This window comes from Jaculus jaculus, chromosome 2, assembly GCF_020740685.1.
Source record: "Jaculus jaculus isolate mJacJac1 chromosome 2, mJacJac1.mat.Y.cur, whole genome shotgun sequence".
Lineage (NCBI taxonomy): Eukaryota > Metazoa > Chordata > Mammalia > Rodentia > Dipodidae > Jaculus > Jaculus jaculus.
In genome coordinates, this window is record NC_059103.1 from 123,226,335 (window position 1) to 123,370,513 (window position 144,179).

The following is a 144,179-nucleotide window of genomic DNA, read 5'->3' on the forward strand; positions in this document are numbered from 1 at the left end:
TACTAGGGACCTATGGGAAAGGGCCATACATCCAACCAGCTCTGGTCATTATAATTTCTGTTTCTCTGCTTCCCTGTGGTCCCCACCAAGTGTCACTTGGCTCCCTTCCCCTTTCTCCTCCTGTCTCGTGGCTTGTTGGTTACAGTTCTTACTTCCTCTTTCATTTTCTTCTCTTCCTTCAATCTCCTGTGTCTTATTGCCTGCTACTTTCAGCTTAGTCTCACAAGAGAGGGCTGTCAGGCCACGGCTACTGTAGCATTTACCTTCTCATTACTAGAACAAAACACCTTACCAGAAGCAGCTTATGAAAGAAAAGAGTTTATTATTTCAGCTTAGTGTCCTGGGGAAGTTTCATTATGGCAGCGAAAGTATAGCAGAGCAGACAATTGAGCATCACAGCTTGTCACAATAGTTTGGGGGAAGCAGCAAGAGTGAGTTCATTCTCTCTTGCAAGCAGGGTTTGGACTATAAAATCCTATCTTCCACCCAGGTTTCACCTTGCAAAGGCCTCACTACATTCCAAAGCACTACCAGCTAGGGACCAAATATTCAAATCTATGGGTGCTGCCAGTAAGTTAAAAAGGAGACATAAAGGGAAGAGAAAGGAAGGAGGAGGGTACTTAATAGGTTGATATTGTATATATGTAAGTACAATGATTGTGATGGGGAGGTAATATGATGGAGAATGGAATTTCAAAGGGGAAAGTGGGGGGGTAGGGAGGGAATTAACATGGGATTTTTTTTATAATCATGGAAAATGCTAATAAAAATTTTTAAAAGATTAAAAAAAGAAAAGAAAAAATAAAAACCTATGGGTGCTATGAGGGACATTTCACATTCAAACTATCCACCTTGAGCACCCTGACATGGTGTGGTCAGCTTCTGTTTGCTGCCTGTGGGTCAAGTTACACCCCAGATCCATCTAGATATGCTAGACCAGGAGGTTACACAGCAGCTGGGACAAAAGCTTGGCACAGACCCCAGACAAGGTCACTCAGAGATGATACACAGCTATCACTCACATCTCTTCTTATGAAGTAATGTTGTGACAGCCTGCCTAAAACATCACTTGAGAAATGGCTATTTAAAAAGAATCTGGGAGAAGAATCATAGCCACATGGTCTGGTTGATATCACATGACACACAGGTTTGTCTCACCTATATATGTCAAAATATGACCTAAACATTTAAGATTTTAAGTAGAAACATTTTAAATTACAAAATAGTTGTTCACAAAGAAAGCATAACCTTAAAAATGAGACTTGTTCAAGGTTATTCTAAAGGAAGAAGTGGGTCCCAAATTGAAAATAATGAAAAACTGATACAGGCTCCAAGCAAGAGGTGGTTGCAATAAAACTAGGTACCTGCCACTGGTAACCATCAGTTAGCTGCAGGACATGCATTGTCACGCTATATTACATAATGGTTACAATCTGCCTTCAGTCTTTTAACACATGCAAACTTTAATCCTCCCAACTCACATACTAAGCAATGTTAGAATAGATGTACTGTAAAATCTTTCCAACTCTGAGTCCACCTGCTCTAGTACATCTGCTCCCCTATTCCCAAATTTAATCTAGGCTTAACCTAACCTGAAGCTCACCTGCCAACATTAATCAAAAGTACCACCTTGGAGACTGCAGCTGCAGCATGATACACTGAACACACATTAATTTCTACTTCCTCCAAAACCTTACTCAGAAGGCTACAAGGAATTTTAAGGGTAAACAAAAAAGAATACACACAGGAGGACAGAGAGAAAAGTGGTGATAGCAAATGCTGTCAGGAAAATTTTAGAAGCAGCAGACTAGAGAATGGTGACTAATTTAAAAAAAAAAAAAAAAGGCTGATGGCAACAGAGTCCAGAACACTTCAGGAGTTCCACTCCTAAAGCCTGGAGGTGTCCCCACTGAAAGGGCCACAATTGGGGATGAGGATGGGAGGTCTCAACCTCACCTCCTGCTGTGGTTAGTACTGCTGGGTTTAGGTCCACATTTTTGCCTTTTATTTCCTTTGTGAGCCTTCATTTCTATTCTCTGGTCTTGATTGAGTACTATCATTATTCCCTTCTCTCTCCACCAGTGGCTCGTTAGCTCGACCTCAGTTTCACTATATTGTTCTAGTGTCTGCTTTAGGAATTAAATATATATCTGAATTCACTGCAATCTATATTACTGCTATGCCACTTCGTGTTGAGAAACTTAATGAGAGAAATATACCATCACCCTCCACCCCTTGCAAACTGCATGTCATGTTCCAAGTAAGTTAACTCTACATGTTCCAAACATCACTATTTGCTTCTCTTTGCAAACTGTCTCTTTCACCCAATTGCCTAATGCTTTCTTTCCTGGAGAGGAAAAAGTCCAAGACTGTACAAGACAGCAATGTGACCAGTATTGCTTCCATCCAAATAAGCACTTTGTTTTGCACTTTGCTCCATTTTTTTGAAGATTCATGAACCCTTGTTTAAGAACTGACAGACGATGTGAACTTGGCACTGTATTTGCATACCATGTGATAGAACATCAAAATGATCCATAGGTCTTTCTTCTTTACACTTGACTTTCCCATTAGAAACTTTGTTGGGAAGTAAAAGAAGCATATCTCCAAACCAGAATAGAAGTCAAGGGAGCAAAACAAGAAAGAAATTTAAAACTACAGAGATTTCATTACATGGCTTGAATTTGGAAAATGACTGCCACCTACTAACTTTGAGTAAATTCAAAATTTTGTCTAAAATATTACCTATTACCAAAGGCAAAAAATGAGAACATAACCTTTTAAGTAATTTTCAATAGATCAAAAGCATTAAAATTTAGCACTGTGCATTCCAAGATTTGACAGCTGGATGTTAAAAATTTATTTAAATTTTAATTATATGACAGCTAACACCAACAGCTTAGATGTGGTTCACTATGATGGGAGATGATTTTACCTGTTGACATTCTGTAATCTGGCATATTTATGGATGGCCAGGTGCCATGTATGGGAATAAACTTTACCTACAAATACAAAGTCCAGCAAGTGCAGCTTCTAATACAGACCAACATGCTCCAGAAGGATTTTCTAAAAGAAGGATGTGATTTTATTTTTCCTTTTATGAAAATATTTCCCTCTAAAGTTCTTAAAGTCAATTTTTTTCTTTATAAAATGCCTATACATACATGCTCAGATTTCATTATAAATAATGGATGCCAATTTAAAAACTGGTTTATTTAGTTGACTTTCCACTTATAGGACCTGTTATGCCCTTATCAAGAAGCCCAATAAAACAATACATGCATTTTCTACTAACTTTTTTTCTAATATATTGCAACTCTTCACGAAATTATTTCTGAGAAATTGAGATCAGACTGGCAGTCAAGAGACACAAATATTTTTAGAAAGGACAGTGGACCCTCTGTGGTGGTATGATGTAAAATGCACCCCCATGGGCTCATGTTTTAGAACATTTTATCCCCAGTTAGTGGAGTAATCTGAGACCTTTAGGAGGGGGAGCCTTGTTAGAAGTATTCATTGGGAGAGGGTCTACAGATATTATAACCTGACTCCACATTGCTCTTCACTCTGCTTCGTGACTGGTTTCACACTCCAGCCTGCCATGCCTTCCCACCATGATAAAACTTCCACTGAAACAGTAAGCCAAAATAAACCCTTTTCCTTCCACAAGCTAATTTTAGTCAGGTATTTTGCTATGTCAATGAGAGAGGAATGGATACAGAAAATTGGTACTACAAGTGGGGTCACTGCTGTGCTAAAGCTGACCACATGGTTAGTAAGCTTTTAGGGCTCATTTGTGGGAAAAAGATGGAAGAATTTGGTACTTGGTACTAAAGAAACCTTACAATTCTGTAAGCAAATGTCAGTGGAATACTCTGGAAGATTTAAAGGCTAGAAGGCCAAGAGGCATGTGGAATGTGGATGCTCAGCTCATGAAGTTTCCAGGGGGAAGACTGTATCCAGAACAGGACTAAAGGCAGTTTGTGTGTTATTCTGGCAAAGAATCTGGCTGCATTCTACTCACGCCTTGAGAACTTGAACAAGTCTCACATTAAAAGTAAACAGAAGAATGTGTTAGGGAATACAAGATGGTAGGGCAGAGCTATCCCTGAGGAGACCAGACAATTTCAACACAAGTCTGAGATACCCGGTAGGGAGCTGCTGGATTGGGTGTTTGCTCTGCTGAGTTTTGGTCTTGTTTCGAACCAATCTTTCCTTGTTCTGCCCCTATTCCTTCCTTTTGGAATGGTAATATTCTGTACCATTGTCTGTTGAAAGCATGCAACTAGTACTTTTATTTTCACAGGTCTCATAGCTGAGAGACTGCTTTGAGTAACAGATAAATCCTTGGACTTTTGAGCAGTGTGGGGACTTTTACACACTGTAGGGTGACTTTTGAAATTAGACTGAATGAATTTTGCATTATGAGATGGCCATGGAGCCACCAGGGGTGGAATGTGGTGGTTTGACTATAAAGTGTCCCCATAGGCTCATGTGTTTTGAGTATTTGAATCCCAGTTGATGGCACTGTTAAACACAGTTGTAGAATCTTTAGGATGTGGAGCCTTGCTGGAGGCAGGCCTTCAGCAGTTTTTAAAAAATATTTTATTCATTTTTATTTTTTGAGAGTGACAGAGAGAGAAAGAGGCAGAGAGAGAAAGAGAGAGAATGGGCATGCCAGGGCCTCCAGCCACTGCAAACAAACTCCAGACAGAGCTCAGACTATTCTCTATACCTTTAGGCTGGAATTAGATCTGCCCCCAGTGACACACCCCATCCAGCAGGCTGCTGGAGACTGCTTTAACCAGGAAACTTAAATACTTGAGGCTATGGGAGGCATACATTCACGTTTAAACCACCACATTCCACCCTCAACCCCCATAGACTTATGACCATTTCACATTGCAAACTGTACTCAGTCCCCATAGTCTTTACCAAGTTTAAGATTGTTCTAAAGTCCTAAGTCTCATCTGAGATTCAAGACTATCTCTTAACTGTGAAACCTATAAAATCTAAACAAGTTACATATTTCTAACACATAATTGCAAAAAGAACCACAGGGCAATACTAGACTAATATAAAATCAGTAACCATTAGGTAAATATGAAACACCTGCAATTCAAGTGTGACATCGCTATCAATGATAACAGTCTCTGGAATTTCTATTCCCATCCCTCCAGCTGGGCTGAAGGGCCAAGGAAAAACAACTATCTCAGGCCAACAGTACTCCATGGTAGCCTTTGTTCAACCCTGGTATATCCAAAACATCTTTGGGTCTGTACTGCAAACCATGGACCATCTTACAGTGGTCTCGTTGTTCTTTCTACCAGGGACATCATTCTACTTCTGATGCCACATCTCAAAAGTGGGTCCTGGAACTTGGTACACTTCGTGACCTGCTTCCATGCATTTTTTATGCTTCCAAACAGGTGTGTAGTGCCACAGCCATTCTGTTAATCCAGGGAGGAAATAAATCCTGACCTTAAAGTGCAAGTTTCTTCCTTCAAAACTCATCTCCTTTCAAAAGTTTGCATTTCTACTCATTCAGCCTTTCCTGGGTGAGCATCACCTCAGGCATCTTTTCCATTATTTTAATGTAATGTATTTGGGCCACCCTTAATGGTGGTAATTTAACAATAGCAGCTTTAGCAACCTAAAATCGGTCTCTATGGATGTAACTTCAAACTTGCTCAAAATTTTCCAAGTATAATCTTATATCTTCCAGTTTTATACCTTCTGCCAAGCACACCTGCCTACTATTTTTAAATTCAATCTTGATCAAACTGTCTGTACATAGGCAGCAGAATGTAATCACCCAGCTTTTATGCCAGTATCCCAATCCCAACAAAGTTCTCTGCTGTCTTTCCTCCTCCCTTTGAAAGTTCGTAATCTGTTAAAAACAATTCTCTCTGCATTTAGTACTTCCAAACTCTAAACAGAATAGCCCATCAAATTTGGCTTAGTGTTCTGTATAGCTTCTGCAGTCCCAAGTACCAAATCTATCAACATTCCTCTAACACAGAAGTTCTAAAAGATCCAAATCCCCAAGGTCAGATTCACTACAGCAAGACCCCCATCTCACTGGTACCAAATTCTGTTTAATCAGCTCCATATTGCTGGAATGAACTTCCAAACAGGCAGAGTTTATGGGAGGAAGAGGTTTATTTCAAGCTTACAGATCCAGAGGAAGTTCCATCAATGGCAAAAGAAACTGGCTCCCTTTCACAAATCCAAGCAGAGAGAAACCCACCAAACAGCCAATAAACACCAAAGCAGTAAACAGGAACCCACCAGACCTAGACTGCTCCCTATACCTTTGAGCTGGAATTAGATTTGTCCACAGTGACACACCCCTCCAGTAGGCTGCTAGACACTTAAACAGGAAGCTTAAATTCCTGAGGCTATAAGAAAATAAACATTCACAAACCACCAAAACCTTTTCTTATGCATATTTTTCATAATTTGCTCTGCTACTTGTATGCCTGACTAGGTTTGTATATATTTACTACTTAGATTGATAAATGTGTTCTGTTAGCTATTCCAAGTTCAAAGGATTTTGTCACTGAATATTAAAAACATTAAGCAAATACAAGGTTTCCTAAAAGAAAGACAGATTTCTGTCAGCATACTTAATGATCCACCAAAGGTTAGTGCTAAGACCCTATTGAAGACACCATAGGCAGTTGACATGTAAAATGCAATGACATGGCTGGACGCTGGAAGAGAGTCAGTCCCCAGACAGTCAGTGTGTCAGTGTAGCCAGAAGGTGCTACATGGGCAACTGGGGGAAAATGACCAATATCGGTGCAAGCAACTTATGGTCTAACCTACTTAGCAGAAAATAACCTGTCGTGATGCTCACACAAGTGCAATAGTGGCGCACAGCCATGGTGGGGAACCAACTGCTCTTGATTTGGCTAACTGATCCACTCAGTGGAACATGACCCATGGCTGGAGCTGGGAAACAAGTCAGAACCATCTCCAAACATGAGCCATTATCAAGCTACAACCAATCATGGTCTACAAGAGGGCCTACACATATTAAATTCTCTCTAAAAACAATAAGGGTTATCCCATTTGTCTGGTGCTAACTTTATTCTCTGTTGGAGAATCTGCTTCTCTTTTTCAGCCAGATATAGATCCTAAGGAGAGAACCACCCCATCATACCTCAAAAGGGCCCCAGCTAAAACTAAGAATAATTGACGAAACAAGCAAGGGTGCTGTTTTCTTGGTGAACCTGGTACAAGTACAAGGGTGAAGGAGATCGACACAGAGAACAATCAACTCCTACCAAATCAGATATCCAGAGACACAGAGGGTCCCAACACCTCATCACTGAAGGAGACCCAAAATGCACCCAACATGGCTCAGGGAAATTTTGCAGAAGAGGGGTGAAAAGAATGTCAGAGGCACACATTAGGTCATGATACGCAGAGACATTTCTCCTACCCATAACTGTGGGCGAACTCTACAATGCTTGGCCCATATACTTCAACAAGGACATGGACGAGCCTAAAAATGGTACCAACTTGACTGAATTCACTGAGTACAAGATTAATGAATAAAAAATAAACATTAAGGGCTGGAGAGATTGCTTAGTGGTTAGCGCGCACCTGTGAAGCCTAAGAACCCTGGTTCGAGGCTTGATTCCCCAGGACCCACGTTAGCCAGATGCACAAGGGGGCGCATTTGTCTGGAGTACATTGCAGTGGCTGGAAGCCCTAGCATGCCCATTCTTTCTCTCTCTCTCTCTCTCTCTCTCTCTCAAATAAAAAATAAACAACAAAAAAAAATGAAAAATATTATCGAATATCAAGTAGCTATAGTTGCTTGACCCAATAATGTCCAAGCAACTCATGGTCTAACCTACTTAGCAGCAAATAACATGCTGTGATACTCACACAAGTGCAATAGTGGCACACAGCCATGGTGGGGAACCAACTGCTCTTGATTTGGCTAACTGATCCGCTCAGTGGAACATGACCCATAGCTGGAGCTGGGAAACAAGTCAGAACCATATCCAAACATAAGCCCACCCTCCATTATCAAGCTACCATCAATCGCTACAAGAGGGCCTACACCTATTAAATTCTCTATAAAAAAAAAAGTAAGGGCTATCTCATTTGTCCTGGTGCTAACTTACTCTCCATTGGAGAATCTGCTTCTCTTTTTCAGATAGATGTAGATCCTAAGGAGAGAGCCACCCCATCATACCTCAAAAGGGCCCTGGCTAAAACTAAGAAAAATTGGCGAAACAAGCAAGGGTGCTGTTTTCCTGATGAACTGGATACCAGCACAAGGGGGGAGACCAACACAGAGAAAAATCAACTCCTACCAAATCAGAGAGCCAGAGCCTCAGAGGCCCCCAACACCTCATCACTGAAGCAGACCAAAAATGAACCCAACATGGCTCAGGGAAATTTTGTGGTAGAGGGGGCAGAAAAAATGTCAGAGCCACATGTTGGGTCATGATATGCAGAGACATTTATCCTACCCATAACTGTGGGCTAACCCCACAATGCATGACCCATATACCTCAACAAGGAGGGGCCAATGGGGAGGGGTTAGGTCATGGATGAGCCTAATAATGGTACCAAACTGACTGTATTTGCTGAATACAAAACTAATTAATAAAAAATAAATTGAAAAAACATTAAGCAAGGAAAATATTAAAGCATAAAGATTTGAGGAAGGAAAAAACAAAAGAAAAGGTGACTAGAGAGAACTAATTTTAATGTTTAGGATAATGATTAGAAATAGTGGTAGAGGACTATTGCTTCCCATGTACAAATGCACTTCTTAGAAATTAAAGAACTAACCATTACTACCAGGAGTGTTAGCAGTGATTTCTAGTTTAGAATGACAAGGTTGTTTGTGCCCAATGAAACCATAATCTGTGACATCAAAGAATGTATCTATGAAACTTAGGAGCCTACCATGTATCTGGTCATCAGGTCTTTCAAACATAGCATTTCAACGACCTATTAATTTTATAGGTCACTGACACATGAATGTGAAAACCTATCTGTTGCTAATACAAACTGAGTGCACTGAGAAAAGCTGTCTAGTTTTTTTTTTTTCATGTTTTCAAAAGTAAAAATATCGAGGTCTAAACAATTTTAACAACTTTAAGCTTTCAGTCAAAAAGTATGTTTTTTTTTTCTAACATTACCAATAGTCCGGTAAATATAAAGCCTTTAAGAAAAATCACTGCCTCACACAAGTCAATGACTAACAAGAACATCTATCATCTTAACTAGCTTTTCCCAGAGGATCACTTGCACTGAAAACCTTTGATTTTTAAACTGAAGGCGCATAGGAGAAAAAAAATAACAAAATGCTATTAGCCTTAACATATTTACTCAACAATACAACATTCAAAAAAGTGCAAGGTATGAAAATGAATGAAAAATAAAACTCAGAGATCAGCTCAGGTTTAAAACTCAAAGGCTCAGGTTTGCAGGGGAAGGATGTATGTCTATCATGCAAGGACTGTAGCTCCTGAAATAAGGCACTTTTTGTCTTCCTCAAACCTTACAGTTTGCTTAATGTTTTTAATATTCAGTGATTAAATTCTCAAAATTTAATATCACTTTAATGGCAATAATTTTAGCAACATGTGCTAAAACAAACTTTTACTAAAAAATAAAGCATAAAAAATCAATGTTTTCATAAAAGTTTTCATTAGGCATGGTAAGCCAATCTTTTAAGTCTGTAGTACCATGGTAAAAATTGAGAGGCTAAGGAGATTCCTGCGTCTGGATTGCCAACACCCACACAAACAAATGCCAGGCAGGCAGTGGCAGCCTATAATCCCAGCACTTGGGAAATGGAGACAGGAGTCTCAGGGCAAGCAGCATGCACAAACACATACTCATGCAAAAAGAAAAAAAATGAGAGTTTAATATTCTCTAAATATAGTAATTCACCACAAAAATGATACTATGTCTGTCAGACTTCATGTGTGATTCTGTTCCTGTAAGATTACAATGGAGCTAAAAATTTCTATCGTATAGCATTATGGGTATTACAAGAAGTATACTCACAATACCTTATACTGGAGTATAAGGCATTCCTCATCTGTGTGGTGGTACTGCTTAAAGAAGCCTATAGTGCTATATACACACAGTGGTATAAAAGTTTAACATATAATTATGTACAGTGTATATAGCACTTGATAGTAATAACAGACAACTATGTATTTACTGTACTTTATCACTATTTTAGAGTACACTCCTACTTATTTTAAATAAAAACAAAGCTATGCACATCTTTTTTATTTATTTGGTTTTGTGAGGTAGGGTCCCATGCTACCCCAGGCTGAGCTGAAATTCACTATGGAGTCTCAGGCTGGCTTCATACAGTGATCCTCCTACCTCAGCCTCCTGAATGCTGGGACTAAAGGCAAATCAGCCTGGGCTAGAGTGAGACCCTACCTCAAAAAAAAAAGCAAAAAAAGTTAGCAGCAGCCCCATTCATTTCATATTCACTGTCTCTTCAATGCATCAAGGGGCATAATCAAACAAGTGATCTGGACCCTGCAGGGGCAAATAAGTAATACTCTGAAATTTTGCACAGTGACAAAATAGCCTATGGATGCACTTCTCAGAACATATCCCTGTTATGAGGCAATATCGTATTGTATCGTTGATATTCTAAGTAATAGCTAGTGGGTGTGTAATATATGATAATCTCACAACACTTACCTGCCACGCACTACTTTGCAGTATTCTCCAATCTAGTTTGAAAGGGCTGTGGTAGTTTGAATGGATGTCCCCCAAGAGATTCAGGAGTTTATTAAAGTTTGTACTTTAGATTTTTTAGCCGCCTCTGGCTGGAAGAGGTGGCACTGTGCACAGATCCTGGGATCCAGCCCTAATATGTTATTGGAGGCAGATCTCAATTCCAACATAGAGGTATTCAAAGTACCTGAGCTCTGCCTGGGGTTCCCAGAGTGTGCTTGCTTTCGGTGGTGCTGCTGGTGGTTGCTTTTCTGTGTGGCTCTGTGTAAAGCAGGCCAGCTTCTTCTGCCAGTAGGGAACTTCCCTTGGATCTGTAAGCTTCAAATAAACCCTTCCTCCTATAAACTGTGTCTGGTTTGGAGGTTCATCCCAGCAGCATTGGAGCTGGCTATGACTGGGGACAACAGGTGACTTTCATTCAAAGTCCAATTAAGGAACACGCAAAGAGAAAGAATATGTATGGAGTGAGAATCCTTTAATAATTATAGTCATTTCTAGAATACAATAAATACAGAAATTGTAAGCAGTATATGCAACAGTAATATTTTCCATAGACACAAATAACACCTACTTTAATACAACTTAACAAGCAAACAATTTTTCTAGAAATTATCACTGGGGAAAAGCAGCAAAAAAGAAGAAAATTATCATTAAATTAAAAATGATTTATTTTTGACCCTAAGGATTGAAGTTCTCACTCAGGTGGTCCATCAGCGGTACAGAAAAGCTGGACAGCAGCTCAGCTGCGGGCAGCAGCAGTCTGAGGCTGCTCCGACTGGAGTTGTTTACCAAGATATTCCCTAGAAAACAAAAACAAGGTAACAAGATAAATTAGAACTTCAATAATACTGCTAAGATCTAAAACACATTGATAAAATATTACTCCAAGCTAACTTTTCTAGGTTTCAAAAGCACTGGTACTGTACGAATGCTACCCATTCCCCACACAAATGAAATTCTGCACACAAATGATGGAACTGGGCAAAATCTCCTTCTTTAATCCCATAAAGGACTCACTGCTGTTGCTACTTCTACCAGCTAAGTTCAGAAAGCAACTTCTTTAAATGATTCCAAGTGGTCTCAAACATAAAAAACAAATTTCCTGATATAAGAAGATATAGATAGCCTAGAATGAACACAAGGGCACATACAAATTAATAATGCAGTAATGTAAAGAATCAATACTACCGGTGCTACTATTATGAACACTTGTTATGTACTGGCACATTCTCAAGCCTACACAAGAAGGCCATACTGATTCCACAATTATAAGAAGAGCTAAGGAACAGATTTTCATTCTGTAGATGGGGCAACTGTGGCTTAGAGCAGTGGTCTCCAAATTTATTAGCTACTACTTTCCTTTAGGAAATAAACTGACAACTAGTCATGGTGGCATGAGCCTGTAAACCAAGCGTTCAGGACACAGGGGCAGGAAAATTGTAAGTTCCAGTTACATACACACACACACAAAATTACTGACCTATATAGAAAAGAAAGTGAAAATGCCCTCATAGAATGTATATACTTATCTTGAAATCACAAAGAAAAAGAATGTCTGTTATTCTATAACTGATCTTTTCCTTATCTTCCTGTCAAGAAGAAAGCATGAGTTTTGGAAGAGTGTGCCATGCCCATTGCCAGGGCTTGTTTCTCTCAGCCTTCGGCCTCTCTCTGCTCCTCTGGACAAGGCTGTGATAGCACAGGGGATGTGGGGCAGGTGGAACAGTATGCTGGCCCTTTCCCTTCCTGTGTTACTTATGGGGAAAAGCAGAATCACATTTATGAGGATACAATGGTAGCACCCAAAGATGGCTTCTTGGTGGTGTATACGTAAGGAGAGGCCAAGTGACCATTTGGTGGGATAGGGAGGAAATGAGACTGACGTGGTCCTGCTGCTCACCTGCCCCACCATGTGTGCTGATATATTACTTGTTTTATACACACACACATATATTTTACACACACAAACATATACATATATAGATACATTCCTACCCATGCCTAAGTATATTAAGCTTGAAATGAAATATGCTTCATCTTAAGTAAGGGGTTTAAATATTCCAATATTAAGCCCTAGACTGTTTAGTGTGGATCCTTAGAAAACATTGTATAAGTGAATTCAAAGACATCATGCTGCCCTTCAACTACAACAGTCCCTGGCATTTCAATAAAGGGCTTGAGTCAATGACCACATTCTAAACACACATTTCTGAGACAAGTGGCAAGGGTACACGGTGAAGCCCCCAAGAGCTCCGGCTATGAAATGCTGGGAGACCACAAAGGGTCTTGATTTGGCCAGTGATTATCACTTGCTAGAGACCTTAAAGGAACTGCACGGCAACCCCAATTGCTCACTGCCAAAGCAGACATCCAGCTGCTGAAGGAACTGTCCAGCCATGACTTCCAAACAGCTTGTCCTGGATCCTTTGCAATCACAAGTCTCAGTGTAATCTACATGACCTGGCAATGACTTCCACAGGTTTCCAAAAGAGGAAACTTTTCCCTAATGGCCCAGCAGAGATTATTGTGACTGGTACAGAAGAGACAACACCATGACTGGTGTAAGCACAACCTTTCATTTAATTGCACAAAGGTCTGCTTTTATTGGTATAAAACATCTTGTTCTGGCTATAGAAGCAGGATGTTTTGCTCACTTTGGGAATCAGCTGAGAGACAGCCTCATAAGCCGCCCCTCCTCATACTGCAACATTGGGCCCAAGAAAGACCCCTCTATATCTTTATCTTGCCTACTTTTATTTTATCATCAGTAGTATGGGCTTAGCTATTAACACAAGTCAAGTAGGAAGCATCAGAAACAGCAAAGGCAAAACGGCGATACGGCTGATGTCCCAGCAAGATTGGCAGCTGCAGCAGCGTTAACAGCAACAAATGTAGTTGCAAAATTCTGGAGTGGTCAGGTCATGGACCAGCAGCAGCAGAAACAACTAGGAACCACACAAGAGAAGGCAGGGCAGGTAGAGAGTTCAGGCACATCAGAAAAGGTCTGTAAAACAGTCGAAGAAGAAACCCTAGAGACCCTGGCTGCTGGCAAAGTTCTGCAGGGCTGTCAGGCCTTAAAGGTCACAGGTCTTAGATGCTAAGGCCCAGCAGCTATAACACTAATCACTGGAAACGGATGAGGAGTCCTAACTTCTGAAGCCTGCACAAGAGTTGCAACACCACCACAGAGCTAAGCTCTCGGTGCCTGACGCATGCCTGACAGCTGTAACACTACAAGGTGCCAAGTGCTCTGACAGGAGTTGTCCGCTATGGCTAGTAGCTGCCACAAGAAGTCGAAAGTGAAAAAAAGCTTCTCCCCAATTCCTACCTAGGAAGAGCAAAAAAACACCAGGCAGCTGACTGGTAAAAAAGCAAGAGAATACTAAACAGTATAGGTGACTGTTATGACAGAGAGTCTGACAACACAGCTTCCTCCTCAACCTCTTCTGTAGCTATTTATCTTCTGGGTCAAAGGTACATACTGTGGATGCTAGTTTCTTCTACATTCTCATTTTTCATATGTACAAAGTGGTCAAGGGGATTCTACTTCAGGACCTATGAGTCTGACACTTAGAAAAATCAATTCTTCCTTTCCTGGCTGTCAAAGGGTTATATATTTTAGGATTTAGGGTAGGGTAAGGATATGTATGAAGTAAACTCACAGTTCCATCTGGGGCGCTTGAAATATAACTATAATGGTTTGTATTGATTGTCAACTTGACAGAACCTAGAATCACCTAGGAAACAAGCCACTGGTCACACATGTGAGGGACTGTCTTGATTAGGTTAACGGAGGTTGGCCAGACCCACCTCAACTTTGGGGTAGCACTACTTCCCAGGCTGCGGTCGGGACTGTATAAAAAGAGAACTGGCTGAGCAGCAGCATTTATCAGTCTCTACTTCCTCACAGTGAACCAAATGGACCAACAGCCTCAAGCTCTTGCTGTCATGCCTTCCCCATGACAGACTGTAACCTTGAATAGTCAACTAAAATAATCCCTTCCCTCCATAAATTGCTTCATGCCAAGTATTTTGTCCCAGCTATGAGGAAGTAACCAATACATCTACCAAAGAAGATCCTCAAAAAGCCATTGGCAAGAACTGAATCCTCTATGTTACAGCATGTGGTTGGGTAAGGTAACAGTGTGCTAAATTGTGTTCAAATGAACAAGTATACTACCAAAACAGTTCTAATCTATACAAAGCTTTTGGAGAAACAGATTATTTTAGATTTAGCCATCAAAACATTATATTATAAACTGCTCCACAGAACCCCAAAGGGAATATGTAGTCATAACCCAAGCTGGCCTCTGAACCCTTTTAGGGCCTCAGTTATAGACAGTTTCATAGCAAGTGCCTGTGTCTGGGAACAGAGAAAGCTACTACCATTATTCCATTTATGACAAGCCACCACAGAAACTACTCAGGCGAAAATTTATAGAGACTAAACAAATACTACATAGCATCAATCATAGCAAGAGCTGTTTGTTAAAGATTCGTAAGACTGCCAGACCCCTGCTCAAGCAAACAAGAACCAAGTTAATACAAGTATAGATGAAAGACAGTTACTGTAAAAGACTTCAATGAAATTTCTAAATTCGTGACCTACCAAGATTAAATCCAAATAATATAAACAACTTAAAAAGACCCACAACAAGTAATGAGGTTGAAGCAGTTATTAAAAACCCATGATGGGACTTCTGGATTCTACCAAACTTTTAAGGAAGATCTATTACCAGTATGCTTTTCAAATTGTTCTTCAAAACAGAAAGGAAAGTAATACTACCAAACTCATTTGTTGAAGCCAGTATTGTCCCAATACCAAATCTGGAGAAAGGCAGGGTACTAACAGCAAGAAAAGCCACAGACCAATTTCCCTGATGCAAAAATTCTCAACAAAAACTTGCAAACCAAATTAAAAACACATTAAGATCATACAGTGACCAAGTTGGTTTCCTCCCAGTGTTACAAGTTTGATTCAACATATGCAAACCAGTAAATGTAATACATCATATAAAGAAATTTAACAGAATCACATGATCATCTTGATAGATGAAAAAAAGGAAAACAAAAAAAACTCCTGAAAAAGTTTACCATCCTCTGATGATAAAAATTCTGAGGAAATTAAGCCAGGAGTGGTAGCACACACCTTTAATCCCAGCACTTGGGAAGCAGAGGTAGAAGGATTGCAATGAGTTCGAGGCCACCCTGAAACTACATAGTGAATTCCAGGTCAGCCTGAGCTACAGACCCTACCTCAAAAACAAAAAATCTGAGGAAATTAGGAATAGATATATCACTGTAGCCAAGGCTATGTCTGACAAATTTACAGCCAACAATATCCTATATGAGGAAAAAAATGAGAACATTCCCTCTAAAACCTGAAACAGGAAAGCATGGAAACCCACTCTCTCCATTCATTTTCAATATAGTGTGCCAAGTCTTCAGTTTATGCTGGGCAATGATCCAAATATCAAGTGATGAACCTGATGCTCTCTTCACCCTTAAGTTTTCTTAGTCTTACATTCTGTGGTGGTTTGATTCAGGTGTCCCCCATAAACCTAGCTGTTCTGAATGCTAGGTTCCCAGCTGATGGATATTTGGGAATTAATGCCTCCTGGAGGGAGTGTATTGTTGGGGGCGGGCTTATGGACTTTATAGCCAGTTTCCCAATGCCAGTGTTTGGCACACCCTCCTGTTGCTGTGGTCCATCTTATGTTGGGCAGGGGGTGATGTCCACCCCCTGCTCATGCCATCGTTTTCCCCTGCCATTGTGAAGCTTCCCCTCGAGCCTGTAAGCCAAAATAAATCTCTTTTTCCCAGAAGCTACTCTTGTTGGGTGATTTCTACCAGCAATGCGACCCAGACTGCAACACATTCTAAATATAATTCAAGAGAAGGGAAACTATGATAAATCTCTTTTTAGGATAAGTTTTCAAGGTGGACTCTGCTTACACCACATCCTTGTAACAAATACAAACAACTTCTTGTCAGAAGTCTAACAATGCAGGGCTGGAGAAATAAATGGCTTAGCAGTTAAGGCATTTGCCTGCGAAGTCTAAGACCCTAGCTCAATTTCCCATGACCCATATAAGCCAGATGCATAAGGCAACACATGTGTTTGGAGCTCAGGTGCAGTGGCTGGAGGCCCAGGCATGCCCATTCTCTTTTTATCTCTGCTGCTCCCCCCCACCGCCCCCGCCTCTGAAATAAATAATTTTTTTTTTAAAAAAAAGTAGCCTAACAATGCAGACACAAGCCCCTCCCCATACTGCACATGTGTAACTGGATTTGCTTGTTGCTGGGGCACATGTTGCAGGACTGTGGCTCCTACTGATAAGGAGCCAGCATCTTCAAAAGGAGAAGAATTTGGGCTGGAGAGATGGCTTAGCAGTTAAGTGCTTGCCTGTGAAGCCTAAGGGCCCCAGTTCGAGGCTCCATTCCCCAGTACCCACATAAGCCAGATGCACAGGTGGCACATATATCTGGAGTTCGTTTGCAGTGGCTGGAGGCCCTGTTGAGCCCGTTCTCTCTTCCTCTCTCCCTCCCTCCCTCTCTCTCTCTTTTTCTCTGGCTCTTTCTCTCTCTGTTGCTTGCAAATAAATAAACTAATTAAACTAAATTTAAAAGGAGAAGTACTTGCTGCCAACTCGTATGCAGGATTCAAAGAGGTGCATGCCACAACCAGAGTAAGAAAGCATGAAGCAGTAGGCAGGGCTGATCTAGTCATAGGGAAGGGCAGATTTGGGTAAAGAGGAACTCTTCTTGAGTGTAGGCCAGAGCTAAACAAAGTCAGGACTTGGTTACAAATGTTTAGATTTTTGAGCTAATTTAAATTCTCAAATACCATAATTTTTATAGGAAAATAAACTGTGAATTTTGCATGTTGCTTTTATTACAATTCACTTGTCTTATTTTATTTTATTTATTTATTTTTTTGGTTTTCTGAGGGAGGGTTTCACCGTAGCTCTGGCTGACCTGGAATTCACTATGTAGTCTCAGGGTGGCCTCGAATTTACAGCAATCCTCCTACTTTTGCCTCCCAAATGCTGGGATTAAAGGCGCATGCCACCACGCCTGGCTATTTTTATTTTTTTAGTCAGCCTACAAAACGATAGGTTTCATTATGGAATTTTCATACATAATTTGTCTTTACTGACCCTCTCTTCCTCTCTTATATCCTTCCAACCCCAGGATGCCTGTTGATACATATTCACCTGAAAGCATCTCCTATTATGTATGGAGCCTTCTTCTAGTCATCATTCACAGTTGAGCAGAAATGCTATTAAGGTGCTATCTACCAGGGCAAAACTACCAGAAAAAAGTTCACTTAATAATAATATAGAAAAATAATAATAATATAAAAATAATATAGAAAAATCTGAGTAGCCCAGAAAATAAACAGCAAGGTTAAAATAAATTGTAACTGGGATGGAGGGATGGCTTAGCAGTTAAGGCATTTGCCTGCAAAGCCAAAGGACACAGGTTTGATTCCCCAGGACCCACGTTAGCCAGATGCACAAGGGGGCACACACATCTGGAGTTTGTTTGCAGTGGCTGGAGGCCCTGGCGTGCCTATTCTCTCTCTCTCTCTCTCTCTCTCTCTCTCTCTCTCTCTCTCTCTCTCATAAATAATTAAAATAAAATATTTTTAAAAATAAATCATGTAACTACACAGTAACATTTCCTAGTTCATTTGGGCTTTTCCAGGTTACAGTCCATCATGGCAGGGAAGGCATGGCAGCATGATCTTGAGGAAACTGGTCACATCAGTTCATAATGAGGAAGCAGAGAGCAAGGAATGCTAGAGCTCAGCCAGCACACTCCTTTTTATATAGCCCAGGACCCCACCCCATGAAATGGTACCCATTCTCCACAATTAAGGTGGGTCTTCCTACCTCAACTAACCTAATCTAGATAATCCCTCACAGATGATTCTAGGTACTGTCAAGTTGGCAACCAATATAAACCATCTCATTATGTCAACACACTGAGCGATAGTGTTGTGTTTGTAGGCAAACATACATTAGTAATCAACCCTCATTATATTCCCATCACTTGTTATATAAGCTTTCATTTGACATGATGTAAAGCAAAATAATCCAAATAATCTTTCTTAGTGGGGGCTTTTTTTATTTCCTTGCTAAAGCTTCAACCATAAATTTTTGCTACAATAAATCAAGGGTCCCTACTTATCACAATATAAAAAGTCAACTTTTATACAGTGATGATTTTCTAAAGTACATTATTTCATAACTCTAAGGTACTTTAAAAGAAATCTTGAACTTTATACCAGTAAGTCAACAAGATTACGTAAGTCATGGCTATGCCAACACCCATATTTTCTTTATTAAAGTACTCATAATCTACATTGTGGTTACTAAAAAAAAAAATAGGTTCAATATCTAATACCATACAAATATGCAAAATTAGGAGAAATAGAACTGGTCCTTTTTGTGTAGTATAGAGAATACTAGATTTAGATTTAATATCCCTTTGCAAGTGAATTGGATGTGTCATGAGATTACATGTTACTCTGAGCTTCATCATGTATTTAAAAACTAGGGGTTGTACTACTATTTTTTGCCCTCTTTACAGCTGTGAAAAAAAATTCACATGAGACAATAGATATAAAATAGTTGTTAGTGCTAAATAAAAGACAAAAAACTGGGAAGGTATATAGCAAAAGGGAGTCTTGCAGAGTTCTGATTTCCCTAGAAGTCCTTTGCTTACCACAGAGAAGGCCTTTCAGTAAAAGAATCGTAACCCTAAACCTAAAGTCACTGTGGGAAATGGGGGTGGAAAAGCATATATTTCCACCAAAAAAAGAGCTACAAGCAGCAGGTGATGATCAAATGAGGCAAAATGAATACAAGACTAGGTAATCAGCCTACTGTGGCTGACCCATTAGTTCTCAGGCCTTGTGAAAGAGCTCTGATTGCTGGGCAAGCCTTCAGTACAAGCAAGGATGTGAAAGGAACAAACAGAAGGGGGAACCAAATAATAATAGAAAAAGTAAGATGAAATCATTCTGCATCCTGCAGGCTTTGTGGATGCAGTTAAGATAACAATGGCAAGGTTTGGGGGACAGGAACAATGATCAACAGACAGGATGATGGAGGCAGGAGGCAGGAAGCAAGAGTGAGCCAGGCCAGCTCCATAGCAGTACCATCTGCATGGAAAGCAAAGCCTGAAAACCACCTCATAGGAGAGAACTTGAGATGGGTGAGGAGGATACAGCAACCATGCACCTGCTGGGCCCCACTATGTCTTGCTGAAGAGCCTGATGAGGTAACAGCAAATCTAGAATTTGGGTTACAGAGACCTAGGTTTAAATCTAATTCCTGTAAGTGGGAGATCAGGGGGAACTGTCTATCCTCATGGCCCAGAATTCTGATCTATAAATCTGAGGATAATAATGCCTATTGTAAAGAGATGTGTAAAGAAAAAGTATGCCCCAAGTTAATTCCTCTTTAGTGCCTCATTTAATGGTACTTTCTTCACACAATTCTAAAATAGGATTGCCCCATTCCATCCCCACAATAACTGAAGATGAGGAATACCCTAAACATTTATGAGGAATCATTTAGTCCTATTCCCAATCCCTAAATTACAGGTTTGAACATAGTATGTTTAAAGCTTGGCTCTGAAGAAAACTCACATTCAGTGTGAACTGGACATTTAGACAACAGATGTTAGAACTATACAAGTACTGGGCAAGGAAATGTCTGGACCCATTTATTAGTAGAAAATCCACACCTGATTTCTCTTTTTGGGTAACAAGCTCACCTACCCCTTGTTGATTTTCTCCCCCATCAATTACCTGGCTGCTTGAATCTTCCATTTCTCACATTTTAACTTCCTTCTGGCAGCATGTATACACCTATTTTCTTTTGTAGCTTGGGTGTGTGTGTATGATGTATGCCAGTGTGTGCCCCTGCAGTACCCCATATGCTTGCATGCAGTGGGGATGGCCAGAGTGGAACTACGGATGTTCCACTTAGTTGCTCTTTTGTCTTATCTTGTTTTTGAACTAGGGTCTCTTTTTTTATTTTATTTTTTTAAATATTTTTTTGTTGTTCATTTATTATTTATTTATTTGAGAGCGACAGACACAGAGAGAAAGACAGATAGAGGGAGAGAGAGAGAATGGGCGCGCCAGGGCTTCCAGCCTCTGCAAACAAACTCCAGACGCGTGCGCCCCCTTGTGCATCTGGCTAACGTGGGACCTGGGGAACCGAGCCTCGAACTGGGGTCCTTCGGCTTCACAGGCAAGCGCTTAACCGCTAAGCCATCTCTCCAGCCCTCTTTTTTTATTTTATTTCTTTTATTTCTTTATTTCTTTTATTTGCAGGATGCAAGGTTCCATCAGTTCTTCAGTCTCTGCATCCCTGTGGAACTGGAGTTATGAGTGCTTATGGCCACACCTACCTATATTACATGGGATCTGGAGATTTAAACTCGGGTAGTGTCAGGCCCCCTTATGCTTACTGGGAAATACACCTACCCTCGGAGCCACCTCTCCTACTCGAAGCATCTATTTAAAAACAGATGCTAACACAAATCCACAATCTACCATAAGCTTCCACCAAGTCTTAGTATCCCTACTCTCGCTCAAGGAAGCTTGTAAGCTAGAAGATTCCTACAAGGCTTTCTTCACTTTATCAACATCCACTAACCTTTGCAATCCCCTCAAGGGCCCTGGCTTAAGTCACCATTACACTTAATACATCCAAGGTATATTTTTTTCAGTCCTCTCATTATATGTCCCTCTCCTTAGCACATTTTAAAATCAATGTTCACTACTCACACATCCTTGAAGGAAATTTTCTTTGCTTCTATAGTATCATATATTCCTGGGTTTCTGCCAAATTTCCATTCAATTCTTCTTTGGGGTTCACCAGTCTTTCTCTTCACCCATGTTCTCTGTGTAGTACCTACTCTTATCATTTCTAACCACATACCCCTTTAAGAAAATGAAAAGTATGAAGACATTTTCTTACTGCATTTCTAACTGCAGACAATTTCAAGTTTATCCAAAAACCTCCCATACTCTACTTCTGCTGAGGTTTATTTAAAATATACACACAGGCCCATGAAATAAAATATGCCCAAAAAAACCAAAGATGCAACTGCCATATTCACTGAAAGAGACCAGGTGGAACTTAAAAGCATTACAGTTAATTTTTTTCCACTTCTTAGTAGCCAAACCTTCTCTTTTGTTTATGTTCTACTGATTCTTCAAAACTCAGATCAAGAATTCATTTGACTATGAAGCTGATCCTAATTAAAGCTACACTATGAATGGGATCCACAAACATTTACTCTTTAGTGATGACAGCTATGTGTGAATTCTGTATTTGACTCCAAGTTTACTTAGAAAATGCTTCATCAGAACTAGAGAGATGGCTTAGGGGTTAAGGCGCTTGCCTGCAAATCCAAAGGATCCAAGTTCAATTCCCCAGGACCCATGTAAGCCAGATGCACAGGGTGGCATCTAGAGTTCATTTGCAGAGGTTAGAGGCCCTGGCACACCCATTCTCTCCCTCTTTCTTCTGTTAAATAAATAAATAGAAAATTCTCTATCATACTTCAAGATGTTTTACTGCCAAAATGTTCACTTACTTTTCCATTATACAAGCTAGTATTTTGCAAAAATCAATTTCTGTTATGCTGTAATTGCCAAATCAATTGTAATCAGCAGTACATAGTGACTAGAAAAATACATAATACAGCTTGGAGAAATATCTCTGAGCTGAAGACTTTGCTTATCCATTAAAGACACTTGCTTGCAAAGCCTGATGGCCTAGGTTTGATTCCCCAGTACCCACATAAAGCTAGATGTACCAAGTGGCACTTGTGTCAAAAGTTCACTTGTTGGGCAGGAGGCCCTGGCACATCCATTGTCTCCCTCCCTTTCTGTCCCTCTAATAAGTAACTATTTTTTAAAAAAGAAATCTCTAACTAGCAAAGCAGAAGTAATTTTATAGCAACTGACTGCAAAGTGCTGGAGACAACAACTATAAAGAATTCCTGGTTACTTGTAATCGGGTAATTATTCACTTAGCAGTGCTATGTGTCAGTCTCAGGTCTATGCATGCTGGACAAGCCTCTCATTGTACAGCTATACTCCAAATCCTGATATTTGTTATCCATACAGGTATATTTGTAATAGAACAAATGAATCTAAAGATATTTTTTCATTTAAAAAAGGTACCTTCATTGAAAAATGTCATAAGAATAATGTGGAAAATAACAGGCACTCACAGATACCATAATTTTCTAAATCTAAAAAATGTTAAATCTAGACATGTTACAATGTTTATTAATATCACATAGAATCTTTTGGTAGCACGGTGATTACTCAAATATCTAAGGGACTTTTATCTTCAAGTTCATAAATAACTTTTAATGACTGTGTTTATGGGTATACACTTATAGAATAACCTAAGCTAACATATCATGAGAGAACAAAGCAGCATATCCAAGCCCTTGGTTTGATGAATTTTTTGTTATATTAGTTTTGCTATGTATACAAAAGACCTAAAAAGGGTAACACTATAATTTATCCTACTCAAAAAAAGGTTTAAAAAGAATCTAGAAATACAAACAAAAAACTTCTCCAGGAGATCCTCTACCTACAAAATTCAGTGTTTCTTTCCTGAAGTCCTGAGCTGTCCATATGCACATACTGCTGCTTCAGAATTAGAGGCTGTTTACATTTTAAATCATTCTGTAGGAAAAAAAAATGATGACAGTTTATGATGTTAAATTGGAAAAGTATGAATGGAAGTATATACTAAAGTTCTCTAAAATAAATGACATTAATTGTAGATTTTGCCAAATTTATGAACAATTCAGCACTGCTAAAGAGAATAAGGGATTGACCAACAATGCCATGATAGGGAAGGAAAAATCTGAGATGTGTGGTATCATTTGGAGGAAGGCCTATAAGGAAGACTGCCTGCTCTGAGCCTCCTGAGTTAAAGGTCCTAGTGTGTATCAACTGTCTCCCTTCCCCCCAAATTCTATGATAACTCTATCCCTCCAGGATCACCACACCTACTCAGAATCTCTGTAATCCATTATTTTATGTCAATACAGATGTCCAATGAAATGGCAGAAGCAAGGGTTATTCTAAAACACATATATTCAACAAAGTAATTTGGAACTCAATCAACAACTGTGAAAAAAATTATTTTCATATGGTATATAGCTCTAAATCTATGTTTTTAAAAAACTTAAATTTTACCTTCTAAAAACTGAATAAAAAGGCCCATAGAGGGCTGGAGAGATGGCTTAGCAGTTAAGTGCTTGCCTGTGAAACCTAAGGACCCCGGTTCGAGGCTCGGTTCCCCAGGTCCCACGTTAGCCAGATGCACAAGGGGACGCACGCTACTGGAGTTCGTTTGCAGAGGCTGGAAGCCCTGGCGCGCCCATTCTCTCTCTCCCTCTATCTGTCTTTCTCTCTGTGTCTGTCACTCTCAAATAAATAAATTTTTTTAAAAAAATTTTTTTTAAAGGCCCATAGCTATTTCATGACTTCAAAGGTATGTAATATACACTTTAAATATAATTTTGGAATTATATTTAAAAATTTAAATTTCTCACAGAAAAAAGTTAACTGGTAGTGTAACACATACAGACTAGAAAAGTCAAAGCAAACTGAGTTGTGCCAGCAATCTCAAAGCATGACCTTTAGAGTTAACAGGGCTATGGAACATGTCCAGAGATGTCAGGCATACACAATTATATGTAATTATTTCACCGACAGTAATATTTAATTATTTGAAAATTATGTATTTCACTTGGAATACTACAATAAATTCTTTTTAAAAACTGATTTTAGAGCTGGAGAGATGGCTTAGTGGTAAAGGCGCTTGCCTGCAAAGCCAAAGGTCCTAGGTTCAATTCTCCAGGACCCACATAAGCCAGATGCACAAGCTGGTGCATACATCTGGAGTTTGTTTGCAGCAGCTGGATGCCCTGGTGCACCCACTGTCATATTCTTTCTCCCTTCCTCCCTTCCTCCCTTCTTCCCTTCCTCCTCCCTCCCTCCCCCCCCTCTCTCTCTCTCTCTCTCTGTGTGTGTGTGTGTGTGTATGTCTTTCTCTATCTCTCTCTCAAACAAATAAAAATATTTTTAAAAACAACTCATTTTAACTTAAATCACTACAAAATACTAACAAGGCAGCTGCATTTTCAAGTTTGTATTTGATGTAATAATAAACAATTTCCAGAGAATTTTATTATATGCAATCAATAAATGTTTAGAAAATCCATAGCATATTTTAGGTTAAAACAACAAAAAATAAAATAAAATAAAATAAAATCACCAGGCATGATAACTCACACCTGCAATGCCAACACTTGGAAGCTAAAGTAGGAAGACTTACGTGAGTTCAAGGCCAGTCAGTGTAGCTACACGCATAGTGAGTTCCAGGTAAACATGGGCTATAGAATGAGACCTTGTCTCCAAAAAGCAACAACAACAAAGAAAAAGAAAAAAAAACAGTACCCTCACCACACACACAAATCCTCATCTTAGATAATTAGAAAGGTAGTTTTTACCAACATTGTTATAACAACTAGTTGGTATAAAGATACTGAATTGGGCTGGAGAAACAGTTTAGTGGTTAAGGCACTTGCCTGCGAGGTCAAAGGACCCAAGTTCAATTCCCCAGTATCCACATAAGCCAGGTGCTAAAGGTGGCGCATGCATCTGTAGTTTGTTTGCAATGGCTATAGGGCCTGGTGTGTCCATTTTCTCTCTATCTGTCCCCCCCTCCACCTCTTCCCTGCTCTTTCTCTCTCAAATAAATAAATAAAATATTTTAAAATTTTTAAAAAGATACTGAATAAAGATACGGGCCCAAACCATTTTTATATCTGAAGATATACTTTGCATTAGACTTACCTTCCCATGTGACATTTTACTCAGTCTAATCTTAATCTAACACAGAAATAAACTATTACTTAACTTTCATTCTCTGGTACAAAGAGCCATGAAAATGTGAAAGTCACAATTCAATTCTAAACTTATGAAGAAATTAAAGGAAAATATACTAAGCTCCTCCGTTCAATGCAAACTTTATTACCCTTAAAACATCCAAGTTACAATAGGTTGAGACACAATAGGGAGAAGGAGAAAGGACATGCTCATCACCCAGTCAATGATAAAGAGTAAACAGACCACATTCTATCAGTAGAGATGCATAACTGGGCATAGAAATGCACTTTGAGACTAAGGTTCCTAAGGTCAAGGGGCAAACATCCAAATTTTAATTCATCTCTTCTTTTACTTCCAGAATAAACATTCAAGAAGACAATTTCCCTCCCCTCAAGATAGCTATTACATCTGACATAAATTCTTTAAGAGAAAGAAAAATTAAAAGAAAGTATTTGGGGCTGGAAAGATGGCTTAATGGTTAAGGCATTTGCCTGCAAAGCCAAAGGATCCCAATCAATTCTCCAGGACCCACATAAGCCAGACACACAAGAGGGTGCATGCATCTAGAGTTAGTTTGCAGTGGCCAGAGGACCTGGCACACCCAGTCTCTCCTTCCCTCCCTCTTTCTTTCTCTCTCAAATAAATAAATGAAGTATATATTTTTAAAAGTATTTTTATTTACTAAAGCAACAATTATATCTCAGCATCTCTAATTTCAACAAAAATGGAAAATTAAACTGTTACTTTCACGGAAAAACATCTGGGAAATGTAAGCTCACTAGTCACAACAGCCTCCAACTCTTATTAAATGTCAACATTCTTCAAATTAATTCCATAAAGATATAAACAACAAGATGCTAAAATGCCAAATTAGTCAGTTATGTTGAAAAATCTAACTTAAAAAGATAAAGCAAGGTGAGAAACTCAGTGGCATACTCTATTTTAATGACACTGAAGTTTTCTCCTCCTGCTAAATTGATTAAAAGCCATCTTTGGAGTTCCATCTGCTTTGATACCATTCTTCTTGTACCAAAGACAGGAAAAAGTACAAACATTTCATCCCATCAAGAGATGCTAGCACAGCGCTAGAAGCTACCACCTAAGCTCTTTTCACTGTCAACCTAAGATCACAAATAAAACCAACAAACAGTCTTGCTTTCAGACTTGTCCCATGATCCATTCTCCACAAATAAGCCAAAGTGATCTTTTCAGAAACAATCAAATCTTGCCATTACTCCATTAAAAGAAAATAAAACTTTCAATGGCTTTCAATGATCTCCTAATTCTCAAGCAATGTCTTATAAGGCCCTTTATAAACATTCCTGCTTTCCTCTCCTAAGTGTATTTTTCCATGCTGGTGCTTTACTATTCCAAGTTAGTTTCTCAATCTCCATATGGACATACAGAGCCAGAGGGTTTTTTTCTGGTAGGGATGCTTGTACACTGTAGATGGTTTGTCAGAACCCCTAGTCTCTACCCATTGCATGTCACTACCATCCCCAAGTATCACAATCAAATGTCTCCATGCTTTAAACAAAACAAGCTCGCTATTGCTCCCTTGACTTCTCTCTCATTTCTTCTACCTAAATGGCTGGTTCCTTATTACTATCATCTGAGCATTACAGTTTGGCCTAGTCAGAAGGCCTTCTCTAAATGTCCTCTGTAAAGTTACATCAACTTCCAGCTTGTTTTCAGTCCAGTATTCATCATCACAGGAACACTGCAAGCACTCAAGAAGCCACTGTTATACAAGTGCCTAAATGTCATGTGCCCCTTCCAGTGCACCACTAAATTTTTCCTTTAGAAATGCTGGTCGCATTTCTGTGAGTGATAGGCAATATATACTTGTTCCCTGTACCTTAACAAAAGTAGTCCACAACTAAAGACTCTTCTGTAGGTGAAGAATAGAGAACATTTTGAGCTGTATAGAGTACTGAATAGCCATCTACAGCTAAAAGCAGCCATACCAAAAAGTATTCTAATTTGTTCTATCTGGAACACAACAGGCTCACCATTATATCCAATCAATCAGCCTTAAAGGAGATACAAAAAGATCAATAATCTGTTTTTAAAATAAAAAGACAAGAAAAAAAGTAGAACTTGGCTACTTCAAAAGCAAAAGGTTATAAATGAGTAAGTGTAAAAGTGGACTCTGAGTTACTCAATCAGTTTTCAGTGTTTTCATGTGAACTGGTAAAAATCCAGTCAGGTTAACCTTATGATGAAAAAGAACCCTTGAAAAGCTTCAGGAATCAGTATTCCACCTATATATCATTCAACTCCAGGAAATTTTCATTCACTTTGGTCTCAAGGGCCCTTGCAGTTACTTCTGCATTAATTTCTGATACTAATTTTTGCACCTGTCTTAACACCATTAGCGCAGTTCATCTCTTAAAATTATCATGCCCTAGAGCTGGGCATAGTGTCGCACACCTTTAACCCCAGCACTTGGGAGGCAGAGGTAGGAGAATTGCTATGAATTCAAGACTACATAGTAAATTCCAGGTCAGCCTGGGTTAAGAGTGAAATCCTACCTCGAGAAACTAAATTAACAAATAAATGAGAAAAAAAAATGATCATGTCCTTGCTGTAAATTAGCAAAATATTCCTCAACTTTTATCTAAAATCAGATTTGAAAATGACCAGGCATAGCCTTTACATAAGAACACTCAAAGGGGCAAGGGAGCAACGTGCAAGGTATGGCGAAGTAGAAGCGTACCAGTTGTGCACCATGAGCTTCTGCACAGCCAGCAGAGCGTTGTAGCGGACCTGCTGGTCTTCATGATGCATGTGGTTCATTACCAGCTGTTTTCCACCAAGCTGCTCAATAACCCTGCCAAACAGAGGAGATGGGATGAAGAGGGCATACTTACTTTCAAACTGATGCTAGAGATAGTGCAGTAAAGTAAAAACACCCAGAGGATTTCCAAAAGAAAAGCTGCTATTAACTACAGTAAACCAACACACATCTTTTACATCATTCTTTGTGAATCATGTATTTTAAGGCATCAAATATTTTGAGTTCTTAAGGTAGATTAAACTGATACTCTCATTTCTGAACCAGAAAAATATACACCTGTATACATCATAGACTTTAGCACTGCACATTAAAGTCTTCCAGGTAGCAGACTATTACTTACAACCAGTACTTCTAAAATGCTTAAAGTTAGTATTGAACATTATTCATAATATTAAATAGGCTTTTCTTTATACAACTTCTCATACTTTAAGATTTTTAAATGTATTGGAGTACAGTGAAGAATACAAGAGAAGAATAATCAAACATTAACTGAGTGCTTATTATGTGCCAGACACTGTGCTTGAAATGCTTTGCTATGTCATCTCAGCTACAAATCAGATATAATACATTTATTAAGTTATTTTACTAGTAAGTGACAAACAAGGACACCTCCATCATAGAGTGCTGTGAAAATCCAAGGCCTGCGTTCTGCACTGTGGTAAGCCCAGCTCTGCTGCTTGGATAATGAGACTGGTGTTGGAACTCCAGAGTGGCTGCACCAGGCAGCAAAGCTGGCACAAAACCTGCACAGTGTGGCTTTGGGATTTCTTTTCCAAACTGGCATTTAAAAGGTATTTCACCAGGCATAGTGGCACATGCCTTTAATCCTAGCACTCAGGAGGCAGAGGTAGAAGGATTGCCATGAGCTCAAGGCTACCCTGAGACTACATATTAAATTCCAGGTCATAAACCCTACCTTGAAAAATCAAAAAAAAAAAAAAAAAGGGAAAGGGAATGGGAAAGGGAAAGGAAGTAAAAAGGTATGTCTAAGGGTTGGAAAGATGGTAGCAGTTAAAGCACTTGCCTACAAAGCCAAAGGACCCAGGTGTGATTACCCAGGACCCATGTAAGCCAGATGCACAAGGTGGCACATCACCTGGAGTTTGTTTGCAACAGCTGGAGGCCCTGGCACACCTATTCTCATTGTCTCCTCTCCCCCCACCCCCATCTATCTATCTCTATTGTCTTCCCTCTCAAATAAATAAAAATATTTTTTTTTCCAAGGCAGGGTTTCACTCTATCTCAGGCTGACCTGGAATTCACTATGTAGTCTCAGGGTAGCCTCGAACTCATGGCGATCCTCCTACCTCTGCCTCTTGAGTGCTGGGATTAAAGGCATGTGCCACCATGCCCAGCCCCAAAAATATTTTTTTTAAAGGTATGTCTAACCTGCTAGTGTAGTTTTCCCAATAGCCCATTGTGGAGCTGGGCTACTGGCAACAGCCCCAAAGATAGTAAAATTATAATACATCATCAAAAAATCATAGCCAGAACTAGGAGAAGAGCCTTTTAAGTCCATTATTGAGCGGACCATGTCCAAGTCTCCTTTGCATAGGTACTGCTGAATCTAAACAGACAGCTGGGTAGCTCAGTTGGAAGCCTCAGGCTTGAGCTCGGCTGAACCAACAATGATCCAAATCCAAACATTTATAGCAACCTCTATGAAAGAGGGTTCCAGTGAGCTACTAGCTTTACTTTGGGTGGCAAAATGGAGATGAAGTTCCCACCAAAGTGGAATCCAAGGTGCTACTGGCTTGTGTTCTTGAATATTCAATCTCTATTTTAAGTGTGGCCAGATAGGTTTTTCTTACTTTATTAGCTATAAAGTCTGAGTTGACCCATCTAAGTCAAATATGTAAGACCCTACCCAAGTCCCCTCAACAAAAACTAGATTAAATAAGATTATGAACCTGGAGGCTATGTCAAAAGCAAGGAATATCTCTGAATAGAAGCCATGTCCCTTCATCATAGACTCCACAGCTCAAAGCAGTCTGTGGACTGCGGAGCTATCTAGACAGCAAGCATGTCAGAGTACAGACAGCACTAGCTGACAGCTCATGTTGGTAAATACAGTCCTCAAAACTCAGAATCTACTGTTTTTTGGTAGTGAGAGTTGAAAAGATACCAGTTTTTTCTTGAGTTGCCTTGTAGAACTAAGTGTTGTGAATCTGCCTATAAGGTCTCAAGAAAGTTTACTTAGCAAGTAGGTCCTGTTGTGTTGTTGGAACTTACATGCCACCACTGTTGGCAAAGGAGATCAGTCTAGTCAGGGCCATTGAGACAAAGGCTTCCAATTTGCCAACTACTAAGACATTTTCTAAACACTGAAACCTTTGGCTGTCAGGAGCAGAAAAACTTATGACCAGTTCCAAGAGTGACAGGAAGGACTTATACATAACATACATGTGTGTCTTCTTTGTAAGTGTGTATGTATGTACAGTATATGTGGTATATGTGTATGTGTGTGTACAGATATGCATGCCTCATTTATGTGTGCCCAGAGGGGAAAGCCAGGTGTCCTATCACTCATCCATGTTTCCTTGAGACTGACTCTCACTGAACAAGGAACTGCCATTTTCTGTCAAACTAGCTGATCAGTAAGCCCTAGTGATTCTTCAGTCCCTGTACCATGTAGAACTAGAGCTACAGGCATCCATGGTCATGCCTAACTGTTTCCACAGGTGCGGAGGAATCAAATCAGAGTGAATTATGCCCTCAGAGGCACTCAAGGATCTGCAACAGCATTCTTCCTGCTAAACCATCTCCCCAAGCCCCTCTGTGCTTCTTAATGGGAACACTCTCCTACCACGTTCACAGGATAGGGATGTGTACACATCAGACATAAATTTATCACATACACACAGATACAAAACAATGGATTGCCCAAAAGGCCCTCCCCATGAGGTTATATTAGCTCACCTTTCCACTTGCAATTAAGAAATACAAGGTGTAATTGAAAAGATGACTCAGTAGTTAAAGGTGCTTGCTTGCAAAGCCTGATGGCTGTGGTTTGATTCTCTAGTACCCATATAAAGCCAGATGCACAAAATAGTGTACATATCTAGTTTGTTTACAGTGGCAGGATGCGTTGGTGTGCTCATTCTCTCACTGTCTGCCTTTTTCTCTCTGTCTCTCCCCCTCAAATAAATAAATACAAGGAAAAAAACCCAAAATCTAGAAATGACAATTACTGCTCTTACTTTATTGCTATATTTCATGTGTGTTCATACATAATAATGGCTAGGACCATACTTCGCTCAGTGTATATCACATACTATAATAAGCACTTCACCATTTTATCAAAAATCCCTGTTGTTGTCTATGCCACTTCTATTGCATGTTCTTGTTATTTTCAAGATCTGTTGCTGCAATAAATAATTAAGTAAGAGATGGTGTAAGATGTTTTAATGTTTTCCTTTAAACTTGGGATGAAACTCAACTCAAACAACTGTTACTGTTCCCTCTAATGTTTCTTCTCATTTCTCTTCAAGACAAACTCCTTTATAGGGCAGAGACAAACTTCAAAACTAGCCAACAGGTGCCATGTTGCAGCTTACAAATTTTATCATATTAAGTCTGAGATGTTTGTGGTCATTGTTCCAACTCAGAAGAAATGCAAGATCAAAAGTTCTCTCATATCTAGGCCCAAAAGTGGGCTTCATATTACCTACTCCAAACCTAGAAGTGAATCTTCATAACTCATTCCACAGCATAAGCAAATTCTGCCCCAGTTGCAACTGTCATAACTTTGAAGTCAGGGTTACCAACATCCATCCATCCAATGCAGACAGACTTACTTTAAATTGGATTTTGTTTGTTTGTTTGTTTGTTTTTTGTTTTTTCAAGGTAGAGTCTCACTCTAAACCAGGCTGACCTGGAATTTATTATGTAGTCTCAGGGTGGCCTCGAACTCACAGAGCTCCTCCTATTTCTGCCTTTCAAGTGCTGGGATTAAAGGCATGGGCCACCACACTCAGCTTAAATTGATTTTGGGGTTTTTTTTTTTCTTTGGTTTTTCAAGGTACGGTCTCACTGTAGCCCAGGCTGACCTGGAATTCACTATGGAGTCTCAGGGTGGCTTCGAACTCATGGCAATCCTGCTACCTCTAAGTCCCGAGTGCTGGGATTAAAGGCGTGCACCACCACACCTGGCAAATTGATTATTTTTTTAAAGAAATTCATCAAAAATAATATATCCTCCCATAAATAATAATAATGCATCCCACAGGTACTGGGGAGGAAAGAGTAATTGCCCTGCTTGAAGGGCTACATACATCAAGTCATCAATATGGTGTATTTTATGATGATTAAGCATTTCCTATACAATAGAGACATGGAAGCCATGACTAATGATAGAATGCTGATGTTTTCAACCATAGCTCTGCCAGTGTCTTTCTTCCTCACATCCTAATAAGCCTCACATTTATTCATTTCAGCACTGCTACTTGAAAAATATGATAACTAACAGTCCTACATATATATCTTGGATAAAAATAAATACTACCATTAATACTAATAAAATCAAGTAATTATTACTGAATATTTACTATGTCCCTAGCACCACTATAAACACTGACTTTGGATTAACTGATTTAATCTTTCCACAGATCTCTTTAGAAAGAATATTGTTGGGCCAGGCATGATGACACATAGCTATAATACCAGTACTCAGAAGGCTAAGGCAAGAGCTTGTGAGATCAGTCATTTTATGTTACATACATAGCAAGATGCTGTCTTACCAAAAGGGGAGGGGGAAGTAATATTGTTATTTTAATTTTCTGGAACATGAACTTTTCCAAATAATGTAGCCCTTATACCAATTGTGTTTTTTCCCTTGATGCAATATAGCGCTTTGATTTTTCACTTTTTCCAAAAAACTATAACCATCACATTGTTGTCAATGTAAGTACATTTAATTCTGCAGACATATTTCAATACAATTTTTTGTATGTGCAAGTTTGTGAATGTAGAGGCCAGAGTTCAATAACATCGTGACTTCTTCAATTACCCTGCATCTTACTTGTTGAGACAAGATCTCTCACTTGAAACCAGAACTCACTAATGTGACTGGTCTAGCTAGTCAGATTGCCTCCAACACTGACTTGTCTCTTCCTCCTGTACACTGGGATTAGTGATGCCCGCTGCTGTACTCAGCATTTAGATCTTCACACCTGTGCAGCAAGTCCCCTAATCACTGATCATCTACCCTGCCTCTACACTTTGATACTTTCAAACACATAAAATTACATCATTATGTATCTACTGTAACTTTTCTTTACAGAATTTGTATTTACTTTACACTTTGAACCCAAGGTCAATAATAATGTCTAATTCATCTCTATAAATAGTAATAGGAAAATAACCAGCGTTTACAAAATAACCGTTAAATTATATAGTCAAAAAATTTGCTGGGCATGGTGATGCATGCCTTTAATCCCAGTACTCGGAAGGCAGAGGTAGGATGATCACATGAGTTCAATGCCACCCTGAGATTACATAATAAATTCCAGGTCAGCCTGGGCTAGAGTGAAACACTACCTCAAAAAACCAAAACAAAAAAATTTAATGTGAAATTTCCACTGGGATCTCTTCTGACTATGACACAAAAATTTTAATGCAGGTGTAATTATAATTTAGCTACTCATTTTTAATTAAGATGTAATAGTATTCATTATATGGTAGCATTATTATATTCCTTTATTTATCTTCTAAACTAATGTCTTTTATAAGAATGTTACTGCAGATTCAATTTTAAGAAATCCAAATTAAATTAACAGTTTGTACTTTACCGTTTACCCCGTGGATAATGCCTCACATATTCTCCAACATCATGAGCAGCAACAGCTAAGACTTGTGGATCATCTGATACCTCCAGAAGTTTTGTCAAGATTCTGAAATAAATTTAATCAGAGAACTCAAGCTCCAAAATTTCCATAGAGCACAATATAGCACAGGCACAATATAGACAAATCCTCCAAGTAAATGCTTATAATCCTTTTTCAAAGGATTAAGCATATGCTAGCAGTTTTCAAACCTTTATATAACAAGTTACTCAAGGTTCAGAATCACTTACATCACAATTTACAAGAAAATAGGGCATCCCTTTTTCAAGTAAAACATCTAGAATATGCTATTTTAATACAAGACTGGCAGTGGATTTTGCTAATTATATTTGGTAAATAAATTACGTGAAAACTATAGGGTACACTACCAACCAGTACTGGGACTAATTCTTTTCAGCACCCTACAATCAAGATGGTAGACAGCATCAAATGCATTCATTTCCCCTTTTTGACCAAGTGTAACAAAATTCTAGAAAATATACTTTAAAATATGATTAAATCCACTATGGAAAGTAAATTACCTTAGAAATAGCAACCCAAATCCACCATCGCAATGCCCTCCTAATACTTTTCCCAGTATGACCACACAGAGCAAAATTTAAGTTTGGGGCCTGATGCACACTTCTTCTAAGAAGAGGTCAGAGAAAGCTCCCCTGTGCCACATTTTCACGTCCACCTTCAATGATCACTAGAGAGATGCTACATTTCAAATAACTAGGGGCATAAATGTTCTTAGGAGTATAGAGAGAGAAAGGCCAGTGCAGTAAATCTAAGCTGAGAAAGGGCTGCATTCTCATATAAGGAATCAATGGCTTTTTCCAAATTATGCTTTGAATGTTTAAATAAATAATGTCATTTAAACTGTCAAGGGCCCTCAAAATTAATGAAAAACTTATTAACTCACTCACAATCAAAGGGTAGCTATGGTGACCAATCAGAATAAGTGTATGTGTGTGTGTGTGTGTGTGTGTGTGTGTGTGTGTGTGTGTGTGTATATATATATATATATATATATATATATATATATATATATATATAAGTTTAATTTATTTATTTGAGAGCAACAGACAGAGAGAGAAAGAGGCAGATAGAGAGAGAGAATGGGCATGCCTAAACGAACTACAGATGCGTGAGCCCCCTTGTGCATTGGGCTAACTTGGGTCCTGGGGAGTTGAGCCTCGAACCAGGGTCCTTAGGCTTCACAGGCAAGCGCTTAACCGCTAAGCCATCTCTCCAGCCCAGAATAAGTATATTTTTTAACACCTAGGTAACAGAGTTACATATAAAGAAAGTTTTTTGTAGTAGGCCAGCAACAGCAACTTACTTAGACATAGATTTAAAAGAGCTGGAGAGATGGCTTAGCGGATAAGGCAATTACCTGCAAAGCCAAAGGACCTTGGTTTGATTCCCCAAGACCCACATAAGCCAGATGTACAAGGTGACACATGCATCTGGAGTTCGTATGCAGTGGCTGGAGGCCCTGGGGCGGCCATTCTCTCCGCCCCCTATTTCTCACTCTCAAATAAACAAATAAAAAATAACAAAATAAAAATTTAAGATGTTATGAATAAGATTTTTAAAAAAGAAATACATTAAAAACCTTAACAAAATAACAAACTGAACCAAGAATACTGTAAAAACATAATTTATTCAGTTCTCAGGTCAAATGTCTCCTTTTGTGTAGGAACCCCAAAGTCTAAGACAGCCCCTCCATCAATATCTTGTCCTATTTCAGTTCCCTTTGTATTCACTAATCATCACCTACCATATAGACTCTATTTCCTTGACTGCTTGACTTGCTTAGTCTTTCTCTTAAAAATACAATGTTACCACTGTATTTGTAACACCTAGAATAGTATAAACTGATGTTCAACAAACAATTTAAGTGTTAAGTCAGTGATAACAATGTAGGAAAAACAATTTTGACAGCTCCAGATGGGATTTTAAATACCCAGACTCTGGCTTGGCAATACAAACTCTGGTTTAGCAATTTTGCATGAATCTTTACTTGTGAGCCATTTACACACACACACACACACACACACACACACACACACACACACTTTAAAAATGACTAAGGTGGGATGGAGAGATGGTTCAGAGGTTAAGGCACTCGTTTACAAAGCCTGATGGCCTGGGTTTGATTTCCCAGTACCCACATAAACCCAGATGATGAACAAAGAGGCACATTTGCAGCAACAGGGAGGCCTGGCCTGCCCACTCTTTCTTTCTTTTTCTGTCCATTGTGTTCAACTTTGCCAAAGACTAACTTTAAAAGTATTTGTTAAGCTATTCTGTTAGACAAGATAATCCACTCTTTCTCACTTCGTATTCTATCAGAGCACCACCAGCATCCACCCACTACTCACCCACTTTGGTTGAACAAAATTGTTCAATGACAACAAGAAATCATTTTAAGTAACAAAGAGAAGAAAAGTCTGAACAGCAGAGATGGTTCTCTCTAAAAATATTCCAATAGCCACACATATTTACCTATGCTCCTTGTAAACATCTCATTCATATGATAGTAAACTGATTTTTAAAGCATAAACTCATAATGACAAAGACAAACAAAATGGAAACTGGAACAAACACAAATCAGAATACAGAGGAACAAATAACCTTAGAAATCACATAACAAGCTGGGTATAAGGAAGCTAAGTACCAAGCTGATTTACAACACAGTTTTTTGAGCTAGGTACCAGATTCAGACTGTTCTATCTAATATGATCATCACAAGATACATGCAGTCATTTAAGGTTTAAGTTTTAGCATTCAATTCTTTGGTCACATTAGCAATATTTCAAGTGCCTGTTACTCATACATTATTGTACATATTATTATCACAAAAAGTTCCACTACAGTAAAAATTTTTTTCAATGGCTCATATAGAAATCAAAAGATTTAATATGCAGAAGTAAATTTCAGGAAATATGAGCAAGGTGGTAACATTACCTAAACGAGGAGCATATTATATAATCATGTATATATATGTGGTTTGGTATATGGAAGGGTATGTGAGACTATAATTTGTGCTTAATTTTTCTTTAAAATTTTTCTAAAAATTATCTAATTAAAAAGTATTTATTATACATTAACAAAAATGTGTGGAAATATATTTGACTTTTGATTGACTGATTCTAGGATAAATGTTCTGAATTTGCCAAAAATACAAGGAAACAAAGAAAAATTACACTGAATTTGACCAAAATATTAAAACACTTAAACTTCAAAGGGCCCAATGGAAAAAGAAATAAACAAAATGGAAAAATATTTCCAATTCCTATATATGATCAGACATCCTATCTAGAATGTACAGATGGTCCCTGTGGTGCTCTGGTAGGTACTATCTGCTTGTCAATTTGACAGGAAACAATCTCTGAGCATGTCTGTGAATGGATTCTAGATTAGGTTAATTGAGGTTGGAGGATTCACCCTGACTATGGGCAATGGAAACATCATTCCACAGGCTAGGATCCTAAATTGAAGGGGGGCAAAGTAGGGAGGGGAAAAGTAGAAAGGAAACAAATATGTTGCTCTCTGCTTCATGAATGTGGACTGATCATGAGCAGCTGCAGGCTCCTGCTATCATGCCTTTCCACCATGGTGGACTGCAACTTCAAACCGTAAACCAAAATAAACCCTTTCTTCCTTAAGCAGCTTCTAGCAGGTATTTGGTCACAACAACAAGAGAAGAAATGAGTACTAAGTAGAAATGTCACTGTGATACATTTGACCCTGAGGTTCTTAGGCCTTTTGAACTGCTTTATGGGTATAATTTGGAAGAGTTTGGAAATTTAGACAAGAAAAGCCCTTGAGGCCAATAAGAAAACCTTAATGGGCCATCTTGGTGGAAACTTAGAAGATAAGAATGCGAAGAGAAACTGAGCGTGGGGGCACTAGGGAGGCAGAGGTAGGAGGATCACCGTACAGAAACAGAGCAGAGTTAGCAGGTGAGTGAACAAAGTCTTCATGGCCTTGGGTAAATAAAATCTCTACCAACACACACAGAAAAACATTAGCCATACAAGGAAATATTAATAAATTGAGTCACATTAAAATTTAGACCTTGATCCACGCATGATAGCACACACCTTTAATCCTGGCACTCAGAAGGCAGAGGTAGGAGGATCACCATGACTTCAAGACCAGTCTGGAAGAACAGAGTGAGTGCTAGGTCAACCTGGACTAAATTGAGACCCTACTGTGAAAAAAATTAGAGCTTATGTTCAGGGTACAATTAAGGGATGAAATGACATGAAATAGAGAGAGATAAAGTAGTCACTATGAATATATGACAAAAAAGAACAACCTCATGTTAAGAATATGGATTTCCTAAAGCCGGGCGTGGGGGCGCACGCCTTTAATCCCAGCACTTGGGAGGCAGAGGTAGGTGGATCACCATGAGTTTGAGGCCACCCTGAGACTACATAGTGAGTTCCAGGTCAGCCTGGACTAGAATAAGACCCTACCTTGAAAAAAAAAAAAAGAAAAAAAAAAGAATATGGATTTCCTATACAATGGGGTTGGAGAGGCAAATCCCATCCCCCTGAACGGGCATTTTCCTAAGAAAAGAAGATATCTAAATGAACATGAGCATACATGCAAAGGCATTCAACCACATTATTCAGAAAAATTAAAACTATAGGATACCTAAAGTCAAATAGTAACAAAACTAAATTTTGGTGAAGATTTAGAATAACAGGTATTAAAGAGTGCAAAGTGGAGTCAAAACTTACTTCAAGAGTTCATAATTCTTCTCATTTAACCTCACAGCATTCTCTCTCCAAAATTTCTCAGACTTGTGTACAGGACTCCACTCCAACCTTCCAGATTTAAGTTCTGAACTGTATTCATCAAATGAACTATAAAATATTTTAAAGAATCCAAAGCTTATAAGACTCTGAGTTACTCTAAAATTAAAATAAATTGTCTTCCCTGATTACAGAGACTGACTCCTTTATATGTTAACTGCCACTACAAGTTTAAATAGCTTAAATAACATTTAACAAGTCACAGAAAAGTTTATTTGATACACTAAGGTCGTATGCTGCCAAAACTGAATAGTTGACATGAAATATTAAAATGATTACCTGCTCTCAAAATCCTTATTCCAATAAATACACAAACATGTACTGGTAGGAAAAAAAAAAACAGAATTTCTACCATCACACTTGAAGCAATGAGTTATTTGCCACATCACTAGATATAAATATGAAAATATGTAAAACCAGAGTATATGAAAAACCAAGTTCTAAAACTGTGCTACCAAAGCCATATATCCTCCCTGATTATTAAAAAAAAAATAGAAATCACAGATAGCAGCATAAGTAATTTATTGATAATCCCTTACAGAATTATGAAAACCAAAAGCATCTATGTATTTAAAAAATGCAATACAGTACAACTCAAAACACATTATGTAGAGTACCTTGGTTATTCAAAGCTCTTTAATATTAGTTTTTTAGTGTGGTTAGCCACTAGACAATGACATGACATGCTTATACTTTCATTCAAGTAAAAATGTAAGGTTAAGAGACACACCCAGGATATATTGGCTGGTAGTTCAGTATAACCTGGATATACTCGATGAATTAACTAGACTGTTCTGTTTGAGTACTTAGTTACCCTGCATGTAAGGCCAGTTAGAACAAGTAAATAACATTTTTAGCATTCAGATCCTAAACCTTTTAAGAACAAAAATAGAGAAAAGAAAGTTCCACCCATTACTCTATTAACTTCATGGAGAGAAAATGATGGACTCTTTCCCCAACCAACTGCTGCCAGGTAAGAATGTTGGTTTAGCAGAAGATATAGCATATTTCAAGAAAATTTCTTGATCTTCATAGTTTTAAAGTGATTTAAGCTATTGTGCATGTCTATAGACCCAGCTATTTAGGAAGCTGAAGCAGAATCCTTCAAACACAGAAATTCGAGGTCAAAGATTAACAGGTTCAGTATACAACAATTTAAAAGATAACAACATACCTAAGGTCTTGCACACTCTCACCAAGTTTTTCCAAAAGAAATTTGATATCTTCACTGATATCTTCATCATCATACTTCTGCTGTTCCAAGTTTTCCAGCTGTTTCAGAACTTTGCACTGAATCATAGCCAAAGCATATTCTTGGCGAGTTTCTCTTTCAGTTGATTTTTCTAAAAAGTTCTGGGTTAGACACAGAAACATTAAGAAAGCATAAAATTTGTCATGTGATGTTGGCAAACTTATGCATTTCCTTTCTACCCTCCTTCCGCTCTCAGATTTAACATTTTATTTACTTTCCATCTTTCCTGAGTGTCTGTCCCTTATCAGAATCCCATTTCTGCTCCCTTACATATTACTATATAGTTTGAATTTGCAATGTATAATACTGAGAGGTGGGGGAAGGAAGTCAGATCAATGGGACATGCCCTAATGAGTAATGAGTTCCCTCTTCTCTGCTTCCTTGCCACCATGTGCTCACCACCATAATGTGCTTCCTTGCCATAGGACCAAATGTAATGAAGCAATCACAAACTGAAGGCTCTGAAACTCTGAGCCAAAGTATCCCTTGGCTTCTTTTAAGTTGATTGCCAGAAATAATTTATCACAGAAATAAAAAGTTAACCAACATGCATACTTTTCAACTTACTAAAATCTTTAATTATTGACCTAGATGAGCTTCACAACACTGAACATATTTAATATTAATACTAAGACCATCACAACCCTTCCTCATGGCCCTGCTCTTGAGCACATACAATTTGCTCAATACTCTACTGTTGCCCACCTAGATAGGGCCTTAGCATATTCAGAAGGTTCTTTCATGTATGATCACAAGCTACCAGTAGTGCACAATTTAAATTTTTTTCTTGTTTGAACAATTATCAAAATGTTTTATGACATTCAGGCACATTCTCTAGCTTTCTTCTAGACTCTCCAACTTATGAAAACAGCAAAGAAATGCAGTGTTCATGGCTGGTATTTTTGTGGAATATATATATTATGTATATATATGTACAGTTTATTCACATGAATGTAGATGGGCCACGTCCCATTTGCATGTAGTGCAAAGGCAAAAAGAATGTCAGATATCTTCTTTTATCGATCTTCCATGTTGTGTCCTTGAGAGAGAGTCTCTATCTAAACCCTAACTTACCATTTTTGGTCAGACTTGCTGACTAGCAAGCCCCAGTGACTGTTCTGTCTCCATCTCCACAGGACTAGGGTTACAGGCTTCTGTGGCCATACCCAAGTTTTTATGTGACTTTTGGAAGTAAAACTCAGGCTATCATGCTTGTGTTGCAAGCACTCTTAACCACTGAGCCACCACACCAGCCCCAATATTTTCCAGTTATTTCCACAGTAGATGATTGCAACACACACCCTGTCACACCATCTGCTCCTACACCACCAGAAAATACTTGGATATTCATTCTTAGACCACAAGCTTCTCTCTTTTTTTCACACTTTACTTACTTACTTATTTATTTATTTGTATATTTGAGAAAAAGAGAGAGGCACAGAGACAGAATGGACATGCTAGGGCCTTCAGCTACTGCAAATGAACTCCAGATGCATAAATCCACCAAAAAGTATTAATACTTCAGAAATGACCTCCAGTTAGACTGATTTACAGGAAATGCCTGAGAAAGATTTCAAAAGAATGATTATAAATATGTTCAAGGAAATCCAAGGAATCAAAGAAGACATGGAAAACCACTTTAACAAAATGAAGAGGTCAATACAAAACATAAATAAAGAAATAGATATAATAAAGAAAAACCAGTCAGGATTACTAGCAATGAAGAACACAGAGAAATTTTAAAAATTGTAGAAAATCTCAGCAGTAGAATGGATGAAGGAGAAGACAGAGTATCTAAACTAGAAGACCAAGTGGCAGATCTAATACAGTCCAACAAAGAGAAAGACAAACTAATAGGAAAGTATGAATGGGAATTTCATGGAAAATGTACATGGGTACTTTAAAAAGAATGCATATTTCACAGGTGTGAATAATGTTCTGAATAGTGTTCTGTAAGTGTCCATTAGATCAGTGTGGTCGATGGTGTTACTCAGGTGCTCCTTGTGGTGCTTTTGTTTGAATTTTTTCTTTTTTTTTCTCTCTTTTGATCATAGATGTAGTTAAGTAAAAAGTAATTTTATTATCTCCTATTTTTTCTGCTTTCCTGTTTTTTATTTTATTTTTATGTGTTTTTTATTAATTTATTTTTTATTAACAACATCCATGATTGTAAATAATATCCCATTATAATGCCCTCCCTCCCCCCATTTCCCCATTTAAACTCTATTCTCCAACCTATCCACTCCTTGCCTTAATTAGTTTCCCTTTTATTTTGATATTGTAGTGCTGAGCACTCCTCTGTCACTTCTTTCCAGCACCATGATGCCTTCTGAGTCATCCCAAGGTCACTGCCATCTGAAAAGAGAAGGTTCTCTACCAAAAGTGAGAGTAGCATTAATATATGGGTATGGACATTAAGAGGAGTCCTTACTGGGCAGTTTGATGAGTATAGTGTATACATTTAGCTAGACAGCAGCAGATGTCATACCCCTAGGGCTCATGGCTACTCCTGTTGTCGGTTTTCAATACCAGGGATATATTCCCTCCCAAGGAGCAAGCCTCCAGTCCAATTAGAGGGCAGTTGGTTTCCACCATGACAGATGTGCCACTGTTACACCCGCTGGCTCATTTAGCCTGGCTGGCCAAATATAAGGCTTGTGGTATCCACTATTGAGTATCTTCACTGGTGATTTCTCTCTCTCTCTCTCCCATTTAAGTGCATGCAATGTTGCTTTTTCCAGCTTTCTTTGAATTTCTTTGGTATCTGTTGTGATGGTGCCTTTTTCATGTCTACTATTATTAATTTGTGTCTCTTCTCTCTTTCTTTTCGTTAGGTTTGCTAAGGGTTTATCAATCTTGTTTATCCTTTCAGAGAACCAACTTTTTGTTTCATTAATTCTTTGGATTGTTCTTTTTGTTTCTATTTCATTAATTTCTGCCCTAATCTTTATTATTTCTTCCCATCTACTGAAATATAAAAATGTGCTTTAACAAAACCAGATAGGAACTGGGCTTGAGGAGATAAACAAGCCAGTTCACTCCAACCCAGCCCCAGCTGAAACCACAGAGGAATTGGGGAAATGAGCAAGAATGCTGCTCTCTTAGTTAAGTTGATATCAGCACAAGGGTGATGGAGAAAGATACTGAGGACACTCAACACCTACCAAACCAGAGATCTAGATGCTCTTAAGTGCCTATCACTGAAGTATACTTAAAATGCTCCCAGCATGGCTCAGGGAATTTTGAAGAAAAGGGGGCCACAAGTTGAGCCACAAGTTCAGACATTTTACACAGACATTGCCTCTCCCCCATAACTGACTGCTGCCCCCATAATGCATGACCCACAATCCCCATGGGGTTGTCCTGCATCCCCAATGAGGAAGGTCTCTTCAGAAAAGGGGCAGGGAAGAGGGAAAGGATGTACCAACATGTGATGTTTACATACAAAATATGTCCATATCTAATAAAAAGACAAAAAGAAATTATGAATAAAAAATATAATCTGAAGTTCACAGAAGAAATCATGACAAAGCTGGTACTTTCATATGGCCAGCTCCTTTACTACACTGAGATCCTAGTCAACAGAATCATGTTAGATACAACAAAATACTTTTAATTCTTCCCTTCCTGTTACTGCTGACTATTCCTACAAACTATTCTCTTGCCAAGACTATGATCTCTTTCTTATTAAGTTCTTAAACTAAAACAGTGTCTTAATTTATCCTTTCAGAGACACTTTCCAAAATTTGTGAGATTTTACCTATGACTAATGAACTTTGTTACCTTTTCCTACTACCTTCTTTCTTACTTTAGAAACATAATAAAGCTCTTTTGTCCAAATAGCCCTGTAATTTCCTTATGTATTTGTTTAAATTCTGTATTTAATTATTATCATAATTATTGGTTTCAACTATAACTGTAACACATTAACTACTGAAAGATAGTCCAACTTTTCTCTCAATTCTCAAAGCTTAGCTATCTCTGATTCACCACTTCTATTCAACTCTGTTAAGTCAATCATTAAGTCTTATCTTTTTTTCTTTACAAACAAATTTTCACTTCATCTTTCCATGTGATAAAGAAAAGGAAGAGTGAGTGGCTGAGCATGTTGGAATAGGTGGGAGGACCCTGAGTACTAAGTCAGCCTGGGTTACACTGTAAAACACAGCGGAAGGTAAAGAAGGTTGAAGTGGTTTGAAAAGTACTTAAGAAAGTGAATCTGCCAGAAATAACCTAATCAGGTATTAATACAGTTTTGTAAGGTACTAAAGCTAAACAGTACCTATACAGAACAAAATTTAAAAGTAACCAAGCCAGTATAAATACCACTTGCTAGACCTCACTCACACCAGGTACCCTAATGAGCAATATGGAGTTTTAAACAAAGAGACCAGGTAGAATTTCTGAAAAGAGAAATGTGGATAGACTTGAGAAACATTTTTAAGATTTTGTGGAATACTTTTCAAGCCTCTCTGGTAAACATCATACAGTTTTAAAATTAAATTTACTTTATTATCTGATATAAAATGCAGGCTCTTGATTAAACAGAACCAAACAGAGAAATAAAACAAATGTAAAAGTTCTACACAACAAACATCTATTTCAGTAACAGCCCTAAAACATACTAATTTATTTTAGGAACTGAAGATTGAAAAATCAATTGAACCAATATTAATAAAATTTTTAGAGAACTGGTATACAGCATAAACTATAAATAAGTCAAATTGACATTTTCAAAATTAAAATTCATACAGTCAAATGGAAGAAAAAATAATGATTAGCAGCTGCTACATTTGTTCTGCTCAAAACAGCTCATAGCAGTTTTCAGTACAAAACCTTCTGAGTTTTAGGATGTGGGAAAAAACACAGAAGTAGATTTTCCTTAAATAACATTATCATTTGAAGCTATTTTAAAAGCATAGGAATAAAAATAATTTAATCAATTTCCTTACCTGCATAATAGTCTAAATCATCTATTTTTATTTATTTATTTATTTATTTGAGAGAGAGAGGCAAAAAGAGAGACGGACAGAAAGAATGGGTGTACCAGGACTTCTACCCACTGCAAACGAACTCCAGACACATGCACCACCTTGTGCATCTGGCTTACATGGTTTCTGGGGAGTTGAACCTGGATCCTTAGGCTTCACAGGCAAATGCCTTAACCTCTAAGCCATCTCACTCACCTTCATCTATGTTTGTATGCACAATTCAATTTTTTATATCAAAACCATGGTAGTCTACTTCCATGCTCATGGATTGGCAGAATCAATATTGGGTAAATGTCTATATGCCAAAAGTAATCTACAGATTCAGTGCAATTCACATCAAAGTTCCAATGACATTGTTCTCAAAACTAGAAAGAACAATCCAACAATCAACATAAAAACACAATGGACCACATGTAGCCATTCCTACAGCAAACCTAAGTAGAAAGAACACTGCTAGAGGTTTCATGCTCCCTGATCTAAAATTGTACTACAGAGCCATAGTGACAAAGACAGCATAGTACTGACACAAAAACAGAAACCTGCCAGTAGAATAGAAAAAAGGTCCACAAGGTTCTCCCTCCATGACACACTTCCACCTCTAAAAGGCTCCACAACCTTCCAAAACTGCCACTAGCTGGGGACTAAGTATTCAAAACACATGAGCCTATGGGGAGTATTTCATTCAAACCATCTACTTTAATCTCTTTTCACCTTTGAACTTCTAAAAAGCTAGTCATCTTTTAAAAAAACTTCAAGCCATCTCTTTCCGTGACATCCACAGTTGTCCACTGGCCTCCAGAAACATGTGCACATACATGAACAATCACACACATAAGCACATACACATGAAAGAAAGAAAGAGAGAGAGAAAAGGAGGGAAGAAGAAAGGAAAAAGAGGAGTGAAGAAGGAGAGGGGGGGACTGGAAGAGGGAGAGAAAGATTAGCCTGAAGACTCTACTTCTGGAATATTTATCTTTTCTAAATAAGTAAGAACATAGATAATGAACCACTTCTCAAGAAAACAGTAATGTTAGCTTTTTAATACTTCAAAGTAAGGCAGTAATAAAACTTACAATGAAGCCAGACATGGTAGCACATGCCTTTAATCCCGGCACCCAGGAGGCGGAGGTAGGAGGATCGCCATGAGTTCAAGGCTACCCTGAGAATACACAGTGAATTCCAAGTCAGCCTGGGCTACAGTAAGACCCTACCTCAAAAAAAAAAAAAAAAAAAAAAACTTACAATGATATAAGAAATATTATTTCATCTGGACTTGACTGAAATTTGCCTTGACATCTCATATAGACATTTTGCTAAAAACACAAATGGCAATCACTGCAGTGAGGGAGAGAGAGGGGGATAAAAGACACAATTTTGCCTAGTTCTTAAGAGGAAACTTCTTAAGGGTCACAGAACAACTTTGATATGAATGAAAATTCACAAGCACAATAATAACTAAAAGCAAACTAATGTCCAGAGCACACTTGGCCAAGACTTGGTTAGCATTGTGTGTATTCATTCCACTTCTCCACAGGATTGCAATAAAGTCCTTCCTTATGCCTTCAGTCCTACCCACAAATCTCCATAGGCAGCTTGGAAAGGCACTAGATTTAACACTTCTAGTGGATATTTTAAGTAAAAGAGTTGACTTCTTTCAGTTACCTTTGGTTTTCCTTTCCATGCCCTTTAAATGCACATACAAAGAAAAAGGAAATAGTTGAGATCCAAGATGGCAAACAATACTGGGGCACAACTGGCCAGAGTCTCAATACACTAAGCTGGGGAAATCCCAATTACAGTAAAAGGAATGGCTACTCTAAACAGCTACCATACCTAGGGTAGTGGCATCAAGAGCAGGAGGAGAAGCCAGGAAATTCCCTCAGCGCTGGTAGCTCTGCACTGACAACTGACACAGCAGAAGTGAGATGTGATTTTAAAAAGACTGCTTCCTCAGAGGCTTGACAACCTGAGACTCTGTAAACAACAGTCTTCAAAACCTTAGACCAAATGTCATGGGATTATACACTGAATCCTGAAAAATAAATACTGAAAGACTATAGAAAAGAAATGCTCAATCAGATCTATACAGCACTCAGCAAGCTGAAAAGCCGATGGAAATCACAGGAGACATGGGAACTTTAATACAGACCCCAAGCAACACTCAGGACATTGTGGCATGTGGACCCAGAATTCAAAAAGGAATAGACTGGGCTAGAAAGATAGCTTAGCAGTTAAGCACTTGCCTGTGAAGCCTAAGGACCCCGGTTCGAGGCTCGATTCCCCAGGACCCGACCCACATTAGCCAGATGCACAAGGGGCGCACGCATCTGGAGTTCGTTTGCAGTGGCTGGAAGCCCTGGCGCACTCATTCTCTCTCTATCTGTCTCTCTCTCTCCCTCTCTCTCTCTGTCACTCTCAAATAAATAAATAAAAATGAACAAAAAATATTTTTTAAAAAAAAGGAATAGACTAATCTAAGACCCTGCCTCAGGCACTGTCTACAAACGTGGACAGCATCAGCAATCCAAAGAAAGACACAGAAAGAAGAAAGAAAACCACCCACCCCAGAGGAAGATCCAGAGGAGGAGACAGCATTTCAGGAGCCAAGGAAGGTACTTGAGACAGCCCAGATGACAGCCAACAATCAAGCCAGCAAGTTTTCTTATCAACATCTCTACTCATCCCTCTCTATACCTATTCCTTCTGTGCCTATTCCAATTAACACCTAATATTATTTCAGTAGGCCAGCTCAGTTCTCCTATGTTCTTGCCATTTCTGCTTGTTTTATGGGGTGTTGCTTGTTGTGATTTTCTTTGCTCCTTATTTCTTTCTTCCATTGCCAAATAACATAAGCTGGTATCATTTGTAGGGCCTTAGCCTCTGCCTCCTGATAGACTGAACTATATTCTATGTTATCTGATAGCATATCTTTACCTCCCAATTTCTTTCATTCTCCCATGACTTATTCCCCCTTCAACTTACATTCCCTTCTTCTACTTTCTCTGTATCATCCTAATACTAATCACTTCTTTTATGGCGTTCTTTTTCTTCTTTTGCTTTTTGTTTCCTCTTATATCCACAATAACTAACATTTTAGTACACAGTGAATGTCTTTTCACTCTCCAAGGAAGTGATTGTTTTACAATAGAGTGTCATTCTACTTTCATAGTGAGTTTATCCCTAGATAGTGACTGTCCAGAAAGTAGTCTACTCAAAGGGGAAGACTGATGGCTGGAGAGATTGCTTAGTGGTTCAGCGCGTGCTTGTGAAGCCTAAGGACCCAGTTGGAGGCTAGATTCCCCAGTACCCACATAAGCCAGATGCACAAGGTGGCACATGCTTCTGGAGATCTTTTGCAGTGGCTAGAGGTCCTGGTGTGCCCATTCTCTCTTTCTCTACCTCTTTCTCTCTCTGCCTGTCACTCTCAAATAAATAAATAAAAACAAACAAACAAAGGGGAAGGAAAAGACTGAGAAAAAAGATTGGTACCCTAGATACAACATAAGAAAATGATTCCACAACCCTACTACAAGCTAGTCCCTTCCAAACATTGCAAACACTTCTACCAAAAAGATGACTTAAATTTAAAAAGCCATAAAATTCAACCTCAACCTAACCTGATGCATAAGAACTAGCACAAAATTTACTTTAATGTGAAAAAAAAAATCAAGAAAAGTGTCTCCTAAATTCTACCAACTCCAGAGTAATAATTGAAGGTGACAGAGATATAGATAAAATTCAAGAAAAAGAATTCAGCCGGTCGTGGTGGCACACGCCTATAATCCCAGCACTCGGGAGGCAGAGGTAGGAGGATTGCCATGAGTTCGAGGCCACCCTGAGACTCCTTAGTGAATTTCAGGTCAGCTTGGGATACAGTGAGACCCTACCTCAAAAAACCAAAAAAAAAATGATGCTGGAAATGAAAACTACAATTAAATCAAACAAAAAGCTTAATGTAAAAGCCTCACCAAAAGAATGGATAACAGGAAGAAAAGACTATCAGGGCTTAAGGACAAGGTAGAAGAATCAGCATATTTGGTTAAGGACAAATGCAATTTTTTTTAATTATGAATGAGACAAGCAAGATTTTTGGGATGCCACGAAAATGCCAGGTCTACAAACTGTGAGCATAAAAATAAATAAAGAATTCAATGGAATATGTAAAAATGCAATTCACTAAAGAGATAGAAATACTGAATAAAAATCACCTGAAATGATGCTGGAAATGAAAAATACAATTGAATCAAACAAAAAGCTTAGGAAAGCAAAGGAATAGAAAATATTTTCAAGTGGTTGAGGAGATTGCTCAGCCTTTAAAGGCACTTGCAGACAAGGCATCATAGCCAATGTTCAATTCCCCAGTACTTACATAAAGCTACATCCACAGAGTGGTACATGCATCTGGAGTTCAGTTGCAATGGCAGGAGGCTCTGGCATGTCCGTCCATACACAGCACACACATACACACACACTCTATGTCTCTCTCTCTCTCTCTCTCTCCCATGCTCATACATATAAACTCATATTCATTTATTCATTCTCTCTCTCTCCTTGAACAGAAATAATAAATAGCATTTTAAAAGAATATAGGGCTGGAAAGATGGCTTAACAGTTAAGGCGCTTGCCTGTGAAGCCTAAGGACCCAGGTTTATTTCCCTAGCACCCATGTGAACCAGGTGCACAAGGTGGCACATGTGTCTGGAGTTCGTTTGAAATGGCTAGAGACCTTAGCACGCCCATTCTCTCTCAATCTGCCTCCTCCTCAAATAAGTAAGAAAAGAATGTATTTTCAATACAGAAATAGCACAAAATTTCCCAAATTTATAGAAAGAGATAACCATCCAGGTGCAAGAGGCACAGAGAACACCAAATAGACAGGACCTGAAAAGAAGCTCTCCACATCACATTATACTTAAAACACTAATTATACAAAACAAAAATTACTGAAAGCTGCAAGAGAGAAACATTAAATACACATGAAGGCAGGCCCATCAGAATAACAGTGATTTTTCAATGGAACATCTAAATGCAGATGTCTTGAAATGATGTATTTATAGCACTGAATTACAACAGCTGTCTTTCCAGAATACTATACCCAGAAAAACTATCAGCTGTATTTGAAAGAGAAAGAAAAATGTTCTGTGATGAAGACAGGCTAAAAGAATTCATGATGACAACAGCTCTATAGAAAATACTGGAAGGAATCCTTTAAGATGAAGAGGATAAACACACCTAAAGGCTACAGAGGGAAAAAATAGTAATGCTAGGATAGTTGTTAAGCAATTAAGGACTATGAAAATATGAAATGCTAGAAAAATTAACAAAGTGACAGGAATTACTACAAATCTTTCAATAATAACTCTGAGTATTTACAATTCCTCAATCAAAGACACAGACTAGCAAACTAGACAAGAAAGTAGAAGAAATACATCTCATAATGAACAATAGAGACTACCTTAAAGTGAAAGGATAGAAAAAGACATCCCAAGCAAATGGAACAAGGAAACAAACAGGTGTGACTATTCTAATATCTGACAAAACAGACTTCAAACAAAACTAATCAGTAGAGGTAAAGATCACTTCATACTGAGAAAAGGAAGAATCCATCAAGAAGTAATCAGAATTCTAAACATGCATGCATCTAAATTCATAAAACAAATTCTACTACATATAAAGTCAGAGATTGGCCCCAATATAGTAATAGGAGGTGATTCTAACTACCCTTTCTCACTGACAGGTCATCTAGGCCAAAAGAATAAAAAATAAAATAAAAAACATCACAGCAGCTAAACTGACATCTCAGATCAAATAACAAACCTAATAAACACAGAACATTCTACCTAACCACTATAGAATATACATTCTTCTCAGTTGCCCATGATACTTTCTGTACAATAAATCACATATTAGGACACCAAGCAAGTCTTAACCAAAAGAAAATTAAAATAATTCCTTGTATTCTATTTGACCAAAATGGAATAAAGATAAATCAGCAGCAAAATAAATTATAGAAAATATACAAATACACAAATGTATGGATATTAAACAACATACTCATGAGTGGTGAACAGATCACTGAAATCAAGAAGGAAACCAAAAAATGCATAGAATATAATGAAAATGAAAACACAATATACCAAAATCTATGATACAATGAAAATAGTCCCAAGAGGCGAGTTTCTAGTTCTAAGTGCCTACATTAAAAATTAGAGATAGTTGAATTGGAGAGATGGCTTAGCAGTTAAGCACTTGACTATAGGCGTTTGCAGGCTCTAAAATCAAAGAACCCAGCTGTTCAGTCTACCACGTTCAGATCAGGAACAAGACAAAGTAAGACAAGAGAAGAAAATAAAAGGTATACAAAGGAAAGGATAAAGTAAAAGTATCCCTATTTGAAGATACAATTCTATAGATAAAGACATCCTCAAGACTATATGAGAAAATTCCTAGAGCCTATAAACTCATTCACCAAAGTGGTCAGATATAAAATTAGCATGTGAAAATCAGTAGCTGTCCCTATATTACCAATGACAAACATACTGAGAAATCTCATTCACAATAGCCTCAAAAATAAACAAATAAAATACCTCAAAATAGGATTCTAGAGGCTGAAGCGATGGCTCAGTGGTTACGGTGCTTGCCCACAAAGCCTAATGGCCTGGGGTTCAAGTCCCTGGTACCTATGTAAAGCCATATGTACAGAGGCATATGCAGTTAGAGTTTGTTTTTGATAGCTGAAGGCCTTGGCATGCCCATTCTTTCTGTCTGTCTATTTCCTCCCCCTCTCTCTCTCTTTCCTTGCAAATAAATAAATAAATACTTTTTAAAAGTATAATTCTAGAGCCAGGCATGGTGGCACATGCCTTTAATCCCAGCACTTGGGAGGCAGAGGTAGGAGGATCGCCGTGAGTTCGAGGCCACCCTGAGACTACATAGTGAATTCCAGGTCAGCCTGAGCCAGAGTGAGACCTTACCTCGAAAAAACAAAATCTATAGATGGCTCATTAGTTAACTGCACTTCCTGCAAAAGCATGAGGATCTGTGGGAGGGGACCTGATACCTCCTGAGTTTGAATCTCCAGCCAGAACCCATGTAAACAGCAGGGCATAGCTACACATATCTTAACCCTAGTCCTGTGGGCTGTACAGACCAGAGGATGACGGAGACTTCTGAAAAGAACTACAAATGGCTTTAAAAAAAATTAATTGTTCAACATCCTGAGCCATCCCGGAAATACAAATCAAAAGTAGTTTGAGATTCAGAATGGCTACCACCAAGACAACAAATGCTGGTCAGAGTAGAGTACAGGGAAAGAGGAACCTTTATCCACTTTTGGTGAGAGTGTAAACTGCTATGGCCATTATGTAAATCAATGTGTAGGTTTCTCAAAAAGATCAAAATAGAACAATCAACAACATTTCGGGCATATAAACTAAATGTCCATGATTTAGAGAATTTACTCATCCATATTTCATCATCATTTGCTGCTCCATTCCCAATAGTTGGGAACTGCAATCAGCCCAAATGCCCAACTGATAATGAAGGTGTACATATATACACAATGGAAGCTTATTCAGCTATAAAGAAAAATGAAATTAAGAAATTTGCAAAAAATGGATGGAACTGAGAATTATACTGAGTGAGATAACCAAGGCCCAAAAAGACATATGCTGCATATTCTCTCTCATATTCAGATCCTAGCTTTGAATTTTTAGATACATACGTAAATTGGAGTGGGAGTCAGCAGAGGCCAGGATGCCAGAAAGAAACTGGGTGGGGCGACAGGGGAGGGCTTATAGTAGAGCAGAAATGATGAGGAGAGGAGAGGGGAGGGAAAGAGAGGGGAGGAGAGGAGAGGAGAACAGAGGAGAGGAGAAAAGAGGAGTGGAGAGGAAAGAAACAGTGGCAGAGAAAGGTTTAAGCAGGGATGGACTGGGGGATAGTAAGAGACAGTAGTCAATCAGAACTAAGGACTTACTAACAACCTTTAAGCACTGGTAAGCCACAAGTAGGAGGATTGCTCCTCCTCCAAACAACAATTACATATATATATATTTTTTAACCTTATCAGTTTGTAAGCTAATTAAAAATGTAAGTTTTTTTAAAAAGCTTGAACGAAGGTAGCCACATGAGTGCATAAAACTGTTCCAAGAAGCCTTAAGTAATTAACTGAAACTCCAATCTTACCAATGAAACCTGGAAAACAAAAGGCAAGATAATATACAAAACATTCTTCCAACAAGAGATAAGAACTATAAAGGAGCTAATTAATTAAGCCAAGTGATATCTCCAGGGAAAAGCAGGAGGGAGCTGCTGCTAATCAGTGTGGATACAAGATCCATCCAGCCAGGAAAGTACTTCTGCTTACCCACAACACTAGCCTTCCCAGCCAGCAAGGGCCTTGGAAACTGCAGGGAGGGGTCTTCCTCCCCTCACCAGTCTAGCTAGAACAAAAGAATTGAAGGAAATGACAGTGACCAAGTCAGACTCATGAGAAACTACCAGGCAACATTACATACATTATACTCCAAACACCATTCCAGCACTACCAACAAGATTGCAGGAAGCCAAAGACTCCCACATAACCCTCCCCCACACAGCTCAGAGCCAACTAAGACAAGGTGGAATGCACCAAAGAGAAAATCATCTTCACAACTCAGTTTAAGTAAGATAGAAACTCTGTACTACAAAAGGTCAATTGGGCTAATCTCCACTGGGGGCAGCACACACTCCAAAGTTAGTTCTACAGGTTTGAAATGGAAATGCTCATGACATCTCCCATATCCGTCCGTGCAAGTTGCTAAAGAAAACATCATAGGGAGGGAAAGAAGATAGATGTAGATGTAGATACAGATATAGATGATATAGATAGAGATAGATATAGATGATATAGATATAGATATATATAGATAGGTATATAGATACAGAGCCTTTTTTCAAAGCACCCACACACAGCCAGGCATGGTGGCTCACGCCTTTAATCCCAGCACTCAGGAGGCAGAGATAGGAAGATCACTGTGAGTTCGAGGCTACCCTGAGACTACATAGTTAATTCCAGGTCAGCCTGGACTAGAGGAGTAAAACCCTACCTTGAAAAACCAAACACACACACACTCCATGATGATTTTGTCTATTTGTATATTTAGGTTGTTCTGTATTTTTCACCTCCAAATCTACTATTATGATTTCTTCACTACTGTTCCCACACACAACCTAATACTTTACCTCTCTTTCCAAACTCTTCTCCTTATACTCCCTGACTACAAACTTCCGTAGCTTTAGCATCCTCCAAAATCTGTGGAACCTAACAGTATCCCAACTTTCCTCTCCCAGATACTTTTCCTACCTTCATCTTTTTCAAAGTTAACACTAGTTCCTATCCTTAACTACCCTACATACCTCCCACTTTTAAGTAATTAAAATCTTAGTATGTCCCATGCCAGCTTTGCTCATTTGTTTATCAAATTATTGAAATTAAAGGGACCTACTGCTGAAGACACCACATGCTTTGGTTGTAGAACACACAAAAATACCACGCAGGAACTGAACTAGAAGCTTCTTCTCTGATGGCTAGCTTCCAAGTGCCAGAATATAATATGCAGGTTACTGGGACAAAAAAGTCACCAACAATCTTACTCAGCTGAGAGCCCTGTGTGCTCCACAACTGACCTGCAAGTAGATGTATCCACCAGTGCATGGGTGGCATGACTGTCATGAAGGTAACCAACTGCTTTCTGATTGATTTTGAGGCCCACTCAACAGGAAGGAGTTCATGCCTGGTACTCTACTGGTCAAGAGTCCATGACTAGGAAGGTCATGGGCCCTAGGGGGTAACCTATTATTGTTGCTATGCTAAATGGACAGGATGTCAAACTGCCTCCAAAATACTTATGTTTCCATCCATTGATTAATGCTATTCTCCATCTAGATCCCAGAAGGTTTGTTTTTGTTTCTGCACTGCACAGAAATGCATAGCTGGCAAAATTTCTGTGAATACATAACTACCATGTGCTCAGCCCTCGATGCTCAGGGAACATCCTGGAAAAGGGGGCAAGAAGCAGGTAAGAGCTAGAGGATGGAGAGGAATGCTGGAGAATGGGGTATTCTGGATATATAACCATTACAATCATGAACTCACAGCAGCTGTGATTTCCTAAACAAGACTGGCCCCATCATTTCATCATGGAGGGGTAGGGGTGTACAATGCCTCACTCCTCCCAAAGTAGCTATTAACAGTCAATTATTGTTGGAGAGTGGAGTAATGTACTTAGTAGTATAGTCACTGGTAAATTGCCCATATTCCAGTAACCTCCCTCCCCTGCTCATATAAGCAACCCTAATTGAACTCCATGGGCCACTAAAAAAAAAATACATAAATACATGAAAGTAGGAAGGGGATTATAATTGTGAAGAAGAGTTTCAGCAGGAGGGGGATAAGACAGAGTAATTGGATCAGAGGGCTGAATAATATCAAAATACATACATGTATGAAATTGTGAAAAATAAAAGGAAAAGGAAATGGTAAAGTGGTTAAGAATGTTTTGAACAGACATAAAGGCACAGCTTTATGTAACATTTAAACCAGAGAGAGAGAACATTTTGGAGTTGAGAGAGCACACTAAAATCTCTGGTTTCCTCATCTAGATGGTAAAAATAATAATAGAATCTACCTATGGGTCAAGCATGAAGATTATATAAGGCAATGCAAAAAATGACTCAAAATTACCAATTATTATGCTCAGCAGCTTAGCATGTTGGATAAGCTATGAGTCATACCACTTTGAGGACATATTCTAGCTCTGCACTTCCTGACTATTTTTGACATATTATTTAACCTTTTGTGGCCTAATCACTATTATAGAGTTTTTAAAATGCTTGAATTGTAACACACTTAACATGATTAGGATAGTGCCTGACACAGAATAAACTCTTAATAAACAGCAATTGTTATTAACTAAAGATATCCAGAAATAAATTCATTCCTTTAAATTTAAAAAGTGATAAATTCTATGAATAAGCAATTCATAGAAAGAAAATAATGACTAAAGCACTAAAAGATGTTCAGCTTCATTATTAACAGGATGTAAATTTAAAACAATGATTTCATTTTTTACCTAATATTGGAAATAAGTAAAATATGATAATATTGAATGCTAATGAGATGAAACATACAGACTCCTCATATATGGAAATGTAAATTGGTACATTTTTGAGAAGTGCTTTGACATCATTCATATGCATGTATAAGGGCTACAGTTAAGGCTCAGTGTTTAAGAGTGCTTCAAACACAAGCATGAGGGACTAAGTAGGCCTGAGAATACCTAAGCTCTATTCTCCAGCACCCCCATGAAGAGTTGGATGTAGCCATCTGGGCCTATAACTCCAGTCCTGTAGAAGGCAAAGACCAGAGAATTGCTGGAATCAGTAAACTTTAGAATTATCAAGAGACTATCTCAAGGAAATATGTGGCTGAGCAAAACAGGTCACCTGACATTTTCCTCTAGTGTCATCATGCATAAACATGGAGCACTCTGAACAATTCAGGGCTTCACTCAGAATCTGGAGTGGAGACCTGATATACCAGACTTTTCTTTCTTTTTTACCCATTAAAACTTTGCCTCATATTCCCTGAATCGATGGTCTTACTTGTGTGACACTGGACCCCATAACATTAATAATAAAGTTGTAGAATTCTTTATAATATGATTCAATTTTTATTAAGTATAAGCAAAACAATATACCTACTTATAACATAATTAATCTCAAAATACTCCAAAATATCTGAAAGATGTCAGTGGCTGTTTTGACAATTTGATTATCAATAACCTTACATTATACATCTGTATTTTATATTTTTGACTTCTTGTTTCTTCTTTGAAGAAACATAAGAACAAATAATGGTTGAAAGCAGATTCTGAAACAAACCACCTACACTTTCATGTCTACCACCAGGAATGTTATCTGTATGCCTCAGTATCCCCATGTGCATGCACAATGCAAAGAGCTCCCCAAATACCCTCAGTACTCATAAACTAGATGATAACTTCTGTGTGCTACCGGGCTCGAGTTAGCATAAAATGAATCAAAGAATGGAAATCCCTGAGGGCACATGACATAGAGCAATAAACACCACGTGAGCTCTGTCCAGTATTATTACTTGAGTAGCATTCTTAGGAGACATTCATTACAGCGATCAAGCCATCTCCCTGAAGCCCATGTAAATCCTAAGGCAACCAACAAAATCATCATCCAACAACTAATACAGTCAAGATGATGGCTCTGGGGAACAAATTCACAGTACTTAACTTCTGGGTTTCAACTGACTAGCAACCTAGAATGCAGATTAACAAAGCCACCCTCCTATCTTCATCTTCTCCATGTGTTCAAGCTGACTTATATAACTGACAAAATTCTAATACCCTAAGAATATAATCTTAATGTTTCAAATAATTATGTTTTTATAGTTGACTCAGAAATATGCTGTTAGTCAGTAGACCCAAGATGTGACCTGCAACTCCATACTAAAAATATGGACCCTGAGGTTGGAGACATTGCTCAGTACATAAAGCACCAAGTATGAGTACTGGCATTTGGAACCCCAACACCAATGTCAGAAAGACAGAAAATGGGAAGGAGAGATGGCTTAGTGGTTAAAGCCCTTGTCTGTGAAGCCTAAAGATCCAGATTTGATTCCCCAGTATCCACATAAGCCAGATGTACAAGATGGCACATGTGTCTGGAGTCTGTTTGGAGTAGCTAGAGGCCCTGACATACCCATTCTCTCTATCTTCCCCTCCCTCCCGCACTCACTCATGCTCGCGCACACGCGCTTGCTCGCACTCTCTCTCTCAAATAAATAAAACAGAAAACAATTAAATTTTAAAATAAACTTTCTTTAAAAAAAAAAAAAGACAAGTCAGATGCTATGGCAGGTGTTTGTAATCCCAGCCACAACTAAGGGTAGAGACCAGATCACCTGGTGAAAAAGCAGTGGTGAACAATGGGAGATCCTGCATCCAAAAAAAAAAAAGATGAAAGAAGAGGGCTGACACCTGATGGTTGTCATCTGATTCACACACAAACATGTGTACACACACAAAATACAAGCTATGTAAGAAAAAAAAACTCCTGCAACGGTCTCTTGGCAGGCACTTCAATAAGGAGGGACTTTCTCCATCTGAATGTAATCAAAGTACATTTCCTCACAAGCATTCTGTAACACACATTCCATTCATTTACTTGGTTTCCTTCTCACCAGTCCAATGACATAAGGACAAATTAGTGACATTTTACTCTCTCATTTCATAGCTACACAGTGAACAAGTAATTTTTCCCACCTGCTAAAACTTTAAATCCAGAGCACAGTAGGAAATGCTAAACATACATATCTCCAACAATCACTACTAAGTACTTACACGGAAGGCTGCAAGAATAATTCTTGTTACTTTCTCTTTGACAGACTCTTGAAGGATGTCCGACAGAACAGGAATGATATTGTAGCGCCGAAGGTGTTCACACATTTGAGGACTAAATGCCAGAAGCCATATTGAAAAAATCATTTGATACTGAAGTTGAAAGCCACATTTGTTACTCAAAACTCCCATGATGCTGAAAAGAAACACACATATAGAAAACATTTAGTATGATGGCACCCACACAAAAAAAAACAATGAATAGCCATCCTTATTATGCACTCATGGATCATGTCTCTGAACTATCGGATCCAGCACCCAGTGAACTAACCCATGTGGTTATTCATCAGGGCCATCTGCAGCACAGGTCCGCTTACCCTTTCTCCAAAAGTCACAGCACCCCAGGAAGCAGGAGCACTTGCTTCAGAGATGCAACAAGAAAAGAAACCAAGACTTGAGGAGGGATGGCCGAGGACAATAGAGATCTAAAATCAACAAAGTGGTGACAAAATGAATGCACTCCTATTCAAGTTTGGGCAAGCAGGAGGAAAGCTTTAAAATATATAAGAAACTCAGAAAAAGGATTCAATGACTTTGGAGAAAACCAGTGCTGAATTTGATTTTGACATATTTGATCAAAGAATTTGAAAGCCCCCCCCCCAAAAAAAAAATCTCAGAAACTTCTAGTGTGATTTCTTACTATGCTAAGGAAACTGGGAAAATGCCATGGAAGTTAAAGAGATTATCATAAAGGAAATAATATATATTTTTTTTAAAAAAAAAAGCAGATCCGGGCGTGGTAGTGCATATTTTTAATTCCAGCACTTGGGAGGCAGACGTAGGAGGATCACCATGAGCTCAAGGCCACCCTGAGACTACATAGTAAATTCCAAGTCACCCTGGGCCAGAGTGAGACCCTACCTCAAAAAACCAAAGAAAAAAGAAAGAAAAACAAAAAGAAAGCAGGCTGAGGAGAAGGCTCAGAAGTAAAGGTTAAGGTCACTTGTTTGCAAAACCTATTGGCCTAGGTTTGACTCCTCAGTCTCCAATACCCAAGTAAGGCCAGACATAAAAAGTAGCACATGAGTGTGACATTTATTTGCTGTAACAAAGGGGCCCTGGCACGCCCATACATATACACATACACATGCATATACACATACACATACACATACATATACATAAACACACACACACACACACACACACACACACAAAGAAACAAAAATGTTTACAAAAAGAATTCAAAAGCTAAGAACCTTAGGAATACCTACATTCAAACAATGAGGAAAGAAATCATCAAATAAGACCACTAAAAATAAACAATGGGGTTGATGAGGACTCAAAATCTAAACGTCCAAGAAAGTAAGCCACTAATATAAACTATGACTCTTAGTGTGATAGTTAATCTCAGTTGTCAAGGTGACAGGATTTAAAATGACCATGGAGCTTTCGGCTGGAGCCACCATCTTCCGGTAATTTGCAAAAATGAAAAACACAAAGGGAAAGAGGAGAGGTACCCGGTACAAGTTCTCTAGGCCTTTTAGAAAACATGGAGTGGTTCCATTGGCCATGTATATGCAAATCTACAAGAAGGGTAATACTGTAGACATCAAGGGAATGGGTACTGTCCAAAAAGGAATGCCTCATAAATGTTACCATGGGAAGACTAGAAGAGTCTACAATGCTGTTGGCATTGCTGTGAACAAGCAAGTCAAGGGCAAGATTCTTGCCAAGAGAATTAATGTGCGTATCAAGCATATTAAGCACTCTAAGAGCCAAGACAACTTCCTGAAATGGGTGAAGGAAAATGATCAGAAGAGGAAGGAGGCCAAAGAGAAGGGAACCTGGCTGCAGCTGAAGCAGCAGCCCGCTCTGCCCAGAGCAGCGCACTTTGTGAGGACTAATGGAAAAGAGCCTGAGCTGCTGGAGCCTATTCCCTATGAATTCATGGCTTAATAGATGTCGTAAATAAATCAGACCTAGATTGTAGAAACGCTTTTCTTCATTAAGGTATGGTATCCTTGCTCACTCAAAAGAAACATATATAAAGCAGATTTAAAAAAAAAAAGAAAGAAAGAAAAGAAAAGAATGACCATGGAGGGCTAGGGAAATGGCTTAGCAGTTAAGCCTGTGAAGCCTAAGGACCCAAGTTCAATTCCCCAGGACCCACATAAATCAGATGCACAAGGGGCACATGCATCTGGAGTTCGTTTGCAGTGGCTAGAGGCTCTGGCATGCCTATTCCCTCTTCCTCTCTATCTGCCTCTTCCAATCTCTTTCTCTCTCAAATAAATAAATAAAATAAAATTTTAAAAAAAGAATGACCATGGAAACAAATTATCAACATTCAGTTAATTCAAGTGGTAAGACCAACTTTAAATGTGGGCGGTGATATTCCATTGGTTGAGTGTCCTGGATTGCATGAAAAAGAGAAAACTGAGCCCCCTTACTCACCCCTCCATGCTTCATGACTGAACTGATGACCAGCTGCCCCAGGCTCCTGCCACCATGCCTTCTCTACCATGAGAGACTGTCTCTCCTTATATTTTAAGTCTCAAATACAAAATCCTTCCTCTTTAAGTTGTTTTGGCCAGGTATTTTGTGGTTCTTAGTTCTTAAGTACTGGTTTACAGGTGCGGAAGAGTTTTTAACTTTGGGTTAGAAAATCCCTAGGATATTGTAAGCAGGGCCATTCTGGTGGGAGCTTAGAACAGAATAATGCTGAGAGAAATGTGGACAATACAGGACTCATTCATGAAGGTTCAAAGGGGAACAAGGACTCTGTTAGTAACTGGAAGGATAGAGGCCATTTTGGAAAAGAATCTGGCTGCATGCTGCCTGTATCCTGAGAAACTGAATGAGATCAAATATAAAAATAATAGACTAATTTGTTTCACAGAGGAAATTTCAAAACAAAACAACATTCAGGCTGTGGTATGGCCACTATTGGCAGCTATTTTCATATCTGCAGTGAAAGAGCAAAACAGGAAAAAGAAAAATACAGAAATTTAAAGTTGGGCAAAGAAAAAATGAGCAAATTTCAAGTTTCCCACAGTGAAGATACTAAGACATCAGCTATAACTACTAAAGAGAAAACTTGTACTTTGTACTAAGATAATAGAAAGGGTACACTAAGGGCAAGACCCAACTTAGTGAAGGCTCTAGCTTATGAGAATACAAACTTTTTTTTTTTTTTTTTTTGATGTTTTGAGGTAGGGTCTCAATCTAACCTAGGCTGACCTGGAATTCACTATGTAGTCTCTCTCAGGGTGGCCTCAAATTCTTGGTGATCCTCCCACCTCTGCCTCCTGAGTGCTGGGATTAAAGGTGTGTGCCATCATGCCAGGCTCAAATTCTCTTTCAACAAGATAGTCTGAATGAAGAATACCAAGAATGTCACAGACAGGATTCCCTACTAAAATCAAATGCCCAGGAAAGCGTTTTTACAGGTTCTGAAGTCAAGGCACACAGACACTACATAGCTATGACCCACGGAGCCAGGCTACATTCCAAGCTGACAGCAGAACTTGGCAGTCATCCCCATGCCAATGCTCCTGAGGGCATGAAAGATGCAAGATTAAGGGTGTAGTGGAATCTTTTTCCAGGGTGCTGTAGAGCAAACTGAAGCTAGGGAATGTGTAGCAGGGCCAGAGTCCCCACAGGGGTGACTCCCTAAGAAGCCACTATGTGAAGCTATGAAGGTGGACCTTAAGTAGCTATGGAGACTCAAGCATGTTGGAGATGTTGGAAATTGAATATCTGCCAAGGAAAACTTGAGCACAGTGAAGAGGTGGTCCAACAGAAAGCTGTGTGTGCTGTAGGAATGGGGCTACTCAAGCCTGCTGGAGCCCAGATGGTTCAATTTTGAGTCCCAAAAGCTAGACAAACAGGTACAAGATTTGGAATTTTCCTGCCTGGGTTTCAATCTGCTTTGGTTGGTCTTTCCTTGCAATGTCCCAATTCTCCCTTTTATTTATTTATTTTTTTTTTTTTGGTTTTTTTTTTTTGTTTTTTTTTTGAGGTAGGGTCTCACTCTAGCCCAGACTGACCTGGAATTCACTATGTAGTCTCAGGGTGGCCATGAACTCACAGTGATCCTCGTACCTCTGCCTCCCGAGTGCTGGGATTAAAGGCGTGTGCCACCACACCCGGCTTTTCCTTTTTTAATGGGAATATTTAGTCTGTGTCCTTGTAATGTTGGAAGTATATAACTTGCTTGTTGATGTTATTGAAGTTTACTGGAGTTTCCTGACTCTGAGAATAGACTCCGAACTTATACTTCTGAACATAATTGGAACTGTTAAAGACTACAGAACTTTTGGAAGTTTGATAGAACATATTTTGATGATCATGAGCCTATGAGGACAAGGTGTGGAAGGTTATGGCTTAATAGTGATATGTTTGAGCATCAAGTTGACAAGGCATAGAGTTACAATGGTTAATCTAAACTGTCAATTGGACAGGATTTACAGTCACCATGGAAACAAATCTCTAAGAGAATGTCTGTGATAAATTTTCTACATTAAGCTAATCTAAAGATCCACTTTAGGGCTGTAGAGATGGCTTCATGGTAAAGGCATTTGCCTGCGAAGCCTAAGGACCCAGGTTCAATTCCACAATACACATGTAAGCCAGATGTACAAAGTCCCATGTGCATCTGGAGTTCCTTTGCAGTGGCCATAGGCCCTGGCATATCCATTCTCTCTGTATTGTCTCCCCCCCCCCTTGCAAATAAATTTTAAAAAGACATTTTTAATTTTTTTTTTAAAAAGGTCCACTTTAAATGTGGTGGTGCCATTCCATGGAATGAGGGACTTGTAAAAAGAGGGAAAACTAGCTGAGTGCCAGCGTTCAACATTCTACTCTGCACTTCCTGACTGTGGATGCTCCTGTCTGCCAGCACTCCTTCCTGCCACAACAAGCTACGTCCCTCAAACTGTGAGTCTAAACAAACACTTCCTCCTGAAAGTACCTTGTCAAGGAATTTGTCACAGTAATGAGAAAGAGATCTAACACAGTTGTAAATTTATAGATATTGATTCACCAGTTTAAACAAATATGTTAACACAAGAAGTTAAAATACAGGAAACTCTGGTGAGGAGGAGACATGTGTTCTTTCAATTTTTCTATAAGGCTGATACATCAATAAAATTTAAGGGTTTTCTAATCTAAACTATTAATTTAATGGGAGAATTGTATCTATCAGTTCTCCATTTTTGTGATTTTATCTACTAAATTTATTGAACTATTCCTAATTTTTTCACCTAGGGCTCCTCTCAAGTTCTCTCCAGTTTTAGTTTGTTATATAAAACCTGCTTGTTTTGAAATATAGACTGAATGTCAATTACTACAAAATTATATACTTTTATACTATCAACATCCTACTACCTGGTTTCCTTTGTTCTCTGTTCCAGTAACTAAACTAAGCCTTCTACTGATGCCCCAGCAACTACATCTCTGCTGTGCCAGCTGGCTTGCTGTAAGACTCCATCAGAGGAAGCTGGAGGCTGACTGCAAGGACAGAAGAGACTGCAGTTGGCTTCCAGTGCCTGTGAGCATCACCCGGACACATTCTCGCTCATCACCAGTATGTCTTTCCTATGGCAGGAGCCAAATTCAGTTGCTGCTATTCCAGCTCTAGCAAAGCAAGCCTTGGAGACATGAACATCAGCCATCAGAAGCCTTGGGTGCCTGAATGAGGCTCTCTTTCAGAAGTGACAGGCACCAACATCAAAAGAGAATATCCTGAAAGGTATAAGGTTCAGCTTCACCCACTACTCCAAGCATGTAAGTCTTAATCTAAGACCCATAGGTGGGGGCTGGAGAGATGGCTTAGCAGTTAAGACACTTGCCTGCAAAGCCTAAGGACCCAGGTTTAACTCCCTAGGACCCATGTAAGAAAGACACACTTGGTGGTACATGTGTCTGGAGCTTCTTTACAGTGGCTAGAGGCCCCAGTGGGTCCACTCATATTCTCTCTCTTTTCCTCTCAAATAAATAAAATATCTTTTTTAAAAGTTTAATTAGACAGGCATGGTGGCACATGCCTGTAATCCTAGCATTTGGGAAGCAGAAGTAGGACAATCTCCATGAGTTCAAGGCCACTCTGAGACTACATAGTGAATTCCAAGTCAACCTGGACTAGAGTGAAACCCTACCTTGAAAAAACCAAAAAAAAATAAAATTAAAATAAATTAATAAGAAGTATGGAGAGAGCTGCCCCAACATACCTCAAAAGGGGCCCAACTGAAACTAAGGACAGTTGGTCAAACAAGCAAGGGTGATGCTTTCCTGTGAACCGGATACCAGCACAAAGGGGAAGGAGACCAACGCAGAGAAAAATCAACTCCTACCAAATCAGAGAGCCAGAGCCTCAGATGCCCCCAACACCTCAGCACTGAAGCAGACCAAAAATGAACCCAACATGGCTCAGGGAAATTTTGCGGAAGAGGGGGTGGAAAGAATGTCAGAGTCACATGTTGGGTCATGATTTGCAGAGACATTTAGCATACCAATAACTGGGGACTAACTCCACAATGCACAACCCATTTACATCAACAAGGAGGGTCTAATGGGAGGGGGTAGATCATAGATGAGCCTAAACAATGGTACCAAATTGCCTGTATTTGATGAAAAGAAAACTAATAAATCAAATAAAAAAAAAAAAAAGAAGTGTAATCACAAAAGATAGCATGGAGAGATGGCTTAGTGGTTAAAGTCATTGGTTAAGCCAAAGGACACAGGTTCGATTCCCAAGGACCCACATCAGGCAGATGCACAAGGTGGTACATGCATCTGGAGTTCATTTGCAGGGGCTGGAGGCCCTAGAGCACCCATTCCATCTTTCTATCTGGCCCCCCTCAAATAAATTAAAAATAAATATTTTTATGACTACAGAGTTACCAACAGACCCAGTTATTCCTTTCCTGGGCATCGACCCTAAAAGCTCCATGCCTCAGTTCAGAGACATTTGCTCCACCATGTTTATAGCTGCTCAATTCATAACTAAGAGCTGGAATCAACCCGGATGTCTACCATTAGAAGAATGGAATGGATAACCAAGATGTGGTGTATCTCCATGATGGAATTCTATACAGCAGTAAGGAAAAATGACACAATGAAATTTGAAGAAAAGTGGTCAAACCTGGAACAAATTATTCTCAGCAAACTCACCCAATCACAGAAAGATAACTGTCGCATGGTCTCACTCATCTGTGGCTCCTAACCTGAATCTGTCCCAGATGCTGACATATCTAACTAGCATCTTGAGGACCGGACAATAGGAAGGGAAGGGCAGAAGGGGAGGGTTAGGCGGAGTGGGGGACACAAAACTGGACCCAAATGGCAATGGCACCATAAATTTCTACATCCTAAAAGATAGACTAAATGGTTGAACCTTCATCAGGTCCTTAGAGGGAACACCTGAATCACAGGGCCCTGGAGAGAGTATAATAAAGATTAACCTTAATCTTCTCCTCTTCCTTTCTTTTTCTTTCTCTCCCCCTCTTCTCTTTATCTGTTTTATATTACCTATCTTTTTCTTCCTTCTTTTCCATGGCACTGGCCTGTAACTCCCAGTACCAGAATGTGGTTAACATCTACAATAAGCTATTGATCAGAGAGTCCTACAAGTTTTCCCAAAAGAAGACAGATTTCTATCAGAGTACTTGATGACCCACCAAAGGTTAGTGGTAAGACCCTACTCCTGAAGACACCATATGGTGTTGGTACAGAACATGGAGTGACCTGGCTGGAATCTGGAAGAGAGTCAGTCCCCAGAGTTAGATCGTCTAGTGCCAGAAGGTGCTACATGAGTGACTAGGGGAAAACGACCAACTTCTGTCCAAGCAACTCATCGTCTAGCTACTCAGCAGCAAACAACCTGACATGATGCTCACCCAAGTGCAATAGTGGCACACAACCATGGTGGGTAACCAAGTGCTCTTGATTTTGCTAACTGATCCACTCAGTGGAATGGAAGCCATAGTGGGATCTGGAAAACAAGTCAGAACTGTATCCAAAAAACAAGCCCACTCTCCATTATCAAGCTCCCACCAATCATGAGCTACAAGAGGGCCTACACCTAAAATTCTCTCTAAAAGAATAACAGTTATCCTTATCTTGTACTGACTTCACTCTCTGTTGGAGAATATGCTTCTCTTTTTCAGATGGACACAGATCCGGAGGAGAAAATCAGCCCATCACACCTCACCAGGGGCACAGCTGAAACCAAGAGCAATTGGAGAAATGAGCAAGAGTGCTACTTTCTTGATAAACCTGGTCCCAGCACAAGGGTGAAGGAGATAAGACACAGAGAACACTCAACCCCTACCAAACCAGATATCCAGAGACAGAGGCTCCCCAGACCTCATCACTGAAGTAGACCTAGCTCAGGGAAACTTTAAGATTTTATTTTATCTATTTATTAGAGACAGAGAGAGAGGGAGAGAGAAACAGAGTGAGAATGGGCATGACAGGGCCTTTAGCCACTGCAAATGAATTCCAGATGCATGTGCCACCATGCATATGGGACCTGAAGAATCAAACATGAGTCCTTAGGCCTCACAGGCATATGCCTTAATGCTAAGCCATCTCTCCAGCCCAGGGAACTTTGTGGAAGAGGGGGCAGAAAGATTGTTAGAGCCACATGTTGGGACATTATGCACAGAGACATTGCCTGTTACCCATAACTGATGGCTAACCCCATAATGCACGACCCACATTCCCCAATGAGGGTCCCTGTGGAGGGGGAAGAACAGGGAGGAGGCTAACTATGGTACCAACATGGCTGTATAAACACTGTGTATATAACTAATTTTAAAAATTCTAAAAAATATAAAGGGAGAGAAAAACCCAATGCTAAGAAGTTATAATATTCATAGTGGTAACCATCTTTAGCTAATGCTAAACATGCCCTACCCTACCATATGCATAAAAGGGAGAAATGTCTGTTGCAATAACAATAAAATGAAAGTATAATGAGGTGGGGCCTCTGGGACATGGAGTCAGAAGGGCAGAGTCCTCATAAATGTGATTAACAGCATTAAAAACAAGCCTGAGGTTGACTCTTGTGCCTTTTCAAGAAGGTTTGCATAAAATGTTACTAGAATTACTAAGTTTTTAACTTTCTCTTTACACTTAGCTCAGATAATTTTTCATTCAAAAAACTAAAGCAATTTATTAAATCCACAGGACCACTGGAAAACTGCAATGCCTATTATTCCTGAAGACTGAATAGGGGACTGTGGTGATGGCTTAGCAGTTAAGGCACATGCTTGTGAAGCCTAAAGACCCAAGTTCAATTCTCCAAGTCCCACATAAGCCAGATGCACGTGGTGGCAAATGCATCTGGAGTTCATTTGCAATGGCTAGAGGCCCTGGAGGGGGGGCTCCCACACAGCTAGCAGACCCACGGTCCCAGGGGCATTGCGTACCCTGAGTTCTGATCCCCCCTCGATCCCCTCCCACCAACCTGAGCCCACCCCAGGGTTCCAGCAGCAGCCCCAAGAGCAGTCCCAACAGCAGGGCCTTGGCCAGGTGAAGCGCCTACATCAACAACCTCATGGCAGGCAGGACCTGTCAGGACTCGGCCATCATAGGCTACAAGGACTCGCCCTCTGTCTGGGCCACCGACCCAGGAAAACCTTCATTAGCATTATACCAGCCAAAGTCGGTGTTCTGGTTGGCAAAGACCAGTCAAGTTTTTTCACGAATGGGCTAACACTGGGGGCCATAAAGGGTGTGAGATCCAGAACTCATTGCTACAGGATACAGTACTGGAGGACTTCCACCTTCAGTGTCACTGTCACCATGACTGTCAAGACACTAGTCCTGCTGATGGGCAAAGAAGGTGTCCATGGTGGTTTGATCAACAAGAAATGTTATGAAATGGCCTCCCACCTGCAACATTCCCAGTACTGACCTCATCTGTCCCTTTACCCCACCATTCCCCACAGCTGCTGTACCCCCTCCTTACCATACACACATATACCATTTTTTATTTTGGGGCCATTACCCATATCCCTTATTACTGCCAAAACACATGGGTTGGGGGCCTGGGCTGGATGGACAGATACCTCCCCATACCCATACCCTTCCTGTGTATGTTTGGAAAACATTTTTCTGGATTTTTTTCTGAATTAAAAAAAAGATTATAATAAATAAATGTTATTAAACCTAAAAGTTAAAAACAATCGACATTTCTTGGGGTTGGAGAGATAACACAGTAGTTAAAGGTACTTGCGTGCAAAGCCTGCCAGCCTGGGTTCAATTCCCTAGCCAACATGTAAAGCCAGGGCACTTGTTTACAGTGGTAAGAGAACCTGGTGTATCCACACATGCATGCAAATGATTTTTAATTCTAGATTTCCATGTGTGTGTGTATGTGTCTGTGTGTGTTGGGTGTGTGTGTGTATGAGTGCATATATATATGTACCCTTGCTTGGAGTGATGTGTGTTACGGGGTACACGTGCTTGTGCCCTTATTGTGCTTAAAGCGGTGGCCAGAAGGGACATTGGAGTCCAGCTTCACAGTTCTTGTTTCAGACTGATCCATCTTTTCATGAGCTACAGAGATTCCCTGATCTCTGCTCCCCTACAGGACTGTGCTTACAGGTACATAAGGGTACAAGTAGCTGTTCAACATGGGTCCTGGAGATTCACACACAGACTCTCATACTTGTACAGGAAATACACTCCAGCCCCACATTCTACATCTTTGTTTTGTTTTGTTTTTTACATTCTGTATTTCTAACATGCTCCCAGGAGTTGCCAATTCTACTGCTTCATGGACCACTCTGATTAGTACAGACTTAATTTATATTTATATTTATACTTATGTTGATATTATGACAACCCTCAGGGAGTTTTCTTTAAGTCTTGATGGTTTTGTTGATATGTGAAAGGTCATTTTAGATGTCAAGAAAGAGGCACTGTTTCTTTTCATTTCACTTCATAGGTAAGCCCATTGAGGGTTAAAGGTCAGTAAGCTCTCTTGGTTAAGTTGCCAACTTGGTATATACCAGGACCAACACCTTCCAAACTCTTAAGATACTTTAGGGCCGGGAAGATAGGTCAGTGAGAAAAGTGCAAGTGTGAGGACCTAACTTTATATTCCTTAGGATGACTGAGATAGCACCATTGTGCTGAGAAGTGGTGACAGAGGAGTGCTCAACACTGAAACATCACTATCACACCCTCCAAAGCTCAGGGTCCATTGTGGAAGAGGTGAGGGCAAGAATGTAAGAGCTAAAGGAAGGGTAGGACTTCTTACAATGCACTCTTCCAGACACAAAATGGACATGACCTAACAGTGCCTGACACTACCTACACAAGACCATCAAAACAAAAGGAAAAGATGATGACATCAAAATAAGAGAGAGACTGATTGAGAGGGGAAAACATTTGATGGAGAGTGGAGTTGCAAAGGAAAAAGTGGGGGGAGGGAAGAAATGGCCATGGTTACTGTCTATTATTATGGAAGTGTTAATAAAAAAAATTTAAAACTAAACTTCCCATCAAGATGGCATCTGCCTAACTGCACCACACCTCCCCAAGAAGGAAAAGCAAGGCATTAAGGGTTCCCCGGGACTTTTAGGGGACAGCAATCTCTAATAGACCACCAGTGAGAGGGCGCAGAGGGGGAAAAAAAGGGAACTGGCTGATTCCATTGCTCTTGGGTAGCCCACCAGTCTCCCATTCCCCCAAGCAGCCGCCCCAGCCATAGTCCCAGCCTTGGGATCTCCCACACTTACTGCAGGAAAGGGGACCCAGGCCAGCATAGCTCCACTTTCCCCACTACACAAGGGTGATGGCCCTGCTACCCGACCCCCCGCCCATATGTGACCTCAGGCCAACTCTGCCCACCGGCTGACACAAGCTCAGGCTCAATCTGTTCATCTGCCCACTGCACACACTGCCCATTCACCCATGCAAGCTCAGCCTGCTCTGCCCATCTACCAACTTGCCACTCCAGCTGCCCATCCATGCACGAGCTCAGGCCCATGCCACCTGCCCACACATGGGCTCAGGCTCACTCTGCCTGTTCACCAGTGCGAGCTCAGGCCCAATTGCCCATCTGCTGTGCCAGCAACCTGCACATCTGCCCACCGCATGCAAGCTCAGGCCACTCCCATGACCTGCCCACACAAGACCTCAAGCCCATTCCACCTGCATGCACAAGTCACACTTGAGATCAGGCTGATCCGCCCACCCACACGTGAGCTCAGGACCACTCTGTCCACCCACGCTCACATGAGCTCAGGACCACTCTGCCTGTCTGCTTGCCCACTGTGAGCTCAGGCCAGCTCCCCAAAGAAGCACCACTTCCCCCGCCCATCAAGACCACAGTCCTACTCTCCCTGACCACACACTGTGATGAGCAGACCACACTGCAAAAGAAATAACATAAAAAATCAAATCCAAGTAAATCCAGTAAGATCACCCAGTCCTACAATGAACATCTCTAACCAAAACATAGAAGAGACATTAGGATCAGAACACCAAAATGAAGCTATGAGCAATGCAACCCTGACCAAGCTACTGATAGAACTTGCAGAAAAGCATCAAAGAACCAATAATCATGTGGATGCTGCCATCACTAGACTAGACCTAATAGACAAGAAAATGGAAGGAGTTCAAAGACAGTTAAGAGATATGAAGGAGAGTGAAAAAAAAAAAAGAGGCCCTCAAAAATCAGCTGGTGATGCTAAATGAAGACATAAAGAAATGCAAGGATGAATTCTAAGAAGCATCAAGAAAATCAGAAAATGTTGCACTCATCTACAGCACCTGAATCCACCCAAGATGCCAACATACCTAACAAGCATCTCGAGGACCGGACAATAGGGTGAGTGGGGAGGGAAGGGAGGGTAATGGAGCGGGGGGGGGACATAAGTCTGGACCAAAATGGCAATGGTACCATGAAATTCTACATCCTAAAAGGCAGACCAAATGGTTGAACCTTCACCAGGCCCTTAAAGGGAACACCTGAGTCACAAGGCACTGGAGAGGGCATGACGAAGACTGACCTTAATCTTCTACTGCTTCTCTCTCTCGCTCTCACTTTCCCTCTTCTTTCTAACTCTTTTATATTACTTATCTTTTTCTTCCTTCTCTTAGTGGGCACTGACCTGTAACTCCCAGCACCAGCAGGTGGCTATCATTCACAATGAACTTTTGATCAGAGAGACCTACAGGGTTTCCTAAAAGAATGACAGATTTCTGTCAGTGTACTTGATGACCCACCAAAGGTTAGTGGTAAGACCCTACTGCTGAAGACACCATATGCAGTTGACACGTAACATGCAGTGACACAGCTGGAAGCTAGAAGAGAGTCAGTCCCCAGACAATCAATGCAGCTAGTGCCAGATGATGCTACATGGGCAACTAGGGAAAAATGAACAATATCTGTCCAAGCAACTCATAGTCTAACCTACTGAGCAGCAAATAACATGCTGTGATGCTCACACAAGTGCAACAGTGGCACAAAGCCATGGTGGCAAACCAACTGCTCTTAATTTGGCTAACTGATCCACTCAGTGGAACAGAACCCATAGGTGGAGCTGGGAAACAAGTCAGAACCATATCCAAAAATGAGCCCACTTTCCGTTACCAAGCTACTAGCAATCGTGGGCTACAAGAGGACCTACACCTATTAAATTCTCTCTAAAAAATAATGGTTATCCCATTGATCTGGTGCTAACTTTACTCTCCGTCTGAGAATCTGCTTCTCTTTTTCAGACAGATGCAGATCCTAAGGAAAGAACCACCCCACCATACCTCAGAAGGACCCCAGCTGAAACTAAGAATAATTGGAGAAACAAGCAAGGGTGCTGTTTTCTTGGTGAACCTGGTACCAGCATAAGGGTAAAGGAGATCAACACAGAGAACAATTAACTCCTACCAAGTCAGATATCTAGAGACACAGAGGCTCCCAAGACCTCATCACTGAAGCAGACCTAAAATGAACCCAACAAGACTCAGAGAAATTTGTGGAAGAGGGGACGGAAAGAATGTCAGAGCCACATGTTGGGTCATGATACACAGAGACCTTTCCTCCTACCCATTAGTGACAGCTAACCCCACAACACAAGACCTCAACAAAGGTGGAGTCAGGGGTAGGTGTGAGGACTGGGAGGAGGCTAACAATGGTACCAACTTGACTGTTTTCACTGAGTAAAAAACTAATTTAAAAAAACATTTAAAATTTTTTTAAAAAGAATGCCCTCATTAACTGAAAAGAATATCTGGTTTATAAACACTTAGATCTCTCATTATGAAATAAACTGGCCTTCCAAGAATAAAACAGAATCTCCACTGTTTGCCTTGGGATTTTTTTTAGGTCATGTGTTTGTTTGCTAAACCTTCATAGGCAGCTCCCTAAGGATCTAGAACCTACCAACCACAGTCCAACAAAGAGTGGAATCATATGGCATTAAGAAAATAATAGGTTGTGCTCCCTTTTTTCTTGTTAAGATCCTTCCTTACTGATTTTTGCCTGTATTCATCACAAAATATTTCTATAATTATCATGTATTCTTAGTATCTGAAATTTCTTCTCTCCAGTATTAGATTCTTAAGAGAACTTGACTTCTTAAAAAACATATGCCAAACAAGAGAAAAGATGTTCAGTTAGCAATAGCAGTAAAATACTTCTTTTAGATGATCAAATGTCAAGGAGAAATGCTTTTGAGTGTTCTACATTATAGGTAAAAGGCATTCACCAGTTCACCCCATCTGCTTCCACCCAGGCAAAGCGGTACTCATTGATCCGGAGCATTAGCTGTAGACACCCAGCAACACACTGCACATACTGAGAACTCTGCAAAAGAAATGGAACACATTTTAAATCATGGGGCTAAGGACAAACATTTCATATGAAAGGTCTAGCTTTCTACTAAAATCTACTACCATCCATTCATCCCAACCCCCTAATATCTTTTCAAAAATTGTATTTCCTAGGCTGAGCGTGGTGGTGCGTACCTTTTATCCCAGCACTCGGGAGGCAGAGGTAGGGGGATTGCCATGAGTTCAAGGCCACCCTGAAACTACTTAGTGAGTTCCACGTCAGCCTGGGCTAGAGTGAGACCCTACCTCAAAAAAATGAAAAAAAATTATATTTCCTTTTCTCTTTGCCTTTTAAAAATAAAGACAATTTTTGTCTCCCAAATTAAGTCTACACAAACCAAGACTACTTAACACATTTATGGAAGTTAAGGAACAGAGTAATTTTTTTCTTTGAAATAGTTTCCTAATTATAAAAATATCAAAGGACAATAAAGACAAAAAGAAGACAAGCCTATAATTTGAATAACTTCAGGCAAGTTACTTAATCTTTCCAATACAACAGTTAGCTTCTTCATCCTTGGTAAGGTCAAGACTACCAAGGAATAACACCTTGAAGAGGTACTGTTAGGCTTAAGTGAAATAATGCATTTTGTACACTATTAGAGACAATTAGGAATGCCAATAAATGAAAACTTCAAAAAAAATCCAGGTGGTATATTAAAATATTTACTAAATACTTGAGAAGATGCCTCTGAATTTTAAAACTGTCAGTTCAATAATTGTGTCTCATAAAAATTGTGTTTAAATATGAAACTTGAAATAAGAATCATACCTCTGGAAAATTAAAAGTTCTTTCATTTTGCCAAAGTTAGTACAAATATCTGGTCTGAGCTCTTGTCTAAGTATTTACTATAAGCCTTATATCTTTAAAAAGTGAAAAAAACAAAAGGATGTTTCAAACTCTAGCTTTCATAAAGAAACAATAAAAAAAAATTAAAGGAGCCAGGCATGGTGGCGCATGCCTTTAATCCGAGCACTCGGGAGGCAGAAGTAGGAGGATTGTTGTGAGGTCGTGGTCAGCTTACGGCTACATACTGACTTCCAGGTCAGCCTGGACTAGAGGGAAACCATACCTCAAAAAACCAAAAGAACAACAACAACAAAAAAAAATTAAAGGAATCACAGTTGTTATAAATATTCACAAACCCTAATAAACTTAATGTTCTAATTTTTTAAATCACCTATAAAAACCGAACATTTCAAAATTCAAATACAAAAGTACAATAATTTAAGTACATTTGACAAACATAGACAAATGCTATAAATAAAAGGTTATCTTGTGCTCTACCTAGAAAGTACTAAGCACACAATTATTCACAAACATAATTTGATACAAAACTTGGGAGGCTGAGGCAAGAGGATTGCAGCATTCAAGACCATCCTTGATCATATACCAAGTTCCAGGCCAGCCTGCACTAGGGAGGGACAGCCTGCCTCAACCTCCCACCCCCCCACACACACACACAGTGCATTAGCAGAAATTTATGACAAATACAATTCCATCTCTAGAAAATTTTCACAAAGGAGAATATTTTTTTGCCAATTAAGTCAGCAGGTAGGAATGTTTACTGAAGAAGAGGAAATTCATATCTTTCTTGTCCAGAGAGAATTTGAGCAGGATTTCTAGACACAAATGAATAAAAATACAACCAAGGGCACTCTAGCCTCTTCAACCCATCACATCAATTTTTCTCTCAATGCAGAAATGTCTTGGTTCATGTATGTCTTTGTGTTCACTCATCATGATGTATGTTGAGAAATATAACATACTGCAAGCATGCACTCAGCAGTATCAGTTACAACTTCAACATACACACTACAAATTAACATAATTAGGTAGGGTGCTGGTCCTACAGCTTGAAGGCCCTCTCCTATTGAGTACCACTGATACAATTTTCATACTATTCCAAATGATAACTCAAAAATATAGAATAGCTAAATGAGTGAATTTTTGCCTTCAATTAAAATAGACTACATTAATTCCTTTGCTTCCACTTAAATTGCTTAGTAGTTTCTTATAAATTATCGAATTACTTTAAAAAAATTAGTCTTGTAACAATCCAGCCAGTTCCCATCTCTAACCCTACAGAAGGACAAATTGAGATAAAAATCACACAACTGTGTAAAGACATAAGCATTCTGGTCTGTTCTCTCTTCCATTCCCCATAGGCACTCTCACACACTCACCTCAGCAGATAGGAGAAAATAGAAACCACTTGTATGTATTCAAACACTGCAAATCAATATGCTATACAGGTATGTTCTGTTTTATACTACAGATGACAGAGATAAGGAAGGAGATCCAGGAACCCATCCATACAATAAGAAAAGATAATCTTTCATTGAGATAAACATTAAAAAGTCAGTGATACTGTACCAAATTGAAACTGATGTTTCAAAATTAGTGATACACATTTTTCAACATCCACCTTGACAGCACTATGACCTAAGTACAAACTAAGTCTGAGAAGAGGGGTCTGAAGAGATTGCTCAGTGGTTAAAGGCACGTGTTTACAAAGCCTGACAGCCTGGGTTCAATTCCCTAGTTCCCACATAAAGCCAGATGCACAAATAGTACATGCATCTGGAGTTCATTTGTAGTGGCAAGAGGTCCTGGGGTGCCCATATTCTCCCTCCTTCCTTCTCCCTCCCCTCAACTCTCTCTGCTTGCAAGTAAATAAATTTTAAAACAAACATAATAAAGGCAAGAGATAGTATGCCTCTAAAGTTTGGAACTGTGATAACTGGAAAACACAAACCTGCAATGTAGTACAGAACCTCAGCCCCACAGACAGCAAAGCACTGTTTGTTACTGTTCCCAGTAAAGTACAAGGGTAACTTTGGAAACAGAATTGTCTCAAACTCCAGGAACCAGTTTTGTATGAAATGGAAGAAGACTGATTAACAGTCCCTGAAATATTTAATGTTTTATGACTGTTAAATGACTAATTTCTCTTTTAACTAAAGATTTAATGTGAATACATGTATATAAGGTAGGGTTTTTTTTATTTTTTTCATTCTGTCAGAGACATTCAGTTAAAATAAAGAAAACAGACAGAATAAGCCTCAACGACTCAGGAAGCTCTATTCCTGCGTTCAACCAGTCCCTCACCCCCGTACACCCACAGGACCCCGAGCAAGGCAGACTATCCCTCAGATCCCCAACCACAGCCTCATGCCCTGCTTAGACCACAGTATACACCAACCACCTGCAACCTCCCCACAGTAAGGCAAATAGGCCACTCAACACAAGCCCCAGTTAAGATGCTGTTGCTGCATTTTCAGCAAGGCAAAGAGATTATCTTCAGATTGGCAAACTCCAACTCAAAACAAATAACAAAAGAAACCAAGGTAAAATCTCCCCACCAAGAATGCCTAGTCCCATAGTGGAAGCCTCCAATGAAAACTAATTGGAGGAATCTCCAAAGGATCCCAAAATGCAATTATGATAAGCATATTCAACAAACTTTAATGAGGCCATGAACAAACAGCTGAATGAAGTGGAGGAGAATCAACAAAAAGAACTCAATAGACAGTGGAATAACCTAAATGAGGACATGATCAAATGCAGAAATAAATTCTAAGACACAGTAACAAATTCAAACCAAAAATGAAAATGGAATTCAATAAAGAGATATAGACATGGAAGAAAACCATAATAAATACCAAAATGAAGTGACACAATTAACCCCCCCCAAAATAAAAACTTATCAACAGAGTTTATATGGAAGAGAAACTATCAAAACTCAAGAACAACACAGAGGAAATCGATTAGGAGGCCAAAATCAACAACAAGTTCAAAAACACATACAAACAGAACATTAGGAAAATCCAGGATACCTTATATAGACCAAACATTTAAATCATGAGCATACAAGAAGGGGAAAACCTACAGGTCAGAGGCATAGAGAACATATTTAATAAAATTACAGAAGAAAAATTTCAGAATCTTACAAAGGGAGGCCCATCCAGATATAAGAGACACACAGAACATCAAATAGGACCACAGAAGAAATTTCCCACACCACCTTACAGCTAAGACACTAAACCCAAAAAACAGAGTACTGAAAGCTACAAGCGAAAACAGCTCATCATTTAAAAGGTACTGAATTACTTCTGGATTTTTTTAAATTATTTATTTATGTATTTGCAAAGAAAGAGATAGACAGACAGAAACTGGGCATGCCAGAGACTCTAGCCATTGCAAACAAACTCCAGATTCATGTGCCACTTTGTGCATCTGGCTTTATGTGGAAACTAGGGAACCAAACCCTGGTTGTTAGGCTTTACAAGCAAGTGCCTTAACCACTAAGCCATATCTCCAGCGCACTCTGACTTTTCATTGAAAACTCTAAAATCCAAAAGGGTTTGGAATGGAGTATTTCAAATGTTGGAAGACCACAGCTGCCAACCTACACTATTATACCCAACAAAATTATCCCTCACAGTAGGTGAAAGACTTTAAATGATAAAAAGATGGCTTTATGGATATATAAGCAACATACCAGCCCTACAGAGAATACTGGATGGAATACTTCTCACTGAACAGAAGAAACATAGTCAAGAGGCTTCAGGAGAAAAAAAAATTAGTCAAAACAAACTGAGAAAGAAATCCAGAAAACAGTACCATTTGCAATAGCCACACAAAAATTAAGTATCATGGAATATCCCTAGCCAAGGAAGCAAAACTTCTACAATGAAAACATTAGAACACTGAAGAAAGAAATTGAGCAAGATCAGAGAGAATGGAAATATCTCCTATGTTCATGGATTAGAAGAACATCATGAAAATGGCCAATGCTATATACAGGTTTAACAATATTCCAATCAAGCTTCTAGTATCATTCTTCACAGAATTAGAAAAGAAAATAGTCTCAAAATTTACATGGGAGAACAAAAAGCCTGTCAGGTATGATGGTGCACACCTTTAATGCTAGCACTCAGGAGGTAGAGGTAGGAGTATCGTTGAGATTTCAAGGCCAACCTGAGACTACACAGTGAATTCCAGGTCAGCCTGGGCTACAGCAAGACCCTACCTCAGAAAAAAAAAAAAAAAAAGAACAAAAAGCCTAGGCTAGCCAAAAGTGCCCTCAAAAAAAAAGAATCCTTCTGGTTGGTATCACCATACCTAATTTCAAGATATATGACAGAACCATAGTAATAAAAGCATGGTACTGGCACAAAAACAGACTCATAAATCAATGAAATAGAAGACTCAGATATAAGTTCTAGGAACTATAGCCACTTGATATTTGCACTCTGGAGAAAAGACAGCATTTTCAACGAACAGTGCTGGAGAAACTAGATAATTACATGTGAAAGAATTTATCTAGACACTCTTCTCTTACTCAAAACTCAAACTTCAAATGGATCAAAGAACTCAATATAAGACCCAAGACTGTGAAACAACATGAGAAAACAGTAGGGAGAACACTCTAAGGCCTATGAAAAGACTTTCTGAGTAAGACCCCAGTAGCCTACAGAATATGACAAACATGGGATCTCATGAAACTAAAAAGTTAGTTTTTAGCCAGACAAACCATCAACAGAGTCTATCAACACTGTCATAGTATCAATCTTTTTAGGAGAAAAGGTGATAAAACCACAGAACCATGATGTGTAAATTCATCCCACTGGCTAACATCTGTGCATTATATATGCTATGACATTAAAAGACAAGACAAGAGCCAGGCATGGTGGCACTCGCCTTTAATCCCAGCACTTGGGAAACAGAGATAGGAGGATCCCCATGAGTTTGAGGCTACTGTGAGACTACATAGTGAATTCCAGGTCAGCCTGAGGCTAGAGAGAGACCCTACCTCAAAAACCAGCAAAAAAAAAAAAAAAGAAGAAGAAGAAGAAAGAAAGAAAGACAAGACAGGAGAGAGAAGTACTAGAGATACCACCAACTACAGAGTACTTGGATAGCATATGTAAGGCCCTAAGTTCCATCCCCAACACTACAAAAAAAAGGGAGATGAACAAAAAAAAAAAAAAAAAAAAAAAGGAAGGAAAAAATAGGGAGTAAACACTGAAACAAATCAGAAACTTTCCCACTTAAATTACTTATCCTCTTCAAAATTGTCTTATCCATAAAGGAAAATAATATAAGCTCCATCAAAACATTCTTTAAAATGCTATTAAACTGCAATCAGCTTCTATAAAACACTAGATAATCTTAAGGCACTGTTGCAGTCTGATGGCATGAGCAGAGGGTGAACATCACCCCCTGGCCACCATAAGGTGGACAATAGCAGCAGGGGAGTGTGCCAAACACTAACAAGGGGAAATTGGCTATAATAGCCATAACCCTACCCCCAGCAATATACTGCCTCCAGGAGTCTTTAATTTCCAATTGCTATCAGCTAGGGAACCTAGCGTCCAGAACACCTAAGTTTATAGGGGACACCTGGCTCAAACCACCACAGGCACACAATTTCTTTTACTTGATATTTAGGAACTAAAAGGCACATAACTAAAAGCTCTCTTTGAGTGGACTTATGAAGAGATCCTTTCATCTTATTCAGAAAATACCATGATTAGCCAGGCGTGGTGACACATCCTTTAATCCCAGCACCTGGGAGGCAAAGATCGGTGGATGACAGTGAGTCCAAGGCCACCCTGAGACTACACAGTAAATTACAGTTCCACCTGGGCTAGAATAAAACTCTACCTCGAAAAACCAAAAAAATATAAAATACCAAGATTCAATTAAGATTTATACCTGTAAAAGGTGATTTCACTATCAATTGAGAAATCATCTTTTCCTTGTTTTATGTGTTCAGAATACTTATTCCAGTTTTATTTATATCCATGTAACAGTAAGGTCAACAATAATGAAAAAACTAAATAAAATAGAATCTATTTATACAATAAAAATTCATGGTAGCTGTGGTGGTTTAAACATAAGGCTCCACAGACTAACATGGACCTTGTAACTTTCCAGCAGTGAGGAAGAGGTGTCACTGGGGGCAGACCTCTGAGTCCTAAGGTATACTGGGGGGGGTGGTACTCTGAGTCCCGCCAGAAGGTGTGACAAGAACAGTTTGAGCTCTGGTGGTTTTGTGGTGCTGGCATCTGGTGGTGTCTCTCTGGTTGGATCTATGGAAGTGAACCAGCTTCTTCTGCCACTGATGGTGTTCTCCTGGAACTTGTAAGCCTCAAACAAACCCTTTTTCCCATAAGCTATTTCTGGTTGGGTGTTTGTCCCTATGGTGAGAAGCTGACTGCAAGAGTAGTATTAAAACTAGTTTTTTTCAGCCAGGTGTGAATGGTGCACACCTTTAATCTCAGCACTTGGGAGGCAGAGGTAGGAAGATTGCTGTGAGTTCAAGGCCACCCTGAGACTATATAGTGAATTCCAGGTCAGCCTGAGCTAGTGAGACCCCACCTCAAAAAAAAAATAAAAATAAAAACTATTTAAGTTTGATAATCTTGCAAGGATACTCATAGGGAAAATGTAGACAACTGAAAAAACTATGATTTCAAATATGTTCAGGAATCTTATGAGAATGTTATATGGAACAATCTGCTTCTTCATTTTCTTAATATTCATTCTGTACATATATCTAAAGAATCACAACATTTAAAAGTATTAACTTCGTGGTAAGAATATAGAAGGACAATGAAAAACCACCTCCGTAAATAACAATGCTCTTAAAACTTACATAATAAAACAAATACTGGGGCTGGAGAGATGGCTTAGCAGTTAAGTGCTTGCCTGTAAAACCTAAGGACCCCGGTTCGAGGCTCAATTCCCCAGGACCCACATTAGCCAGATGCATAAGAGGGCGCACACATCTGGAGTTTGTTTGCAGTGGCTGGAGGTCCTGATGTGCCCATTCTCTCTATCTGCCTCTTTGTTTCTCTCTCTGTCCTTCTCAAATAAATAAATAAAAAATAAACAAAAAAAAATTTTTTAACTTTAAAAAGAAAAACAAATACTGTAGTCCCACCATCCACCAGTGATATACTTGAAGACCCCTGGTGGATCCTGAAACTACATAACACTGAATCTCATTTTTACTGGTTTTTAATTCATATAGATACCTATGATAAAGTTTAATATACAACTTTGGCACAGACGTGATTGACAACAATAATAAAACGGATCAGTTACAGCAGTAGACTAGTAAAAGTTACTTGAAATTTGTAAGTTGCTTATTTCTGAAATTTTCTATTTGGTATTTTCAGAGTACAGTCACCTTCTAATGGAAAGCAAAGGAGCAACTACTGTAATAGACTTGCAGTTATTTTGAGTCCCAGTGAACTCTGCTACCCACTGGCTAAAACAGCACAATTTCAGAAGAGGCCTGTGCTGTGTGAATTACAAAGGCAGCCTACTGATGTCTGCTGCTTGGGTACACTTCTTATGGTCTGATCAACAAAGTGGTAAAAAACTGAAACAAAGAAGTCCTCCACTTCTTCTGGAAGGCTGAAAAAGATCACACTGGCATAGCACTCAACTAGAAAGAAAGCATAGCAGCAAAATACACATTGGCAACAGCATCAGGACTGTCACAGAAAATACATTGGCAACAGCATCAGGACTGTCACAGAAAATAATTTAAGAAAGGTGGCCACGTGCAAAGAAACTCAACCCCCCCATTCAAAAATGCTAACAGTGCATGCTCAAATATGGATGACTCTATTAACATCAGGTATGGTGATACCTCCATCCTTATATTTGTTGCTCAAAATTATTTTGGATATTCGAGGAATTTTGTGCTTCCAAACGAATTTTAGGATTGTTTTTTCTATTTCCATGAAGAATTCTATTGGATTTTTGATGGGGATTGCATTAAATGTGTAGATTGCTTTCAGTACAACTGACATTTTCACAATATTCTTCTGATCCAAGAACAAGGGATGTCTTTGCATTTCCTAGTGTCTTCTAGAATTTCTCACTTGAATGTTTTAAAGTTTTCATTGTAGAGATCTTTCACTTCCTTGGTTAGGTTTATTCCAAGGTACTTTTTTTAATGCAATTGTGAAAGGGAGTGATTCTCTGATTTCATCCTCTGTGTATTTGTTGTTAGCATACAGGAAGGCTAGTGATTTCTGTGTGTTTATTTTGTATCCTGCTACATAGCTATAGGTGTTTATCAGCTCTGACAGCTTGCTGGTAGAGTCCTTAGGGTCCTTTATGTATAGAATGATGCCATCTACAAATAATGATAATTTGGTCTCCTCCTTTCCAATGTATATCCCTTTTATGTGTCTTCTGCCTTATTGCTATGATATATTAAATTTTTAAAAAGCATGTCACAGAAAATTATGTATATAGTTTCATCTATTTGAAACGTCCAAAAGAGAGGAAGCCAGAGACAGAAAGTAGATGCTCAATGATAGAAATTGGTAGTGGCCAGGAGCTGAAAGAGCAAAGCAGGAATGGGGAAGTCTATTAATGTATACAGGGTGGTTTATAGTTTACAGAATGTGGAAAATATTATAAACCGTTGTCATGGTACATGATTCTTCTACAAGTATATTACAAACCACAGAACTACAAGTAGGTAATTTTACAGTCTCTGAAATGTATTTCAGTAAAGCTGTAATGCTTCATGGGCAGAACAGAAACACAGAGCCTTGCCATCATCACAGGAAGTTCTATCAGAACAGTGCCAGAGCACTGAGTGGCAAACAAACAAAGCTAATAAGTGAGAAGAATCTGGCAACTTAGATCACCCTCTCCCAGTGAAACAATGTTCATAATATAATGACTAGTGGTAGTTTGGGTCCATAACAAGAGCAGCCAAGGACCAGTAGACAATACAGGAGCAGGAGTCATCATCTTGTTCTCCTGTACACACCATCAGTGAAAGAAAAGGAAAAGAAACAAAACTTGCCATGCTTGCTAAAACTTCCAAAGTATAGAGGTCACAGTATCTTCCTGTCATAACACCAACCTGGAAATCTACCTCCGAGGCTGTCCTACTTCTTCAAAGAAGATAACAGATTTCTAATTTGCACTCAAAACAACAAAGAACTGAGCAAAGTAAGGAAACAAATTTGGTGCTATTATTTTCACAACTATGTGAAGACAACATGACACAGCTTAATAAAATTAATTTGTTATCACTTAAACTAAAATGTTTATGATGATTCACTCATAGCTTCCGATAATGACGCTTCTGAAAGGTCAGACTTGAGCCATGGTTCTCATTTTGCTGTAAATCTTTGCTTTATACTGCCATCAAGTGGCTATATTACATAAGGCAGTTTACAAACAGTTTCACACTGTAGTATTTTAAGCCATGACATTCTTATACCAAAAGTCTAAATACACAATGCTTTAGGCATCAGTTCAATTCTAACCCATCAGTTCAATTCTACTTCCGTTGTCTCAAGGACAACTCTCTAAGGAATTCATTTCATTAGAACTTATAACAAAAGCTATGTGACTTCAGGCAAGATTGAGTGCTTTTTGGCTCAGCCTCACTACTTATATCCACAATGTGGAGAACATTACAACCTAAATATAAAAATGAGTGACTACGTCAAGGCAACATAAATGTAAAATGAGTACAACAGTGCTGAGCACACTGTAAGTGCTCAATAAATGCTAACTACCAGATGAAGATTCGCCCAGTACAATACAAGCATCAAAGGAAAAGTTGATACGCTATTCTCAATGTGAGGTCTACTTTCAAATGGATAGCCATCTGGAAAAAGAAGCTTTAGGAAAAGGCAGAGACCATGTTTAGTTCTGAGAGGAACTACAGAAAAAGTAGAAAATCTCTTTATTCACAATTACTCCTGATGCTAATTCAATTTGGGATGCCTATGTATGAATGTGCCAGAAAAACTTCTTATACAAATATAATACCAACTCAAACAATCTTATACCAGCAGAGCTCATATTTCCTTTATAAGCTTTAACAAACAATTTTATAAGACAAATTATCTAAAAATGTCTAAAATACCTAATTTTTCAAGATCTCATGCTGGTAGAAATTCAAGCTCAGTGGATAAAGCAGTTTGGATCCCTAGGATCCACATAAAAAGAGAGATGTTGTAGCATGAGTATCTGTAATCTTAGTGCATATACCTATGTCAAGAATGAAGGCAGAGATGGAAGAATCACCTAAAAGTTCAAGGGCTAGGTACCCTGCCAAATGCAATGAATGCAACTCAATGAGCAACAGAAGATCTTGCCTCAAAATAAGGAGGAAGGTAAGGCCTACATATGAAGCTCTCCTTTGATCTACACATAAGTGCCATGGTACACATGTGGCCCACACTCACCAACACACAGACTCAAACCCACATACAACCATACACATACACCAAAAACAAGAAAAATGTACTTCAAAAGAAATAAAGGCAGCCAATTTACATATTTGCTTATGGCTGAACAAATACATCTCCTATCTCCCCACTACTTTCTCTACCCACTGTGGGCCCGAGTGTCTCTAGCTTTGTTTCTTGTTCTGATTCCATTCCAGATTCCCTTTTCTGGCCTAACACACTATTCATAAAATATTTCCATCTATGCACCTGATAGAAACTGGCCTCTGGCTTTGAAAGTGTATTCTGAGGCTATTTCCATTCAGGTTATAGGACTTAGACTCACAATGGAAACAAACCTCTGAACCTGTCTGGAAAAGATCTTCTAGATTAGGTTAACTGAGGTGGGGAAGACTTACCCTCACTGTGGGTGGCACCATTCCAAGGGCTGGGGTCACAGACGGAATAAAAGCAGCAAGCTGAGCTGAGCATGAGGATTCATCACCCACTCTCTGCTTCCTGGCTCCTGACTCAACTGTGACCAACCAGCTCTGCTTCAGGCTCCTTCTATCAAAATGGACTGTTACTTCAAACTAGAAGCCAAAATAAGCCCTTCCTCTCTTACTTTACTTGTCAGGGATTTTGTCACAGCAAGAGAAAATTAACAAGTTGTATATGGAGCTTCACTTAGGTCAATTTTAGGTAGCTTCCCAGTATCCTAGAGGTGCTCCCAACAAATGAAGCTAAATGTGCCTCACAAGTTCTATTTCTTTTTTTCCCAATGTTTCTCTCACCTACCTATATTTGTCTAAATTCACATCTAATCCCTGAACTATTAGAATACAGCAATGCTTACCCATTTCCAAATAGGAAAGATAATGTTAGCCAAGAAAGAATCTGGGGGAAACACAGTTAAATCTTAAACTTTAATCTCTTAAAACGGGGGCAGAAACTAGTTGTAAACAGGGTTAAAGGGGTCCAGGCTTGGCCACCACACAGTCCACACAGAATGCAGAGCAGTACCATGCTGCACATTTTAGTGCCATCAGTGAACTGAAATACTGTCCACTGGCTGGTTAGGCATTAGTTTACTGGCTACTGGACTGTGACACAAATAACCTTATGATTGTCTCTCCAGTTGTGTACCTGAATTCAGATTCCTGCTTCGATCTTCAGGTCTAAAGTAAAGTGGCCTGAACAAAAAGAGCAACAAGAAAGGACAAGACTCATATCTCCCACTAAAAAAGCAACCATAATAAATCATAAATATTTATATATAATTTTTGCAATGCAGTTAGCCTAACTGAAGGTGAGTAACCCATCAGTTCAAAAGATTTGCATTTTGGGAACTAGAAAAAAACTTTAAATTTTCAAATGTCTATGACTCAAAGCAATTTTCAGTGTGTTAGGAGGCCAGTGAATTAAAGAGGAATGTACTTACATCACTTGAAGAGACTGTTCCTGTTTCAACAGCAACACCGCTACCACGCAGTTTCTATTACAAAATAAATGACTTATTACTTAGTTTTGCTTTTAATTTTATCCTAATGTATCAGCTACAAAAGGGAGGTAGGTGAGTTTTATTAATTATTTTCCCTAATCCAACCTTACAAAAATCATGAGGATGATATAAAATATTGTAATTATCATTGTTGTCTACTAGACCTTAATAGACCACTAAAAATGAAGCAATAATCTGAATGCTAAACAAGATATATTTCCCAAGTAAAACAACAAAACTTTCTGTCTCAACATTTACTAACTGCCTTACACTGCACTGTCGGCATCAGATTCTCTAGCAAAGCTTATGGAATAGATGCTTAATGGCAAGAAGATATAATCTGAGACTTCAAATTAGATGACACAAAGCAATGCTAGCAAGTCATTTCAAGACTCAACATCTCAAATGCAGAAATGATCAAAGAAAATGTAAGACAGCAGGTCAAGACTAAAAGTGTGAAAGAAAACTGATCAGGAATGTCCGAAAGAAAATGTTTATTCCTAAGGACAAAGTCTCAGGCACTTAACAGATAATGTTTGACATAGATATATATCAAAACTTGCCATTATAACACAGAAGAGCAAAATAGGAAAATGTGACTACAATTTGGAGGTTTGAGAGCTTATTTTTTACTACAATAGGAAATTATGGACTGTTTCATGGGGGGAGGGGCAAATAATTTACGCATATAGCACAGTTACAGACATTTAAGCAAGGTAGCATATAAAATCCCAAATAATCCTACCTTATTTTCTTTAAGCAAGAAATCTAAATTTTAATCCTGATGAAAGGGTATGGAAGAATTTTCTTCCCACAGCAAGAAATAAAGTATGATCAGAACCAGTGCAGAAGTAACACTCAGTCCCTGAGAAGCAAAGACAGATTGTGCCTGGTACCCTCAGGAGACACCCAATAGCAAAAAGACTTGCAAAGCAGTAAAGCCACATCTGAAAGCCAAAGACTGTGACAGAAAGAATGTACTAGAAAGAGAAAGAGAAAGGCTTAAAGAACATTTAACATTAAGAAACTCAATGCTAATGAAAACTATGCTAGTATTTGAAATGTTTTCTCCACTAGTAAGGACAGAATTATCTTCCCCTATTTACTGGACATGGTTATAAGCATATAAGCATTAGATGGATGCCAATCATTTCAGGAGTGACAGTTCATTTCTGAGGCACAGTGTAAAGAATACCATTATTAGCAAATGTCTAAGGTGAAACTGAAACACAGGAAATAGGAAACTACAGTAGCATGCTCTCTTCCATACCTGTTTTCACTTTATGAATTCAGCTACAATTGAGCCTCACCAGAAAGCTACATAAAAGCAGAATATATCTCATTTAAAAGGATAATTTCAGGGCTGGATGGATGACTTAGCAGTTAAGGCATTTGCCTGCAAAGGCAAATGACCCAGGTTCAGTTCCCCAGGACCCATGTTGGCCAGATGCACAAGGTGGCACATGCATCTGGAGTTTCTTTGCAGTGGCTGAAGGTCCTGGACTGCCCATATTCTTTCTCTCTCTTCCTCGCTCCCCCCTCCTTTCTGTCAAATAAATAAATAAATAAATATAAAACATTTTTAAAAGGATAACTTCAAAATAGAAAAAAATGGGAATGTTGTCTATTTAGCTATGCATTCTGATTCCACATGTGTTTAGAAACTTAAAATTTCATTGTTACACATCAACTTTTTCATTTTTTAAAGAATGAATGAGGGCTGGACAGATAGATGGCTTAGCAGTTAACCTCGGTTCAACTCCCCAGGAGGCACATAATTCAGATGCTCAAGGTGGCATGCATCTAGAATTTGTTTGCAGTGACTGGAGGCCCTGGTGTTCCCATTCCCTTCCCCCCCACCCCCAACCCCCGTGTGTGTGTGTGTGTGTGTGTGTGTGTGTGTGTGTGTGTGTGTGTGTGTCTGCCTCTCTCTCTCACTCTCTCAAATAATTAATAAAAATTTAAATATTTAGTGAGCTTTATTTGAAATTCTAGAATCAGGCAGTAATTTATTACTTAAAACAAAGTGAGTATTCTAAAGGACTAGGTACAGGAGACTTGTTTTATACACCAAAAGGGTCTTAAGAAAAAAGAAAAGCTGGATTTGATAATCTCTTTACCTTTTTTTTTTTTTTTCAGATGCTTCCCATGTTTTAAATAACTCATCTACAAATTGAAGTTCATAAAAATACTTTGAAAAAATAATTCTACAAAAGGGTTAAAAGTGATACTGACATTTAAAAGATTTAATTTCATTCAAAGTAATGTAAAATATATCTACCCAAAAACAAAAAGAAAATAAGCTTCAAAAGAAAGGCAACAGCATAAAAAAGTAAATCTAAGCAAAACATGATGGTAGTTCTCATGCCTCAAATTAATATCTATCAATAATAGGTTCACCTAAATTCCAAGTTTCCAAAATGTATTTCAAATAGACAATTACTTAAAACCTAAAGGTGACAGTATAGTAATTATGAATGTTGCTGTGACATTACAAACTCTCCTGGTTTAATTCCTCTATGACCCCCACCATCACACACGCTCTTCTCCTTGTTCTTCCCAGAATATTCTTCCCCAATCCACCTTAATTTCTCTGCTCTTTTAAGCATTATTCCTAGTAAACCTCCATCTTACCACCTAATATTAACCAAAAGCTTAAAAGGCTTGCCCAGAGACACCTGGAAGCCTGGTATGAACTCTTGGCCAAGACAAGGACAAGCAGATTGACTAGTGGTCTGTAATGTGTTTTCTGTAGTTTGAAACTACTCTAGAAGTACCCAACACTAGTTTCTTTATTGGTACAACTAGTGAAACAGCTCAGCCTAGTTAAGTGATCAAAAGGGCATAAAGACCTCACTATAAACTTTCAGATATCTTGCCCCCAAACCAAGATATCTTGCACAAATTTTGGTAGTTCAAATCCTGAGGCAGAGGTAAGGGCTGCACCCGTAAGTCTCTCACACCACAGCTTGCCACACGTGTTCTCCAAGTGTATGAGTTCTTTTCCTGTATCCAGAGCTTTATGTGAGCACATGCGCGCAGCTTCTTTCAGTTCTCCAAGCTGTGCAATCCTGGCAGCCACCTATAAAGAAGATATTCCCTGACCACTGAAAAGCAAGAGTAGGAAGCCTCAAATGGCAGAAAAGACAGAAAAGGTTTGAATGGAAGCCAGTCAAAGAAACAGAAATGAAGCATGCTACCATACCCAAGAGTGGTTTGGCTTACTTATCAAATTCAAAATGGCATTATTTTAATAAAACACTTTCTGTAATTCAACATATTTACCATAAGTATCTTAGCAGAATAAGTTACAAAGAAATTTATGTTACCTGTGAACTCAGCTGAGTTTTTATCCAATTGAAATAGTAATTTAAGTCACTGCCTTCCATCAATTCTTTCCCCCAAGCTGCTAACTTTGCAATAATTCTTGCAGCCTGAAAACAAATAATAAATATATCTTAATACCATAGTAATTCTCAAAATCACATCAAATACCTTAAATGATAAGACTTTTCACCAGCCTGCTGTATGATTTTCATAGTACTCAATTCCTACAAAAAATAGTGTATAATACCTTTTTAACTCAAGACAATGTTCCAACTATATTTTAAAATATTTCCATTAAAGTGAACAAGAATTATTTGTGCTTTAAGAATGTCACGACATTCCCTGGATTGCTTTGCACTTCAATAGTGGCACACACCTATAATCCCAATACTCAAGCATTGGAAAGGCTGAAGCAAAAGGATTATGAGTTTCAGACCTGAGCTACATAATAAGAACATGTCTCAAGAGAAATAAAAAGACTAGGTTCATTTTAAGACCAGCAAAATGCTTTAGATCACTGACTTAGAAGTCTTCCTATAGGAAACTTAGGGGTTGAAATGGTATCGGCAGTGCATGCCAAGTAAACAGGAGAAAACAAAGAACAAGACAATAGCATGTCTACTGCTGCACGAGCTCTATCAACACAGGGCAGCCCAACAACAGTCTGCCCCTCACAGTTTAAAGTTTCACCAAAGGTGGCTTTCTGGGTACAAGCACTTGCTATACAAGCATGAGGACCTGAGTTCAATCCCTAGCACTCATATAAAAAAAAAAAATCTAAGCATGGCCAGATACATCTGTAACCCCAGCCCTGATGGAGGCAGAGACAGGTAGAACACTGGGGTTTCCTGGTCAGATAATCTAACTGAAAAATGGCATAGCCAAGTTGAGTAAGAGACACTGTCTCAGAAATAAAATGGAATGGCTGGAGGGATGGCCTAGCAGTTAAGGCATTTGCCTGCAAAGCCAGAGGACCCAGGTTCAGTTCCCCAGGACCCACATTAGCCAGATGCATCAGGGGGCACACCGTGTCTGGAGTTTGTTTGAAGTGGCTGGAGGCCCTGGGGCACCCATTCATATTCTTTCTCTCTCTCCCCCTTCTTTCTCTGTCAAATAAATAAATAAACAAAATTACATATATACATATATATGTATATATATACTTTAAAAAAAATAAATAAATAAAATGGAAGTGAGAAAGGACACCCAATGTCTTTCTCTGGGCTCCACATGCATGGACAAGAACACATGCATCTGCACACATATATGTACCTCATTTACTACACACATAAACAAAAAAATAAATCTTAGATCAAAAGTTAATTTAGAGACTGGAAACATTAGCTCCATTGGCACAGTGTTTGCCTAGCATGCCTGAAGCCCTGGGTCTGATCCTCAGCACTCTATAAATTGGGCATGGTGATGCATGCCTACAATATGTGCTGAGTCAGAATGTAGGAAACCATCCTTCTCAGCTACATAGTAACTTTAAGTACAGCCTGAGCTATATGAGACCCTGTTTCAAAAACAGAAAAAAGAAAAAGGAAGGAAGGAGTGAGTGAGTTAATTTGGGGACAGGACTTAGAATGATCTCAGTGATAGAGCATTTGCCTAACATGTGCAACAGCTTGGGTTCAATACTAAGAAAGGTAACAACAAAAGGTTAATTTAGATATGGCTGCACATTTGACAATAAACCCTGCCAAAACTGCATCTAAGTCAATTTTATAACTCTAGGAAGACATTTACACTAATCATTCAGACAGTAATAACAAGGCACTATAATTTGAAAGGATATATATAATGGTTTTTACAAAGTAATTCACAAAAAATTGCAGCCTATTTCATCCTTTTGCATTTCCCTTTTATGCATTTTATAACATATACAGAATATGAGTAGACAAGTATAAAAATATGAATACATAGAGAAAAAGAAGTAAAGAGAAACACTTGTAAAAAAATATTTCAATGCCAGGCATGGTGGCACACACCTTTAATCCCAGCACTCAGGAGGCAGAGGTAAGAAGATTGCTATGAGTTTGAGGCCACCCTGAGACTACATAATGAGCATAATGAATGCCAGGTCAACATAGGTTAGAGCAAGACCCTACCGTGAAAAATCAAAAAAAGAGAAAATTTTTCACTGACAGTGGCCCTTGACTTAAAGAAATTAAAGCAATTTACTAAGGCCACCTGTAGCCCATTCTACACTGGAAATAGAGAAGGCTTGTTTGTATAAAGGTTTATTTCCTCAACATTTTCTTCTTCAGTGTTGAGAATTCCAGACATACCCCTTCAAGTTAAGTTTAAAACTAGTGTGTTTATGATCTCAAAAAATTATTTACTTATACAATGAAACACAGTATCATTTTCAAAGCAAATTTAATTTCTACATAGTAAAATGTGGTCTATCTTGCTACAGATTATCTCAAACTGTTTGCACATATAAACTAATTGTGTACTTTGATGTAATAAACTCATTATCCACTAATCTTCAAAACTTGGTAACTGTATCAGAGCAACACTATCTCCTCCTTCCACTTGCCAATGTCCCCTCTTGACATTATTAAAGAAAGTAGTTACTCCTAGGAAACAGGGAAGTTGCCAAGTTATAAACTGCCTATGTTTGTTTCTTATCTGGGTTAGAATGTAACCTTAACTTTATAAATTAAATTTTTTAATTATCTTCTTATATCTTATATGTATGCACATATGCATGTGTATGTGTATACGCTGTGGTTTGAATGTGAAGTGTGTATGTGTTTGTGTTGTGGTTTGAATGTGAAATAGTCCCCATAGGCTTATGTGTTTGAATACTTGCCCACCCATTTTGGGAAGTTGTGGAATATTTAGGAAGTGACATCTCACTGGAAAAAGTGGATCACTGGAGATGAGGCCTGAAGTTTCATAATCCAGCCCTGTTTCCTCTCTACCTTTGGCTTCCGGGTTGCCTAGGACATAAGCATCATCTGGCACACTACTGCCACCACAGAGTCACCTGCTGCCGTGATGGATTGCATCTTCTCAAACTAGGAGGCAAAATAAACATCATCTCCCTGAAGTTGCTCCTTATTAAGTATTCCATCACAACAACAAGGAAAACAACTGATACAATATTTATAAAACAATATGATAAATTCAAAATTTACCATGTGAACAGTAAATGGATCCTGGCGATTCAACATTGGCAGAAAGTAAGGCCAAGCAGTGCTCTTGCTGCGTTTTGCATAGTCAAAGAAAATACTGACACGCTGGTGATTTTCCTAAAACAGAAAAGAACATAACAATTATATACTGGTTTCACTACTCATTTTATGTCTTGCTTGTCAGCATGTGTTCTTTTTCCATTGTATGGGTATATAATTTGTCTCTTTGTCATTAATATCATGGGGCAAGAGGGTGGGGATGGTGGAAGGAAAATACTTCATAAATTCACCTTTTAATGACTATGATTGTTCTAAATGACAAGATTTGGGACTGTATGTAATATTTCTTCTTAGTTTTCAACATTGTCTTGACACTTCTACCAACACCTAAGCATAAACACTCTAGCTGTCAAAGAAAACTGAAATGGAAAGAGAGCAGCACAGCCTAGAAAAAGGATCAGCAGGAAGGGCCTCAAATTACTAACAGACAATAAAAGAACCAGATAAATCTCAAATAGTCACAATGCAGGCAAGCATAGGAAAGCAGCTTAGCAACTCAAGATATTACCTGATTTTGGTAGTAAGACACACTTTTCCTAACAATCCACCTAACAACCTCCTGGCAACCTAGAACCCCCATCAACATCAAGGTGTGTGTAAATTCCATTTTGAACAATGAAACAACTCATTCCTCCCCTAGAAATCTTTAGGAAGATTCTCTTTGAGGTCAGTTTCTATTCGGATGTGTTACAGGACATCCAGGATTGGAAGACAAGGGTCCATCCATCCTGAAGTGCATGCCAGGAAGGAAAACAGAACTTTTGGGAAGAATTGTCTATTTACCGTTTTATGCCTACTATGGAAAGGGCCATGCAATCAAGCCTGTCAGTCGAGCCAGAGTCACCCAAACTATGCCTCAACTCATCCATAGTCCAGACCTCACAAAAAGAAGCTCAAACAGTAACCCTCCTGTTCTTGGGCAATCTAGCTCAAGAAGGTCACTGAGCCCTTGCAGCAGATTCCCCAACCTCCTCCTTTTATTGTTCCTTTGGCTTTACTTGCTAACAGTCTCTTGCTACTTTACTTTGCGTGTGTCTTTTCCAATTCTCAGAATAAAAACCTGAAGAAACCCAAACACAGACCAATAGTAACAGCTGCCTGTAGGTACCATGCCAAAAAAATATGGGACAGATAAACATTGTAAATGCAGCATATCATATAAATAGGTAGATACACAATATTTGCTATAGAAAACAGAAATTTTAATAAGCAATAAATTTTTAGATCAATATTTACATACTTTCAAATATAACAGTTTTAATATTGATCTCTGCTAATAGTTATGGGAAATAGGCTACCATTTTCTTAAGCAAAAAATCATAGTAGTCTAGAAAATTAGTTACAATAGTTATGATAATGATTTCTTTCATCCACAGACTAAAAGTCAGGTAAGCCAATAATTACTCTACTACATATTTCTAATTATTCTTATAAATACCAAATCCTAGCAAAGCTTTGTCTCATACTCACTTTGAAAAAACAAGACTGAAGTCTACAGTGTACACAAGAGATGCATCTAAAATGAAATTATTCACCTGAAACAGCGATGGACTAAGACACACATACAGGAAGAAACAAAAAGAAACCACCAGCTCCAAGAAGATGGCAGTAGACAGAGGACACTCAACATTCATCAAAGCAGAGATCCGGAGGTGCAGAGAGCTCAACACTAAAGTGGACTTATAACACACCCACCAAGGCTCTGGGAACATTGTGGAAGAGGGGCTGGAAAGATTGTAAGAGCCACGGGGTAGAAAGGAGTATCGTGAGGCATTTTCCCCCTGCCCACAGAGACTGATGCATTCACAGCCCCATAGTAAATCCCAATAACACTACTGAGGAGAATGCTCAGTGGAAGGAGATGGGAAAAGAGGGAATAAGACCTGAGGGGAATATGACCAACCCAGAACTGGTTCACAAAGTTCATAATTTAATAAAAATAAAAAATTTTTAAAGAAAAGAAAAAAGACAAGAGTTTGATGGCACATGCCTATAATCACAGCACTGGGGAGGCTGAGACAGAAGGATTTGGGGTTTGAGGCCAGCCTAAACCGCATGGCCAGACCTTGTGTCAGGACAAAGAAAAAAGGAGGAGGAGGAACCCACACCACCACAGATTGCTATTCCAAAGTTAATGCATTATGGCTTAAATTCCATTTCATGACAAGTATACTTTTTAATGTTAAATGCCATAATTCACTGACCTTATATACTAATAAATGTATATATCAAATAATATAGCATCCACCTTTACAAAATCTAAACCACAGAAGATGCTAGATAAATGATCAAACTGCATATACTAAAAGAATTTATCTTCTCAAATACAAGTGATACATTTAAAAACTAGCATACGGGCTGGAGAGATCACTTAGTGGTTAAGGCACTTCCCTACAAAGCCTAAGGGCCCAATTTTAACTCCCCAGAACCCACGTAAACCTAATGAACAGGATGATGCATGCATCTGGAGTTTGTTTGCAGTGGCAAGAGGCCCTGGCACGCTCATTCATACTCTTTCTCTCTCAATCTCTCACAAATAAATAAATTAAATATTTTAAAAAACAGACATACACTAACAAAATAAAAAAGCATTAACAAATCTAAGAAAGTAGCAATATGTTGAAAACATGACACACAAAGTTGTGAAACTCTTTATACGTGAGATCTAAACTGAATGTTGCAGACATTTCCATCACAATCATGAAAACAACTAAGGTGCACACTGGCTCTGCTATTTGATATTTTATCAGAGACACTAACCAAAACAATAATCAGACATAAAAATTTTTAAAGTGAAATTATATCTACTGACAGACTGCACCTTTATGAGTTATAAGGAAATTCAATTTTAAACTAATTCAAATAAAATAAGTCACCAACATATAAAATGAATATTCCTAGTTCCATAACTTTTACATAAACAAGTCCAAAAATAAAAAAGAAATGAAGTTTAAAACAGAAAAATAATATAAATAATTTAAGCATAAACTTAATATGCAAAAACCTTTACGTGCAAAGCATTCCTTAAGACATCAAAATGCCCTTTGTTCTTATCCTTCTTATCTTATTGTTCAACCTAAAATTTCAGTATAGTAAATGTTATTTCTCCCTAATTTCTGAATTTAAGGCAACTCAGTAAAAATTCCAACAAACTATTCCATAGATTGTGATAAACAATAGAAGAATTGCTAGGAAAAAAAACACTTTTAAACAAATAAGTTACAAAGTGAACTAGACAACATAACAAGCTCTATAATTAAAATTGGTGGTACTGGAGTTGAACACACAGGAATTCCAAATGAATTACACAGGCATCCCAAATTAAATTTATGTTTATGGAGGTTTGTGATCAGAGGCAGCACCTCTAACCACAATGGCTACGACAGACATCTTAATAAATAGGGCTGTAACAACTGAAGGGTCACGTAAAAAGCATAAAATTAAATATTTACCTCATACCACACATAAGAACCAATTCTAAGTGAATCAACTATATAAATGTAAAAAGTGAAACTATGTAAGTACTAGAAAAAAATGTGAGTTTTACAATTTATTACCTAGTCAGGTTTAATAGCACAGATCTGTATGTAATCCTACCTAAGAAGCTAAGGCAAGGCCTGCCTTGGCTACAAGATGAGTTCAAGGCCAACCCAAGCAACTTACTGAGACAATTTCAAAAGAAAAGAAAAAAATAAAATAAAAGAGTGCTATGAATATAGGTCAGTGGTAAAAAATGCTTATCTGACATGCATGAAGCCCTGGGTTCACTTCCCAGTAACACTAACACACACACACACACACACACACACACACACACACACACACACACCCCTCTTGCTTGCTTTCTATGATATAAAAGCCAGATTTCAAAAATGTTAGTCTGGGCAAGATGGTACCTGCCTATAATCCCAGCACTCAAGAAGCTGATGTAGAAGGATCATGAGTTTGAAGCCAGCTTGGGCTACATAGCTAGACTCTATCTCAAAATAAATGAATAAAAACTACCTGAGACATGGTGGCTTCCACCTAAAACCCCAATACTTGAAAAGTTAAAACAGGATTGTTATAAATGCAAAACCACAGTGAGTCCCAGCTCAGCCTAAGCTACAAAGATTGACTCTGTCTTAAAATGCAAAAAAAAAAAAAAGACACATAATGAATTTTTATGATACAAAAAGGTACATAAACAATGTCACAAGTAAGAAATCTAAATCCCTCAAGGATTTAGAATGAACTCAAAAACTAAGGAGGAAAAAAGCACCTAAACCTCACAGAAAAATAAACTTATTGAAGTCAGATAATTCAGAGGTAGATATAAAAGTATCTTTTTAAAAAGGTCCAAAGAAGTTCCACCTCTGGTCATTGCAAACAGCAGTAGGACAGCCTGACAATGACTTCTGCTAAAAATGTTGCTGGGAAACATACTTGCATACACTACCAGTGAGAACATAAGATAAAACCCTGGCCAACAGCTTAACAAAGGGATATATGTAATTGCTCTTTACCTAACAATCCAGCCTCTGAAAATGTACCATGAAGTATGCTTTCCAACAGTTCAAAAGAATAAGGTTATTCTTTGCCTTGTTATTTCTGGCTACAAAATGCTGGGACCTGATTGAGTAAACTATGGTATGTTCACTTTTAGAGCACTGGGTGGATATCAAAAGCAGAATATGGTAGACTTAAGTGAATTAACATGGAATTATTCTAACATATTGTGTTGTGAAACAAGCAAAAAACTAAAACTATATCCAGTAAATATCCTTACACAAAAGCGAGGGGTAAATAATAAAACAAGAAGCTACCTGCCTATTTTCACAAAAAGAAAAGCAGTAAAAGATAAACCAATGGAGTTCACCTCCAAGACTAAGTTGGAATGGAATACAAGGGATGAAGAGAGGTCTCTGACAATTCTTTTGAATATATGCTTCCTATATAGTTTTGGCTCTCTGCATGTCAATGTTAATACGCTCCAAAATAACAAAAGAAACAAAGGGGGGAGCTAAAGTAGGATGCAAATAAAAATCAAATGACTAACAGTATTTCATGAAAAATAATTTATCCAGTCTGAAATAAACATGAACACAGACTCTGACACACACTATCAGTATAAAGACAAAGACCTGCAAATTCTGACCTGCAGGTAAAGACTTGGGTTTCAGTCATATGTATGGATCAGCAACTCTGAGATGACTTCCTGTGTATGATGGGGATAACAAATGTGTAAAATATACTGAGGAGAAGAGAAGCTTATAATGTCACTGCCACAAAAGTTACAAATAGGATTAAAAGTCTAGAAGGACTGCTATGGTGCTGAGTGTAAAATGAACTAAAAGACATCAATAAATTAAACTTCCAGTTTACACTGGAAGGTGTATATGTCTAACAACTGAGGACATGTGTGTTTCCTATATATATGTATGTATACAGCAGCAAAGTCTGTATAGCGATTCATAGCTCCTTCACTGCAGGCACAGTCCTCTCACAACAACCACTACAACAACTAAGAAGGTCAGAACATTTCTATGTTTTTTTGTTTTTGTTTATCTTTACTGTTTCAAAGAAATAAGTGTGCAAAGAAATGGGTTCATTATCAGACAGGTCTACCTCAGCCATAATAGCAAGCCTTCCTCACATCAAAACGATTATCTTCCTATAAAGGAGATGGCCCCATACAACAGAACTATTCTTCCTAACCATTATTTCCCTAATAATGGCCAGTGTGCAGGCCAAATACTAGACCATTAATGCATTATTTTTTCTTCTGAACTGACACTAGGCTCAACTGTTTGAAAGTCTCATCTCATAAAACTCTTCCACATACCAAGCTTAGATTATAATCTGTCTAGGCCCTCTACATTCACAGGAAAAGCAGTAAACTGAAATGTTATATAACTAAAAGTTGCACATGATCATAGGCAAATCTGTCTCAAAAGGAACTAAAGCATTGCACCTAATACTGGCCTAGAACAAACAGCTCTCAAAAGCTGTTCATTATACACATGCTTAGACTATAGGTCACGGAAAAACCAAGCTGGAGCTGAACTGGAAGCTGAATTCCTCTCTGTTGACTAGCTGTCATGATGCTAGAATGAAACTATGCTGCCTGTTGTAGGAGAAAAGCCATAAACGGTCTTAACCAGCAGTGGCACTGTAAGATTTAGGGCTGGTCATCCAAGCCATGTGTACTAAATGGTACACTGGTGGCATGTCTGTTGCAGAGGAAACCAACTGCTCTCTGATTGAACTTATGGTCTTGCTCCACAAGAAAGAATTCATTCCTGGTACTGAAAGCCTAGTCAAAAGCCTATGTTGGGAAGGTCATAAGCTTTAGAGGGAAAAACTACTCTGTTTTCTGGCTAAATCGATAGATTATGACCCCAAAACTTCCTTCTAAACACTTATGTTTATGCTCATATATTAATACTACTTTCACTTTTGGTTATAGAAGCTTCTCTTTTCAGATGGTGGTGACTACAGGGGAGACTCAAAATTCACCAAAGTGCTAAGAAGAGACAGTGGTGGTGTGTTCAGCACTCAGTGAGATATCTGTATCACACCCTCCAATGATCAGGGACCTTCAGAGAAGTGGTGCAAAGAACAGAAGAGCCAAGTGAAGGAAAAACTGCTTTCCAATACTGCCTTCCAGACATAAAGTGGCTGTGGTATCCATGATCCCAGAGTGACTGACAATATCTTCACAAGACCTGCATAACGGGGGGGGGGGGGGGAGTAGAGGGGGAATTTACAGGAGGCAGAAGAGTGGGTGGTGGGAGCAGATTATGATCATGGTGTACTGCCTATATGTATGGAGGTTGTCAATAATAAGTGTTTAAGAGTTGTTCACTGATAAAGTAGGACCCATGTTATCTGTAAGTACAGAGAATATCTGGAAATCTCAAAAGATTCACTAAATTTTGTTAATATTCAACAAAAAAAATTGAGAAAATATGTACTAATTACTTGGTATTCTGGAAACAAAAACAAAAATAGCTTGACTGAGCACTTTCATATTTTAGAACTATTAGCAAGCTACAGCTCACATATATAAAATGTATTATGTTCAAAGTTCTGTTGTTACCATGAAGTACACAAAAAAAATGAAGTCACCAAAGGTATTAAGAAAATACCTACCTGTAACATGTCATCAACCATTGTTAATATGTACTGCACTGTCTGCTCTTTGGAGATGTGAGTCATCAGATTAATAAATGTCTTAGCACACTAGAAAAAAATGAAATTAGTATTATTCTCACTTATAATTTATTTTACTTTCATAAAATAGGACATAAATGCAGAACAGTAATAATCTAACAATAACAGTAGATATATACCTTTTGCAACTACTGTTACAACAACATATAGGAAGATATTACTGAGACGTATCAAATTTACACTATTTCCAGTGATAAGCTTCAAACTATTTACTGCTTTTAAATACACATCTGTAGATACTATCACTATGGATTGATCTTGGCAGCATAAAGTTATCTAGATAACTAAAAACTACATTTATATTTAAATATGTTTATTTGTTCTTTACATCATACAGCTACTGGGAAGCATAGCACCTGAATAACAGTGCTACATTTGCGATCAGAAAGCCATGAATGGTATGTTTTCACTATACAACACATCAACTGTACAATATTTCTCTGGAACTCAATAAAACCTGAAGAAAATATGATATCTACCAATGTCCCCTAGACTGTTGTGACAATCAGACCAAACTATACATGTACTCCTTCAACCAACCTGGACCCTAAATCAGAAAATATAACAGAGAGGGATTCCATCCTATTGGGAATCAGTTCTAAACACATGTAGGACAAAATTAAAATTATTCCATAAAATCTTTTAAATTACCTAGAAAAGTATGATTTTATGTAAGCAACATTACTCAGTAATAGGTTTGGAGCCAAACTTTGAAAATCTTTCCACACATTAAGGGCATAGAAACTGACACATACTCTATTCAGTATTCATTTGTTCATTCATTCAGTACAACTTCAATGTAACAAACAGAAGGTAGTAAAGGTCATGCTATAGGGAAATGAATACTTTATCAGAGTCATACTCATTCCACTATGCTACCTATAACATCATGTCTTCCATGGATACACAGTCCACTTACTATATTGAACAGTGGAAGTTTAGATTACAAAATATTTCTATAATAACCTTCACAGTATTTAGAAAGTTAGCAGTATAATTAAACATTTTTTAGTCAAAATATTAAAACAAAATGAAAATACTTTAAGTGTGTGTGTGTGTGTGTGTGTGTGTGTAGATAATACATGGCACTTGTGTTATAACTTTTCTTTTTGATATGCTACCATTTTGTTTGGCTAAAACCAGAAGTTTATTGCATGGCAATAACTCATCCGTAAGGCCAACCTCACCAGTCATTATAATTTAAAAAGAACCAGATTAATTTCTTAAGAGAAGACAACTTATGCACATCATTTCCCCTAGACTTACAGTCCACATGACATGAACTCATATACTATTGGCAGGGATTACAAATTAGTACACTCTATCAAAAGGGAATATTTATAGTGTATATCAAAATCACTATGAATGTTCAAATTTTATTATCAATAATCACATTTCTAGGGCTGAAGAGATGGCTTAGCAGTTAAGGATCTGGCTGGCAAAGCCAAAGGGCCCAAGTTCAATTTCCCAGGAACCACATAAGCCAGAGGCACAAGGTGGCACATACATCTGGAATTATTTGCAATAGCTGGATACACTGGTCTAGTATGCTCATATTCTCTCTCTCTCTCTGTCTCTGTCTCTCTCCCTCTCCCTCTCCTTCTTCTTCTCTCCCTAATAAATAAAAATAATAAAATATTTTTAAAAATAATAATAATCACATTTCTAGAACTTATTGTCAGGAAATAATTAAGATTGTCCATTCCAAGTCTGTTTATAACAGAAGAAAAAACAAAAAACAAAAAACAAAGTTACCAAAACATGTAGAGAACTGGTTTAGGACATTATGATTCATCCATTAAGTGGATAATGGCACGATTATTTTCAAAAGCCCCAGGAATCCATTTGGCTGAAAGCACATTCAGATAAATGAAAGGACATATTTCACCTCATTTTCAGAAACCTTCTATAAGTGTATAGGTTACACAGACACAGAAATGTCTAGAGAGAGATAAAATGATAGCATAATTTCTACCTCAGGAGAGTCATAGGTAGAACAATGCTTACTTTCTTCATTTGTTTTAACAAATAAATCACAAAAGTAGATAAAACTTCAAAATATATAACTATATAAACAGTTTAAAATACTGTGCATGGAAAAATTCCAAAACAACCCAAAGATAAATGATAAGAAATTTGTATTTACTACAAATATGGCAAACATAACAGGCTGCTTATGTAAGAAGATTATATAGACAGGCCGAAGTTATAGCTAAATAGTACAGCCCATGCTCAGCATGCATGAAGCTCTACGTTCAAACCCTAGCACCTGCTACCAACCAAACTCTTACAGATTAAAATAAGAGACCAAAAGTAGTTCAAAGAGGATATAAGAATTAATAAAATATGATGGAGAATGGAATTTCAAAGGGGAAAGTGTCAGGGGGGAGGGAGGGAATTACCATGGGATATTTTTTTTTATAATCATGGAAAATGTTAATAAAAATTTAAAAATTTTAAAAATAAATAAATAAATAAAATAATTAATAAAGCAACAAGAAAAAATATAATGAAATCTCATGTAATCAAGACAGGATGTCCCTTTACCCTAAACATTAAAATATCTTACCCATATTGGGCTTTCAAACATTACTAATGAGAATGTAAAACAAAACAAAGTATTTTTTTTAAAGAAATCCAGGTGGAAAACTTCTTATACTTAAAAGCAGTATAGACTCTATAGAAATCTAAGATAGCATTCAGTTGGGCTTCATGTGCAAGCCTGTAATCACAACTACTCAAGAAACTAAGGTGGGCCAGCCAGGACAACTTAAAGAGACCCTGTTTTGTTTTGAGGCAGGGTCTCATGCTAGCCCAGTCTGACTTGGAACTCACTCTGTACTCCCAGGCTCACCTTGAGCTCATGGCGATCCTCCTACCACTGACTCCCAAGTACTAGGATTAAAGGTGTATGTTACCATAACAGGTTTCAAATTATTTTTTAAAAAAATAGAAATTAAAAAATAGCATTGGAATATGGCTTGGTGGTAGAGCACTTGCCTGGGCAAGTTCATACCCTAGGGTCTACAAAAAAAAGGAAAGAAAGAAAAAGAAGGTATTCAAAAATGCAAAAGGGGCTAGAGAGATTGCTCAGTGGTTAAAGTGCTTGCCAGCTAAGCCTGGTGGCCTAGGTTTGATTCCCCAATACCTATGTTAAGCCAGATGCACAAACTGACACATGTGTCTGGAATTTGTCTGCAGTGGACAGAGGCCCTGGCACGCCCATATAGTGTCTCTGTCTCTGTCTGTCTCTCTCTCTCTCTCTCTCCCCTCCTTGCAAATAAGTAAATAAATAATATTTTTTAACTAAAATTCAGAAAAGAGTCAAGAAGAAGGGCCAGCCATTACGGCACACAGAGGGGGAAATAGAAGAATCACAAGTTGAGGGCCAGCAAGGGGCAACTTAGGAGAACCCTGCCGCCAAATAAAAATAATAAGAGCTGGGATGCAGCAGAATGGTACAGCATTTGTCCAGCACGCGCAAAACCTTAGGCTGTCCCCAGCATCACAACAACAACAATAGTAATAATAACAATAACTACCAGTGCACTCCTCTATAGGGTAATGTCACAGTCATTAAAATTTTTCTAAGGTTTTTATTTTTAAAGTGGGGTGTAATGCTCCAGATTGAACTTGTAGCCTAACTCTACCACTAAGCCACACTGAAGCCCTTTCTAGAATTTCCTATGGGAGATCAATGCATCTGAGACAAAGAATACATAGGTCACCTGGCTGCCTTCAGCTTGAAGCATCTCCTGCTTCTCTTCAGGGTTTCTTCTCATCTCAAATCTCTGAATGAATTCACAGTCTTCAGCAGAAATCATCTGGCCCCTAGAGAGAAAGAAGGACTTTTCTTCAGTAAGTGTGAAACAACCACTCTGGAATTCCTAGGCTTTTTCCTCTCTCCTCTGTAGTGTTCAAAAGCACTGTAGCTGGCAAAGATTTTCTCCCATTCTGTGGATTGTCTATTTACTCAGTTGCTGATTTGCTGAGCTATACAAATAGCTTCACAATTTCATGAGACCTCATTGGTTGACTGTCTTTAAAAAGTCTTTCCCATATGCCTGTATCTTGTGGTGGTCTCCCTACTTTTTCTTCTATTCGTTTGAAGGTTTCAGATCTTACAGTGATGTCTTGATCTATTTGGAGTTAATTTTTGGGCAAAGTGAGAGAGATGTCTAGATTCACTCTTCTACATGTAATTATCCAGTTTTCAGCATCATTTGTTGATGATATTATCTTTTCTCTGGTGTGTGTTTTTGTACTTTTTGGCAAAAAAAAATCATGTGGCTGCAGTTATTTGAATTTATATCTCAATCTTCTATTTTAATCCATTGACCTATGTGTTTATTTTTATACCAATACATGCTGTTTTGACCACTAAGGCTTTATAGTGTAACTTAAAATTGGGTATGGTGATTCCACCAGCAGTATTCTTTTTGCTGAGGGCATTTTTTTGGTTATCTGAGGCCTTTTGTGTTTCACAGAATGGGAGAAAAACCTTCACTAGTTATATAACTGACAGAGATTTAAAATCTACAATATATAAGAACTCAGAAAAGTCAATAACAACAAAAAAAAAAAACAATCAATAGATGGGGCAAGGAACTGAACAGAGAATTCTCAAAGTAAGAAATACAAATGTCCAAAAAACATCTAAAAAATTGTTCAACATCATAAACCATCAAGGAAATATAAATTAAAGCTACTTGAAGATTCCATCTCACTCCAGTCATAATGAAAAGTGAAGAAATGGCTCAACAGTTAAGGTGTTTGGCCAGGCGTGGTGGCACATGCCCTTAACCCCAGCGCGCGGGAGGTAGAGGTAGAAGGATTGCCGTGAGTTCGAGGCTACCCTGACACTTCATAGTGAATTCCAGGTCAGCCTGGGCTAGAGTGGGACTCTACCTCGAAAAACCAAAAAAACAGTTAAGGTGTTTACCTAAAAAGCCTAACAACCCAAGTTTGATCCCACAGTATCCACATAAAGCCAGATGCACAAAGTGGCACATGTATCTGGAATTTGTTTGCAGTAGCTACACGCCTGGCATGCCCATTCCCTTTGGCAGCAGGCATGGTGGTGCCACCTTTAATCCAAGCACTCAGGAGGCAAAGGCAGGAGGATTGCTGTGAGTTTAAGGCCAGCCTGAGACTACATAGTGAATTACAGGTCAGCCCAGGCTAGAACAACACCTACTTCAAAAAAAATTAAATCATACCAAAACTTGTGGGACACAATGAAGGCAGTCCTCAGGGGAAAATTCATAGCACTCAATGCCTTCATAAAAAAGACAGAAAAATCCCAAATCAATAGCTTAACCATCCACCTAAAGGCATTGGAAAAACAAGAAAAATCCAACCCAAAGAGCTCCAGAAGGAAGGAAATAATTAAAATCAGAGCAGAAATTAATGAATTGGAAACCAAGGAAACAATTAAGGCAATTGACAAAACAAAGAGCTGGTTCTTTGAAAAAATAAACAAGATTGACAAACCTCTGGCCAATTTGATCAAGCAAAAAAAGGAGAGACTCCAAATTAACAAAATTCAAAATGAAAAAGGAGAGATTACAACAGACATCAGTGAAATCAGCAGAATCATCAGGACTTATTTCAAAAACCTCTACTCCACAAAACTGGAAAATGTGGAGGAGATGGATAAATTCCTGGATGCATATCATCTACCAAAGCTAAACTCAGAGCAGATCAACCACCTCAATGAACCCATCACGCTCATGGAGATTGAAAAAGTAATAAAAAACCTCCCAAAAAAGAAGAGTCCAGGACCAGATGGATTCCCAGCCGAATTTTATCAAACCTTCATGGAAGAACTCAAACCAATCTTCCTAAAACTGTGCCACACAATTGAAGAACAGGGAAAACTACCCAACTCCTTCTATGAAGCTAGTATCACCCTAATCCCAAAACCAGGCAGAGACGCCACAAGAAAAGAAAACTATCGGCCTATTTCCCTAATGAACATAGATGCAAAGATCCTCAACAAAATTCTCGCAAACCGAATCCAACAACACATCAAAAGCATTATCCACCTTGACCAAGTGGGATTTATCCCAGGAACACAAGGGTGGTTCAACATACGAAAATCTGTCAATGTAATACACCACATAAACAAGCTTAAACATAAAAATCACATGATCATTTCGATAGATGCAGAAAAGGCCTTTGACAAGATACAACATCACTTCATGATCAAAACATTGGAGAGAATCGGCATGGCCGGTTCACATCTTAATATAATAAAGGCAATATACAAAGCTCCAAAGGCCCAAATAATTCTTAATGGAGAGAGACTGGAGGAATTCCCATTGAGATCAGGAACAAGACAGGGATGTCCTCTCTCACCTCTGCTTTTCAATATAGTTCTGGAAGTCCTAGCCCAAGCAATAAGGCAGGAGAAGGAAATAAAAGGGATACAATTTGGAAAGGAAGAAGTTAAGTTAGCTCTATTCGCTGATGACATGATTGTATGTGTAAGAGACCCGAGAGACTCCATCCCAAAACTCCTGAAGGTGATTAACTCCTATAGCAAAGTAGCAGGATACAAAATCAATGCACAAAAATCGGAAGCATTTCTGTATGCAAATGACAAAGACACAGAAAAAGAAATAAAGGACATAGTCCCATTTTCAATAGCAAAAAATAAAATAAAATACCTTGGAATAACGTTAACCAAGGAAGTAAAAGATCTATACAACGAAAATATAAAAACTCTCAAAAAAGAAATTGAGGAGGACTTGAAACGATGGAAAGACCTCCCATGCTCCTGGATAGGCAGAATTAACATTGTGAAGATGACAATCCTACCAAAGGCAATATATAGATTTAACGCAATTCCAATTAAAATCCCTACAATGTTCTTCACAGACATAGAAAAAATGATCTCAAATTTCATATGGAAAGGCAGAAGGCCTCGCATATCCAAACATATCCTCAGCAAAAGAAATACCTCTGGTGGCATCACCATACCCGATATAAAGTTATACTACAAAGCCATAGTAATAAAAACAGCATGGTACTGGCATAAAAACAGGAGTATAGACCAATGGAATAGACTTGAGGACCCGGATTTTGGGCCAAGCAACTATAGCTACTTGATATTCGACAAAGGCCCAAACAATATAGACTGGAAAAAAGATAGCATCTTCAACAAATGGTGCTGGACAAACTGGATAACCACATGCAGGAAACTAAAACTTGATCCACACATTTCACCATGCACAACACTCAAATCCAAATGGATCAAAGACCTCAACATAAGACCAGAAACTCGAAAACTACTGGAAGAAAATTTAGGAAGTACTTTCCATGATATAGGAATGGAAAAAGACTTCCTGAATAAAACCCCAGTGGCTCAAGTTCTTAAACAGTCACTCAACCATTGGGATCATATGAAGCTGAAGAGTTTCTTTACAGATAAGCATATAATAAACAAGCCAATAGAATACCCACAGAGTGGGAGAAAATATTTGTAGGTTATCCAACTGATAGAGGCCTTATCTCTAGAATTTACAAAGAACTCAAAAGTCTAAACAATAAGAAGACAAATACCCCACTCACAAAATGGGGCACAGAGTTAAACAGGCAATTCACAGAGGAAGAGATACAAATGGCAAACACACACCTAAGAAAATGTTCATCATCCCTAATCATCAGAGAAATGCAAATTAAAACAACTATGAGATTCCACCTTACCCCAATAAGGATAGCCAACATCAAAAGGTCAAATGAAAATAAATGCTGGCGAGGATGTGGAGAAGCAGGGACACTCATTCACTGTTGGTGGGAATGCAGGATGGTACAACCACTTTGGAAAGCAATATGGAGACTCCTGAAAAAGCTGACTATAGAAATACCAACAGACCCAGTTATACCATTACTGGGCATGTACCCTAAAACCTTCAAACCAAAAGCCAGAGAGATTTGCTCAACCATATTTGTAGCAGCTCAATTCGTAATAGCTAAAAGCTGGAATCAACCCAGATGTCCATCGTTAGAAGAATGGATAACAAAGATGTGGTATATCTACACAATGGAATTCTATACAGCAGTAAGAAAAAACGACATAAAGAAATTTGAGGAAAAATGGTTGAACCTGGAACAGATCATTCTCAGCGAACTTACCCAATCACAGAAAAAAAATCGACACATAGTCTCACTCATCTGCAACACCTAACCTGAATTTGCCCAAGATGCCTTACATACCCAGCAAGTACCTCATGGACTAGACAATAAGATGGATGGGAGGGCGGGGAGGGAATCAAAGGGTGGAAAACAGTAATCCGGACCCAAACGGCAATGGTACCATAAAATTCTACTTCCTAAAAGACAGACCAAATGACTGAACCTTCACTAGTCCCTTACAGGAAACACCTGAACCACAAGACACTGGAGAGGGTAGGATCAAGACTGACCTAAATCTCCTACATCTTCCTTCCCTCCCTCTCCCCCTCTCCCCTCTATCTCTCTCCTCTCTAACTCTTGTATATTAGTTATCTTTTTCCTCAATTTCTTAGTGGACACTGACCTGTAACCCCCACTTCCAGCTTGGGCCTACAATCCACAATGAGCTTTTGATCAGAGAAACCTACAAGGTTTCCCAAAACAATGACAGACTTCTGTCAGAGTAATTGATGACCCACCAAAGGCCAGTGGTAAGACCCTATTGCTGAAGACTCCATATGCAGCTGACACGTAAAATGGAATGACATGGCTGGAAGCCAGGAGAGAGTCAGTCCCCAGACAGTCAGCGTGTCTAGTGCCAGAAGGCGCTACATAGGCATCTGGGGGAAGTGACCAAGATCTGTCCAAGCAACACATTGTTTAACCTAAGTAGCAACAATTAACCGGATGTGATACCCACACAAGTGCAATAGTGGTACACAGCCATGGGGAGGAATCAATTGCTCTTGATTTGGCTAACTGATCCACTCAGTGGTACTAGACCCTTAGCTGGAGCTGGGAAACAAGTCAGAACCATACCCAAACACAAGCCCACTCTACAATATCAAGCTACCATCAATCATGGGGTATAAGAGGGCCTACACCTATCAAACTGTCTATCAAAAAAGTAAGTGTTATCTCAATTTTCTGGGTGCTAACTTACTCTCCGTTGGAGAATCTGCTTCTCTTTTCCAGATAGATGCAGATCCTAAGAAGAGAGCTGCCCCAACATACCTCAGAAGGGGCCCAACTGAAACTAAGGACAACTGGCGAAATAAGCAAGGGTGATGTTTTCCTGTGAACTGGATACCAGCACAAAGGGGACGGAGATCAATGCAGAGAAAAATCAACTCCTACCAAATCAGAGAGCCAGAGCCCCAGAGGCCCCCAACACCTCAGCACTGAAGCAGACCAAAAATGAACCCAACATGGCTCAGGGAAATCTTGCGGAAGAGGGGGCGGAAAGAATGTCAGAGTTACATGTTGGGTCATGATTTTCAGAGACATTTATCATACTAATAACTGGGGGCTAACTCCACAATGCACGACCCATTTTCAATAACAAGGAGGGTCTAATGGGAGGGGGTAGATCACAGATGAGCCTAAATAATGGTACCAAACTGCCTGTATTTACTGAAAAGAAAACTAATAAATTAAATTTAAAAAAAAAATTAAGTTAAATGATAACAAATGCTGGTGAGGATATGATGAAAGAGGATCCTCATCCATTGATTATCACAGTGTAAACTGTTGAAGCCACTACGGAAATCAGAGTAGAAGTTACTCAGAAAGAATAAGAGCCACAGGGAGCATACATAGACTGTGGGATACTATCTTCCCAATATGATCCAAATGGATTATTAATGACCCTGCCATAGTTACAAATGCCCACCACAAGACCAGCAAAGTCTGACATTGTGACTTAGAAGATAGACGACAAAAAGAATGAGACAACAGGACAGAGAGAATACCTTGAAAGAAGAGAGACTTCAGGGGTGAAGGGGAAGGATATAGAGACAGGAACACAATCAAACTGCTGGATTTTCATATATTAAATTTCCTTGTTACACACTTCTTTTTGAGATATATATGGATACGTATGTATGTATGTGTGTATATATGTATATATGTACATAATACATATATACATATATACACAATATACATATATACACACAAACACACACAAATAGCATTTCTCTATTTTAATACTTAGTATAGTTTACTATTTAATTTGTTGACAAGTCTGTTTCATTAGACTTGAAACTCAAGAGGAAGGTTGACATATGATAATTAGTGTATGCTCAAAATAGCTTTACTTGATTCCAGCCTGCAGTATTCTATATGCTCTTTTAGGGGAAAATGTCTTACCCACTAGTGTCCCCACACCAACAGGCTAATAGCAGGCACATAGTTATTATTTTTGAGAACACTTGCACACAGACATACAGAATAGAGGGGCGGTATAAAAGAAATTTGTTAAGTGGACAACAGAACAAGGGAAAAAATTGAAACAGAATGCACCTAGTACAGAGGCCATGAGACTGGAGGACCAAGAAAGAACACAATTGAAAGTTTCCATGTCACTACAACGCTTTCCAATGCCAATGTTAAAGTTATGCTAGTCTGCTAGTGTTTTGTGGTCAACAATATTCTATTTATACTATAAAATATTGATCTATTTATGTTACAAACAGATCTGATCTTCATAAACATAGAACTCCTTCTCTTCAGTTTAAACACGCACTGGACTAAAGAAATTAGGGGCTCAGAGGATTTAAGTAATTACACCCAGATAGTGACTAACCAGATAAACATCAGTAAGTACGTCTTCCACTGTCCTTCAGTGACTATCCCACTGTTATCCATTTCCTCAAAATAGTAGCCTAGATGTTACCCTACATCAAATTGAGCACCAACTTTCTCAAATGTATCCAATTCTGTCCATTCTAACAATCTTAATACTGCAGCTACTGCCTCTCCCTACCTGTAGGCATGTTATCCACAATCTACCCTTTAAGCAAACAATCCAACCAAGAAGCCAACTGGATTATCCACTCTCAATGAAGAACTTCAACAGACAAAGCAGTGACTTTTATGACACTGGTTTTCCTGGGTTTTGCTGTGGTGTGGTAGCAAACCTTCAAGCTCACTGAGCAAGCACTTATCTCCAACTCCAGCTCTGGGAGAAATGTAACATTTTTTTCTTGTTTTGGCATTTGTGGGGTAGTACATGCATGACGCATGTATGCATGTGTATGTACAGTACATGTGCCCCAAGCTCACACACACTGATTTCAGGATACTCCTCTATCACTCTTCTGCCCTACTTCGCTGAGACAAAGTCTCTCACTGAATCTGGACCTCTCCATGTTTTGGTTAGACTGACTGCCAAGGGAGCCCCCATAATTCTCCTGTCTCTACCCACTCAGAGCTAGGGTTTCAGGCATTCAAGGCCATGGTCAGCATTTTATGGGGTTGCTGAAGATTGAACTCAGGACTTCTTGTCTCAAGTACTCTTACCCACTGAGCCATCTCCCCCACTGCATAATAATAAATTTGAAAATATGCTCTTGGAACACTAATGAGTATGATGAGTGGTCTTTAAAATGTAGCTCCGAGACACAAACTTCCACCTCTAGTCAACTATCATTTTCATCAGTTTTGCATGCTATGCATTATATATGTTTTTTGTTTGTTTGTTTGTTTGTTTGTTTGTTTGTTGAGTTAGTGTTTCATGCAGCCCAGGCTGGCCTCAAGCTCACTCTTCAACCTCCAGCTCCTGAGTTTTGGAATTACAACATGTGCCACCAGACCCGGTTTCATCAAGTACTGAGTGGGGATCAAAACCAGGGTTCAAGGGCTTAATATGTGCTAGGCAAGTGAGCTCTCTACCAACTCAGCTACATCCCCAGCCCTGAGCTTCCTTATTAGACTTCACACTAATCATGGGTGTTCATTAAGAATCTCCTTGAAAACTATCAGCCCCACCTGCCTCTCAGCTTCAGCTTTCCCTCAGTACTTGACTCCAAAACATAAGTGACTTCTATCACATCACTTTTCTTTCCTTCCTTTTCTGACCTGGGCTGGTTCGTACCTCTTTTGGCAATGTGATAGTCTCCCACCCCCAGGAGGCCATTATAGTGATACCAAACTTAGTGCAAACACCTGATCAGGATAGTGCAACCGAGAACTCTTGAACTTGGGTGAGCCTCCTGCCTCCGCCTCCCTGCTAGCTGGGACTACAGGTGTGCACCACAACTAGCCTTTTCTGATGATATCTTTTGTATTTGAAGGATCATTCTTTTTTAATCACATGGTCAAATGATGCTGATCTTTGAATAACCAATTGAGAGAAGAAGAAAACTTTGGAAGGTACAATTAGCTGACACTTTTCTGTGCAAGTATCAGACCCTGGACATCTTTGTAGTATCATAGTTAACACACTGAATTAAAATGATCTGATTTTTGTTGTTGCTGCTATTTTTTTTGCTTTTTTTGATGCAGGATCTTACTCTAGCCCAGGCTGACTTGGAACTCACTCTGTAGCCCCAGGCTGGCCTCAAACTCATAGAGATCCTCCTACCTCAGCCTCCTGATTGCTGGGATTAAAGGCATCAGCCACCATGCCCAGTTAGAATTATGTTTGTGTAGTATGAGAGGCAATTGAAATGTTATTGTACCTTTCTTTTTTTGCATATGGTTATGGGTGTGCACAAACGTGTCTGTGGAGGCCAGAGGACAACCTCAGGTGTCATCTTCAGGAACATGACCTTTGCTGGTAAGGGCCTTCACAGGACAGAAGACAGCTACATGTCTGTCTGCATATGAGCAACCTCAAGCCCAGTATACGAAGTGGACCCAAATGATAAGAGTGAATTTAAGAAAAGGACAAGAGGGGGCTGGAGAGATGGCTTAGTGGTTAAGCACTTGCCTGTGAAGCCTAAGGACCCGGTTCGAGGCTCGGTTCCCCAGGTCCCACATTAGCCAGATGCACAAGGGGGCGCACGCGTCTGGAGTTCGTTTGCAGAGGCTGAAAGCCCTGGCGCGCCCATTCTCTCTCTCTCCCTCTATCTGTCTTTCTCTCTGTGTCTGTCGCTCTCAAATAAATAAATAAATAAAAATTTTTTTTAAAAAAGAAAGAAAGAAAAGGACAAGAGGAAACACCTGCAGCAGGCTGGCCAGTGTCCTTGAGCTTACCTACTCCACCCTTTTCTTGTAACCCTGCCCTGCCATGCCCTGCCCTGCCTACAGACAGGAGTAGTAACCAATCATGTAATGACAAATATGTTCACCATTACTACGTGTGTTTTGCTATAAAAAGTGTGTGTAAAACCTTGAATTGGTGCTCAGGTTTTGTTGTTGTTGTTTTTTGTGGTTTATGGGGTTTTTTGTTGTTGTTATTTTTGAGATTACTCTGCCTGGATCTTAACTGGCTAATAAAGCTGTTTTCTTGTGATCCCACTTCACTTTACTCTCCACTTCACTTTGACACAGTCTCTCACTGGTCTAGAGCTCACCAGTTAAGCCACACTGACTAGCCATCAGGCATCAAGGATCCACCGGTGTCTGCCACCCCAGCAATGGGATTACAAACACACTACCACACTTGGCACTTTCCCTTGGGTTCTGGAGATCCAAATCAGTTCTTATGCTTGCACTTAACTAACTAGGCTCTCTGCCCTCTCTATATCCTCTCTGCAGGCATAAGTCCTAGAAAAACAACTCAAAATTGGCATAGTCAATAAATGTCTGATAAACTACTAAATTAATGGAAATAAAGTGATCTGGGCATCTCTCCAACAACAGAATAAGCTATTTGTGGTGGTTTGAATTAGCCATCCCCCATAAATTCATGTGTTCTGAGGACTTGTTCAACTGATAGCAATTTGGAAGGTGCAGACTTGCTTGAGGAGGTTTGTTGTTGGGTTGGGATAGGCCAGCTCTTCCTTGCTAGACTCCAGCTCACTCTCCTGCTGCTGTTTGCCACCTACTGTAGCAAAGACAGGAAGTCCAGCTCATGTCATGTTTCCCTGCCATCAAGAAGCTTCCTCTCTACACTATAAGCCAAAATAAAAACTGTCCTCCCATCAGCTACTTTTGGTCGAGTGGTTTGTCTCAGCAATGAGAAGATAGATATCAATAGCACTGTTCAATATAAAACTAAAAATTTCTCAATTGACATTTCAAGGTCCATATGCAAATCTAATTTAAATATTCTAATACAATAACTACACCCAAATACATAGAATAGAGTGAATAAAATAAAACAAGATCAATAAATGCTTACTTAACATATAAACACATAATGCTGAAACATCAGCACAATAAATCTCAATACACAACGCAAAAAGGAAGAATGCAAATGGACCAAATGCATTCAGCATATTAAAGCTTGTATGCAACTATGCTAAGACTTCAAGTATACTATTCAACAATAAGCTTGGAAGATACAGATACCTATTTTATATTTACTGAGCCTCAAATTAAATGGATTGCATGAGGTAAGAACTAGAGTCCCAACCCAGGCCTCAAAACAACTGCACTTTTTGCAAGAGCTGGCTGGCAACCTCACTCCAGAACCACTCTGACCAGCAAGGTATAAGAGACCCCCCCCCAACCCTTTCTCCCCTATAGCCAATGAACATTCCCCCCATATTTCCCACTCACTCAAGTGATGCTTCCCAGAGGGAGATAAAATCACTAACTGGCTATTCTACTTCAAAGCCAACAGAGCCCCAAGATGTTTCTAGGACACCAGGCAGTATCCCAAAGACAGCTGGTTGTTTTAAAGAGAAAATGTTTGTTCCGCGTTTGGTAGTATTTTTCCAGCATTTCTCTCATAGGAGCATGACCATGAAAAATCCTAATGTAAAAACACATGACATCCATGATTCACAGCAAATTAGTACTTACTGAAGATAGGACTGCCAGTTTACTTTGTTTGCACGAACTTCTGCAGCCTTAGCTGCGATGATGTTGGTTGGGACAGCAGCATCCACAGCACCTCGAATATCCATTTTTGTCATCTAAAGTTTATGATCTTGAATGTTTTCAACTGATCTTCAACTGAGATGCAAGGTAAAAACAAAACACTACAGATTATTTTTACAACTACTATTGTTAATAGTATCACTTGAATTTCATTCAGATCTAGAATTAACTATCCTAAATCTGACATCACTAACATATTTTAAATCTTGTCCACTGCCCCCAAAAAAGGTTCTCTACAGCCTTCTTTTCCAGAAAAACTTCTGAATTTTTCAGCCTTAATATGAGTGAGACTTTTTAAATGAGAATGATACCAGAAATTAGGACTAAACAGAATATGCATACAAGATAGGAAACATTTTTTTTTCCTTTTGATACAGAGTATGGAATCCAGGGCTTGGAGTATGCTAAAGAAACTATTTTTTGATGGGGGGGGGGGCAACAAAGGATACAGAAAATACAATCACTGCACTTTAGTAGCATTAATTAAGCCCTATTTTGCAGTGGCCCGTTAGAAATTGTAATTCCTTTATAAAATTACTCACTTAAAATATACAAAGTAGGGCTGGAGAGACGGCTTAGCGGTTAAGCGCTTCCCTGTGAAGCCTAAGGACCCCGGTTCGAGGCTCGGTTCCCCAGGTCCCATGTTAGCCAGATGCACAAGGGGGCGCACGCGTCTGGAGTTCGTTTGCAGAGGCTGGAAGCCCTGGCGCGCCCATTCTCTCTCTCTCCCTCTATCTGTCTTTCTCTCTGTGTCTGTCGCTCTCAAATAAATAAATAAATAATTAAAAAAATATATATATACAAAGTATAAACGTAAATTTTCAGAAAACACTTCCTTTTCCAACCAAAATTCACAGTATTTTCAAAGTCAATATTAGAAGAAAATTCTGAAACAAAGAACTATTACAATTTAGGTACAATTAGGAATCCAGTCTGGCAACAAGAACCACCTACAATAATGAACTTCCAAGTCATTCTCCTCAACTTACAAATACAAGCTCACGCTTAATTTTATCACGACACAAAATTGAAGGTCTTGCCCATGGCCATGAAAAAGAAAAAACAAAGTCATACTGAAAATTCAATTCCACGTTCCCAATGACCTCAGTTCATCTGGAATTTCATCTCTGCATATGAGGATTTGCTGCCTAAACAAGCAAGTGCTGAGCAAACTGCAGAACCCTGAAGGAAACAGGCTTCAACCGGGCCTGGCTGGATCCCCAGGACCAAACAGGCTCGGCCCCGCGACCTTTGCAGGCGTGGCCTAGGTACCCCGCACCTGTTACCCCGGCCCCTGGACTACTCCAGACTCCAAGAGGCAAGGGCCCAGCCCCAGGCCCCGAGCGCAGGTCCTAGGCGCCCAAGCCCGCAGCCCCCGCAGGCCCTCGCGTTCCTGCTCGCCCACCTCCGCAAAAGGCTCGCGGTGTCGCAAAACCGGGCGAGGCCCGCAAGGTAGGAAACCTGGCCGTCGCCGCGGAGCACCGGAGGGCCAGGGAGACCGAAGGACAGCGGCCCAGGGGAGCTGGAGAACCCGCCAGCGCAGCCTCACCTGGGCAGGTGCACCGCGCCGAGCCCCGTGACCGCCTGACCGCGAGGACGCGGGCCCCAGCAGAGCCTGACGCCGGACAGCGGGCCGGGCGCCGCGTCGCCGAGAGCCGGCCAAGCTGCGATTCCGCGGCCCGAGGCCTGGGCGGCGGCGGCGACAACCAGGGAGCCTAGCGGCGGCGCGATCCGCACTCGGGAGACGTTGGGCGCAGCACTCGAAGGAGGAAGCCGGAGCCGCTCGGTGACAGGAGCTACGGTCACGTGAGCGTGGGCACGTGACCTCCAAGGAAGGCGGAAGCCGAGCGGGTCCAAAACAGCTTGAAGGGGCGGCGTGCGGGCCTTCAGAACCTGGCCCAGCTCAGACCCTGCCAACCTGTCCCGGAGTGTTGTGAAGCCTCTGGGCCCCAGCGTCGTGCTCCGCGCCTCAGCTGCAGGCAGCCAGGGCCCCAAGCTGGGAGGGAGGCCAAAACTTAACCATCATTATTCTGAAAAACTTTTGGTTTAGTGCCTTTGATTGGTTTGGTTTTCGTTTGGCTACAACAACCCATTGAACCAGGCATTCTTACTCAAATTGTTAATATGAAAGTGAAGCTAAAAAGGGTTGAACACAAGCTGTCTTGGCCCAGGGTTGTATGCAGATTTAACAAGTTACATATGTTTCAAGAAGTAACTGTAGTTATACTAAATCAAATCCAGTTTATCTGATTACCTATATATATATATATATAGAATATTGCCTCAGCTACCAGCTTGATCTTGCAACACAGCACTGCTCCTATTTTTATATAGCAGCATATTTTGGGGTAAAACCGTGCAAAGGAATTAATATAACCAATACAGTCCTACTAAAAATATTGAACCAAAATTGTACCTTAACTATGAAAATGTATAGGAAATGTATACAATTGTATTATTGCTCTATTGCTGCTGTAACAAGTTACCACAATTTTAGCGACTTAAGTCAACATAAATTCATCATTTTAGGTCAGAAGTCCAGAATGAATCGAACTCACCTAACACGTTTTGGGCTGCCTTAAGTTCCTGCTAGACAATCCATACACCTCTCCTGTTTGTAAAGGCTTGATTTTCTTCCTTTTTCAAATTCAAGCAGAAAGAGAGAAGGGGTGGGGAGTAGGTAAGCCAAGGCATCTTGGCACTGCTAAAAAACTCCAGGTGCATGCACCAACATGGCTGTCAGGATTTGCAAGCAGGAACCTCTAACCACTGAACAATCTCTCCAGCCTCTTCTTCAAATTCAGAATCATTATTTCTTTCCTTCTATACAGCTGCAAAGAAGTCTCCAGTTTTACAGGCTGAGGTGATTAGATTGGTTTCAACTGTATAATTCAAGCGCCTCTCATCTTTACATCCTACGTGGTAACAGTTCATTGATGTTTTCACAGATGGATTAGGTTAGGATATGGGTGTCTTTGGAGATCAATTACTCTCAAAAATTAGAGTAAAGGGACTGAAGAGATAGCAGTTAGGGTGTTTTCCTGTGAAGCCTAAGAACCCAGGTTCAATTCCCCAGGACCCACATAAGCTAGCTGCACAAGGAGACACATGTGTCTGAATTTCAGTTGTAACAGCTGGAGACCTGGTGCATCCATTCTTTCCCTCTCCCTCCTGCTCTCAAATAAATAAAATCTAAAAACAAAAATTAGAGGGAATGATACCCACTAAGTTAATGTAGAGAGTTTAATGAGACATCTTACATGGTATGTATTATTTTCATGAAGTAAAACCCTTATATTTCTGGCAATGTTGGGTATTGGACCCAGAGCTCCTTTTCTAGTCAAGCACTCTACCAACTGAACTGTTTCCTCAGCCCTGAAGTAAAAACTGAGTACTTAACTTTGCACAGTGATTGGTGTGTGTAATCACAAAACTCAGTGGTTGGAGGAGAAGGTTTAGAAGTTAGAGACCAGCCAGGTCTACATAGCTAAAAAGTGAGTAGTGGATACATTGGTATTCCTTATATTATACTGTTTACTTGACACTTTGTTCCAAAAAGATTTATACTGTGAATTGAGTCCTTTTTCAAGGTTTTTTTTTTATTTTTTTTTTTATTTACAGGCCTTGGTGTAACCATTACCCCACACACACACACCTCTCTCAAACAAATAATATGTTTCAAAAAAAAAATTCCCTTAGCCACATATAGTGCCACATCATTAATTCCAGCACTCAGTAGGCTGAGATAGGCAAGCCTGGGCTACAGAGTGAGTTCCAAGTCAGCCTGGGCAAGAGTGAAACCCTGCTTTAAAAAAAAAAAAAAAAACTGTCTCCTCTGTATTTAAAATGCAATACATGTCTCAGCTGGTAAGTGACAAGGTAACCTTCAGGGGTCTCTGAAACTGTGGGAAATTGTGAGTTGTTACTATAAATAAGGAGCAAATGCTGCTGACATTTGGTACCCAGACACCAGGAATGATAAATAGGAGGGATGGCAAGGTGGTATCTATCCTAAAATGTCAGCAGTGACATAGGTTCATAATGCTGTGGAGTTGTATGAGACTCAGAAGAAAGTTAGCATCTTTTAGGCTGTTTCAGTTAGGAACAGAAGCCAAAGAGGGAATGAATGCCACTCCCACCTTCACAAAAATGGAAGTCTTTTCAGGAATGGAACTCATGTCTGATGGAGACTCATCTATAATAACTGCAATGTCCCCTGCTGCCCACAGACTAGCATGCTACCTAGATGGGGCATCTTCACTACTCAAGTAGGCTGGTCCTAGAGCAAGGCATGGTGGTACATGTCTTTAATCCCAATACTCAAGAGTCAGAGGTAAGAGGATCTATGTGAGTTCAAGGCCAGCCTGAGAATACATAGTGAATTCCAGGTCAGCCTGAGCTAGAATGAGACCCTATCTCAAAAATAAATAAACAATGGGCTGGAGAGATGGCTTAGTGGTTAAGCGCTTGCCTGTGAAGCCTAAGGACCCCGGTTCGAGGCTCGGTTCCCCAGGTCCCACGTTAGCCAGATGCACAAGGGGGCGCATGCGTCTGGAGTTCGTCTGCAGAGGCTGGAAGCCCTGGCGCACCCATTCTCTCTCTCTCCCTCTATATGTCTTTCTCTCTGTGTCTGTCGCTCTCAAATAAATAAATAAATAATAATTTAAAAATAAATAAATAAATAAACAAACATTGGACACTTTATTCTTTTTGTGTGTTTCTTCTTTGATTTATTTTTTATTAGATATGGACATATTTAGTATGTAAACCACACATATTGGTACCATCTGTTCCCTCTTCTCTGCCCCCTTTCTGAAAAGGCCTTCCTCATTGGGGATAAAGATCAACCCCATGGGGTTGTGGATCATGCATTATGGGTGGGGGGAGAGGCAATGCCTTTGTGCAAAATGTCCCAACTTGTGGATCTAACAATCTGTCCACCCCCTCCTCAGCAAAATTCCCTGAGCCATGCTGGGAGCATTTTGAGTCTACTTCAATGATGGACACTCAAGAGCCTCTGGATCTGTGGTTTGGTAGGTGTTGAGTGTCCTCATTGGCTATCTCCTTCACCCTTGTGCTGATATCAGATTCAGAGCTGAGAAAGAAGCTCTCTAGCTTATTTCCCCAATTCTTCTGTGGTTTCTGATGTGGCCAGTATGGAGTACACTGGGTCATTTATCTCCTCAGGTCCAGTTCCCATCTGATAAAGAGAAGCAGATCACCCAATGGAGAATGAAGTCAGCACCAGGTTAAATGGGATAACCATTATCGATTTAGAGAGGATTAAAAGGATGTATACCCTCTTATAGTCTAAGGTCAGTGGGAGCTTGACAATGGAAAATAGAATCATTATCTGGAAATGATTTTGACCAGTTTCCCAGTTCCAGATATGGCTTCCTTTCCGCTGAGTGGATCTATTAGTCAATCCAAGAGCAGTTGGCTACTCACCATGGCTGGGTTCCACTATTGCACTTGAGTGAGAATCATGTCAGGTTGTTTGCTTCTGAGTCACTTAGACTTTGAGTTGCTTAGACAGATGTTGGCCACTTTCCCCTAGTAGCTCATGTAGTGCCTTCCAGCACTAGATAGGCTAATTGTCTGGGAACTGGCTCTCCTCCAGATTCCAACCAGATCTCTCCATGTTCCATTCTGACACCAGTTGGTGTCTTCAGAAGTAGGGTCTTACCATTAACCTCTGGTGGGTAATCAAATGCTGTGACAGAAGTCTGTCTTGTTTGTTTTGGGAGATCTAGTAGGTCTCTCTGATAGCTCACTGTGGATGTAGACCACATCCTGGTACAGGAAATTAAAGGCCAGCACCAAGGGAAAAGAAAAAAGAAAAAGACAAATAAGAAAGAGAAACAGAAGAAATTTGAGGTTAGGTTTCACCTCACCCTTTCCAGGGACCTTTGATTCAGCTGCTCCCCCTAAGGTCCTCTTCAGGGTTCCACATTTTAGTCACTTCCAGGATATAAGATCTTATGGTACCAGTTCAATTTAGGTTCAGTATTGTGTCCCCCCCCCCCTTCCCATCTGCCAAGCCTTACCATCTCTATTGTCCTAGCCTCCAGATGCTATTCAGTTATGTCAGCAACTTAAGCTGATCCAGGTTAGAAACTACAGCTAAATGAAATCATGCAGTGGTTGTCTTTTTGTGATTGTGTGAGTTCACTTAAAATGATCTGTTCCAAGTTCAACCATTTTTCTACAAATTTTTATGTGTCATTCTTTCTTACTTCTGAGTAGAATTCCACTGTGTAGATATACCATATCTTGTTTATCCATTCTCCCAATGATGGACACCTGCGTTGATTCAAGTTTTTAGCTATTATGAATTGCATATCTATAAACATGGTTGAGCAAGTATCTCTGAACTGATATGTGGAGCTTTTAGCATAAATGTCCAATAAGGGAATAACAGGGTCAGTTGGTAACTCTATATTCACCCTTTTCAGGAGTCTCCATATTGATTTCCACAGTGGTTGTACCAGCTTACATTCCTACCAACAGTGAATGAGTGTTCCTGTTTCCCCACATTTGTTTTCATTTGATTTTTTAAATATTTGCTATCCTTACTGTGGTAAGGTAGAATCTCATAGTTGTTTAAATTTGCATTTCCCTAATGGTTAGGGATGCAAAACATTTTCTTAAGTGTGTGTTAAGCCATTTGTAATTCTTCCTCTAAGAACTCCCTATTTAGTCCTCTGCCTCATGTTTGAAGTGGGTTGTTTGATTTTTTTGTTTTATTGTTTAGTTGTTTGAGTTCTTTGTAGATTCTAGGTATTAGGTTTCTGTCAGTGGTATGGCTAACAAATATGTTCTTCCATTCAGTGGGTAATCTATTGCCTCTGCTTATGGTATGTTTGTCTGTGCAAAAGCTTTTTAGCTTCATGATATCCCATTGTTGGGTGCTTGTTTAATTCCTTGACTACTGGGGTTTTGTTCAGGAAGTCTGTTCCAGTCCTTTGTTGTGGAGAATGCCTCCTATTTTTCCTTCCAATAGTTGAAGAGTTTCAGGTATTATATTTAGGTCTTTAATCCATTTGGACTTTCTTTTGTGTATGGTGAAATGAGTGGGTCTAATTTCATTTTCTACATATAGTCATCACATTTGTCCAATGCCATTTGTTGAAGATGCTGTCTTTTCTCTAGTCTACATTACTTGTGACTTTGTCAAAAATCAAGCTACTGTAGTTTGTTTCCCTAAGGTCTGCATCTTCAATTCTGTTCCACTGGTCTATATTTCTGTTTTTATTAGAGTACCATGCTGTTTTGTCACTTTGGCTTTGTAATATAGCTTTAAATCAGGTATGGTGATACCATCAGAGATTGTTTGTTTGTTTGTTTGTTTGTTTGTTTGCTGAGGATATGTTTGTATATCTGAGGCCTTATGCCATTCCATATGAATTTTGAGATCATTTTTACAATCTCTGGGAAGAATGATGCTGGTGTTTTTATTGGTACTATATTAAATCTGTATATTGCTTTTGGTAGAATTTCCATTTTCATAATATTAATTCTACCTATCTAGAAGCATGGGTGGTAATTTCATCTTCTAAAGGCCTCCACTATTTCTTTCTTGAGTGCTTTTATGTTTTAATTATATAGGTCTTTCACATTCTTAGTTAATATTATTCTAAGATATTTAAATTTTTTGTTGCTATTGAAAATAGCTCAGCTTATAGATGATTGGGCTTCTGCATGAGAAGGAAAATATATAGTAGCAGAGGCCAGTAAGTTAAAAAGGAGATATAAAGGGAAGAGAAAGGAAGGGAGGAGGGTAATTAATAGGTTGGTATTGTATATATGTAAGTATAATGATTGAGATGGGGAGGTAATATGATGGAGAATGGAATTTCAAAGGGGAAAGTGGGGGGGAGAGGGAGGGTATTACCATGGAATATTTTTCATAATCATGGAAGATGTTAATAAAAATTGTGAAAAGAAAATAGGACAGCTTGATTGATTTTTTTTTTCTGTATATTGGTCCTTTGCATATAGAAAAGCTACTGATTTTTGTGCATTGATTTTGTATCCTGCTACTTTGCTAAAAGAATTTATCACCTTTAGAAGTTTTGAGATGGAGACTTTTGTGTCACTTATATATAGGATCATGTCATCTGCAAATAGAGGTAATTTGACTTCTTACTTTCCAATTTGAATCCCTTTTATTTCTCTCTCCTGTCTTGTTACTTGGGCTGCTACTTCTAGTACTATGTTCAAGAGCAGTGGTGAGAGTGGACACTCCTGTCTTGTTCCTGATCTCAGTGGGAACTCCTTGAGGTTTTCCCCATTATGTATTATTTGGGCTTTAGGAGCATTATATATAGACTTTATTGTGTTGAGATATAAACTTTTCATGCCTTTTCTTACCAGCATTGTTTTAAATATATTTTTACCCTTCCTTGGCTCTTATATTCTTTTTATTGTTTGTTTGTTTGTTTGTTTGTTTAAAGAGCAGCAGACACAGAGAGAAAGAGGCAGAGAGAGAGAGAATGAGTGTGCCAGGGCCTCCAGCCACTACAAATAAACTCTACAGATGTGTGCCCCCTTGTGCATCTGGCTAACATGGATCCTGGGGAATCGAGCCTTGAACTGGGGTCCTTAGGCTTCACAGGCAAGTGCTTAACCACTAAGCCATCTCTCCAGCCCTTAGCATTTTGATCATGAAGTGGTGTTGTATTTTGTCAAAGGCCTTCTCTACATCAATTGAGATAATCACAAGGTTCTTATGGTTCAGTTTATTTATGTGGTGTATTATGTTGACCGATTTCCTTATGTTAAAACTATCCCTGCATCCCTAGGATGAAGCCTACTTGATCAAGTTGGATAATGCCTTTGATATGTTGTTGGATTTGGTTTGCAAGGATTTTGTTCAGGATCTTTGCACCTAGGTTCATTAGGGATATAGGCCTATAATTTTATTTCCTTGTTGCAGCTCTGTCTGGTATTCATATTAAGGTGATGCTAGCTTCATAAAAGTGAGAATTCCCTATTCTCTGATTATGAAGAACAGTCTGAGAAAAACTGGTTTGATTTCTTCTATAGGTATTTTATTTTTGATAGAATTCAGCTGAGAAGCCATCCAGTCCTGGACTTTTCTTTTCGGGTAGGTTTTGATTGCCTTTTCAAGCTCCATGAATGTGATAGGTTTGTTTAGGAGATTAATCAGTTCTAAGTTTAGTTTTGGTTTGGGGATATATGTCTAGGAATTCACCCATTTCTTCAAATTATCCAATTTTGTGGAATAGAGGTTTTGTAAGTATGCCTTGATGATTCTTCCAACTTCATTGATGTCTATTATGATCTATTCTTTTTCATTCCTGATTTTATTTATTTGAGACTTCACTCTTTTTTTTTTTTGGCTTGATCAGTTTGGCCAGGGGTTTGTCAATCTTATTTATTTTTTCAAAGAGCCAGCTCTTCATTTCTTCAATTTTTAATTGTTTTCTTAGTTTCCAATTCATTAGTTTCTGCTCTAATCTTGATTATTTCTTTCCATCTGGTGTATTTGGGTTGGGTTCTTCTTGTTTTTCCAGCACCTTTAGGCAGAAAGTCAGGTTATTGATTTGGGATCTTTCTATCTTTGTAATGAAAGCATTTAGGGTTATGAATTTTCCCCTTAGGACTGCTTGCATCATGTCCCATAAGTCTTGGTAGGTTATGTTTTCATTTGCAATACCAATAAAAATCTCAACATTGTTCTTCCCAGAGATAGGAAAAAATGATCCCAAAATTCACATGGAATGGCAGAAGGACTCAGATATCCACTCATATCCTCAGCAAAAGAAACACCTCTGGCAGCATCACCATACCTGACCTAAAGCTATATTACAAAGCCATAGCAATAAAAACAGTGTGGTACTGGCAATTCTAGGAATTTTATATTTCCTTTTTTTATTTCTTCCACGACCCATTCATTGTTTGAAAATGTGTTGTTTAGTCTCCATGAGGTGGTGGATTTCTTGTTGTGTCTCTTGTTAATTTCTAGCTTTAAAGCATTGTGATCTGGCATGATGCAAGTTACTATACTTTTCCTGATTTTACAATGGCACATTTTATGAACTAATATATGGTCAATTTTGGAGAAGGTTCCATGGGCTGCTGAGAAGAATGTGTATTCTATGGAGTTGGTGTGGAAAGTTCTATAGAAATCATAAATCTAGTTGATCTATGGTGTTGTTGAGCTCTATTATTTCCCTGTTGATTTTCTGCTTGGATGATCTGTCTACTGATGATAGTGGAGTATTGAAGTCTTAGACTATGATAGTGTTGGTATTTATTTCTGTTTTGTTGTCAAGTAGATTTTGTTTTATAAACTGTGGTGCACCTGTGTTTCGTACATATAGATTTATGATTGTGATGTGCTCATGTTGGATCATTCCCTTGAAGAGTAAGAAGTGGCCTTCTTTGTCCTTTTTGATTACTTTTGATTTGAGTAGAACCTGGGTGCTTTGGCTTTGCAGGCAAGCACCTTAACCACTAAGCCATCTGTCCAACCCAGGTCCAGTTTTTTGATCCATCCTGAGTAACCTGTGTCTTTTGACACACTCTGTTCAAGCAAGGAATTCAGACAAGGGAAGTGGGAGGAGCCCAGAGATGGGTCTGGCCTACTCACTCCTGATCACACCGCCTCCTCACACACTGTCATCACAAGGAACTCAGACCCAGGAGTTGGGATTAGCCCAGAAATGTGTCATCCCTACTCACTCCAGACCTCAGCACCCACCCACACACTGTCCTCCCAAGGAACTCGGACCCAGGAGGTGGGAGGAGTCCATAAGTGGGACTGACCTACTCACTCCAGACTGTGATGCTCAATGCCCTCCACACACACCATCTGAGCAAGGACCCCAGACCCAGTTCTTTTTCTCTTTTTTCACTTTTTCACTTTTTTATATTTTTCTTTCTCTTTTTTAATTTTTTTAAAATTTTTTTTGTTTTGTTTTGTTTTGTTTTGTTTTGTTTTTGTTTTTCAAGGTAGTGTCTCACTCTAGCCCAGGCTGACCTGGAATTCACTCTGTATTCTCAAGGTGGCCTTGAACTCAAAGTAATCCTCCTACCTCTGCCTCCCAAGTGCTGGGATTAAAGGCATGCACCACCACACCCGGCTATCTTTTTTAATTTTTTTAATTGACAAAATCCATAAGTATAGAAAATAACCCATGGTCATTCCCTTCCTCCCCGTACTTTCCCCTTTACAACTCCACTCTCTATCATACATTTTCCCCTCAATCAGTCCCTCTTTTATTTTGATGTCATCATCTTTTCCTCCTATTATAATGCTATTGTGTAGGTAGTGTCAGGCACTGTGAGGTCATGGATACCCAGGCAATTTTGTGTCTGGAGGAGCACATTGTAAGGAGTCCTTCCCTTCCTTTGGCTCTTAAATTCTTTCTGCTACCTCCTCTCCAATGAATCCTCAGCCTTGGAAGGTATGATAGAAATTTTTCAGTGCTGAGTACTTCTCTGTCACCTCTCAGCATTATGGTGCCTTTTGAGTCATCCCAAGGTCACCACCATCCAAAATGAGAAACTTCTCTAACCAACAGTGAGAGTATAATTAATATATAGGTATGAACATTAAAAGAAGTGCTTATGGAAAGTTTACTGAGCATAATACATGCATTTAGCCAGACACCAGCAGATGTTAAATGCCAGGGCTCGTGACTACCCCTATCATAGGTTTTCAGTATCAGACATGTATTCCCTCCCATGGAGCAGGCCTCCATTGCAATTAGAGAGCAGTAAATTTCCCCCATAACAGGCATACCACTATTGCACCTGTTGGCTCATTTAGCCTGACTGGTCAAATTTAAGGCTTGCAGTGTGCACTGTTGAGTATCTCCACTGGTGATTTCTCTCTCTCTCATTAAACTGCATACAGCATAGCTTTTTCCAGCTTTCTGTCACCTGGCCCACATGGAGGAGATTTTTGGCTCATCTCCGAGAGGATTTCTCAATGACCTTGCAGCCCAAGTACGTGGAGTCTTCAGCAATAGGGTCTTACCATCTATTCCTGGTGGGAAACCAGTAGCCTAAGCAATAGCTTGTAATGTTTTGAGGGCATCAGGGACCTCCCAAGCCAACAACTCACTAGAAGGTATCCCATCCCTGGCATTGTCCAAAAAACTAGGTTTCCATATGATTTATTCATACACTCTTAGATTTTGATTAGCCCTCCTTGACCTTTTCTTTGCTCAATCTCTTACTTTGACCTCACTTAGGCATTTACACTCCCATTAATCTGTTCTTCTACTTACATATATACAATACAGATACATATCCAGTTTTTCAGCACCATTTCATAAAGAGGCTGTCTTTCCTCCAGTGAGTATTTTTGGCATTTTTGTCGAAGATCAGGTGGCATCTGGGTCCCCTACTCTGTTAAATTGATCTACATGTCTGTTTTTCTGCCAGTACTATGCTGTTTTTGATACTATGGCTCTGTAACATAGGTTAAAATCAGGTATGGTGATAACACCAGCCTTGTTTTTGTTGCTCAAAATTGTTTTAGATATTTGAGGGGTTTTTGTGCTTCCAGATGAATTTTAGGATTGTATTTTCTATTTCTGTGAAGAATGCCATTGGAATTTTGATGGAGATTGCATTAAATGTGTAGATTGCTTTTGGTAAGACTGCCATTTTCACAATATTGATTCTTCTGATTTCTGTCTTGAATATTTTAAAGTTTTCATTGTAGAGATCCTTCACTTCCTTGGTTAGGTTTATTCCAAGTTACCTTCTTTATTTATTTATTTATTTATTTATTTATTTATTTATTTTTGGTGCAGTTGTGAATGGGAATGATTCTCTGATTTCATCCTCTGTGTATTTTTTGTTTGCAGATAGGAAGGCTAATGATTTCTATGTGTTTATTTTGTATCCTGCTACATTGCTTTATGTGTTTATCAGCTCTAACAGTTGGCTGATTTGCTGGTAAATTCTTTATGGTCCTTTATGTATAGAATCATATCTTCTGAATATAATGATAATTTGATCTCTTTCTTTCCAATCTGTATCAGTTTTATGTGTGTTTCTTGCCTGATTTCTGTGGCTAAGACTTCCATTAAATAAAAGTGGACCCTTTGTCTCATTCCTAATTTTAGTGGAAAAGCTTCAAGTTGTTTTCCATTTAGTATTATGTTGGCTGTAGGTTTGTCATAAATAGCCTTTATTATGTTGTGATATGTTCCTTCTATTCTCAGTTTCTGTAGGGTTTTTTTGGAGGGGTTGTTTGTTTTTTTGTTTTTTTGAAGTAGGGTCTCACTGTGGCCCAGGCTGGCCTGGAATTCACTATGTAGTCTCAGGGTGGCCTCAAACTCATGGTGATCCTCCTACTTCTGCCTCCCAAGTGCTGGGATTAAAGGCATGCGCCACCACACCCAGCTTGTGGTACTTTTATAATGAAGGGATGTTGGATTTTGCAAATGCTTTTTCTGTATCTAATGAGATGATCATGTGATTTTTGTCCTTCAGTCCATTGATATAATGTATTACATTTATCAGTTTGTGTATGATGAGCCATCCCTGCATCTCTGGGATAAAGCCTACTTGGTCAGGGTGAATGATGTTTCTGATATGTCCTTGTATTCTGCTTGTTGAGAACTTTTGCAACTATATTCATGAGGGAGATTGGTCTGTAATTTTCTTTTCTTTCTTTTTTGTTTTTTTTTGTTGTTGTTCTATCTTTGTCTAGTTTTGTTATCAGGGTGATGTTGGCTTTGTAGAAGGAGTTTGGTAGGATTCCTTCCTTTTCTGTTTTATGGAAATTTTTGAGAAACATTGGGGTTAGTTCTTGCATGAAAGTCTGATAAAGTTCACCAGTGAATCCATCTGGGGCCTGGACTTTTTTTAGTGGGGAGATTTTTTTTTTTATTAGTTTTCTATTGTGCAAGTACAGGCAGTTTGGTACCATTATTAGGCTCATCCATGACCTACCCCCTCCCCATTGGCCCCTCCTTGTTGAGGTATATGGGTCATGCATTGTGGGGTTAGCCCACAGTTATTGGTATGATAAATGTCTCTGCATATCATGACCCAACATGTGGCTCTGACATTCTTTCTTCCCCCTCTTCCGCACAATTTCCCTGAGCCATGTTGGGTTCATTTTTGGTCTGCTTCAGTGATGAGGTGTTGGGGGCTTCTGGGGCTCTGGCTGTCTGATTTGGTAGGCATTGATTTTTCTCTGTGTTGGTCTCATTCCCCCTTGTGCTGGTATCCAGTTCATCAGGAAAACAGCACCCTTGCTTGTTTCACCAATTTTCCTTAGTTTCAGTCAGGGCCCTTTCGAGGTATGATGGGGTCGCTCTCTCCTTAGGATCTGCATCTATCTGGAAAAGAGAAGCAGATTCTCCAACAGAGAGTAAGTTAGCACCAGGTCAAATGAGATAACCCTTACTGTTTTTTTTTTTTTTTTTTGGTTTTTCAAGGTAGGGTTTCACTCTAGCCCAGGCTGACCTGGAATTCACTATGGAGTCTCAGGGTGGCCTCGAACTCACAGCGATCCTCCTACCTCTGCCTCCCAAGTGCTGGGATTAAAGGCGTGTGCCACCACACCCGGCACCCTTACTTTTTTTATAGAGAGTTTAATAGGTATAGGTCCTCTTGTGCCCCATGATTGATGGTAACTTGATATTGGAGAGTGGGCTTATGTTTGGATATGGTTCTGACTTGTCTCCCAGTTCCAGCTATGGGTGTTGTACCACTGAGGGGATCAGCTAGCCGAATCAAGAGCAGTTGGTTCCCCACCATGGCTGTGTGCCACTATTGCACTTGTGTGGGCATCACAGTTAGGAGATTTTTTTATATTTATTTATTTATTCATTTGAGATAGAGAGCAGGAGAGAGAGAGATATTGAGAATGGGCATAACAGGTCCTCTAGCCACTGCAAATGAACTCCAGATACATGTACCACCATGTGTATCTGGCTTACATGGGACCTTGGGAATCGAACCTAGGTTCTTAGGCTTCACAGGCATGAACCTTAACCACTAAGCCATTTCTCCAGCCCCTAGGTGGGAATGTTTTGATAACTGCTTGGATCTTCATACTTGTTACAGGTCTATTTAAGTAGATAATTTCATCATGATTTAATTTTTGTATGTCATGTGGAGCAGGGAAATCATCCATTTCTTTCAGATTTTCAAACTTAGTGCAGTATATGTTCTTATAGTTGTCCCTCTGATTTTTTTTTTAATTTCCTTGCTATTTGTTGTAATGGTGCCTTTCCATGTATACTTTTATTAACTTGTGTCTCTTTTGTTTTTGTTTAGGTAAGATTTGCTAAGGGCCTATCACTTTTGCTTATACTTTCAAAGAACCAACTCTTTGTTTCATTAATTTTTTGGATGGGGGGGTATTGGTCTCTATTTCATTGATTTCTACCAAAATCCTTATTATTTATTCCCATCTACTTATTTTTTGGTTTGCCTTGTTCTTCTTTTTCCAAGGCCTTAAGGTGAAGCATTAACTTGTTTACTTGTGACCTTTCCAACTTCTTTTTTTTGTTTGTTTATTTTTATTTATTTATTTGAGAGTGACAGACAGAGAGAGAAAGAGGTAGAGAGTGAGAGAGAGAGAGAGAATGGGCACGCCAGGGCCTCCAGCCACTGCAAATGAATTCCAGACACATGCGCCCCCTTGTGTATCTGGCTAATGTGGGTCCTGGGGAACCAAGCCTCGAACCAGGGTCCTTAGGCTTCACAGGCAAGCACTTAACCGCTAAGCCATCTCTCCAGCCCCCAGCTTCTTAATATAGGCACTTAAAGCTATAAATTTCCCTCTGAGAATTGCCTTCATTGTGTCCCAAAGGTTTTGGTATGTTGTGTTCTCATTATCATTTGATTCTATGAATTCTTTTATTTCCTTCTTGATTTACTCATTGACCACTTAGTAGTTTATTGTTTAGTTTCCAGGATGTGTTTGCTCTATAGCTTTTATTTCTATTGATTTGTAGTTTAATACCACTGTGATCAGATAGAGTGCAAGGAATTATTTTAATTTTCCTGTATTTGTTAAGATGTGCTTTGTGTCCTAATATATGGTCTATTTTAGAGAATGTTCCATGTGTTGCTGAAAAGAATGTGTGTTCTACATCACTTAGGTGAAATGTTCTGTAGATATCTGTTAGGTCCATTTGTTCTATGACCTCAGTTAATCCAGATGCATCTCTGTTTTTTGCTGGGGTGGCCTGTCAATTGATAAGAGTGGGGTGTTAAAGTCACCCACTACAACTATGTTTGGTGTTATCTGTGACCTTGGTTCTAATAGTGTTTGTTTGATGAAAATGGGAACCCCTTGTTAGGTGCATATATGTTTAGGGTTGTAATGTTCTCCTGTTGGAGTGTTCCTCTAATCAATATAAAGTGACCTTCTTTATCTTTCCTAACTAATATAGATGTGAAGTCTACCCTGTCACATATTAGGATAGTGACACCTGCTTGTTTTCTAGGCCCATTTGCTTAAAACGGCACTTTTCATCCTTTTACCCTAAAATAGTGTCCATCTTTTGTGGAAAGATGAGTTTCTTGGAGGCAACAAGTTGAAGATTCTGCTTTTTAGCCCAGTCTGCAAACCTGTGTCTTTTGTTTAGGGGCATTGAGAGCATTGATATTAAGAGTTATCATTGAAAGGTGTGTATTTATTTTTGCCATTTTTCTTGTTTTGTAATTCTTCCCATTTTACCTTTGCTCTTTTGTATTAACTAGTATTTGAGTATGCTTTGTTCTTTCCATGGTCATTATATGCATGCTTTTCTTTCTCTTCAGCATGGAGGATCCTGTCTAATATTTTCTATAGTGATGGTTTTGTCTTCAAATATTCCTTTAGCCTGCTTTTGTTGTAAAATGTCCTAATTTCTCTGTCTACTTGAATGAATAGCTTTGCAGGACAAAGTAATCTTGGTTGACAGTTGTTATCTTTCAGAATTTGGACTACAGCATTCCAAGCCCTTCTGGCTTTTATAGTTTGTGTTGAGTAATCTTCTGTGATCCTGATGGGCTTGCCTTTGTATGTGACTTGATTTTTCTCTATAACTGCTTTCAATATATTTTCTTTGGCTTGTGTGTTTTGTAGTCTAATTATAACATGATGGTGAGAGGTTCTTTCCTGATTTTGTCTCTTTGGTGTTCTATAGGCTTCCTGTATCTGTATCGGCTTCACTTTCCCTGCTTGGCGGAAGTTTTCTTTTCTTCTATGATTTTGTCAAAAATACCTATTATGCCTTTGGAGTGAAATTCTTCCTCTTCTACTGAATTCTTTTCTTTTTTTATTGACAATTTCCATAATTGTAGACAATAACCCATCATAATTCCCTCACTCCCCCCACTTTCCCCTTTGAAACTCCACTCTCCATCATATCCCCTCCCCTTCTCAATCAGTTTCTCTTTTGTTTGGTTGTCATCATCTTTTCCTCCTATTATGATGGTCTTGTGTAGGTAGTGTCAGGAATTGCAAGGTCATGGATACCCAGGCTACCCTTTCTTTGGCTCTTACATACTTTCGGCCACCTCTTCCACAATGGACCCTGAGCCTTGGAAGGTATGATGCAGATATTTCAGTGCTGAGTACTCCTCTGTCACTTCTTCTCAGCACATGGTGCCTTCTAAGTCATTCCAAGGTCAACACCATCTGAAAAGAGAAGTGTCTCTAACCAAAAGTGAGAATGGCATTAACATGTGGGTATGAACATTAAGAGGAGTGCTTACTGAGCAGTTTAGTGAACATAGTATATGCATTTAGCCAGACACCAGCAGATGTTACACCCCTTGGGCTCATGATTACCCATGCTGTAGGTTTTTCAGTATCAGGGATATATTCCCTCCCATCTTGTCTTCATAGTGTCCCAAGTGTCTTGAAATTCTCATTCATACCTTCCTTTTAGTTTGTCTTTCTCTTTGTTGGACTGTATTAGATCTGCCACCTAGTCTTCTAGTTTAGATATTTTATCCTCTGCTTGATCCATTCTACTGGTGAGACCTTCTACAGAGTTTTCTATTTGACTTACTCTGTTTTTAATTTTTAGTATTTCTGATTGGTATTATTTTATTATTTCTATTTCCTTACTCATGTCTTATAATGACCTCCTTATTTCATTAAGTTAGTTTCCTGTGTTCTTCAGGAGTTTGTTTTCTTTTTTGATTCCTTTGATTTCATTGATTTCTTTTAATATAGATATAATTAGTTTTTTTGAAATCTTTGTCAGACATTTCATCTAAACCAGACTCACTGGAGGTCATTTCTGATGGATTTATAATTTTTGGTGTGATTGTATTGTCTTTATTATTTGTTTGTTTTGTATTATAATATAGAGATTTTTGTATCTTTAGTTAATTTGATGGTTGAGTTTTCTAATTATCTGCAGTGTTCTTAACAATGTAAGTCTAACTGTATATATATCTTCAGTGTAGGAGTTTAAGTTGTCAGGTGTAGCTCTTATACTCCAAAAGAAAAAGCAGAAGTGACTCTAGGTGTTGAATTTGCCTGCTGTTCAAGTATTGTAGTAGACTGGGTGAAGAAAATTAATGAAAAATTCTTAAATTCAACTGAGCAATATAGACATTCAATCAAAATGGCACAGAGTATTTATACAAGCATGGGGATTAAACTAAAAAGATAATCTAGTAAAGCCAAAGTCCCTAAGGGTATGTGTTGCCACACACCCTTAATCCTGTCAACTAGGAGGTTGTGATTGCTAGTCTGAATTGGGTTCCAAGTCAGCCTTGGTCCAGTCAGTCCCTGCCCCCAATAATGACAAAAGAAAAAGACAAAGGCCCTAAAAATCTTGAAACATCAAAGGCAACAACAGTCAACACCAAAATACAGCTCATTTGAGAATGGTAAAGCCAACCAAGAATATATCATTCAAATGTAATACATACCCTTTCCTGACATGGAAAGAGAGATTAGCACTTCCAATGCAGGCCTATATGTTTCTGGCTTTGTATAAGTAGGTCCTGTTACCTTTTAGATGGTTTCAAATCTCACCGGTGCTGAGTACCCACCTTGATATCTCTCAGTGCCATTTGGCAGGGGATGAAGGAGTTCTCCGCATGTTCACATCCCTGACAGTTGGGAGATGGAAGACTTTGCAGGTTGCCTGGAGTAGTACTGGAGCTTCTCATCTGTTCCCATTTGTATTCTCTTTCAGCAGCTGCCCAGCTGGTCTCTGCTGTCTTTTAGGTTTCTTGTCTTTGCAAGGAGGCTGAAATGATTGGAAAATCCCCTTACCTGGTTTCTGCTCCTGCCACTCTGTGCCCCCAGCTGTGCATGCTCATGGCTCACAGCTGCTGATGCCTCAGTGGAATTCTGGGAGATCTTGGTCTCTCCTGCTTCTCTGCTATGGATGATAATAACTTATACACCTTCACTTTTCATTAGAAAAGTGTATTTTGCTATTTCTTCCTCTCCCTAAGCTGCTTCAGTGTGGCTAGTGTGCTGCCATCTTACCTGGAACTTATGAATTCTTATAAGTGTATCTAAGTAATGATATCAATGTGTCAAGAGCACACACAGTGGAAAGAAATTAAAAAGAGAACCTTTTAATTTGTTTTTATTCTAGGAAAAATAGATTAAAAAGCCAGACATAAAGCAGATTAAGCTATAGGCATAAAACTGACCCATGTAGTTATTGCTGTGGGAGTAACTTATGTCCCTCCAAAAATTATAAACTGCTATCCCCCTATAACCACAAAAATGACTACGTTTAGAGGTAGTCTTTATAGATGTAATCAGTTAAAATTTTATTGGGCTATATCCTCACCCAAGATAACTGGCATCCTGTGAGAAGAGATTAAGATAGACACTACTGAAAATTACATAGATACAGTTGCATAATGCATTAGCTTGTGACATATGTCTCTTGGGACTATGGACATAATGAATTTCAGGGTCCCTATTGAAAGTGGATGTATATAAACTGTTAGCTTTGGCGTCTGTTCATCAGAGGTCAACTTGGGTAGGTGAAATTATTGTGCTGTAATTCATCAATTTTTAAAATTTGTCAATTTTGTAGGCAAATTATAATTAATAAAAAATGCTTGGTGCATTTTTTGTGTTTTGACATTTTCATATATATATTACATTTTCATCATATGTATTTCACATTGTTCCCCTTATCACCCTAAGTCTCACTGTACTCATTCTTCTTCTCTTACTAGTGGCTATGCCATTGAAGAGAATGACTGCCTTTCCCCAGAAATCTTTTTTTTTTTTAATTTTATTTATTTATTTATTTGAGAGCGACAGACACAGAGAGAAAGACAGATAGAGGGAGAGAGAGAGTATGGGCGCGCCAGGGCTTCTAGCCACTGCAAACGAACTCCAGATGCGTGCGCCCCCTTGTGCATCTGGCTAACGTGGGACCTGGGGAACCAAGCCTCGAACCGGGGTCCTTAGGCTTCACAGGCAAGCGCTTAACCGCTAAGCCATCTCTCCAGCCCTCCCCAGAAATCTTTAACTACCATTAGCCCAATAGGGATGGGAGCAGCTTCCTAACCCCTCCCCCATCTAAAAGAGAGTGTTGACTGTCCCCACCATGATCAAGTTTCATACAGTCAACCAGAGCTGCTGTGAGTGTGTGAGTTCTGTCATCGTGATGGATGACAGATTTTCATGGTGCTGTTGGTTATCTCCATAACCTTTATACCACTATTGCACTGGGGAGCACATCTTGCCTGAAGTGTCAGTATTATGGAATGCCTGATTCATTGCTAGGTGATGACTTTTCTCTACTATCATTCTGCATAGTGCCTTCCAATACTATACAAGCTACCCATCAGGAAGAAATCTTTTAACTTAACTCCAGTTTGATTTTTTCATATTCTGAAACTATCAGGTATAGTGTCTTCAGCAATTAGGTCTTATATTTCAGTCCAGATGGGCATCTAAGAGCCATGGAAATAGCCTGTATTATTTTGGAGGTCTCAGAGGATATCCTGACCAACAACTCATTGGAAAGTATCCTATTCCTGACACTAATATTGTTTGATAGCCCAAACATACTTGCTTGGTGTTTTATACCTTAAGCACACATAATTCTTAAAATAAATGGAATGCCTTGAAATCTGTAAGCCATGAGGGCTGACTAAAGAAATGTGACCTATGATCTTGGGTTCTACCCTCTATCCGCGCAGAGGCTAAAGAATGTGTCGCCACTGTGCTCCTCAAAGAGGAGTTCCTATACCAACCCTTGGCAAAGGAGTAGTATCTGGAGCTCTTTCACGCATCACAGAGGTGCACAGATGCTCTGTAGATTTCCTGAGTGCAGTCCTCAGAACTCTAGAATGTGTTCCCATGACAGTTGTATGGATAGGAAAGCAATGATCACCATTTCTCTTTCCTAGGCTCTTTTCCTTTTCTTGTGCTATGGAAATAACGCGTTCTCTTATACTGTGAGAATTTATTAGTGGGTCATACTTCACTACAGAGAAACTGCCCCCTTCTCTTTCCTACTCGGTATTTTTCTCATTCCTTACTGTTTACAAACTTTCTGACTCATACTTGATGTTTAATAAAGCTTATTAAGTACCAGAAGGTTGACATTTCCATCCATCAGCCATACAGTAAATGCTTTCAGTGCCAGCTAATTGTTGTTTGACCTTGCATTTCCACTTCTTAGGGCATTATGACATGCAGAAAATCCCCAAACAATGCATTGAATGAGTGCGTAATGGTATATCCATGTAAGCTTCAATAGTTACATAAGAATACAGAGAAATACAATGTTCTTGTGGTGGTTTGAATTAGGTATTTCCCATTGTGGCTGATAGCTTCAGTTCCACTGAGATGAACTTCCAGATCAGGCACAGTTATGGAGGAGGGGAAGTTTATTGAAGCTTGCAGATTCAAGGGAAGTTCCATAATGGCAGAAGAAGCTTGCCCTGCTTTCACAGGTCCAAGCAGAGAGAGCAAAAGCCACAAGCCAAAAGCCAAAAGCCACACAGCACATTTCAGGAACTCCAGGTAGAACTAGGCACTTTGCATATCTTTAGATTGGAACTTCAAACCCACCACCACACCTTAGGGCTGGACCCTAAGACCCACCCAGTGACACTGTCTCCAGTCAGGTGGCTGCAGTTGTAAACTAGAAACTAATAAAACACTGAATATATTGGGGACCATCTATTCAAACTACCACACCCATAAACTAATGTGTTCTGAATGCCAGGTTCCTAGCTGTTGTCAATTTTATAATTGGAGGCTTGCTGGATAAGCATATTATTGGAGCAGGCTTATGAGTATTATAGCAAGCTCTCCCTTTCCAGTGTTCAGCACACTCTCCTGCTGCTGTTTTCCACCTGAGGTTGGCCAGGAAGGGATATGCAGCATCTACTCATGCCACATTTTTCCATGCCATCATGGAGTTTCATTCAAGACTATAAACCAAAATAAATTCTTTGCTCCCACAAGCTGATTTTGGTCAGGTGCCTTATGCCAGCAATGTGAAGGTGACTGCAACAGAAAATTGGTACCAAAAAGTGGGGTAATTACTGTTAGAAACCTAACTGTGTGGCTTCTCACGTTTTGTAACTAATTTATAGGAGGAACTTGGAAGAATTTGAAACCTTGATTTCAGAGATGCCTTGCAGTGTTGAAGGCAGAGTTCAATGGGCCATCATAGTCAGACTTAAAAAGACCTGAAGGCAATAAAAATTATGGACTGTGAGGTTGGCTTATAAGGGGAAGAAGGAACTTTATTAGGACCAGTCTAGAAACAGTCTATGTAAGAGGCTTGCTGAATTCTGCTTACATGTGTCCTGAGAACTTGTGCAGGGTCATATTGTGTAGAAATGGATTGGTGTGAGCAGATGGATACAGAACAGAAATAAATGAAATATTTGGGCCAAAATTGCTACCTATTCAACAAAATTATTTTTATTTTATTTATTTATTTATGAGAGAGAGAAAGAGGGATATATAGAGAGAGGATGGGCATGCCATGGCCTCTCTAGCCATTGCAAATGAACTCTAGACACATATGCCACCTAGAGCATCTAGCTTACATGGGTACTGGGGAATTGAACCTGGGTCTGTAGACTTCACAGGCAAACACCTTAATCACTGAGCAATCTTTCCAGACCCATCTGCAATTCTTTTAGAGATTATACTCATTGAGGTTGGGCAAGTTCTTCTGCATTGAGACAGCAAGGAGAATGTTAACTGTTTAGAAAGTATGGGGCCTGAATGCTGAAGAATTATCTTGCTTCTCAAAATTGGCTTTATTCCCTCCTGGATTAGCAAATTTAGTAGTCCACCTGGTACTATGGAATATAACAACTGCAAGAAAGTCATTGGATTCGCTATGTGGTTTTGTTTTTTAGAAAGGCCATGAGCAATGTGAAGCATGGTTGTTGGAAGTCCCTGTATGGAGCCATGAGGATAATTTGTGGGTTGCAATGGAAAACCCAGTGGAGATGGGTGGTCTATGGGATGGCTGACAAATACAGCAGGCTGGAAATAGACAAGTTGGGAGGAGAGGCAGAATTATAACTCCAGAGTTTGTCACTAGTTACAGATGTTGGACTTGGAGTTACAGGACTTGATATTTGCTATGGATCTTGTATTGGTTCAATTTTCCTTGTTATACCCAATGTCATATTTTGCAGTATATGTGTTTATTCTCTGCCATTATGTTCTTTTGGTTTTATAGTTAAGAGACCTTGGAATATGGCAATGTTTGAACAGTACTGAGATGTATTAAAACAATGGGGATTTTTAAGTTGTACTGAGTGTATTGAATTTTGTATCATGTAAGGTCATCAGTTTATGGGGTCCAGATGTAGAATGTAATGGTTTGAATGAGGCATCCCCCATAAGCTCATGTGTCCTGAACATTAGGTCTTCAGCTGATGGCAATTTGGGAACTTGAGACTTATGGAGGAGGTATGTTGTTGGAGGCAAGCTTATGGGTGGTGTAGCCAGCTTTCCCCTTGCTAGTATTTGGCATACTCTCCTGCTGCTGTTGCCCACCTGATGTTAACCAGGAAGTGATGTCCATCGTCTGCTCATGCCATCCTTTTTCCTGCTGCCGTGGAGCTTCCCCTTGAGTCTGTAAGCCAAAATAAATAATTTTCCTCTTGCCAGCTGCTTTTGGTTGGGTGATTTTTGCCAGAAATAAGAAGATAACTGCAGCAGTTCTATTTTAATGTTTCCTATTGTCTAGAACATGTAAGTTGATGAAAAAGTTACATATTGACTTACAATGTTTTCTCCAAATACACTTTTAAGAAAGATTATTTGGCCCAAATTACTTTTTTTTATTCTGTCTACATTGTTGATGGTGACTAGCCTTAGTAATTTTCTCCTTTTTATTATTTCTTATATTGCTAGATGATGTATTCTCAGTGTGGTCTGTGAGCTAAGATTATCTCCAAGTTGGCATAAATGATGCTTGAGATGAAATGGTCTAAGATCTGTGGCTCACAGTAGATTTCATAACAAAATTTTATTCCTTAATAGTCACTACTCTTAAGAAAAAATTAAATTTGTTTTTTTAAATTTTAGTTTAATGTTCTTCTTTGAGACTCGAGCAATAAAGAAAAAAGTAAACCTTAAACTGAAAAATACTGCTTTGGACAAAGAAAAGGATTTCTGACTATGTGAGCTTCCTCTGGTTGTCATAACAAATTCTCACAACTTTGGAAAGGTTAAAAGCAGGAAGGGGAAAGAGAGGAGGGGGGACAAGGAGGAGAAAGACATGGAACATGAGGAGAGAGGAAGAGCACTCATCTATCCCTTTCTTAGTTCTAGAAATAGAAGTCCAAAGTCAAGTTGCTACAGCTTGTGAGGTGCTTCCCTCCATATTCCCTGGGGAGGCTCTGTTCCCTGCATCTTGCAGCTTTTGGAGGCTACTGGCTTTCCTGAGTTTGTGACTGCTTTGCTCCAATCCTTACCTCTAGCATCACACTGCTTCCTTCTCTTCTATATTCTGTGGGTACCCTTATTATTGAGTTAGGGACTATCTGCATAATTCAAGATGACATCAAGATTCTTAATGACATCAGCAAAGACCCTCTTCAGCCTAGGAAAACATTCACAGTGTCGAAGGATTTGATGTAGTCACATATTTGAGAGGCACCATTCAATCACGACTTTGAGAAGTACAGATCCTAAGTAAAACTAGACAAAGGAAGCAAAATATATCAAAGTCTTGCCTGCTTTGTTGCTGGACTCCCTGGTTTGTTATGAGCCAACTTGTTGGCCAGGACTGATCTTCAGGCTTTGGTGGGGGGGGGGGGGACAAGATACTGAGGATTGAGACTAGAGCCTCTCACTTGCCAAACACGCACTCTGCCACTGTATCCTCTTCTACTTCTTAATTTTGAGACAGAGTCTCATTAAGTTGCCCAGGCTGGCCTTGAACTCACTGTGTAATCTCAGCCTCCTAAGTAGCTGGGATGACAGGCCTGTGCCATGATGCCCAGCTGATTTTCAAGTATATTGAAGCATATTAAAGCCCAAATCCCCAATTAGATGGTATTAAGAAATAGGAACCAGGCGTGGTGGTGCACACCTTTAATCCCAGCACTTGGGAGGCAGAGGTAGGAGGATCACCATGCGTTCAAGGCCTCCCTGAGACTACATAGTGAATTCCAGGTCAGCCTGAGCTAGAGAGAGACCCTACCCCAAAAAAAAAAAACAAAAAGAAAAAAGAAAAGAAAGAAATAGGAGATTTTGGAGGTATTTGGAGTTAGATGAAGTCATGAATCTGGGTCCCCATGATGGGATTTGTGCCTTTATTTTTTTTAATCTACCTATCTATTTATTTATCTCTATCTTTCTCCATAAACATGTACCAAGGAAAGGCCAGACCAAGATAAGAATGAAATCATCCGGGCTGGAGAAATGGCTTAGCGGTTATGCGCTTGCCTGTGAAGCCTAAGGACCCCAGTTGGAGGCTCAATTCCCCAGGACCCATGTTAGCCAGATGCACAAGGGGGCGCACGCATCTGAAGTTCGTTTGCAGTGGCTGGAAGCCCTGGCACGCCCATTCTCTCTATATCTGTCTTTCTCTCCCTCTGTCTCTCTCTGTCACTTTCAAATAAATAAATAAAAATGAACAAAAAAAATTTAAAAAAAGAATGAAATCATCCTGAGCCATCTGATAACCTCACCAAAACCTTACTATCTTGGTGTATTAGTCTCTGACTCACAGCCTCCAGAATCATAAGAAACTAAAATTTCTGTTTGTTGAGCCACTCACCCTGCCACCGAGCCCAGTCTGAGTAGACTAGTTGTACAGTACAAAGCCTACTTAATCACCAGACCAGAGCAAAGTGTAAGTGAATAGACAACACTTGTCACAGGCAAACCCACCTCTCCATAACAGGTACACTAGGCAACAGCACGCACGTGAAATCCATCTCTTCTTCGTTAATGTGAGATGTATTTGCGAGGTGCTCCAATTTCTTTGGGGATTTGTGTGTGTGTGCAGTTAGTTGTTCAGTCAAGTTAGGGAGCATGGACATAGATCATTTCAAAAAGTGTAGTTACAGAGATCTGTGAGCCTAGAAGGATCAGGGAGGTCAGAAAACTCCATTCAAGGACTGACACTTGCAGGGGTCCTGAGCATGACAGGCAAAGCAAGGAACAGGTGGGGACATTGAGGATTCTTACAGGCCTCATGAGCCCTTTTTTCTTCTTTCTGCTCTTGAGCCACATCCAAATTTGGTCAACTCTATGATAAAATAGTTTCTAGCAAGTAAAATCCAGGGCATCTCTCTGGCGATGAGGCCTGATCTAGTGTCATCCTCTCTGTAACCGCTTCAGCCACAGATCAGCAGGAGGAACAGGCTTTACTGCACTCCAGAAGGTACCTGTTCTTTTCAGGAAGTCACAGAGGCATAGGAAGGACGCAACCAGAAGAGTACAGCAAGCAGATAAGGAATGACTTCCCAGGTCTCAACACATCTTTTGGTGATTTTCTGTTTGTTCTCACACAATCCCATAGATTGATTGAGTGGCTTACAAAAACTAGAAACTTATTTTCTCCATCTTCTGGAAGCTGAAAGTCTCCAGATGAGCTTGTCATCATTTCAGTTAAAACACTTCTTTCCAGTTTGAACGATTGCATTTGAATTAGGAAGGCATTCCTACCTATAGAGGGCAGTCAGAGCACGGCTGCGCATTCACAAGGAGAGGCTGTACCTGGAATAGTACACTAAGACCGGTGGATAAGCTACTGATCCACAAAACCAATCATCCTGTTGCTTTTTTTAGTATAACTTTGCGGGGAGGGCCCCTGCAGACACAGACATGGCCCAGTGTTAGCCAAAGAACGAGAAACAGACTGGATCCTGTTCTAGTATTTGATAAAAACAGGCAATTGGACTCACTAGGGACATTGGCTGTGGAAGTATGCCCAGTCTTTCCCAGAAAAACCAAGAGTGCCTCCAGGAACATCCTTCCAGGCCAGCAACATGGACACGATTTCAGCCTCTCTTTAGGGCAGTGATTTATAATGCCCATATTCACCAAGCCACAGACAGTGATGCGGACCTCCAAGCTGTTCCTGATGTCAAGGTAAGATGACCTTCACAATGTCCACCTTCCTTGATAGGGAAGAAGTTTATCCATAAAAACATAGAGCCACAAGCCAGCTTTGAGTGTCACTGTTCACAGGGGTTTACGGGGGACTGAAAAAGATGTTTTTGAGCTAACTCAAAGGAAATCTTAAAATTTAATGAAAATTGCCCAACATCCAGTTTTCTCCCACCCAAACAGCTTCCCATTGCCATTGCTTTTTTGTTTGAGCTTTTCTGTCTGTCTGTTTGTTTGAGCTTTTATTTTTGTTTTGCTTCCTTGTTTTGATGTTTGGAACAGAACCCATGGGCTTAGGCATACTAGCAGGTGCTCTACCACTGAACTATACACATGGTTTTGTGGCTATTCATATTAGCTTTAGATGTTTTTCTCCAATTAAATATTATATCCCATATAATGATGAAAGAAAAATGTAGACTGCTTTCTAGAAAAAAAATGCTACAGAAAAAAAATGATACATTAATATAGAAACATAAAAATGAAAGGACTAAGGGTTGCTATGGTACTGTTGTTAAAGACAGAGCTCGCAAAGGTGAATTTCCTAAGTATTAGTTTTTATCATGAGGTCATTTTATTTTCCCACAGTGATAGTTTTCCAATTCGGTGTTGTGTGCACCTGTGCAGAAGTAAAGCATGAGTCTGTAAATCCTCTTAACTATTAATAGAAGTGTCTCTTAAAAGATTATTTTGGGAGCTGAAGAGCTTGCTTAGTGGTTAAGGTGTTTGTCTGCAAAGGCTAAAGACCCAGGTTCGATCCTCAGTACCCACAAAAGCCAAATGCACAAACTGGCAAATGTGTCTAGAGTTCATTTGCAGTGGCTAGAGGCCCTAATGTGCTTATCCTCCCTCTTTATCTACCTCTCCCTCTTTCTCTCTCTCTTTTCTCTCTCAAAATAAATAAGGTTTTTAAAAAGATTGGTATAGAGGGGAATGAGCATATGTCAGGGTCTAACAAATAATTGGCAGAGGGGCTGGAGAGATGGCTTAGCAGTTAAGCACTTGCCTGTGAATCCTAAGAACCCCGGTTCAAGGCTCGATTCCACAGGACCCATGTTAGACAGATGCACAAGGGGGCGCAATCATCTGGAGTTTGTTTGCAGTGGCTGAAAGCCCTGGCACGCCCATTCTCTATCTGTCTCTCTCTCTCTCTCTCTCTCTCTCTCTCTCTCTCTCTCTCTCTCTCTCTCTGTCACTCTCAAATAAATAAAAAAAATTTTTTAAAATAATAATAATTGGCAGAACTCAGAATTAAATGCTGCAAAATCATACCACAACAAAACTGTTCAAATATGTTAACACTGGGAAACTCAGCTGACTCTGGGTCAGGACTTTCATCTTCATAGTAATCAACATAGTTTTGAAGACTCAGCACTTCATTCTCCAGATTTTCACCCTGTTATTTTAACCAATTGATACAAGCAGGGGAAAAAAGTAAAAGAAAAAAATTAAATTAATTATGCAGCATTTTCTATAGAAATGATCTGACCTTTGTATGCTTTCAGGTGTATGTGAACAAAAATGAATGTCTACACATGCCTAGTATTACCTAA

At 39.2% G+C, this 144,179-nt stretch overlaps 1 protein-coding gene and 1 pseudogene across 2 annotated transcripts; one reads left to right on the plus strand and one right to left on the minus strand.

Moving 5' to 3' along the window:
- Positions 1 to 11,201: 11,201 nt before the first annotated feature.
- Atp6v1h (ATPase H+ transporting V1 subunit H) lies at positions 11,202 to 116,778 on the minus strand. 2 transcript variants are annotated; one of them, XM_004653359.3, is made up of 14 exons: positions 116,635 to 116,778; positions 115,008 to 115,160; positions 103,862 to 103,964; positions 100,053 to 100,142; positions 92,862 to 92,975; positions 89,715 to 89,819; positions 86,326 to 86,379; positions 73,532 to 73,629; positions 58,809 to 59,001; positions 40,325 to 40,503; positions 39,076 to 39,201; positions 34,283 to 34,384; positions 28,413 to 28,526; positions 11,202 to 11,543 (listed from the first exon to the last, which is right to left on the minus strand). In XM_004653359.3, exons 2-14 carry the CDS (start codon positions 115,118 to 115,120, stop codon positions 11,483 to 11,485), a joined length of 1,452 nt encoding a protein of 483 aa, XP_004653416.1. In that variant the 5' UTR covers positions 115,121 to 115,160; positions 116,635 to 116,778; the 3' UTR covers positions 11,202 to 11,482. The 2 variants fall into 2 exon arrangements, with proteins under 2 accessions (XP_004653416.1, XP_004653417.1); XM_004653360.3 differs by lacking the exon at positions 86,326 to 86,379.
- Positions 61,135 to 68,729, plus strand: LOC105943742 (annotated as a pseudogene).
- Positions 116,779 to 144,179: the final 27,401 nt, after the last annotated feature.

Excerpts from the sequence above, each read along its gene's own strand:
- Atp6v1h (XM_004653359.3), bottom strand. The coding sequence starts at position 115,120 with ATGACAAAAATGGATATTCGAGGTGCTGTGGATGCTGCTGTCCCAACC. Across the intron at positions 39,202-40,324 it reads GAGAGTGTGCAAGACCTTAG|TTCATTTGATGAATACAGTT; the intron begins GTATGTTGTTAT and ends AATATTTTATAG. Across the intron at positions 28,527-34,282 it reads CATTATCCACGGGGTAAACG|GGTTATTGAGCAGCTTGGTG; the intron begins GTAAAGTACAAA and ends TCTGTTTGGCAG.